This window comes from Struthio camelus, chromosome 3 (assembly GCF_040807025.1).
Source record: "Struthio camelus isolate bStrCam1 chromosome 3, bStrCam1.hap1, whole genome shotgun sequence".
Taxonomy (NCBI): domain Eukaryota; kingdom Metazoa; phylum Chordata; class Aves; order Struthioniformes; family Struthionidae; genus Struthio; species Struthio camelus.
In genome coordinates, this window is record NC_090944.1 from 46683973 (window position 1) to 46828151 (window position 144179).

A 144179-nucleotide genomic window follows, 5' to 3' on the forward strand; every position below is an offset into this window, starting at 1 on the left:
TTTGATGTCCATTAGTTCTTTAATTGTTTCTCCTTCAAGCATTGATTTGTTGAGATTTGATAGCTCTCTAGGGTTGTTACAAATTACTCTAAAACAATTTGGCCTTAAAAATTTGTTGGTGTTCTTAACAAGTCACAAGTCTGAGTGCTTAGCTGCATGATTCATGAATATCTCCTGTTATTAAGAACTCCTTACAAAAAATACAAAAAGTTCATTATAGTAATAACAGCCTTTAATACAGAAGCTTTCCTCATAATAACTGACTTTATACAAAGGTCTCTGTTTCATATAGATGTTAGCACTGGCAGAAAGTGCTTCCTTTATTGGAGGATGATGATTTCAGGCTAACTGCTAAACACTAGAGTATCTGCATGAAAAATGGAAGAAACGGCTCAGAATGGTACCTAGTCCACCTTATCCTGAGGTGAGATTACCTATGTTTGCCTTCATCCAGCCTGTTCTTAAAGATTTCAGTGATTAAGACGGCCTAGGGAAGCTATGGCAGTGCTTCACCATCTTTATTATTATTATTATTATGATTTTCGCAGTGTTTAAACTGAGCCCTTCATGCTCCAACTTAAGCTTTTTATTTCTTCCTTATTCACCATAGACATCAACAATAGATTATGCTTTTTTCCTCTGTGCAGCAGATTTCTCATACATCAAAAGATTCGTTACCATTCTTCTCTTCTTGCGGCTAGACAACTTTAATATTTCCAGTCTTTCCTCACTGGTCAAATTTCCAATGACAGAAATGCTTCTTGTTAGCAGACATGTCCATCTCAGCCAGAGAAACTCCACAGGAGAGCTAGTGCAGACAACTTTCATAGGTATCATTTTACTGCCGAGAAATAGCAGGAGGAGCTTCAAAAGCCTCCTGCTGTGACCTCTGAACACAACATGCATCTGTGCACAAGCAACTAATACATTTATGTAAAATCATACATTCAGGAACAAAACGAAAGCCACCTTTCGGTATGAGAGCTTACTTGAGAAAGTAGTGACTAAAGTAGACATAACGAGCTGGACATGAGCTCTGTATGCAACTAGATTTAAGCGTTACTGAGATTCTTGTACACGTCAGCAAGTCAATTCAGAAAACTAGGGAAATATTACATACTCCAGCATGTGGTTCTTCCGTGACTGCTAATGCAGTGCTGTTTCGGCCCATGGCAATTCGGTATTCATATTTCAAAGTCAATTTTTTAAAAAGTGGAGAAGTTTTAAATGAAAGCTGTTAGAATAACTACAAGATGGAGAAATGTTCCTACAGTGAAGCATAGAAGGAATCCAGCATATTTAGTTTAGAAGGTTATTCAATTACCTTTGATTCTAAATAAATTTTAAAAAAATGCAGACACAGCAATATTGAGACCCAATGATTGGAGGCTGAAGCTAAGCAAATAAAATTTAAAGTCAATTCATCCCACTACTGTAGGAGACCAGGCTGTTTGGAGTATTTCACTGGACCTATAGAACTATCAGTTGACTTTTGGAAGATAGACTATATACATTAAGTGTCAAGGAGCTGCACTTTTATCAAAACTGGATTAGGTTAATATGGATAAAGTTCAGACTTGCTGATTTTGGAAATCCTCCATTCACTGGGCTGTTGCTGGTCTATAATTTTTGATGCACCATTTTGCTTTTTTTAAGAGCAACAAAGGAAAGGAACAATATTAAGTTTTATTTTGGAAAAAACACACTTTCAATTTGAAAAGATCAGCTGCCTTCTTTTTCGTAACAAGGAATGTGGGACATGAGTTAATCCATCTCATTCATATGCAAACATACCTAAGAGGTAGAAAGTAATTAACAAAAAAGGATTGAGAGGAAACAAAAGCATTATAGGATTTGACTCTAGCCTCCACCTAAAGCATCGAGTGCAAACACGAGCATTGCCAACAATGAATAAAAGGTTGGTTAGAACTCTTTTTATTCTTCTGTTGCAGTCTTCTGTGCTTCTCAATTTCTTCTCAAGACAGAACAACATGACATACCACAGAGAGTAACGTTTCTGACCTGGAGTAGCGCACAGCACATGAGAAAGCCTCTTCCTGTATCATCATACAGACCCACAAGAAGAGAGAACTCAGCAGAAACTTTTGCCTGAACTAGCCACTTCTGCATGCACTATGGCCAGGCACCGTTTCTGAGATAGAAATGCACTATTCCCCCAATTTCTATGCATGCTCCTCCAACATCATTGCAAAAACCTGGATCCCCTTTTTCCAAAATTATGTCAGGTTGTAGAAGAGTCAGGATGCAGGAATCAGGCTTGGTACTGAAGATTTTCTACTAAAAATAATTGAAAGATTGTTTATTTTCCTAGGCTGCTATTAATTCACCTTATCTTACTTAACTGTCACCCTCTGATAGGTGCCACACAGGCAAGCGTGGGACTCTGGATGGTGCAGCCCGTAGAAGAGAGGTTTGCTCTGGAGCGCTCCCCAAGAGTTTAGGAACCCCAGGTGCACCACAGCCAGAACCACCACACTGTGGGGTTGCTGTAGCCTCATGAGCGCTGAGCAAACCTAGTCAGCAAAGGAGAATTGACACCGCAGACTCACACTGCAAGCATCTAGGTACCTTGAAATTTCATACTGACAGCTGCTGAATGTGCGTACTAATAGCTGCTGAATGTGTGCGCTGATATCTGCTGAACAATGTGCACACTGATATCTGCTGACCATACTCTTGAGCATCCTGTTGAGCATCCTGTTGGTATCCATACCGTTACCAACTGAGACCATCTGTTCTATTGCCCAACTGCGGTCTGGCACTGATTGACTGAATAACGAACTAAGCCCGGGAAGGTTAAAAGAAAGTAAGCCACATACCTCTGTGTGGACTCGGACTCACCGTCGGCTGGCCTGTGGACCCGATAACCCACCCATCAGTGGGGACGCCCCTGATGCCAGCTGCCAGGAAGAACCTGAATCCTCTTGGCGCAGCTTGAGCCGGAGGGGTGACCCGTAAGGACAAGGAAAGGGCGAGAGCGGTCATCATGCCGTGCATCTGAGAACAGTCATTGTACTGTGCTTCCGTGGCTTAACCATAGAGCTCTGATACGTGTAGTCTGTTTTTAGTCCTTTACTATACTTCTTAGCTTTGTTATACTTGTAGATTGTCTGCTGTTAATCGTTTAGTGTTGTCCGGTGTCCGTCCTATATGTAGAACTGCTTAGATGTAATAAATTCTTATATCTGACAAATGATGATCTCTCGAGTTTAGTGCAACTAACCCCGGAATCGGAAAGAATCCCAGACCCCCCTCTACTGGTGCGTCACACCCTCTTAATTTGGTTTCACATATATTTAATTAATCTGCTTGATAAAGAGAGAAAAAGCTTGAGAAATTAAAATAATAGCACTAACTGCTGGAAACTTACTTGTGAGATAACACAATGAAGTGTTTCAGGAAAGGGAGATTCCAATTGGGTGTACTCCTGAAATGGTTTTGACTACCCAATTTACAGGCTGAAAATTAGCAAAATATCGTGGAAACAGAAAACTTATTTCCAGAGATCTGTCCAAATGTAGTTTTAAACACTTCTGCAGAAACCTAGAACAGATAGAAAATTTTAATCCAATTTCTAAATTGTATTTAAAAACTGAATATGGGCCAAAAAAGAGAAGTGCTTGCATGCAGATGTAATGAAAAGATTAGAAAACTCCACTGTGACTGGCTTCATGATGAATCACAGCTAAAAACAGGTCTAGAAACAACGTTACCAAAGTTTCAGAAACAAGCATGAAATTAGAAGTTATGAATATTACAAAGCATCATACAAATAAAATAAACCAATGAGAACCTGGTAATAGATCAAATTCTTGTTTTCAAGCAGATGAACTTTAAAGAGCTAACTTTTAGTAAGTAAGTTTTCCTTAAATAATGACAGACAGTACGAAATTATAATATGGAAGGTTAGCGGGGTGAGGGGGGAAAATACAAGTGGCACAAGAAGCAGCATTTAAAAAATATTGCTACCTAATACCAGAATATTTACATAAAACAGCAGATAGTGGTGGGGGGGAGAATCCTAGGAATTCTCCAAAAAACAGTTTAAATCCACAAAAATGACACTATGAAACATGTTTTTGAACAATATAATCAAGAAGTTGAAGCAACCATACAATACTATTTTGCCAAGCTATGAAAAAATGGCTTACTGATATAATTATCCAATTCTCAAACACAAACAGATGTCATTAATACAGAAATGAAAAATTTGATAGCTAAAATGAAAACACAGAAGGTTCATGCAAACTCTTCCAAACACTAGATACTCAAGCAAACTTAATGAACAAGCTTATATCCAAACACAAATCAAATCAAACAGAGACAATACACTGAGAAAAAGGAAGCAAGCAAATGATACAGTAATAAACCCAAAAGCAAATGTACAAGTTCACCCAAAAGCAAATGTACAAGATAAAATAAAAGGAGAAAACCAATGATGTTCTGTAGAAAACTTAATGGAGAATCATTATGTTAAAGGTTTCAGAAGAAAAATATTACCAGGCAGTAAAGAGATTTCTCACATATGACATTAATGAAATGCAAAAATAAAAATAAAGATTTGTCAGCCTCAGATACAAGACAAGATAGCAGCAAATTAACAAGAAATCAGAAGCCATTGAGAAAAAATGGAATATTCGTGCCATGCTAAAAGCGATGTGAAATAGTCTGGCTAAAATTGGCTAAACATTTGTCTGGCTAAACATTAACTATCAAAACATCATCAGACAACTTTGACCTATGCTCTTGGTAATGTCATTATTATTGCAGGGCAGAATTTTAGTCGGTCTTACATAATGCATTAAAATATATGCATTTTTTTTTCCTCTCTCAACCTGATCCCAAATGTATTAAATTAATAGAAAAATGCCAGGAACGCTGCAAAGGCTCAAGCCTGACACACTGTATCTACAACCATAGTGCAGCTGAACTTTATCACAGCTGCATCACCACAGAAGTACATAAAGAAGCAGCCATACTTTTCCTTCATCTTACACTTGAGTTTCACAAAACTTAAGCATTAACATCCCTCTTAGTGAACTGGCCAACAAGACTAAAAGGAATTTAACTCCAGTAACTGAAATTAATCATCATTACACCGTTGGGAGCAGAATCTAAAAGATATGTTATTAAAAAGGTTAGAAATATTTAGACAAGAGTAAGAGTCTAGAAGCCAGTTCTTGAGTCCCATGGGTGTCAGCTTACTGGTTGAGAGTCTAAAGCAGCATTAACATCCAGCCCTGAGCTTAGTGATGCCACTTTTTATGAGTTAATTAAGGAAATATTATATACCTATTCATAACAGCTTCCTCATTCTAGAATGGGCATTGATTAATTAGCTGTCAAAAAATAAAAGATAATCAGGTTTTATTCTATGATAAGCCTTTCAACAGCAATGCGTCCTCACTCTCCTTCACCACCCACTACATCCCTCCTAGCTGCTGTGAGTTATTAGTAATGTTTGCCAAAGGAAAACATATAACAGTTCCTCCTGTCTCTTCCCAAGTGCCAGAACTGACAACAAGGAATTAGGTAAGTGACATCGTCAATGGTTTATACTTGTTCCAGTTTTCCTCACTGAACACGAGTAAACTAATAACAATGCAAGGGACAACTGAGTTCTACTCCTACTTAAGCCAACCAAATTTTTTCTTTGACTGAAGTGGGAAGAGACTCTTGATACACCAGTACATAATCCCTAACCTGAGGGTCTCTCCTTCTTCCTCCCTCCCTCTTCATCTGTCTCTCTCTCATTTCCCAACTGTAAAAAAACTGGACAAGTTATAGAGTATGTACCTCATGGAAAACTGGGCAAGTTATGGTCCGTACATCATGGTTTGATGAACAACAGTGATCTATCAAACCATGGTAAGCGGTCCATAGTTGTTTATGGGACCATGTTACACAGCAGAATTTGTGCATAGCCACGTGGCTACAGCAGAAGTTGGGAGTAGATCATGATTCACTGGTGCAAAAGACTGGTGAAGTAATAGCCTAAATGAGCTAGATTTTACAGCCTAAATGAGCTAGATTTTACAGAGAACTATAGAGGAACTGGGTGCCATTTGGTTCTTCAGTGGCATCCGGTTAGACTAACAACTAAACATCTTACAAAGAACTAGATGCAAGTATAAATGTGATACTGCCAGCATTAATCTCCAGTGCACTAAGTTGCTCCTTTCAAAGGCACCTACCTCCCCCAACTGACTACATGGGAAAATTAAGTTCCTATATTTCACTTGCCTAAAAATAGCAAATGCAAAAGTTCTCTTTTTAGAACTCAAGATGGGGGAAGGGGAGTGGTATAGTGGCTGGAGAGTCAGTAAAACACCACTCAAGTCAGGAGGCCTCCAGCGGGTGCATACAGCCAGGGGAGACAGCATGGAACATGGCTATGGAGGCTCCTCTTGCACCTCTCCTGGGAAGCTTGCACGCTTGACCGGCTCTCTGAAATGCCTGTATACCAATGCACGCAGCATGGGGAATAAACAGGAAGAATTAGAGATCTCTGTGCGGTCGCAGGGCCATGATCTCATTGCAGTTACAGAGACAAGGTGGGATTACTCACATGACTGGAATGCTGTCATGGATGGCTATGTGCTTTTTAGGAAAGACAGGCCAGGAAGGCGAGGTGGTGGAGTCGCCCTTCACGTGAGGGAGCAACTAGAACGTGTGGAGCTCTGCCTCGGGGTGGATGAAGAGCAAGTGGAGAGCCTATGGGTAAGGATTAAAGGGCAGGCTAACATGGGTGACACTGTGGTGGGAGTCTACTACAGGCCACCTGACCAGGAGGAAGTCATCGATGAGGCCTTCTACCGACAGCTGGAAGTAGCCTCACGGTCACAGGCCCTGGTTCTCATGGGAGACTTCAACCACCCTGACATCTGCTGGGAAGACAGCACAGCTAGGCACAAACAGTCGAACAGGTTCCTGCAGAGCATTGAGGATAATTTTTTGACTGCCAGTGAGGAGAGGTGCACTGCTAGACGTTGTACTAATGAACAAAGAAGGTCTAGTTGGAGATGTGAAGGTTGGGGGCAGCCTTGGCTGGACTTCAGGAGAGCTAACTTCAACCTCTCCATGGACCTACTTGGAGGAATCCCATGGGGTAGGGCCCTAGAAGGAAGAGGGGTCCAAGAAAGCTGGTCAATATTCAAGCGTCACTTCCTCCAGGCTCAAGAGCGGTGCATCCCTCTGAGGAAGAAGTCCAGCAAAGCGGGCAGGAGACCTGCCGGGATGAGCAAGGAACTCCTGGCAAAACTCCAACAGAAGAAGGAAGTACACGGAATGTGCCAAAGGGGACAGGCCACTTGGGAGGAATACAGGGACGTTGTCAGAGTGTGCAGGGATGCGACAAGGAAGGCTACGGCCCAGTTGGAATTAAATCTGGCAAGGGATGTCAAGGACAACAAGAAGGCCTTCTTCAAATACATCAATAGCAAAAGGAAGACTAGGGAAAACGTGGGCCCGCTGCTGAATGGGGCGGGTGCCCTGGTGACGAAGGATACAGAGAAGGCAGAGTTATTGAATGCCTTCTTTGCTTCAGTCTTTGCTGCTAAGGCCAGCCCTCAGGAATTCCAGACCCTGGGGACAAGAGAGGAAGTCTGGAGAAAGGAAGACTCTCCCTTGGTGGAGGAGGATCAGGTTAGAGATCTTTTGTCCAAACTTGACATCCATAAATCCATGGGCCCCGATGGGATGCACCCCACGAATGCTGAGGGAGCTGGCGGATGTTATCGCTAGGCCACTCTCCATCATCTTGGAAAGGTCCTGGAGATCAGGAGAGGTGCCTGAGGACGGGAAGAAAGCCACTGTCACCCCAGTCTTCCAAAAGGGCAAGAAGGAGCCAGGAAATTACAGACCTGTCAATGTATTCATCGATGACCTGGAGGAAGGCACAGAGCGCACTCCCAGCAAGTTTGCTGATGATACTGAAGTGGGGGGAGTGGCTGACACACCAGAAGACTGTGCTGCCCTTCAGAGGGACCTGGACAGGCTGGAGAGCTGGGCCGAGGGGAACCTCATGAAGTTCAACAAAGGCAAGTGCAAGGTCCTGCACCTAGGCAGGAATAATCCCACGCACCAGTCCAGGCTGGGGGTTGACCTGCTGGAAAGTAGCTCTGCCGAGAAGGACCTGGGAGTGCTGGTGGACAACAAGTTAAGCATGAGGCAGCAGTGTGCCCTTGTGGCCAAGAAGGCCAATGGGATCCTGGGGTGCATGAGGCAGAGTGTGGCCAGCAGGTGGAGGGAGGTGATCCTGCCCCTCCGCTCAGCCCTGGGGAGGCCTCACCTGGAGTACTGGGTCCAGGTCTGGGCTCCCCAGTACAAGAGAGACATGGCACTGCTGGAGAGAGTCCAGCGGAGGGCTACCAAGATGATTAGAGGGCTGGAGCACCTCTCCTAGGAAGAAAGGCTGAGAGAGCTGGGCCTGTTCAGCCTGCAGAAGAGAAGACTGAGAGGGGATCTCATCAACGTGTACAAGTATCTGAAGGGGGAGTGTCGAGAGGACGAGGCCAGCCTCTTCTCCGTGGTGCCCAGCAACAGGACAAGAGGCAACGGGCAGAAACTGAACCACAGGCAGTTCCATCTGAACCTGAGGAAAAACTTCTTCACTGTGAGGGTGACAGAGCACTAGAACAGGTTGCCCAGAGAGCTAGTGGAGTGTCCTTCCCTGGAGATATTCAAAACCCGTCTAGATGTGATCCTGGGAAATCTGCTCTAGAGGGCCCTGCTTGAGCAGGGAGGTTGGAAGGGACCTCTGGAGATCATCTAGGCCAACCTCAACCATTCTGTGATTCTGTAACTCCTCATCTTCAGTACATCCATCTTACTATCAAGAAGTCCTTCCCAAAGTAGATTTACTTTAATAGCCCATCAATTAGCTTCCTTTCCTATTTAGCATTCCACACATTTTGTGCTAACGAAGCTTTAAAAGCTTTCTGGGGTATTTTTGTAATACTGTGCCTGTGTAAAGGCTTCTGAGAACCTGATCAAGACCTCAGTGGAAGCACAGAATCACAATAATAGCAATACATATTTTATAAGGTTGTGTAATTCATGGCATGGTAATCTGCTTTAAGCTATTGTTTAAGTAGAATTCTAACAGTATGTCACCTATGTTAGTATTCCCTAGCCAGAGCTACAGCTGGGAACTACAAATAAATACAGGTTTGAAGGGAGGCAGTGAATCAAAGGAAGGGAAAAGACCTCCTTTCCCACTGCCGAAGCAGCTGAAAGAAGCAAGCAAATCCACCAGCAGTGAGCGACCTCTGATAGCTTTCCCCCAGCTAATACGTTATTTGAAACAGAAACACTGAGATGGGTAGGTCACGAGGCCTCAGACAAATACAATCACTAAACACACACCTGATCTGTTATTGATCTGTCATTAGTGGCCCATCCAAACCATGGGAAAGGGAAAGGCAAGATGGTACAACCCGGCAGTGGAGAGAGAAGGAGACGCTCTCATCAGTGAATGAAAAGGAACTGGATAGACTAATGGTATTACTTATACTCTACTCATCTGTTCTACCTGTGTATTTCCCAAATTTATGACATATCCGTTCAAAGATTCCAACATCCAAATGCAGTTTCTGAGCAGTCAGACTGGAAAGCTTCCCTGCTAAAAGCTCAGAGACAGCCCAAAGACATGGCCATGCAGTTTTCCTGCTGTGGGCTAACCAGCTTGCCAAGAGGGACCCCAAGACCACAGATGTGGCCATTGTGACTGCAGCACCAGGTTTAGAGAGAGTAGTCCAACTCTGACTCCAGTAAACAAGAGAAGACACAAGCAGGAAGTCTCTATTCCTGCTTAGATGCAAGCAGTAATGCAGCCTAAGATGACAAATCAAAAGCATCTTTACAAAGGCCACAGCAGTGTTCAACACACTTGGAATCTGAAGACAAGTGAGTGATGCCCTAGAAAATTTTCCCCAGTAACACTCCAGTAGGATGGATGAAGGACGAATAGCTGGTTTCACGTACCACAAATAAGGAAAGCATTTTGATATTGCCTGTGGTGGCCCTAAGGATGCCCATTACACTTTAATGGCAGACCTAATTGCAGATCAGTGTTTAGCAGGGAGGATTGCAATTGGAAAATTCATAGTGGGGGGGGCAGTGTGTGTGCATGCATACGCATGTGCACCTCTATACATGTGTCGTGTGCGCACATACTCATGCATGAAAATAATTTAACAAAAGTACAGGAACATGGCATCATACAAAGGAACATGGAAATTTATTGATTATCAAGATAACACTAACAAAAGGAAAATATTTGATTATATTTTGGAAAACAGGAAAACAAAGTCCATTACCTTAGAAGGCCCTTTTAACTTTCACTTAGAATCCCCTTTTCGTGTTGCCATGTGCACATCCTAGCAAACTGAGGCACAGATGGCGAAATCCCCACTGAGGGCTATTGCACCAGCACACAAACATATCAGCATTCTGTAAGGTGTTTAAGGATTAGTGAAAAAAATGCATCTAGGGAAGCTTGTTACGTGGTGTAAAAGACCACAACTTGTAAGAAGTTTGCACTGGGTTTGTAAGTTACCTTTATGACACAATAGAGGTAAAACTTCTGTTACATTATGCCACCACTACACCTCATTTGAGAGAGAATAGAACAGAAACAGAAAAGTATTAGCAAGGTTTATAAATAGTGGTGGCAATGGACTACACTAAAACCAAAGTAAGAGTTACCCCTTTGTACTACCAATACGTTTCTCTGTTGATTTCTTTGCCCCAGTTCAGTGAGACTCAGAGAGCACCTCCTGTTTTTAAGAATGAGAACATCACAGCTTTCAAGAGAAGACTACTGAACTATTCAAATGGGCAAAGCTAATTTGAATCATCTAGCATTACAGTAACTGCGTCAAGGCTATCAGCCCTACAGTGACAAAGAGAAAGGCACATTGGAGACCCAGTACATACTTACAGTGCCATTGATCCCAGTAGACTTTCTCTATATAAGTCTGGGGTTTTTTGTTTGTTTAGTTGGTTGGTTGGTTGGTTGGTCGGTCTTCTCACTTTTTCAACCTCATCTCCTTAAAGTTTAACACCTAAATTGACATGACAGCAGGAGACTTTCTATGCTTTAAGTTATGTGACAAATAAAAACATGACCCAGGAGAAGTTAAATTTATCTTCAGAACTATATGAACTTGGACATTACTTAAATTAAAATGGTTATTTCAGGGTTTGAACAATATCAAAAAATGCATAGCTCAGGTATGCAGGGAAGACTTTCATACTAGAATATTAGGAATCTTTGGGTGTTTACACCAAGTCCACTCTCAATAAAAACATCACACACTCATTTCACTGTTGTCACTTAATGTGAAACCTTTACAATTTTGGCAGCAATTGGTGGATTTTTAACATATCCTGTAACACTGGACAGAACAAGTCTGCATGCAGAGGGTTACATAAATCTTTACATTTCCCTTTCCATTAAAATTTTATCAGTACTATGGCTTTAGTTCTTGCTGCTCCCTATGGAGCTGCACAGGAGCAGGGAGAAAGGGACTAAGTAAATCCTAGTGTTATTGTTTCTAGGAAAGAAGAGACTGGAAGTTGTAAGATGAGAATGAATATAAGACAGAGAAAAAAAGGCAGCTTGCAACTCAGTGAGTTTTCAGAATTGCAGCCAAATCCTCCCATGTGAAGCCATCAGGCCGAAAAGTGCTCTGGGCATGCAGTTTCCAGCACCATCTGCCTGCACCGCTGCCCAAGCCTGGTGGGATGCTCTAAAAATCCACACAGAGCTAATGCCATCACTCACTTGGAAAAGTAACCCAATGCTATTTCTCCCCATCCCCCAGCAGTCAAGCTAAACTCATGCTTTTTTGTTCATTTGTATAGTTTTGCTGTTTCCCTGTCTCCTGGATACCACCCCTCCCAGCTTAATTTTGGGGGTTCATTTTGGTTTTACCACTTCAAACAACAGGAATTACATGTCAGACCTTTTCTAGATTTTCTAGAGGACAATTAACTTTTTCTGTGCAGTCACCAAGACACTGCAAAGGATGCACTCAAATCGCTTCTCTTTGCAGCTCACCTTTAGGCGTCTCAGTCAGCCTATCGCTTCCCCAAGCAGGTGGCACACGCTACTCAGTTCATCTCTTGCCTTAAATTGGTGTACCTTCCTCACAAAAACAGTGTGGCTTAATTGTTAATATTTGCAAAGTGGAGAGAGAGAATTCAAATGCAAAGTATCACCAATTTATGTATACATAAAAAGTCTGTTCTTTTAGCGCCTGCACTATCAAATAAAGATTGCTCAGCGCATACAGATGGAGATAAGAGAGATCATGGTAACTTCATTTGCTGAAGTGATGCAATGTAATTCAACTCTACAACTGCAAACAAATCATATGAAGAGTTAAGGTTGTGCACACAGGCGTGCCCACACTCTCCTTCCGCCCTGATGCCATCAGCCGTTTGTGCAGTACTGTTACAATGAAACAATCAGAAAACGCTGTTGTGTTCATAGCCTTACAGCTCAATTGCAACTTGACAGTGCGCACAAGTGTGGACATAAGGATCTTAAAATACACAGACTAGGAAAAGGATTAGGCCTCTGTATATTTTTCCCTTGCCATGCAAAAAAGATTGCATCAAATAAAATGCAGGCTAAAAAAAAAAGTCTGTATTTGTGCTTAACACAAGACATCTTTGTGCTTATTGCAGTCTCTTCGTTACTTAATTTTTTTCATTTATCTAATGTACCAGCTATTGTTCCAGACACTGTGTCACCAGATGGCAAGTCCACAGTTCTCATAACAAAGTGCTGCGATCAATGACATTTAACAGAAGTGGTAGCGTCCCCTTTAGAACCAACCTCTAGCACTAGAAAGAAAATAGCCCTAGAAGGACAGCTGTAATGCAAGACAGCAACAGCTGACAAATCATTACAACTGGAGAGAACCGAGCAGGAGCAAATAGCCTGTACTCCCATCACAGTTCTCCCAATCTCCGAGTGCACTGCGATCCAGACAGACGCACAAAGCAGATGTAGCTGCTGTGCTGGAGGCAAAGGGCACCTGGCGTTTCATCAGGTTTTCTTCCACAGAGCAGCGTAACAAAGAACATACTTATCCTTATTGCTGTCAGGCTTTCCTGGCTAAAAAACAGATATGACATTCCTGCAGACTTACTGGATAGTGAAATGACTAGATAAAGAAGGAAAGACTCAGCTTCTATCTTAGTGTTACTTCAATCTAAGCAGACATGGACTGATAAACAGTTTACCACCACTGGGAATTAATTAAAAAGTATTTGCTGAGAATCCAGTCTCAAGTGTTACATTCCTCATCTCTTCCTAGAATAAACTTTCAAGGAATAGGAAGGATAAAAGGAAAAAAAAAAAAGGGCAAGAAATCACTAAATATTGACAACCATAAAATAAGCTTCTGCTGTTCCATGTAAAAGATGATTTTTTTTTTTTTTTATTAAAAGAAATTCTGGATTGAGAGGTCGCTGACCCTTGGCTTGTCCCCAGTTGTACGTACATCATTATTTCAGAGCAGATGCTGTGGATCTGTTTAAGTCTGTTCTTACATAAACTTACTTTTTTTGGTTGGCTTATTTTTTTTGTTCCCTATGTAATATCCCCTATGAAAATGAAATAAGAAAAAATATAGAAAAACTTTCAACAACTTTATTCTGTTACCTGAAAAGTTTCTGCAAGATTTGGAAGAATGGACCAGTAACATTTTAAAAGCTATGTATTTTAAAGTAATACTATAGACCAATAAAGAGCTCATTTAAATTCAACCAAGGACAACAGTGCAATCATCCGTTCCGAACTATTACTTAAGTTACACCACATGACCTTCCTGGATTGAATTTACCCTCAAATTCCCTAACTGCAGTTGAACAAGAACACTATTTTCCCACTTCAAATTCCTGCTGTATTAGAATCCTGGTTATACAGAGGCATCTCATTTTGACTGGAAATTTTGTTCTGTATCCAAAAAGCTTCCTCATAAAAGAGCCACCCTTAGACGATGCATTTGCATAAAGCTTACAGTTTTGACAAACTGATGGCTCTCCTGTGAAAATATTAACTAAAAAGTTCTCAGCTGTCTTCATCAACATTCAAGATTAAGATATCTAAATTCAGGTACCTACACGTGTGAAGTGTCTAGGGCCTAAGTGGAGTCAGCAGAGATGCGGGCAAAGCAGGCAACAGAGCCTAGAGAGACTTCACCAAGCAGCCATCAGGAGTCTGCTCCAGGACCTTTGGGCTCTGTTGATGGCATTGACCATTCTGGCTACAGCAGGGGCGTAGTCACCCAGCGCCTATGCAGAGACCTAATTTCAGGTGTCAGTCTACTTGAATTCTATATACAATGCATTGAAATAGAAAAGTAGTAGTGTTTTCCTTATTCAAATTACAAGAAATGTACTTTAAGTGACACCTTGACAAATATAGGTATATTCTTCAATGCTGAGCCACATGGAGCAGAACTTCAACTTGTCAAAATTAAATTATTAGTTCCTGCTAATCTTTACCTGAAGCCCCTGCAAAAAGTTCACTCAATTTCTTTTCTCATTTAAGTAATGCAAGAAAAAACAACCTGATAATTTGAAACATGTTCTCAACACAACAAAATCATTATCATGAGGAGTTGTCTGGCTACACAATGACAGATTGGGATAAAGAAATAGCACGTATGCACTAAAAAGCACTGAAAGGAGCCTTTGCTGTAAGAATGAAGATAACTCACCTGAGTAGCTTCATTTTCATCTCCAGGAGTTTTGTTTCTTCACACCCTAACTCCCTTCCTCCAGACAAGGCCTTTGACGCTTACTATGCTGTGACACTAGTGTGACATTAGCCCTTGCAGATATCTGGAAGCAGTTATGTGCACATTTCTTTACATCATTAAAATCAGCAGACACCAATCTACCACTGATCTAAGCAAGTCTCAACTCATTGCACAGGACAAAGTGCTATTAAACACGCATAAAAAGAATTTTTTAAGTTTTAAAAATCTTAAACTACCTCTAAACATTTTTCTGGAGGACATTAGCTAAAATATCACTCATACCACCATGGACATTCTGGAGCGAGGTCAGCAAAGGGCTACAAAGATGATTAAGAGCTTGGAGCATCTGACAGACAAGGAGAGACAAAGAACTGGAAATGAGAAGGCTCAGGGGAATCTTATCAGTGTTATAAATAACTGGTGGGGGGGGGCATATAAAGAAGACATGGCAGACTCTTCTCAGTGGTATACAGTGAACGGACAAAAGGCAACTGGTACAACTGAAATACAAGAAACACCACCACCACCCCCCGTAGTGAGAGAGACTAAGCACTGCAACAGGTTGCCCAGAGAGGTTGTGGAGTCTCCGTTCTTTGAGATATTCAAAAGCCATCTGGACACGGTCCTGGGAAACGTAATCTAGTGACCCTGCTTGAGCTGAAGGGTTGGACTAGACAATCTCCAGAGGTACCTTCCTACCTCAGTGATGCTGTGATTCTATGAGGTCTATACAAAAAATATAGACTGATCTCACATTTGTGCTGCAAAGTAACACTGTTTTAGATCAAAGTAAAGCATGCAATTGAACAAATTTTATATTTAAGAATTCTACCACTTCTATAGCAAGATATTAATAATATCTGTTGATGCAACTATCCTTTTCTAGGTTTTATTTAGATTTTCATGTATGCAATAAGCTGTCTCCAGAGCATATCAAGTGAGTCAGATTTTTGTTTCTATTCCCATTATAATTTGAAATTTTTGAAGATGCTTCAAAAGTTCTAAACTCCGCTAGCATTCAAGTTTTAAAGCAACTAAAAATGCAGCCTCTAACTTTACACTGCTTTACGAAATATTTTAGACCTAAATTTAAGCTGTTGCAACATAATAGTTTGAAATGTTTTGTTTCTGAAAGGTGGTACACTTATAATTCCTCTTTTTTTAAATGTGTATATTAAATATAACCACTGACAATGCACAAACTGCTGCAATATACCCAGAGCTGAAAAGCAGTCAAGCTCCTCCACAGTGTGGAAGCATGAGTTCTCATACAATAACAGGTGAATGACATTTTAAACAGCATACTAAAAGCAATTTTGAAATTTTTTTTTTAAATGCACACTAGCAACATTAAATTAATTTTATATTTGAGAACAGACTAGGATAATATCATGAAAAAGCCCACTGCTTTTAAAGTTATTTCTCACTGTACGCAAGCTTAACTTCCATTCAAAAGGATACTTTCAGAAGGCTCTAAGGCCCTACACTGGAACACGTAAAGCACTTAATGCAAATATTTTCATCACTATATTGAATGAAACACCAGTAGAATTTAAAATAGAATTAAAACCTACATAAGTAACCCTCCTTTGTATGTGTAGCTTCACAATGCCTACAGTTCATGTTTTATACATAGAAGAAATACTTTTAGATTACTCTAGTTACCTAAAGTGTTGATTATACATAAACAGCACATAAAAGTATACTAACTTTGTGTAAATCAAGATTTTATGGTTTATTGCATTTGTTTACAATCGGGGGGTGGGAGGTTGGTGTAGCTCAACCTGAAACCATTAGACATAGTTACACAGCTTTTTCCAAAATTCAGATCTTTTATCGCACAGTGATCAATTCCATACATTCATCTTCTGTAGCTCTCTCAATTCCAGTTTTTCAGTTTGTAAGTACTGACACTATTGAAAAAGTTCAAGTTCAAACACACCTACATGAACAGACAAACTAGACAGAAAACTGTAGATAGGGTTACTCCTTTTTTGTTTTTTTATACAAATTTGTTGAAAGAAACCAGGCACAAAGAACTTCGGAACACACAATACTTAAAGCCACCTATGATAATCACTGCAGGTCAGGTGTTTGCAAATTCCACAATTAAGCATTCATCCCTATAGCTTTAACAATGTACATACAGATTTTATATTTCCTCAGCACTTCAAGTAAATTGTACCTTAAACACAGTGCTTCTAAAACTGTACCATATTTATCAGAATAAGCCTATAGACAAGCTAACTAAGTGCCATCATATCCTATTCAACTGTGTGTTTTACTTCACAACAGAGCTGGCTGTTCTAAGGCCAGTCTCACAACAGTGAAAAAACATGCACAACTGAACTGAGAGCAGGCAACAGCAGGGCACTTAGGTACAGCATAGAGGTTCACTGTGCAGCATGACAGTCAAAAGTACTGATCACAGCAGAGAACCAGTACTTACACACATGAGTTAAGGAAAACTGCATTACTAGACCGTACTTTTACATGAAGTGTAAGCGCAAACTTTTGGGGATAGTCCCAACTTGCCGGTAAGTTCTGAAGAACATAACACTCAAAACTTTAAAGATGCATAATTCTGTACATTCAATTTCACATTAAATCACAAAATAAGCACTTGCTTTTCAACCACCTGTGAATTTAACAAAAAAAAAGAAAATCCTTATTTTAAACTTAAGATAAGCAAATGCATTTCCAATCTACAACTTCATGTAACATTACTAATAATAGGGCTTGTTAAAGAAAATTTCTCAAAACATACATACAATATATACTGCAGGTAATGGGCACAGTGGACAAATTATTTCCATTCTCTCTACCAAATGCCTATAGATTATGTGCATTTTTTTAATGCTGATGTTAAATTTACAAGATTCCTCCTCTTCCAGTCCAGTTCTGCCTGTATCAAGAAATAAACCACCAGAAGTGCACATATAATATAGACTGTGAACAGTGAAAATTAGTGCTTGTTCCACATAGGTGTTGCTATAGGCCCCTGCGAAGCCCTTTCAACAGTCACAAATTCATCAGGGTTGTCAAAAGCTTCATAGTGGATTAGTAAGTCTTGAATAGCACACTCTTCAATCTGGAAAGAAGAGGTTAAAAAAAAAAAAGCCAAAAAACAAAAAAAAAACCATGTATTTCAGTGCCAGATCCACACTTACCACTTACATCAATACTTACACCGATAACACAATTATGAACAGGCTTTAGTAGCCATGAATGTATGCCTGCTACAGACTGCCTGATCAGGAAGAAGTAGATGAGGCCTTCTTCACACCACTGTAAGCAGCCTCACATTCGCAGGCCCTGATCCTCATGGGGAACTTAAACCATCCCAGAATCCAGCAGAAGCACAATGCAGTAGGGCACAAGCAATTCAAGAGGTTTCTGGAATGCATTGATGATAGCTTACTAACACAGGTAATCAAGGAGCTGACAAGAGGAGATGCTCTGCTGCACCTGATACTCACAAACAAGGAAAAACTGGTTAGGAATGTGAAGGTCGGGGGCAGCCTTGGCTGCCCATGAGATGATGGAGTTCAGGATCCCATGAGAAGAGAAGAAAACAAAAAGCAGAATCACAACTCTGGTCTTCAACAGAACAGCCTATGGCTTGTTTGGGGATAGACTTAGAAGAATCTGAGGGGATATGGCCATGGAGAGAAGAGAGGTCTCCAGGAGAACACAGCAAACAGAGGCAGCAGACAGAGGCAGCAGTTTGTGCAGCAGTGTCTGGGCTCTGCCTGGGCCTTTTGTGGGCCTTGTTGGAAGTTGCGGAGGCTTTCTGGGGACCCCCGAGGAACTAGACAGTGCTCACTGCTAGCAGGGAAAGACAGCTAGGCAAGGACTGCTGCAGGGGGCCTTCACTTAACTTCTCCTGGGAAGTTCTAGCTAGGTGTGGCTGCTGCTAACAAGCTCTCTGGGCTGCCCTGGTCAGAGGGAGTTGGGGGCTTTTGATTCAGGCGGCTCCTGAATCAAAGGGTCAAGGGTCAAGCACCCTTGTGAGTCACTGCTAGGCAGAGGCCTATATAAGAGCCAGGCCTACAGCACAGCAGAGGCAGTGAACAGATGCAGCAGTTTATGCAGCACTTTGCACAGAGGAGCACCAGAAGGCACCTTCATTTTCCACAGTGGTGCGTCCTTCTCCAAACATGGTCATGACATGCCACAGAGCATATTCCCCAGTGGCTGTTCAAGCTGCTGCATGAGCTGTGTCTGAGGCTTCAACCCAGACAGACCCTCTGACAGCAGATGCAGCTCTACAGGTGTCAGGCTGCAAGGAGTGCCTAGGGCCTCTCTGTGAGGCCTGGGCTGATAGACAGCTCTCCTGTGCGAGGTGTACTGTGGTTGATCAGATGTATCACCAGATAAAGGAGCTGCGGGAGGAAGTTAGTAGGCTGCGTAGCATCCGAGAAGAGGAGCAGGAGATTGACAGGGTATTCTCGGAGACTGTGCAGCTCCAGGAGTCCTCAACCCCGCACTGCAGTGCAGTTGCCGGAGGGTTCTGTACCATGTGTAATGGTGCATCATAACACTGTTGAAAAGGCTGGAAGCTGGTGACCTCTCGTAGAAGGAGAAAGGCTCTTGCTCCTAAAGATTTACCTTTGAAGAACAAGTTTAGCACCCTCCAAGCTGAGGAGCTGGGCATGGCTCCAAGGGAGGCAACTGGCCTGGCAGACCCTGTGCCATGCAGGAACACCCAGAAGAAGCAGCGAGTGATTGTTGTGGGTGACTCCCTGCTGCAGGGGACAGAGGCACCTATCTGCCGACCTGACCTCTTGTCCAGAGAGGTTTGCTGTCTGCCAGGGGCTCGAATAAGAGATGTCGTGGAAAGACTGCCAAGGCTTGTCCATGCATCAGACTACTACGCTCTGCTGCTCTTCCATGTGGGCACTAACGACATGAAAGGCAAATTGGAAACCATCAAACGGGACTTCAGAGCTCTGGGAATGGTGGTCAAGGGTCTGGGAGCCCAGGTCGTTTTCTCCTCAATCCTGCCTGTGAGGGGAAAGGGTGGGAGGAGGAGTAGACGAGTTTTCCAAATTAACAACTGGCAGCAGGGCTTTGGTTTCTATGACCATGGGACCCTGTTTGAAGATCGACAGCTGATGGGGAGTGATGGGATCCACCTTACCAAGTGGGGCACGCGCATCTTTGCCAAGAGATTGGCCAGCCTGGTAAGGAGGGCTTTAAACTAGGCAAGAAGGGGAAAAGGGAGTGGTATAGTGACACCATACTTGGTAAAACACCACTCAAGTCAGGAGGCCTCCAGCGGGTGCATACAGCCAGGGGAGACAGCATGGAACATGGCTATGGAGGCTCCTCTTGCACCTCTCCTGGGAAGCTTGCATGCTTGACCGGCTCTCTGAAATGCCTGTATACCAATGCACGCAGCATGGGGAATAAACAGGAAGAATTAGAGATCTCTGTGCGGTCGCAGGGCCATGATCTCATTGCAGTTACAGAGACAAGGTGGGATTACTCACATGACTGGAATGCTGTCATGGATGGCTATGTGCTTTTTAGGAAAGACAGGCCAGGAAGGCGAGGTGGTGGAGTCGCCCTTCACGTGAGGGAGCAACTAGAACGTGTGGAGCTCTGCCTCGGGGTGGATGAAGAGCAAGTGGAGAGCCTATGGGTAAGGATTAAAGGGCAGGCTAACATGGGTGACACTGTGGTGGGAGTCTACTACAGGCCACCTGACCAGGAGGAAGTCATCGATGAGGCCTTCTACCGACAGCTGGAAGTAGCCTCACGATCACAGGCCCTGGTTCTCATGGGAGACTTCAACCACCCTGACATCTGCTGGGAAGACAGCACAGCTAGGCACAAACAGTCGAACAGGTTCCTGCAGAGCATTGAGGATAATTTTTTGACTGCCAGTGAGGAGAGGTGCACTGCTAGACGTTGTACTAATGAACAAAGAAGGTCTAGTTGGAGATGTGAAGGTTGGGGGCAGCCTTGGCTGGACTTCAGGAGAGCTAACTTCAACCTCTCCATGGACCTACTTGGAGGAATCCCATGGGGTAGGGCCCTAGAAGGAAGAGGGGTCCAAGAAAGCTGGTCAATATTCAAGCGTCACTTCCTCCAGGCTCAAGAGCGGTGCATCCCTCTGAGGAAGAAGTCCAGCAAAGCGGGCAGGAGACCTGCCGGGATGAGCAAGGAACTCCTGGCAAAACTCCAACAGAAGAAGGAAGTACACAGAATGTGCCAAAGGGGACAGGCCACTTGGGAGGAACATAGGGACGTTGTCAGAGTGTGCAGGGATGCGACAAGGAAGGCTAAGGCCCAGTTGGAATTAAATCTGGCAAGGGATGTCAAGGACAACAAGAAGGCCTTCTTCAAATACATCAATAGCAAAAGGAAGACTAGGGAAAACGTGGGCCCGCTGCTGAATGGGGCGGGTGCCCTGGTGACGAAGGATACAGAGAAGGCAGAGTTATTGAATGCCTTCTTTGCTTCAGTCTTCACTGCTAAGGCCAGCCCTCAGGAATTCCAGACCCTGGGGACAAGAGAGGAAGTCTGGAGAAAGGAAGACTCTCCCTTGGTGGAGGAGGATCAGGTTAGAGATCTTTTGTCCAAACTTGACATCCATAAATCCATGGGCCCCGATGGGATGCACCCCACGAATGCTGAGGGAGCTGGCGGATGTTATCGCTAGGCCACTCTCCATCATCTTGGAAAGGTCCTGGAGATCAGGAGAGGTGCCTGAGGACGGGAAGAAAGCCACTGTCACCCCAGTCTTCCAAAAGGGCAAGAAGGAGGAGCCAGGAAATTACAGACCTGTCAATGTATTCATCGATGACCTGGAGGAAGGCACAGAGCGCACTCCCAGCAAGTTTGCTGATGATACTGAAGTGGGGGGAGTGGCTGACACACCAGAAGACTGTGCTGCCCTTCAGAGGGACCTGGACAGGCTGGAGAGCTGGGCCGAGGGGAACCTCATGAAGTTCAACAAAGGCAAGTGCAAGGTCCTGCACCTAGGCAGGAATAATCCCACGCACCAGTCCAGGCTGGGGGTTGACCTGCTGGAAAGTAGCTCTGCCGAGAAGGACCTGGGAGTGCTGGTGGACAACAAGTTAAGCATGAGGCAGCAGTGTGCCCTTGTGGCCAAGAAGGCCAATGGGATCCTGGGGTGCATGAGGCAGAGTGTTGCCAGCAGGTGGAGGGAGGTGGTCCTGCCCCTCCACTCAGCCCTGGGGAGGCCTCACCTGGAGTACTGGGTCCAGTTCTGGACTCCCCAGTACAAGAGAGACATGGCACTCCTGGAGAGAGTCCAGCGGAGGGCTACCAAGATGATTAGAGGGCTGGAGCACCTCTCCTAGGAAGAAAGGCTGAGAGAGCTGGGCCTGTTCAGCCTGCAGAAGAGAAGACTGAGAGGGGATCTCATCAACGTGTACAAGTATCTGAAGGGGGAGTGTCGAGAGGACGAGGCCAGCCTCTTCTCCGTGGTGCCCAGCAACAGGACAAGAGGCAACGGGCAGAAACTGAACCACAGGCAGTTCCATCTGAACCTGAGGAAAAACTTCTTCACTGTGAGGGTGACAGAGCACTAGAACAGGTTGCCCAGAGAGCTAGTGGAGTTTCCTTCCCTGGAGATATTCAAAACCCGTCTGGATGTGATCCTGGGAAATCTGCTCCAGAGGGCCCTGCTTGAGCAGGGAGGTTGGCCTAGATGATCTCCAGAGGTCCCTTCCCTTCCAACCTCAACCATTCTGTGATTCTCTGATTAATCATGGACTCAGTAATCAATCTGATTTCAATATAGACCCTTACTTTACCAAAGAGCAACGTGAAGTTATTGTTAAATTATATTTAATACCATTATGTAAATGATACATAAGTGATCCTAAAAACTGATCTCTGAAACAGCCAGCGGATATTCCTCGCACTGCTTTCCAGCAGTAGTAGCTTAGCCCTTTACCTGGATCAAAGCTAAAGGTTTTTCTCTGCTCCTAATAAGAGCTGCTTCTTGCTGGAGTTCTTCCTCTACAATAGCTGAAAACATGACAGGTGCTATTCCAGGAGAGCTGGTTGGGGATGTTGCTAACCAAGGACTGCAAAAAAGTAAATGGCAACATGAGGTAATGTCAAGAACAAGTTAGGCGCGAGACACAAAACAAGATCCAAAATCTAAGCCAGTGTCAAACTTACTTATGACTCTCCAGCTGTGGAGAATCCAGAACATAGTCTTCCAGGCCTGGGCTACTTCTGGTTGTGCATCTGGAAAAAAGGTAGGAAGGAAAGAACACGAACGTCACTGACAAAGTGTTCTGCTGGATAGTACCATGAATTACAATTTCACAGTACCCATTTACAAACGGGGGGGCGGAGTGTCTCCCAGAAGATAGGCATAGAATTTGATGCTGAATTTCTCTCCCTCCACAATATTGTGATTAGAGAGGAGAGACACTGGTGATGATTTTTGATGCTAGAATTTTCATTGATTTTCAGCTCGGGCATTGACTTCAACTTTTCCTAACATCTGAGCATTTGAACAACAGGGTTTTGTTTTCTTTTTAAGAGGTTTTTTTTTTTTTTTTTTTTTTTTTTTTTACACATGCAATAGTCACCTGAGTTATGCATTGACAGCATAATTATAAATCTGCTTTCAATTAATATGAAAAGAATGTGGCTTCAAGATAACACACTGCCTTGTATTCCAATTAAACGTTTCAGGTAAAAGAGCCATTCATTTGGTGCTGCAATAAGGGTACTAATAAATTATTTTCTCAAGTGTAAGTCAGCTCTTCACACTCATAAATTATAAACTTTTGGTACACATCCTGCAAGGACCTCCCACATTCATAAGAACAGCAAAAAATTCAAATTAATGCAACTGAAAAAAAAAAATCCTCATAAATACCAGTAAAGAGTTCTCAACAGCAAGACATTTTATTGTGTTGCAAAATGTTGACCTGTCTACAACAGGAAGACGCAATTAGTATATTTAAGGCATAAGTATATTTGCCAGGAAAAAATCCTTCACCACTAGGAAGACAGAGACCTATTCTTGTAATGTAATCTCTTACTTCGGCAACAAGCAATTTCTGGAGCCCTAAAGGAGTGTTAGGGCACATAATGAAATGTTAACAGAATTTTTTGAATTATTCTATGGCACAGTAAAAAACAAAACAAAACAAAACCCTCTAATGGTGTTAGTATTTCAATAAATACATCTCCATTTCTTTTGGTAATCCTCTAAGTGGCCACAAAGTGTTGGATAGGAGGAAAAAAAATCTACAGAAAGCTATCTAATAAGAGAATTCCAATAACTGCCAAGTTCTCTGCCTAGAAATTGTTCCTTCCCAAACACAACTCCAAGGACAAGAACCATCATTACTACTGCTAAGCGACAAGGGTAGGATTTCAAAAAATATGAAAAGGAGCATCCAACATCAAAAACAACATCCAAATGAACCATTCCCAATTTTTTGTAATAAAACATGATTTTGCCCACCCAACAGCCAACTACTCAAGGAACAGAAATAAAACAAATGTTAACTGCTTCAGGAAAAAAAAAATATGTATCTGCACCAGCAGATAATACTGGACATTAAAAGAGGCTCCCTAGGCTATCACTCCCTTGGTTCAAACCCAGTAGATCCACCTTCTGCAAGGTTATGTTGTTTCTATGTTTCCACTGAAAAAGCACAGCTCATGTGACTAAGTACAGTCCTTTGCCTGCATTTGCAGTAATGCTGACCATATCAAACACCAGCAGGACAGCCAGTGGCACAGTGCATGGAGTGGAAGCAAAAAAAGGTGTGGTACGCTCCAAACTGGAAATTTCTGGATAGCCACCGTTCTGTAGTTTTCAAAGAACGGACACATGAAGCAACAGCTCCATGCAGGGTTGGCCAAGTCTGCACTACCATACTCCAGACTGAGTGCCTATACAGCTCTAGTTCTGTTCTTCTGGCCTCATTAACATGCAATGCTTTTTCCATAGGTGTTTAAGGAAAGAATAGTTAAAAGGAAAAAAACCAAAAAAGTAGAAAATCAGTACCTTGAATTTATTTCTATTTTGCCTTTGGTAAAATATTCCATAAAACATCCAGTCAAGTGCCATGCAATTTTTATTTTAAAGAATAAGTTAACACATATAAAGTGAATATGAAATCAGCTAGGAAAGGGATGGCAATTTTTGTTTAAAAAAATGTTTAATTAAAAGAAAAATCATCTTAAAGTTAACGATGGTGGGCATAAGAAGCAGCAATAATCAAAACAAGCAGACACAAAATTAATAGGTGCTATTAATTTAGCAAACAATAATAAACAGTGTGACTGTAGAAGAAAGCAACAGGAAAGGAAATTCAGAAGTACAAAATATAAGGTTGTGTGAAGTAAAGCTATTAACAACCATAAGTTGACAGTTTCTCAGCTGGAAGAGAAAGGGGAGAAATCCAGGGTACACTGATCATGGCAACAAGTCAGAAGTATGTTGCTTGGAAAAAAATTCCACAAAACAAAGAACAAATTTGACTCAAAAATACATCAGGCAAGTTGCTTCTGTTTTAAACCAATACTTCTGCCAACGCATACCACACTGGACAAAACTTACTTGGAAGACCTTTCAATTTTGGTCTCCTAGGTTCAAGGAAGAATAATCTAAAGTGGCACAGATACAGCGAAAAGTAACTGGAATTGACTCTTCCGCTGCTCATCTTCTGAAAAAAGACAAAAATTTTGCCATAATCTTGCAAAGGAAGGAACAAGGGCAGATATCACTACACTCCACAGATACATCTTGATTGTGGTTGCAGAGCCACTAAAGAAATGGCATGCTTGTGTCAAAGGACAGTGCTGCCACAAGAATGTAATTTACCAAAATAAAACCGGAAGTTTCTAACTATCGTTGTGTATGGGGCTTTATGGCCTCATATGACATGATGAAAGTTTTAGGACTTGCTTCAAATGTGCTCAGGTAAAAAGATGGTGTCAGGACTCATTTCTGATCCTCAAGGACAGCCTTCTCAACGCACAAGAACAATCCACTTCAACGTGCCTGGAGTTGAGCACTCATGCGGAAGGACAGCACGGATGAACAGGTAACACCAGACTGAGCTCAAACACAAAAACAAAGCGCATAGGCAGTGGAAACAGGGATGGCTATGGAGAAGGAATATAAAAATACTGTCTAAGTGCACAGGGATAGAGTTATGAGAGCTAAAGCTCAGCTAGAGTCAAAACAAGAGAAGGATGTTCAGGGCAAGAACAAGAGCTTCTTTTATTAGCAACATCCCGAAAAAGTTAAGGAAAAAATGGACCCACTGCTCAGTGGGAGGTTCCCGATGACTAGAAAAAAATAAATGTTGTAACCATTTTCAAGAAGGCTGTGGGGAACTACAGTCTCACCTCACTCCCCAGGAAGGCTATGAAGCAAATTCTTCTGGAAGTCATTTCTGAGCGTATGAAGGACAAGATAACTGGGAACAGCCAGTACGGATTTATCACCCAGGTCAAATTGTGTCTGACCAACCCAATTGCTTTCTATGATTATATGTCTGGCTCTGCAGACATCTGGAGAGCAGTAGATGTCATTTTGCTTGACTTTAGCAAGGCCTTTGACATGGTCAAAGGGGGTGAGCAGGACCTTGACAGACTGGGGAAACAGGCAGAGAAGAACTCATGAAATTGAACAAAGACGTGCAGAGTGCTGTATCTGGAACAGAATAATCCCATCCACCAGGACAGACTGAGACCTGACTGGCTAGAAAGCAGCTCTGCAGAGAGGTACCAGGAGGTCCTGGTAGACAACTAGTCAAAGATGAGTCAGCAGTGTGCCCTCGCAGCAAAGGCGGTCAACTGCGCTGTACTAGCAAGAGTGTAGCTAGACAGTCAAGGGAAGTGATTCTTCCCCTCTATCCTGTATATAGACTCACAAGTGCAGAGTATTGTGCCGAGTCTGGGGCTCCTCAGTACACAAAGACCCTGTCATAGTGGAATGAGTCCAGAGGACGGCCAGCAAGATTAGGTGCTGGAGTGCATGACATGAAGAACAGCTGAAAGAACTGCTTGCTCAAACCTAAGAAAAGAAGGCAGAAGGGAGATCTTACTGCTGACTTCAACTAACAGGAGCATACAGAAAAGACGCAGCAAGAATCTTCTTAGATATGCAGTGACAGAATAAGAAGTAATGGATTTAAGTTAAAATAAAATGGGAAATTCCAGTTCAATATAAGGAAAAAAAATTGTCACCATGAGGATGAACAAACCATGGAACAGGTTCACAGAGAGGCTGGGGGATCTCCATCCTTGTAAACATTCAAAACTCAGCTGGGGAAGGCCCTGCACAACTGGTTCTAGTTGCACCTGCTTTGATCACCAAAAAGTCTCTTCCCACCTAAATTATTCCATGATTTCAACAGCAGGGGACTGTCAGGATGAAGCCTAGATAAATCAGTTTCCAGCTTCTATTGCAAGCACCAAAAAAAAAAAAAAGAGGAAAGAAGGAGAAAAGAGATCAAGGAACTTTTTATTGGGGCAGGGGAGATGGACAGGTGTTAAGAGTATGTTTGTAAAACTTACTAAATGCCCTTATTCTGGTGTTATCTCCCAAATTTGTCTCTTCTTCCACCTGCTCTAATAATGCTTACCTACATGCACATTTGACAGTAAGCCCCACCTGCCTGCCCCATTTGACAGCTACTGTGTCCTTCCCACTCACAATCCAAAGAACTCACAGAACAACCATATAAACTAATTCAAATAAATCTTTTCATACTTATCCCTGTTTCAGAACAGATAAAAGCTCTTTCCAAAGTAAGACTTCTTCACAAATAAAACAATTAACAGTTCCAGTGTCACAGCATACTCTAGTAATCAATTATAACATAAATTTAAGTGCCTGTGTCATCTCCCTCAATTTAAGCGTGGCTTTTAAATGTAGCAAGCAATTCAGATAATTTGAAGCTGTTTGTGCATATTTACATCTGTGTTTCTGGCTAGTAAGACATTCAGTCCAGATATTAAATCAACTGCAGATATTTCAGTATACTAGATTCATTGCTTAGCTAGCACCAAAATAATTAAGAGCAATGGAACAGAGGGAAAAGGGAAGCTAGGATATACAGAAAAATGGAAAAAGCCTCAAAAATACAGAACTCGAAAGCCTTGAAAATTAAAGACTGATACAGAGACACAAGTGGTTCTGCATGGAAACAAACTGGCTCAGTACTGAACCAGCCTGATTAACTCAGTTGGCTGAACTTGCCCCGACCCCTGCAGAGCCGCTGAGGTGTCTCAGCACTCAGCTCCCCAGTGTTCCTTGAGGATTTGCTCATTTGAAGCCAGTTCAGGTCTGGTGCCTCCCTGAACTAATGAATCCTCAGAAAGAAAACACAAAGCCTAGTCTCCTGCAGAACCTCTTGGAGTTTGCTGTACCGTTTGAGTCATGTACTACTTATTAGCTCAATACTAGCCATGCCAAAACTAGGCCATTCTCATGTGAAGCCACAAAGACATTTTTCCACTAAGACTCCTCCGTGCTCCCTGGAGTAACATAGTGAAGACAACCTAGGCTGCCACAACAAAGTTAAGCCATGCCAGGCCTACATTATTAGCTTGGACTATGAATTACACATGCACAGCTGCACAGCATTACTCCCAAGGCTGAGCAGTCCCTGGAAACAATGTAGTCACATCCACACAGCCCAGCTTTTGAGCTAATTTGCCTATGGACTGAACCCAGTTCACATCTTTGCATTCATGACATGGTTAATCTACAGAAAGTTTCAGGGGCGCAGACAACTAGAAGGTGACAATGTATGGAAGAGTGTTTATACAACCACACAAAAAAATCCCATCCAGAGACCACTGAAATAAAGAAGATAGCTTTATGAAAAGCATCGGTTTAATTACTGCACAATTTATACAAAGAAAGAAGAGAAAGTAGGAACAGCAGCTATGCAAATATCTTCAGTGTCCCATCAGTAAGTTCGACATCAAAAGATGAGGATCCTTTATGCTCTACATACATTCAATTTCCTTGTCATAAAAAGGAAGAGAAAAGGCTATAGATAATTAATCTTCACCAAAATAGACCTTGAATGCCACAGGCAGTATCAGCGCCTACTATGACAGGAACTGTACAGTCAAAGAATAAAATTACCTCAAAACTAGAAACTAAGCTCCTAACTTTCAAATGGATGAACTAGTCACCTAGGCTCCTAACAGCTAATAGATAGAAATAAGCACCTTCAGAGACAATTCATAACAACCTGAAAAAGCTTGGGAAATGCCCTCTTTTCTCACTGACTATAGTCAATCTAGTCATCTAGGCTGTCACCATCTTAACGTATCATTTTCAAACAGCTACCTTATTAGGCCTGGATTCAGCTCAAAGAATCAACTTCTAGAGATTTCCAGCTAGCCAGACTGCGTGTACTAGACAGAGCAAAGCAAAAGGAAATAAAACAACTTCACCGAGCAGGCCTAACCAAGCTAGGAATAGCATCCAATACAAGTTCCTTTATCACCGGGCCATAACTGTCTCTCATATGAAAAGCTTTATTATTCTGCTAGCAATGAAATTAATGATACCCAGTTTTTTGTGCTTCATGGCCCTGCCTTTCCACTCACCACAACAAGCCGAGCTTTCTCTCCCTCTCTCTGTTCCTGATGAATGTCCCTCCCTCACACACGCTCTCCAAGTCCCTCTTCTCCCTCTCCCCTGCTTCCACCCCCTACAAAAAGCACCCATCTTCTCTCCCCTCACTTTGTTCTTTATCTACTAACAGGACATAACACAGTTTGGTTCTAGGGAAACACTGGCCAGTTTCTACATAAGATGAGCAACGAAGAGGAAGGTCCAGCAGAACTATCTTTTCTTTATATTTTTGGAGGGGGAGGGAATAGGGGTTCTCATGAAAAACTACAAGGCAATTGCTGTCATGGCTGTCTGTGCACCAGCAGGCTCTGCAAACTCTGCCCACCCTCCCCAGGAACTGGCAGCCTGTGTTCAAGCACAGCTCTGCCACACTGCAGCTATGTAACCTTGGGTCAGGCTGCTGTGAAGAGTTAAGCTGTGAGAAAGAGCTGCGGGAAGGCTTGTGGGGGCTCCTCCCCACTTTGTTCAGAAGCTGCATTTAAGCTCAGGCCCAGCCTTGCTAATCCTGACCCTGTCTTTTGATTTCTGCATTTAACCTGGGCTGGCCCTGCCTCATCATCATGGACTTGTCTGGCGATCCTTGACTGTGATTCACCTTGGTTGCCGTCACCGAGCCTGCCCTGCTCGCCTTGCTCGGCACTGTAAGACCATGCACTTGTCAGTGAGGCCGCTGCCCTGCCTGTCCTGCTGTCCCCCTCTGCTCTTAGCACCCCTGCCATCGCAGGGCAGTTGGCCTGCGCTGCTTCCAGACAGCAGGCAGGGAAGTCTGCAAGGTCTTAAGGCCCTCTGTCTCTTAAATATGTTTGAAATGGATAGTGCTCAACATTCCTGATGACAGAGAAAGAGGTGCAGGGAGGTGGACAACTCAGTCACACAAAATTTGACATATAAGGCTGAGGGTTCTCTCCTGAAAAATTAAATAATTATTTTATCCCAAAACGGAGATTTTATTGGAGGTAGAAAGAAGGTGCCAGGCTAAAACAATTTAACTGAAGAGCAATATATGTCTAGTTATTAGACAATGATCATTTATATGCACCTCAGAACATGCTACTTTTTGTCCTTAGAATTACCAGCATTTCCCTAGTAATTACAATATGCCAATTTTTAAGTAATGCATCAATGTTTCCGTAAGCCCTCTTAATTGTTTAGGTACAATTTTTAATGGCTCAATCAGCTCATAAGAAAACTCAGATCAGAAAATGCCAGAACTGTGTTTGAATAAACTGATTTTACGCTTCCAGTGGTCACACAGGAATACTCCTAAGCAAACTCAGATTCACATATGCCATATCTAAATGCTACAGAATATGTAATTTCTGCACAGGTTAGACTTTAGGTATAATGATCTTTAGATATACATATATGTGTATATACGTACGTGCACACACACACACACACACACACACACACACAGATGCAAACACTTCAAACTACAAACAAAATACCTTTGGGAGCATTACACTTCAGTCTTCATTTTTAATAGTATCCTATTCATGGCAGTATTTATTTATAAATCCTGTTAACAGAGGCACTAAAATAATACTTGCAGGATTTAAAAAAAAAAAAAAAAAAAACATTCTTTCACCTTTTATTCAGCAGAATTTTTTAAGTTATTGTCGTTCTTGTAGAACTGTCAATCACTAAAGAAAAAAATGTTATACACAATTAGGAATAGTTCTCTTACTTTACGGGGTTTTGGATTGGTGAATCCTCAGCTCCTTTATATCCAGCTCTTTTGATGCCAGTAGTCGGTGAATTACTTGCACATTTTTCTTCTTCTGTTACAAGATCGCGGAATGACTTTGGCAAGGAAGAATGTAATGAAGATGCCCTTATAAAAAACAAACACAAAATAGAAGGCCACTCATTTTATACTTGCATTTTTTTAAAAATTCCATTCCATTCCACAGTTCAGACAGTGGCAAGAATCTTTTTAGTCAGAAAATACAGCATTACTTAGCTTTTGTATCTCACCCGCTAGTCTCCATCTGCTAAAAGAATTCACTGTGTCAAACGGGTAAATATCAGATAATTTCAGCTCCCTGAGGTTATGTATGCATATTTGACTATGTTAGAATTAACAGATACAGCTGTTAAATAGAGCCTAAATTCCAAAAGCTGAAGAAATGATGGCAGCCTAAGACGCAGAGGATGAAAGACTCTTGAAGACAGACTTCATTTTGTACTTTTTAATAGCAAGCAGGGCAACTCCTAGACACCCCAAGTTTCAACACTGTCCCTACTTTATTCATAGGTTGTACTGCCGCAAATATTCTCTGTAAAATTAGTATCTACGAGAATAAAAAATCAGTACTATGGACATGTCATTATGAGGAAAAAAAGGCTTCCTTCCTCCTCCCCTCTAGCCCATCCTTTTATAAAAGCATTTTATTTTCAAAGACACCCTATCTCAGACAAGCTGCACCTTTCCTGAAAGCATTAATCCTTGAAAAGTGTCTAGATAAATTGTGCAATGCTCTTAATACTTTTGCAGAAAATGTTACGGCATGCCATATGAAAGTCAAGTATACCTGAGCCTCTTTTCTGAAGATACTGAGTTCCTCGAACCTGCTGGAAGTTCTATAAATCCCTTACTCCACAGTGACATCTGTAAAACTGTCTAATGGCTGTTTCTTTTGTTTTACTTGCCTAAGATAATGTATATTGCTACTGAACTGGAGCCTGCACATTATCTTTCAAAAACAAAACAGCTCCAAGTATGAAAATATAGAAATTCAGAACAACAGCTGTCCTCAATACATTTTGATCCAAAAGCTTTTTTGCTTACAGAAATCAAGACAATTACCATCAGTTTCTCCACTCCCCCAATCAAGATATTGGACTTAGTTCTTCATATATTTGCATGTATTTAACTTTACTAACCACAGCAGTTCCACTCATTTGAAAGAGCTATTCACAAAACAAACACACAAAATATGTATAAGAAGAATAGATCTGCTCATTATCTACACAATCAAGTAAGAGATCAAGTGTAAACACTACTGATGTAAATCAAGCTGCCTATACAATGCTTATCGCCTATGCAACTACCATAAGGAAGGGAGCATCCAAAACAAGACTTTCAAACTACATTTATCTGCTATACAAACTAGGAAGCAAACATCACGAAATTTCAATTTTTGCTGGGCAGGAGGGCTCTAAAATGCTGCAACAAAAGCATCCAAATATTGTACATGATGCCTGAACCTCATGCCACACTACCTAGCCTTAAGTTGCTCATATAATGCATAAGCGGTTCAAAAGGAATAGAAAATAGAATGGGAATCCTCCAGATGCAGAGGCTTGGGAGTCATTCTGCACATCCCCTACTCCCACTACCATCTGACATACAAGAGTTTGGGCAAGTTTTTGACCAGAACCCAAACTTTTACTTCCCCCTGCTGCCATACAGTTCTCTCGGAACCTGCTGTCAGAGAAGCCTCTTCTGCTAAGTAGTCTACCCATCGTCATGAAACTCGTGTACTGCAATCACATCCTGCTGCAACATAGCACAAAAGAAGAAAATTAAAAAAAACCCACTCTGTCGAAAAACCTTTGTCATTCTCAATTTGTGAGCCTATCCAACACAGTAGTGATAGCTTAAAATGTTTCTCATTGATATGATTTTTCCACTCAAAGTTTAAGCTCATCTTGCCTCGCTTCATGTAGCATCATTTCTACCTAAATGCTGATTAGCCGAAGACCTAGGCATTCAGATACACAAGTATCATATATATTGTTAATTCTCAAGAAAAAAAACTTTAAACTGCTTTATTTTTCTGTTCTTAAAAGGCTCTAGGCTCTTTTGAATAACAAGAAGGCTCAAAACAGGTTTGGAAAACTAATACGGTTAGTATCTGTCTACTTTCTTGCATGAGATACCCTTCAAAGCACTCCCAGGGTGAACTTTTTTTTCCGTCTTCCACCATTCTTAAAAGGATGTAGTGTAGCTTCGGTCTCCCCGTCCCAAACTATGAAATTCGAGGTTTCTTTTGGCAGAAAAGATAGGGCATGTAGTGTGATACATTTTGTCTTTTAGTCAACCAAAAAAGAGTCTGAAGGTCCCACACCCTTCTGGCAAGTGTTCTTGCTGCATATCCAAGATGACTATCTTATTTCACTGGAACACAAGTTATATGGTTTTCAGTATACTGCAGGCATGGAAAGCTCAATCGGGTGCCAGAAAGCGCTCTAATAGTCCATTTTGAATTTACACAATAGAACTTTGCAAATAAGATATTAATGCAGATGAGTACTTAACACTTACCATTTTACTTTATATACAAAAAATAGTTTTAACAACTAGCAGAGGCAATCAAACAATCTATGGCTTGCCTAAAACAGCTTAAGGTTCATTTAACAAATGCTCTTTTCCAACAGTTGGGTATAATTTGAAATATTCATATGCTTCTCACTGATTCTTCGCTTGAACTCTTGGGTTATCACCATTTTCCAAATTATCAGCCAGAAGAATGCTGCAGAGGAACATTTAGAATCATGTGTGACCACATGAACATTAAACTGGATTCTATCCTCGAAAAGAATACACTGGCCTTTCACTTAAGATTGTTTACATGGCGCAGTACAGCTCTGCTACTTTCAAAAACCGTTTAATCAGAAGCTTAAGAATAAAATATATTTTCTAGAGTTATCCAAGCATATTTAAAATAGGTCCACACTTGCTTTTAAAGTGTAAGCAACAGTTTGTAGGCAATTAGTTTAAAACTGAACTACACCCAACTAGCAGAGGAAGTAGGTGAATAGTATGACAAGTCAACCTATTCAGATATCAAACTAAGAAAGTTATGCTGTCTGTGTATTTTTGAATGCCCTTTAGCAGAACTTCTTTTATATTTCCTGTATCCAGAAGTACATTACCTAACTCAAAGGATCTAAGTTCATGTGCTTAAGTCAATTTAGGACAGATACTTGTCCTAAAAAGCCATTTTTCCTAAATTGAGAAATAGGCCTTCAGGAACCAAAACCAAGCCTGCCTATGTCTGAATAAGTAGATCAGCTACATAATGTCCTCCAAAGCCTAATTCAGGCTTTGTTGTATTTAAAAGTTGTATATGCAGGGGATAAGAGAAAGACCAGCTTGGAGAAAGACACCCATAGGCACCTCCTCCTGTGGAGGAGTCCTCTCATAGTCTTCCCTTGACACCTGAGGTCTGACAGAGACCAATATATAAACTGTAGCTTTAAGATGGTTAGTATAACAAAAAAGAAAACTAACCGATTACATTTAAGACAACTGGTTGAAACTACCCATGTAATGCCTAGATCAGCAGTCACCAACCTCGGCACCAGTCATGGCAGGCTGGGTTTGGGAAAGGTCTTCTGAACACTCTAGAGAAGTGCTATCAGTGACCATGGATGAGAGTGGAGAGGCAGAGAAACGACACACGTGGGCCCTGGTCCAGCTCAGTAAAAACATACCTGAGCAGTTACAGCTGCCCTCCTGCAGGAGCACAGACACTCTTCTAAAGGTACCAGTTGGGTGGTGAGTAGGATAATACTTCTCTGCTGTCGCCACAGAATCTCCAATGTGCAGAAAAGTGGTGGTTTTATAACAACATGTTAATTAGTGTGTGAATGAGCCCATGTGACTGTGCTGGTAAGACCATATATTGTCATTGCAGGTGCTGGTTACATGCTGTTTATGCGTAACTGTAACATTAGTAATAAGATTAAAAATAGTAGCTGGAATATTGTTTTATACAATAAGAGAGAGTATAACTTAATACTCCTTATGTTCGTGACCATCTGATTCAACTGCCTGTCTCTGCACGCATTTTTAAACCTACAGTTGCCCTGCAACGCCTCCAGTAACTAAGCCAAATAATCAATTTGCTTCTTGACCTGCAATATCAAGTGAATCCCATGTAAAGCAAACGTGTGCTCTTTGGAGCCTTCCAGGTGATCAATGTTAACGAAATTCATCCACCCATTAAAATTCAGTAAGACAAATCCTACAATGTGAGAAACAAGGTTTCTCCTACTGTATATTCACCAGTTACAGTTCAGCAGTCAGAATGAGTTACTTTGTAGTTAAGGTTTCAGACTCTACCTGTCTCTTCTTCAAGAAAAAAAAAAAGAAAGAAAGAAAGAAAAAAGTCCACTTTTAAGGATAACTTGGGGGGGGGCAGGGAAGGCAAGACGAGGCAGGAGAGAGTAAATAAGGCCTCAAGTTTTGGTGTTAAGTGTACATGGATGAAAGAGAATTGAGAAAAGAGATATTAAGGACTGCTTGCATAGACAAAAAAAAAGAATTCAGCCTTTTCTTAGACTAACTTGAAATGTGTTGGATGTACTTTTTAAATTAGGTTATGTTAGTCAGTTAATTTCTGTAAATAATTGCTGTAGTAGCATAGGTCTATAGCTTGCAATTTGGACACTGGAAACATATAACTAATTCTTTTAGTTATAATCAACCCATGATATACAAAAGTCCAGAGAGCAGCTTTCTTGGCCCTGCTCTCATTGATCCTTGGAGGAGTCCTCGCCGTCACTTTCAGAATCATTACTCGAAAGCTACTTCACGCCACACTACCTTGAACTCACCACACATTCACCCACTGAAGTATTTATCGTTCCAGAGCAGATTTGCATGATCTTTGAGAGGCCCTGAATGTACAGTATAATGTCACTAGAAAAGACACTTGTTCTGGTGTCATAACTTGAAGTAAAATATTGTGTTTCGAAAATGAGTACTTTAGAATCAATTATCTGGTTTATAATGCATAGTTTTGGAATGATTACAACGCTCACACTATCCTGTAAACTTCTAATAAATATTTTGAACATCAGCTCTATTTTACCACTGTTTATGTTCTAGGATATAACTGTTATTACTAAGGTCTTAAACCTGAATAAGATAATAGCATACCAACAGCTCTGTGTGGAATCTCTAATAAATCTAAGAGCGCTCCAACTCAAGATGCTGATCCTATTGGTATCCACAACAAGGAAAGACGAGATGACAACAGAAGTGTAAAACGAAGCAGGTGGTTCTAGATGTTACTCTAAACCTTTGATGCTAAATGCCTCTCACGAAGCAACCACTGCAAGGAAGCAGTCTACCTTTTCTTAGCTAGCTGTTTACTCCCTTGACCCCATACACTCATTAAATTCCTACCAGGAATTCCTACTGTTATTATTTCAGAAAGTAGCAACCAATAAATACAGAGAAATAAAGGAAAGAGAGACAAAAGAAACAAGAGGGAGATAGCTCAAATCTTGGAATATATATTAAATATACCTATCCTTTGAAAACAGAGACTCCTATTTTATTTAGAAGTCTATCCAATACATAAGGATACACAATACATAATAGCATTTAAAGCAACTAAGCTATCTAGAAAAGATTTCATTTAAAAATGGGGCTACTGTAGCAGATAAGTAGCAAGCTTTGTTTCCCTGAGGCACAAACAGGTAAGCTCTAGAGAGAGCAAAACAACCCCAAGATTTTCCTAGAGTACCAACACACAAACAAGCTGTGATAGAAAGCTCGACCTTCTTGAATGAGGAAAGGTGAAGAACTGCTCTGTGTTTACCTCCAGTTAAGCTCAAGCATGTAGATATTTATTTTGTGGTAATTAAACACACTAATTCACATAGCTTTACTTGTGGCAACTTGTCTTATTCCTCTATGCTTTCATCCAATACCAAGTGTATTTGTGAAACAAAGCATAAATCAATATAGCATCTCATTACATTCATTGTTGTAAAACTAGTTCTTTGAGCATATGATAAATTCATTATTCTATCAGATGCAGTGATACTAACTTTGACATTTAAATTGAGCATAATCAGCAGTAAAAGCCATTTTAAACACATCACATACACACTCACCATCAGAATTCTTAGCATGAGCATTCATCACTCCCTCCAGCTAGCATTCCCTTTGTGTTCAAGCTTTGTTATCTATATTTGCTTTACTCCAAAGTCATTTTGGCCCTTCTCCCCCAGCTGTTCTCACAACAGAGGAAAACAGCATTCATAACATTTTATAATAAGTTCTGAAACTTTGTCAGGAACAGGTTATGTTCTACCATCTTCCTTTTTCTATACTTCACTTTGATACTCTCCACAAATACCACATCACACACAGTCAAGGGCCACACAAGGATGATCTTCTGACTCACTATAGCAAAATACTTAAAAAGTGTTAAACTACAACCACTACATTTCCTTTCTTCTTTGAAGATTTAGTTTACTATCAAATAGAGATATAAATAGATCAACATTAGTCTTTTGTAGTGAAGATTATAACCTAGGTTATTTTTATTTAAGAAACAGCTTTTGAGAAACTACTCAATGTGAAAACCCTTCAAAACAACAAAAGTGATATTTCAATCATAACATACCATGCATTCCCTAGTTTTGCAACTTTTGTAGGTGTAGGTGGTGTGGTCATTATTGGAGCAGTCTCCACGCTGCTAGTTACTGATCCGTTATCTTTGGCTGCCAGGGCAATCATTTTCCTTTGCTTCTGAGAAAGCCTGATTCCATGAGAAGCCATTCTGCTGTGAATTGGCATGGCAAACACAGAAGATGTAAGATGACCAGTGCCCTTTAAAACTACTCTCCTCTAATTTTGAAAATTAAACTGAGAAATATTTATTCCCTAGATCAAGCTATTTTTTGTTCAGAGTACCAAAAGTGTAATATGGGTGGGTTTTGTTTTTGTTTTTTTTTTTTTTTGGGGGGGGGGGGAAGGGAATAAAAGGAGGACTAATGAATATCAAGAGTTATGGAAAGAACAGCACCATATAGCTATTCATCACAGATTCCTATGAACGAAAGCATGCAGAGTAGGAATCAAATCTCCAATAGAGATAAGAGTACCACCAGGTAACGATTATTTTCTGATTTTGTGACTTCTTTAGAGACTGCCAGAAAGCTAGCTCCCTTAAATCAAAACTACTTGTGCATAGGAAAAATATGCAATACAATATAGCCTTTTTTTAAATCTGTAGTAATTTTGATTTCTAATTTATTTGGATTCTTCAGTCTCAGCAGTTTGGTTCACAGCTTCTGAACCTATTCAAACAGTAACCCTTTACTTACCATTAAAAAAAAAAAACTAAAAAAAAAATCCCACAATTTCCTTCAATTTACTATAAAGCACTTATTATTGACAATAAGCATACATAATGTGTCTGTTGTGAAACACAGTATTTGAGCTCAAAGGGTTAGCTTATTGGAGGGCTCCAGGATTATTTTCCTAGCTCTCCTTTTTAACAGTGTTACACTATAAAGGTCACATGAGCCACCTCTCCAGTTCTCTTCCATGCTCTCCATTTAAGAAACACTAGGTTTAATCCACTGCCTCCTGAAAAGGTATGCTTCTCTCACTGTATTTGAGGTGCCTCTCAGAGCAAGACGCACCCTTCCTTCTAACTGAGGAAGGATTAGCAAACGTGTCAACATCTGGATGGCGGTGGTGGTCAGAGGATGTGAGCAAGAGAAACCCTTCAGAATCAAGTTACAGTACTGGTCCACAAGTAGTTTCCCAAGTGCTTTGTACAAGGGTTAAATCTTTTTGGCTGGCGACAGTAAAACAGGGATAAATTTTGAATGCTCACAGAAAAATATCATAACGGAGTAAACAAAGCTGTTCAAAAACAAAAAGGACAACTTTTCTCCTGCTTGTTTTAAACACTGAATTGTCTGAACCACCAAGCAAATTCATAATAGCCTCGTCTATCACATTCTTCTTTTATAGATGTTGGTTTTTACCAACCCTGAATTTGTCTTTGGCATAGTTCCACATTTCTGCATATTTTCTTCAATTTCCATGATGGTTCTTAAATCCATAGCAGGAGGGCTGGCGGGGCTAAATGAAAAATAAAGAGATACCTTACAAGGCATTCATTTTTACGTACATTCCACAGTTCCAAACTTCACTGAAATCCTCTAAATCATACATAAGATTGGTAACCGGATGTATAATTTATGTCTATTTCCTCAATTATGGCAAACCTCAAATAGAATGTTTCTGACAAAACTTTTGTAAATATATACATATTTAAGAACACACTACAAAAATACTTTCGAGACTCATTACGTTATGAAATGAAAACATGTGAACTGTGATTACTTTTAAAAAGTTAGATACCCAAATTGAGGATACTTTCGTAGTCAACTGCTCGTGTTAAGTACTAGAGGCATTGGTCACAGCTGTTTCACAGAGGCTGAATTAGATCTTTCTTTGAAGAACAGGATTAATATTGTTGCACATGGCAAGAACATCACTCTTTGCAATATTAAAGCTCTGCATAAACACTAGTAATATTCTCACAGTTTGAGAAATAGTTCCTTATTTGTAAATAACCTAGTTTTAAACTTTAACAGAAATATAAATGAATTAAATCCAGACATTTCAAAACTTTTGAAGATGTTTGTAAATTAAGCTGTGTTACAACTAGACTCAAACGCAAAGAGACTTTGAAACCAGCCATAAGTAGCACTGTCAGTCTGTTCATTTGCCTGTCTCGCTCTCCCTCCATAAAACCAGTTGTCACAGGCTAACTAGTAAATTAACCAGTGGGAGGTCACACCAAACAGTTATCACTGCTCCTCAACAGTACCTCAGCCAAATACACTGAGGTATTAATCCTTAAAATACTCTACGCAACACTGCTGCCAGCTTTTCCTTGACATCACGTTAGCAGTACTAGAGAAAATAAGAGTATGGGTGGAACCTGTAAAAGCACAGAAACACTGCACCAAAGTTCTAGTTTTATTAGTTCCCGTCCCATGTAATCCTCTAAAAACGTCTGAAAGAACTGTAAGATAGCAGATGAAGATGGAGCTTCTTCCAACCACTATAAAGACTAGAATTGGTTGGGGTGACGCATTACCTTCTTCACACACTCTTATGTTTGCACAACTACGCAAAGCGACAACGCACAGCCTGAATGGACCCTGCTTGCCAAATTAAATAGTTCAAAGTTAGTTAAGACTTAATTTTTACAGCTGTATAACGTGTCCTGACAAAGCCCATTAGCCATGAACCAACAGATGCTAGGAAACCTCTGGAAGATCACTGCTATACAATTCCCTAATCCTTAAATTCTCCTCTCTGGACCCTTTATGGGCAACTGTCAGAGACAGAACAGTAGGCAAGACAGACTTTCAGTCTAAATATATTATGTTTTTCTTATGTATGCAGATACTCCTAAAAATAAGAATCAATAATCCATTATTTTATCAGTTAAAGTTGAGGTGTTGATTTTTCACAGACCATTTAAGTCAAAAGATAGCTTTAAAACATCAAAATACAATGGCACTTCTAATGGCTCCAGCAACACTAGGCTGTAAAACACAGTATTTTGGTTTGATTCTACAGAAAGCTGCCCAATATTTCACATAGAGTTAACCAAACAGACTTCTAAAAAACAAAACAAACAAAACACTCAAAACTTCTAGACTTTTTTTTTTTTTTTTACCATATCTATCAATTTCTTTTCCAAACAAAAGTTTAAGGAAATCTAGTTTTCTTAGACTGCTGCTAGTCTGCTGAAATTATTTCGTTTGTATGTCAAGTTTGTAGTACCTGATGTACAATCAGGTTGAAGAGCAACTAACTTTTTACACCGAATAGACTATTACTAGCATTCACTACCAAATAAAGAACACTGATTGCAATTTAGATAAGTACCACAGTTTTTACTCCACCTGAAAGTAGTAGCAACCCAATTAGGAGAGCTTGCAGAGTTGTTTTTGGTACTGGGAATGGACTGTGGAACAGACTGTGTCAATGCTGATGATCCCTCGCATGACTTCACCTCTTTGTTAGGTTTAGAGGCTTTCACACCCTGACTACATGGTTTGTCCTTCATCTAAAAAAAAAAAAAAAAAAAGAAAAAAAAGAAAAAGACAGAAAGACAGAAACACGTTGCATAAATATTCTTACACTTTTTCATTTAGAAAAAAGGATAACGTCACAAGCAAATTGAATGACATGTATCCTTTAAAATATTTCACGTTTACATCAGAAATAGGAAATATCTTACTTAATCCCCTCATGCTAAGTCTGCATTATTTACACTTTTTTTTTTTGCTTCATGCTTCACCCTGAATTACCTCAGTGAAAATATGTTTCTTGATAACTGGAAACTGACTCCAAGATGTGCACTTCCAAAGCTGTAACAGTCATGCATACAGAATTCTCCATACTTTCAAGCCTATTGCTCTTTACCAGTTACGCTTCAGTTATCCTAGACAGTACTTCTGTCCAGCTACACAGGCCCAAGAACATCAGGGTTTTTCTGCATTTTTGGGTTTTTTTTTTTTTTGAAGTTCAGATCTGCTTTACATTTTAAATAAAGAAATGGGTAAAAACTTGACAAAGTTGATCTTTTTGGTTGAAATTTTATAAACAGTACAGCATATACAAATTATTATTATACCACATGAATAAACCACCCTCAGATGACTTAAAATAAATAAAAATAAATATTTCCTATTATCAGACAAGCAGTAAGTGCTTTAAATAAATTCTCTATTCCCTTTTAAGGGCAACTGCCTCTTGAAAAAACAATATAAAATGTAAACCTTACTGTCGATGGATTAGTTAAACACACACAACATCAACTAGCGAAGATGGAAGAACGTGAATTGATAGGAACAAAGAAAGCTGACCTCAGTCCTCTCTGGATGAAACGCTTTTGTGAAGTCAGGGGACTGCAAGTCTCTTGGGCTACTCAATCCTACATAACTGCCTTCAGAGTCAGAGGTTAAGAGTTCTGGAAGCGATTCCACAGAGTTAGTTTTATCCAGTTTTACTGAGCCTAAGAAATAAGAATAGAGAGTAGGACAGTTATACCATGAAAGCAGGACTAAACAATGCTAAGAAAAAAAAAATCCATGTTCTGAATATAGAATAACCAAAAATTTAATTAGCCTAGTATACTAGATTGTAACAATTGTAAGCACCCCATAAGATTTTAAATATTTTTGCAGAGTAAGATTACTCCTAGCTTCTTCTCCCTGCCTCACAAAATACAGTTTTAGGAAAAAAACAGAAACTGTTCTGCTGAAAATAAATGCTTCTACTGTATGTTGAATAAAAAGTGACTAATTTAATTATTTCTGGTATTCTACAAAAAAAAAAAAGCATGCTAATAGAAATGTTCCACCTATTAAAAAGTCACAAGGGGAAAGCATCCATTAACTTTGTTTGATACAAAACATGTTTTTATAGATATAACTTTGGACACAAGATGACAAACTTCCTCTCAAATAGAACTTAACTTGACAGAGTTTGCTATCCAAATTCAATTGCGGTTGTTCACCAGAAAAAAAAAAAATCTTTGCAAGATTTGCTTAATAAAGTAGAGAAATCACATTGTTTTATATATTAAACTTGATGTTCTGTCGTTATACCTGAATGGAACCTCTGCCACACTGACCTGTAGATGCCGGACTCCGAATTATATCTGATAGATTATACCCTCCAGAGCTGTCAGATCGTTTTCGTGGCTTCTTTTTTGCCTTGGTTTTTGCTCTTTTGAAAAGGGCTTCCCTATTAAAAAATGGTAGATTAAAACATTCAGGAAATAAAGTCTCAGAACTGTTAGCATCAGCCTCAAGCTTTTCAGGCACCAATCTGCAGTTAGACTTTAAACAGTAATAGCTGCTCCCAGTAGCTGTTTCCTCCTGCTCTGGTACTACCCCAGCCTACCCATTGGCACAGCTCTGTAGTAAATGGCTTGAAAAATAACCTAGAAGGAAAAGAAAAATTATTTTCTAGCTAGATCTCGTCCACTGCACAAACACTTCTGCTGAGAAAGTGGACGATACAGCAACTGCACAGGCTGGCACTGCCACCTAGGTCAGATTAAATCAGTTACACGTCAGAGCAACTGATAGAAAGCAAAACAGCTGTTGTTCTTCAACACAAACATTGACACTAATACTGCAACAGAGCGGGTATACGATCACGTTACCAAAACGTCACTTTCATTTGATTTCACTATTCCTAATATGAATAGGACAAAAGGGGTCTTTAATTTTGGCAAAACCACTAGAGCTTCAGAAGAGTTATATAACTTACAAGTACTACAGCATCCCTATTTCAAAAAGCACTCTAAGTTTGTGGAGCACCTATATACAAACTTATTCATTCCTGCACCAATACCGTACCTTAAACCGTTTTTTTAAAATCTTTATACTCTCCTATCCACGGAGTAGGTTAGGCCGCTAAAAGATCCTCGTGTAGCGTTTAAGACTGAACGGCTTGAAGTCCAATGCAAAATAGCCTCTCAGTTCCTTTGATATACTAGCCCTTCTCTGAACTGGTTCAGTCAGCATAAACTTTTCTCGACACAAGTGGTCAGAACAGTACACAATATTCTAGAGGAGGTTTCATCTGTACAGTGACATTATATTTGGCCATCTCTGCTAGGAACACGCTGCCAAGTCATCCTATCACATTCATTTTTCATAGTTGTGATGATGTCACTGTCAAGTTCTCCAGTGAAAAAGTTATACCAAAAAAAAAAAAAAGGCATTTTTATCATTTGTTTGTTACAGAACTGTTAGAAAAAAGAGGTATATCAACTTAGCCTACCAAGACTTTGCAGATTCTGTTTCTGTCACCTCTGTGTCTATATTTTGACAGGCAGAACAACAGAAGTCTATGAATCAACCAAGGTCAAATTACTCAATCTACAGTTGGTTTGATCGCATTTACTAATGTTTCTTACGTACAGGTAGTTTGCTTCATTACTCTCCAGCCAGCCAGCATCCACATTAAACTGACAAATTGACAACTCCTGCTTTAAAACTTGCTATTTCACATGACAATTCTGTTAGATTCTGAAATGTAAGATTAAATCTGTTTGGAAAATGGTAATACAGTATATTAAACTCTCCGCTTTCTTTTCTCTTGTTTTTTTCCCCAATTAAGTTAAGTTTCATGAACTCTGCAGTTGATCTTTACCTATGCAGGTGCTCTCACATGCACAAGGCCCAAAAACTACTGTGAATATCTGTTTTGTTACCTTTGCTCACATCTTTCTTATAAATTTAAAGGGTCCCATTGCAGTTCCACAACATTCTGCAATATTTAAAGGGACAGAGAACAGTCTGAAACCTCCATTCCTTCTATATCTTAACATTTCAGTTTTGAACCCAAGGCAGTCAGGCATCACCCAAAGTAGAAAAACACCATATATGGATCACCTGGTTAAAGGAAAAAAAACAAGTACTCTAACAAGGGGCTAAAAGATAAAACTTACTGAGAATTCTGTTCTGTACTCATTTCTTCCTTTAAAAAGACAAAGTTTTCTCCATCTTCAGGGTCCAAAGAACTTATGTCAGGTCCATCTGGATATGGAGTAATTACTCTCCTGACCATAGCTGGAATCTGTAGTTTTAAAAGCTGTTACTTTATTTCTCTTAAATTGTATGTTACTAAATATAGGATCTCTTGTAGAATAACCAAAAATGACAGTCACTTATAACAATTTCTACAAATCAAGTAATAATAATTTTTAAAAGTTTCTAAATCTAAGCTATAACTTTAGAGTAGAACAAAAATAAAACTTCTATTTAAATGACAGATTCAGAAAGCATACAAGTTTTAATTGCCCATGACTCCTGACAAAACAATGCTTCACAGTTACGTGAACAAGTAATATTTTACTACTGTGCAGTTAAAGAACACTGGATTATAATGTACCTTTGCTTTCCCCTTATGCATGAAATTTCAATTTTCACACCACTTTTCTTATTACTTTTAAGATTTATTTGACCACACTGCATTTTCACTGGAGAAAGTCTCATTTGCTTTCTTCTTCTTTCTGCTAGGTAACAGATGTCCTTTTCAATAGGTTTGGTTTATGGTTTTTGCCCAACAATTGTTAATTACAAAACATTAGTACAATTAATGCGTTTAATGTAATTAAAGGATACAATGCTATCGTGGCAGCGGCTAGGGAATAAGTTAGTACGAATTCCGTGAAAATAAGAGCAGCAGTTAACCTTAATTGAGTCAAATGTCCCACATTCAGTCTATCATCAGCAGACACAGCATGTATATATGCATTACTCTTCTTCTGTTCTCACTTTAAACCTAGTCAGCTTACACTCTTAATGCACAACTTACCATTTTCCTGTAATAAACAGAAAGGTCCTTTACAACTTCATCGCTTAAGACATCCAGAGTCCTTAAAAGAAAAAAAAATTTAGTTTGCCATGCTTCAAAAAAACCACCATCAAAAAGCACCATGCACACATTAATGAAAGAATTCCAACAAACACTCCAAATGATCCTTATCCACAGCCATTCTTACTCATTCATGGTGGTGACAGATTCAAAGGGAAGACAATGAATTAAAGATATCAACTAGTTAGTGCCATTGTCCTAAGGCAGGATTAAACCCATAACCTTTCCAGCTAGCCTACCTTTACTCAAAGGCACAATGAATACAGTTATATATTATCAAATTATCATGAACTGGTTATTACTTTACTTAGTTTTGCACACTTCCTAAGTTTCTGAAATTTCTTGTTACTCAGTCACAATGTTCTTTTGGCGTTTATGACCAAAAAAAAAAAAAACTATAACAACCAAACTTTACTCAACAAGGTTCTGCCTGACCTGTGTGAAAGGCTCTCTTTGTGCAAAGCTGCCACGACTAAGTTTCATCTCTCTCAAGCTTATCAGATTAAAAGTAGAACAAAACACGATGAACAAATATGCACAAATTCCAGTATCTGTGATAAAAGTAGAGTAGTGCTGTGACACAGTATAGAAGTGCTGGCATTCTGAACTGTTTAGTAAACTAAAAGATTTCTAAGAACTTCTATATGCGAAAGGAAGCATGATAGAAAGGCTAGGATAAACAGAGTGGAACACTGAGAGCTGAATTAATTTTTTTTTTTTTGAAGTCTTTGCTAGAAGAGATGATCTAGGCTTGTCCCAAGAAGATGATATATATACTCTGGCAGTAGTAAGTAAGTAAGTATATATATAACTTGAGGCTCTATCTGAAAGTATTGAGAAAAGGAAGGGCACAGGACACCTTCGATTTCCTAGAAGCCTAGCTGAACCTTTGAGGCAAACAAGCACAAGTCATTTGTTCTGCCTTTGCTACAGGCAGTTAAGAGCAAAGAGACTATCAGAAGGCAGGCCCATCCTCTTTAGAAAATGCACCAGCTATAACAAGCCTACTTAAAATAAATTCAATTAGCACAGTAACTATTGTGTTAAAAACAAAAAAACAAAATCAAAAGAACAGAAAATCCACAAAAATGCAGTAATTTTATGCATCTTCAAAAATAAATTTAGTAACTGAACAAACTTAGGCCTAATCTCAAACATCAATGAATTCAAGACAAGTTTTTCCCTTTAACCTAGGCTCTTTCTGCCATATCGTAAAATAGTCTTCTAGTACTATAGCACTGGTAAAATAAGTCCAGATATGTAATTAGTTAATCACTCCCTGTTTCACATAAAAGGGCTTCCTTTTAAGCTGGCAGCATTCAAGTCACATTTCAACACTTACCTGCCCTTCTTAGTTCTCCAACCATTTTGACATTTTGAAGTATCTGACTTTAACAGCTTGTACACAAAACCCATCTGCATTCTTCCTTACCTTGCTTCAAGTAAAGCGGCCATATTGAGTCCTATGAACTGCAAGCAGGACAGTTTTAACTGTTCAGCATTATACGTTGCTGAGAACTCCAGCAGCTCCGCAGCATTCTTCAATGTAACTGCAAAGACAAAACACAACGCACTAAACTGGGTAACATGCTGTGATCTCATTTAGCAGTTTTTAAAACTTACAACACAGCATGAGGAAGTTCTTAAAAAAATATATCAGGAAAAGATACACATTTCTATCCCTAGAGAAAACGCTAATGCTCAAATGGCCATAACCTACAGCAATCTCTACATAAAACTTGGCAGTAGCTTGAATGCAATGGCTGCTTCACAGAAACAGAAAGGTCCTTCCTACAAATATATCAGTTTCAATATACTGCAACTCAGTGGCCGAAAACAAAGAGGAAGAAGCAAGTTTATAGCATAAAACACTTCTTAGAACTCCAAATCTTCCTGTAGCTGGGGCACAGGGTAAGAGGGGGAAGAGAGAGAGAAAAACGGAAGTCGCTAAGAAATGCCAGGTAAAAACTGTATGCTGATTTTGTGTATGAAGCTGAGCCACAAATACAGTGTTTTCTAGAACAGGCAGCTCTTCCCAGCCATATAAAAACAGCATAGTGTCAAATAAAATACAAAAGAACTAGGAGGATTAAATACAAGCACAGAAATAGGAACTCGGAATTCATTTCATGTTTTAAATAAAAGGAGTTTGAATTTAATGAAAAAGGACAGAAATTAGCAAAAATAAAGATTCAGTTTGTCTTCACATCCCACCCCTTAAAGTGCATGAGATGGAAGAAAAGAAAACACTGGGAAAGAAAGATTACGCTAACCTGGAACACCACCCAGACTAAATGGGCAAACAATTACAGCTGTGCAGTGAACAGCAGAAGGAAAGGAAGGAGGAAAGGAATATAAGCAAGTATTTCTCTAGGGAAATACAGGGGAAAAAAAGCAAGAGTATTAACATAAGTGTATTTCAATCCCTAAACCTTTATATTAGAAATGAGAGAACTCACGTTTTTCTGCAATGGCCACTTCACAGATTTCTTTGAGTCTGGATATAAGAAGCTGGTCAGCCACCACAAGAACATTACATATAAATTCCACACTTTGAGAATCTGGAAAACAAAGTTAGATAAACACTGTGGGCAAGTCATAATGGGGCAAACTGGAGGAAGACGTTTAGGCACCTACAACACATGCAGCTTTTAGTGAGATTTAGCAGAGGACAAACGTATTGGCTCTGCAAATTTTGATAGGATTTCCTAAGAACAAGCAACAGTCTACAAGATGGCAAAAGGTAGTCTTCTGAGGCAAGAGGAGGGAGGAAAAGGAATACTGTATGTCAAACTAAAGAAAAGATATGACAAGGCTTGGGGTAAACAGCCATTACCTCAATATTTAAAGCAAAAGTCACACAAATGTGGATCTTCTACCTAAAGCATCAAAGCAAGCACACCAAGTTTCTATTACAAAAAATACGAAACTTGCAGTACCTATGGTTGTTGAAAATATATTACTGGTACCTTTTACTGCAATAGCTTCATCTGTATACAGGTAATCTACAATTATCTGCAGTATGTCAGAATGGATTGGCATTTCCAGAGCTGAACAGGAAGCCTAAAAGGCAAAAGGATTTTAAAAAAAGGATAAGAGAAGCTGACTGCTTTAAATAAAATGCAAAACTGAGACAGTGATTATATTTAGTCAGCTACTCAGACTGAGGGTCACATTTTCAGAGTTAAACAATATTTAAGCATGTGCACAAAATTTGTTCAAGGTTTTTGATTAAGAATCACTTGCAGCAGAACAGTTAAAATTTTGCAAAACTGAATAACTGAATAAATATCCATGAAACAGTTCAGAGTGTTTCTTAAGTTTGAGGGTCTTCTCTGACAATCTTCCTTAGTTGTATTACTTAACCCATAGCTGTTTTAAAGCAGAACTACATAAAACGCCTATATAGGTACTGAACTCCATTCCTTTCAGGGTAAAAGATCTAATGAAATCAACAAGTTTCCAGGCAGGAACAAATTGAAAGATTAATTTAGCCACTACTGTTAATCCCTCAGAAAAAAAAAAAGGTCCTTTGCAATCCCTCTACTTGAAGAGCTATCTTAACTACTAAGGCAAAGCTTTCATGTGAGTCAACATTAGCCATTAAACTGTGTATTTGATATTATTCAAATTTATGCAAATTCACTACTTAACAGTTTCCATTTTTTTCAGGTGGTATTGAAGCAAAGCTTGATACTAAAAATATTTCTTTTGCTTTAGATGTGACTGGTACCAACCTATCTCCTATCTCAAGCTTAAAAATGCTTACAGGCATTAAGATTTTTCTTTTTTTTGATACAAGGTCTAGAGCACATGAGTCACAAAACATATTTACTTACAAATTCAGTATGATTTAGTTTTAGTTGTGAAATAATAGGTTTAACTTACAAACTTCACACAGCTAGTACAGAACTCACTGATACAAATGGACATTTGACCTTTTTTTTCCCCCCCTCCTCTTCTTCCATCGGTCATCTCAAAACGTTTTCAGAACTGTTTCCTCAGGGACAACTGAGGAAAAGGCAGCAAAGAAACTTAGAAGACAGATTAAGTTTTATTATTTGGCATAAAGAGCTGCCAATATTTTGCCTAGTTCTTAGATTTACATACGTTGCTTCAGCCTTCAGTCACTTTCCCATTTGCATTTTTCCTCTCTTTCATTCAGCATTAGCAATGCTGTTCAGATACTTAAAACAGAGGCATTCCGTGGCATTATGATGTGCAATCAGGAGACTGACACACAGCTAGCAAACAGGAACTAGGCCAAATAAAAGATCTGCACCTTCTGAAGCAGCAGCTGGAGAGTAAGTGGAATAGCCTAGACTATCTCCGATATCCTCTATTTCTTTGGCAACGACACTCAAACAGAGATTCTACATGCTAATTCTTTATTGTGCTGCCTCGTTCACTCAGTACATATGACAGGCTATTCCAGACTGCATGGACATGGTTTACAATGTAAGATGTGTTACAGAAGGGACATAAAAAATTCATCCAAGGGTATCAGCCTCCTATACGAAAGCTACCAGCCTGTTCTTAAACTCATGAACTAGCTCAATGTAAACCTCTAAAATAAAGTAGCTTGATCTCCTTTGACATACATTATTATATTTATCATACAACACAGAATCTCAACAGTTCAGATTTAGAGTAACCAAAGATTATTTATTTTCCTTGAAAGCTGGATCCAAGAATCTACTCTCTTCCTTTCACCCTCATTTAGAATAAACTGTTCTGGGGTTAAGTGAAACACGTTCACTTAATTGATAGATTAAAACTTAACACCACATGTTTATCAGCAAGCTTACCTCAATCCATGAGCTGCTTAGCATGCTGTGAAAATAATCTGCAAAGACAGTAGTTTCAGTTGGAGATGCAATCAAATCTCAGTTACAGAAAGAAAATAATAATATGCATATACACATACCAAGTCTTGCACAAAGTACACATTTATGACACGGGAATTCCTTTCCATCTAAAGATTTCAGGGTCACATCGCAGAGGTATGAACTAGAAGACATTTAATGAGATCAGAAATATGTCTATTCAGAAGAACTATAAATTAAAAAAATTCTACAATAAATGCTTACTTACATTATCAAGTTGGGACTTACCTTTTCAAATAAAATACATTCAATTTTAATCATGTCAACTAAAGTGAATCTAATAGAACAAGCGTGACAGTTTCACGAGACGGATTTTTTTTGTCCAAAGTAAAGCTACTCAAAAGGCACGGTCATTCCATTTTAAGTATTTCCTTCAAAACGCTGTCAGTTACTGTTTCAAAATACTCTGACCAAAAATAGCCATAATCAATTTATTTGGTAAACCTCAAGTGGTCTGCGTTACGTTTGTTGTTCCTATTAAGTTAATAGCTACCATAAGATTTGGCTTTGCATTTTAAGAGTCAAGTAATCCAAATTCTGTGAAAAAGTGAGTTTTATATAACATAGCTTTTATTACATATGCAGACTATTTAAGATTTAGTACCATCTTATAAATAATCTCATCAGAGCAATGGAGTTACAGAACAAGCAACTTGATAGAAGTGTAGTGAACGTCTCCTGTTGAAAGACATTCTAGAGACCTTCCTCATTAGAAAACATATTATACGCTTGCTTATTTCTATTCCACATAGTTTTACTGTCACGGCAAGTATATTTGCAAAACTCAGACTACTTTTGGCTGGACTACCCACAAAACTTCTCCTGGCATTCGTATTTTACAACACAGTTAATACACAAAACATTGTTAATATACAACAGAAAGAAACAAAAATATACCCTGTATAACCTATCCCAAACTATTAATTCATACATCAGTCTATAAACAGCTACAGAGAACTTCCAAACATCAGTTACTGAGAGAGAGAGACATGTGCATACCAGAAGTTAAAATATGGCTAAGCAAGCTCAGCCTACATTTAACAGATAAAGAGATGACAGAAGAGAAAGATGACAGGGAGAAAACAACTCAGTTCTAAAAGTTTACCATTTCTTCTGATTCAGCTTTAGTTTGTTCCCATTTTTCCTGCTGATAACATTTATCTTTCCATTTTCTAACCTGATTCCATCCAATCTGCAAATCATCAACAACAGTAATAAATAATACAATTAATATACAGTTCCAACCATTAAAAAAAAACAAAACAAAACACAGATTCGACAAGTAACAGCCCTTCAGTAGGCTCATATTGTAAATACGAAAAAGAACCAAAACTACATATCACAGAAAACTAGAAAGGAGCAGCCATTTCTTGAAAGTCCTCACGGCAAATGTAAAATACATCTGACATTCCTATCTTATTTATCTTAAAGGAAAGCTATACTACTATAGTTAAGCCCATCGTCACAGGCTCAAAAATCCAGAATTACATTTATTGCTCCTGGTCAGATAGCTAAGTAAAAAGGAATGGTATAGAAGAGATGCGTGTTTCAGCATAACACCCTAACTCACGAAAGAAGCTTGTGAACTGGTAAAGATCCAGGAGTGTTGCTGACAGATTAGAGATAGCATATTTTCAAAGGGAAAGTGCTTTACCATGAAAATTTTACTCGGGCATCCAGTTTTAGTAGCAGTTTTACATCTTTGTTTATCTAGTGTATGCCAAAAACAAAGCGAAGAAAACTGCCCTGAAAGAGTTCGCTCCCTCCTCTGAAAGGAGGCAAATGCAGAAAAAAAAAAAAAAAGAATAATACAGTTCAGAGATGTTTGATTTCATTTCCATTAGTTTCCTCATGTAACATTAAAAGCACATCAGTTAAATAGGAATTTAACTTTACTTTGTATTGTTTTATGCTAAATATGTTCTTAATCTACAAACATTCTTAAGAATCCATCAGTCAAACACTCAGATCAGCTGTCTCTACTAAAACAGATACTGATGTTTTACAACAGTCAATCTGGAAAGTCAGATCATTTGCATTAGATGTCAACCCTCACAGAGCTCACACCCCAAAAACGTACAGGCTAGATGTTTTAAATAACGTTTAAGAGATACTAGAACAGAATAAAGAGTAAACAGCACATTTCCATGACAGAGAAGCCAGTTGGAAAATATTGCAGAATGTTGGAGAAGTACAGAATCATGCTAAGGAATTCTACTTCTGACATTATTCGAAATTTATTTAATGCCAACTGAAGTTAGAGCAGCTTAAATAAACCATACCATTGAGAACTTGCCAGAATATAAACGCATTTCCCTTAACGTACCTTCCACTTAAATTGCTGAGTCCAAATTTCTTTGCAGCACTTTGCAACATTTTTACGAGGTTAGCTTCTTCACCAGCAACTTTGCCTTTTCTAGATTTGCTCTTCTGTTTTTCATTTATAACTTGCACTTGATTGTTTCTGTAAATCTCAAATGCAGACTTTCCATTAACATCTTCATCAAAACTCATTTTGTTCAAGTTAGAAATTAACGTATCTTGATATTCTTCTGATTTTTCTTTATGTAGAATTTTTGGTTTGTAACCATGAGTCAAAAGATCACAAGTATCAGTGTATATGAACTGCAGAAGGTACGCAAACAGATCTGGATGAACCTTCTCTATTACATAAAGGTCACATCCAACAGCATCTTCATCTTTACGATAGACATCTGGAGCATCTAGCTGATCGTCACTGGAAACAAACAGCTTCTTGAAGAAGTCAGAGCGCATAGCCAAGATGTATTTGTGCAAAGGGTATGTTCTTGTGCCAATCTGGAAAGTCACATCATGGATGCTGTCCATTTCATCTGTTTCATCTAACAGTTTGCCAAAATCCTCTCCAACACTTGACAATGACACACTTGGAATTTCATAGAGACTAGAACAAAATTGAAACCATCAAAAAGTCCACTATTTACAAGCTACATAAAATTTTACATTTTTCAGTATGTCTAGCGAGGAAGGGGAGGTTGTTCTGCTGTGGGTTTTTCTTATTTTGCTGGACTAATCACAATTTCATGCCCTCATCTTTACACATTTACTAATGTTATTTAGCCAATTAAAACCACATATGTAACATCTGTCTTGCTTCACAATATTAAATATAGCCTTTTTGTCTTTATAATGAAGCCAGTAAACACGTATTTTCAGAACTACCTTATCTTCATGTTATCCTTTGAACAAGGAAAAACATAAATGTTTACTGTATTTCACATTGCAACTCAATGCAATAAGAAAAAAGTCAGGTATCAGACACACTGGAAACTAATATAAGTGTACATCATTCAGTACTCTACTAATTCATTTTTCTTTAATTTTTTTTTCCTCAAAACAAGCATCCACCTTTCACTTTCATTTAAGAACTGATTAATGTCAATCACAGATGGGACGAATTGCTACAGCAGTTAACAGAACTCAATATGATAGGAAATATATTGCAAATGCCTGCTCTAAACACTATCTAAAGTATCAACACTATCAATTCTAATACAACAGCTTATTCATTTGCATAATTTTTACATAGCTGGTTATTAATAAGTGCTATTCTCAGCCTAACAGTATGGATAATCACAATTATGTGACGTCTACATGAGCCAAAAAGTTGTTTTCTGAAAAGCAGAATGATCTAATTATAGTCACAAAAAAAAAGGGGGGGGGGGGAGAAAGGAGAAATACGGTGTTACCCACATTTCTGACCAGTATTTTGGAGGGAAAAAACATGACAATTACAGTGGCTGATATTTGAAATATACCTCGTTTTGGGATCTGACTGTAAAACAGCAAAATTGCACCCATTAGGATCTGTGGCAATACTAACAGCTCGGTGGACAAAAGCAAGCTTCTGAAGTCGAATTCTTTCATACACACTGTTGGTATCATACTGACAAGACACTTCATATGAAGAATTCTGAAGGCTGGATACAAGTTCTACTAAAAAAGATTAAAAAAACATAGAAAGTTCAAGCTAATTAAAATGCAGCTGATAAAATGAAAAGGTAAAATTTATTCTTTCTGTAAGTCCATCAATGGAGTCACTGAATAAGGCTGCATTAATCTGAAGACTTTGGCTCACTTAACTGAAATGCAGGAAGATATGTTTTAAGAATAAGACCTTAGATGACACATAGGATAGCTGTAATCAGAAAGATTCTTGTAGAAGTGTTTTGCTGCCTCTTCATATGGAGGGAAATCACTCCATCTAATATTTAATGCAACCTCTTATGGAATAAAGTAAGCTGTTTACTAATGTACAACTGTGCAAGACTGTTCTCTTTTCCAGTCCTATCAATTAGATCAGGCATAATATAATCACTGATTCAGGATTGAATAAGCTGTTAGATTTCATATTATATCTGTTTGAATCATCCCCAGATCAACAAGATATCATTGAAAAAAAAAAAAAAAAAAACCATGGTATTATCTGAATACCAAAATATTATCTTTGGAGAACTGGATCATAGAATATGTGCTCACCCATTCATCACACACGTTTAAAACCATCAAAAACAGAAGTTCTCATTCATTACAAATTAATGATAGACTAGTCAACAGATCTGGATTCTGAAGTTTCCCTGAAGACACTAAAACTACAAAAATAACATCAATAATCAAAAAGAACAGAGTGCTTGCAAACACATACCAGCAACAGGACAAAGACAGGCGAAAGAAGATGCATTTGATGCTTCTGTAGTGAGAGAAGTACTATATGACACAGAGAATAAAGAAAAGTAGTGACAGAGCAAAAATTATTATGTAATTGTTTTGAGGAAGAAAGGAAAGATTTTGCTGTGAAAGAACACAAAAATAGACTTATTAAACTAAACATGCAAGCTAGATAGCGAGTGAAGTAGAAATGCAATATAAAGCCTTCAAGTTCAAATACATTCCAGGTTGGGAGTAAAATCTATAGATGGAAATGACTTTAAATACCCACATGAACAGAGCTAATGGTTTCAATCAAAATCTAGAACGGACAGGTGTCTTTTTCACAAAAGATGTTCCATCAGGACCTGCCCACAGCAATATGAGTCAAGTTAATATGGGTGAAACTGTTCTGGAGCCTGTATCATCCCCAGATAACGGTCTGGGGAACAAGCTAAGGTGACCCCAACTAAAGCAAGCTTCTCTTTGCTTAGTATTAGTTTGCTGGGACTGGTCATCTAATATATGACAACATCTTTACACTGGATACTTGTGCTACTACTGCTTTTCAAGAGTGTATCTTCCTTCCTGGAAAACTCCACCTGAACATAACTGAAGGCTGTAAGTAAAGTAAGCAAAACTTACTATTACAAAAAGAAAATAGCAGTGGTCAACACTACCAACTGTCAGCCATGGAGAAAAGAATACACCACATAATATTATTAGATCAAGCAGCAAAAAAAACAAAAGAGACTGTTAAGATTCAATTACAATTTCATATTAATTTGAAGTACTTAAAAACTATCAGAAAGTCATAACTAACCTTTCTTTTCAGAGTTTTTTTTCCCTTCTTCTAGCCATCTCCCTGTAAAGGCTTCACCATCCTTTGTGACAAACATTATTTCGTTCTCATTTAAAGCAACATCGGACATGAAGACTTGCCGGCCGTACACCCAATGACACTGCTTCATAGGATTGTTAGATGACTTCCAACACAACACCTATAATACCAACACTGTTTTTTCAGAGATGGGGGAAATCCTTACATAAAAGCAGTTACACGTCATGCACTACAAAAATTAAAAACAAGGAACACGCTATCTCAAAGTTGCGTTTAAAAGGAGAAAATGCACACTCTGCAAAGTTTATCCCAAAGTGTTATGAGCATCTATTACAAAGAACTCACAAGTGATGCAGGGAAATCCTGGTATCACATCAAGATCCATTTGCCCATGAACGCATCTTAAAAGTTTCTCTGTATATGAAATCATTTTCACTACAATCATCTACAGGACAGATTTTACTGACAGATTTTACTGACGTTTCAAAAAGAACAGCAAGAGGTGGGAGAAGGGAGTCAAGCAACAGGTTCTTAATTTACAGATTTGTCCAACTGGTCTTCTTATAAATCAGATAACATCCAAAGCTAGCACACCAGGAATGTAAAACATTTCTTGTTAATTGTTTGACAAAATCTCAGGTTTCTCTGTACCTTCACAGGGCTCTGTTTTTTAAATGGAGATCATGACCAAAAATAAACCTAGAAACATTCAGTCTGAGAAAGAGAAGTGTAAAGAACTGCATGCACAGCAGGACCCCAGCCAAGCACAATGTGGATATTAGAAAGAAGAAGTGGCCATGCACCCACAGCCCCATACAAAAGTAAAGCCTGGACACTGCATCAGTAGTGCTAAAGTTGGGCTTTCTTCTCCTCTTACTGAAGCAGCTGTACAGGTCTGACAACACCTACCTAAGGAGGGGGAAAAGGAATCTGAATAACCTGTTTCCTTTCCCCTCTCTTGAGCCTTAAAGAGAAGGCAGTCAAACCAGATAAGGAAGTCTTGATTCAGAAAATAAGAGCGTTAAGATCCCATCCCCCTCCTTTCTCAGTAAGGCAGGAAGACTAAGCAGTGTCTTACTGCTAAATCAATGTTCCAAAGAGGTCGAAGACACACAGCCAATACCACAGATACTGGAGGCTAAATCTCACATGAACAAATACTGAACTGAACATTTCTGATCTCGCTCCAAGACAACCATTAACCTAATATTGAACTGGCAACAGTACATGTTAAGTGACAGTACAGTTGTTTGTGAAGTGATGTGGCATTATCCAATCACCGTTAATGCAAACATAATTTTTTTGTGACAGACTGTTTTGTTTTTGAAAACATCATCCCAAAATATAAATCAACCAAATGAATGCAAGGAAAGAATGGACATACCCACACTGCCCTCTACCTTGATACAGAAGCACAAATTAAGCAGGCAGCGTTTCAGTAATAAAACCTTTTTGTAAGCACCACTAGATGGCACTGAAGGTTCAGCTCTTGCAGCAGACCTAGAACAGGCTGGTGTTTGGAAGAGATCTACAAATTGTTACTTTAAGAACAAGGGAAGGAACAATAAAATCCTCCAGAGTGTTCCAGTTCCAATAAAACACACTGTCCGCATTAACTATTCACCACGTTTAGCCGCAACTTTTCAGCAATACAACATGCATATCTCCAAAACAGCAGCTTTTGAGCAAATGAGCCAAGTGTTTTAGAAGACCAGGGACAATTTGTGGTGGGTCTGAAAGGTGATGGGGCGGGGGGTGAGAGAGGGGAGAAGACAGACAGAGAAAAAACAGATCATGTAAGCTATACAGACATGTATGTATGTAAGACTAAAGGAGTCTGTACCTCCACTAAAAAGACATTAGGGGCTCACTGATATATGTATAAAAAAAAAACAAAAACAATCAAACCCCCCCCCCCCACACACACACACCTACCCACCCACCACACAACTACTGCACATTACTTTAGTGGTCTTCCACCAAAAGAAAAGTTGGTGGGGGGGGGAACCGATTCTAGCAGCTCCACACAAATGAACTGGCATTTGCTATGCGAGATTTTATCCTGTCAACTTCTATTTAAAGTAAAACGGTAAAATAGAGTTACTTGGTTAATTGCTATTCATGTATTTTCTCCTTCTCCCCAAGGTAAGTTTCTTTTAGATTTCTTAATCAGAATAAAGGCTTGCCAGGAGAGCCCAAGCGGTTCCAAATTCATCCCTATCAGTATGCAGCTTGCTATGTAATTATGAATTTAGGGACACAACTTACTCTTCCAGCTTCATCCAGCGCTAAAATGCAAATCTTCTGACCGCCGTTCTCCTTAAGATTCTGGGTATCTACCTTGTATTCCAAATATCCCCCGTTAACAAGAACTTTTTTAAGGTTCAGCTGTCTGAAAGAACACAAAAAGTAATTAGTACTTCTTCACCATATATTAATGTTGTTTCTATGACAGAGTTACCCTTTCTTTCAGAGAGGTAGCAAAAAAATCTAGCTGAGGTAGTGACACTGAAAAATTACTTGTTTTTTCCCCTCAACTGGTATAAACGTGACTACTAATTAAGTAGTATTAATCAACTGCATTTGTTTTTTTTTTTTGAATTTAATGAATCACAGCACATCCACAATTTCCTCACGAAATTCAACAGTGAAAACACTTAAACATAAATTGATCTTCAGCATTACAAGTTATGCTCGTGTAAGTTTCAGTATACGTTTTAACAGCCTGCATTAAAGTACCATCTTACATCACTAACCCATCCTCTTATCTTAGCATGCCAGTGCTTTCTGGATTTGAAGGGTTTTTTAGCTGATCAAAACTACGCAAGTTACTTATTTTCAATTTCTTAGTATAACAATGCAGAAAATGATGGTATTAACATTCTCCAAGTGCCAGTTCAGTCAATCACGTAGAAAACAAAGTCTAAAACACTCATTAAGCTAGCACGTGTTAACAAATACTGTAAAAATTTGAGCAAAAGCTAAAAAAAAACAACTGGAAGTTGGGGAAATATTTAATTACCTCTTCCAATCTCTTAGTGCAAACTAGTAAGAGAGAATGGGATCAAATAATTCCATAAACTTATGAGACACGGGGTCCAATTTCTTCAACAAGATTTACATTCAGTTTTTAGCATATGGATCAGATGACCACCCAACCTAATTACTGTATATAGTATACTATACAGACACATGCATTACAAAATACACGTCAACTTACCGATTCAGAATCATAACAGTATAACTAAATAAAAAAATAAAACTTCAGTGTCTCTACCAAGCGACATTAATATGCACTCGGGCTAATCAAAACACTATTTCCAGTATTTTTAAGCCTATGGCATGGAATATTTCCCCTTACTATTGTTTTTTGCAAACATCTGGTGAATCTGAGGGACACCTTAGCCTTAACACCCCTTCCTCCCCCCAAAAGGGAGAGAGGGGGAAAGGGGGGAAAAGGCAGAGAGGACTGCAGCCCATATGGAAAATTACCACAAATAAAGAAGAAACTTGAGGGGTTCACTTTATCATCTCCACTTTTAACACAAAATCTTTATAATAGTTTGCAAGAATAAGGCTCCAGCGAAACGTTTACCTATCATACTTCACCACAGATTAGAAAAGTAACACGTACTTTGAAGCCATCTTTTTGCACTGATAGTCTGCAAGTAAATAAATATCTCCTCTTCCAGTAACGCATACCGTAGCACCATCGCTTGCAGAGACCAAGGACACCGAAGTGTCTTTATGATGTAGAGCGGAAACTTGGCGAGGTGCAGTTACACACTTTTCCCCGTTAGGGTCCAGCAGATAACCTAGAAAATACAACCCACCCCAAAAATGTTATTTGACATCCCACATCGTTTCATTTGAAGTACATTTTGCTACACTACATTGAAGAACACTTACAGTCTAAGAGATTTTGTAGGGAGTTAGACGATCTATCTTCAAAATAATTACACAGATAGTCTAGTTTACCTCAAACTGAAATAACAGAAACTTTAAGGATTTGATAAACACATACACACAAAAATGTAAGTCACATTCTACTGGGCAAACTATTTCATGTGATTAGACTCTGCAGTCATATTATCCTTCTGTTTAGAGCGATTCCAAAGAAAGAGTACTTTGCAAGACACTTATTTGATCACATTACAGTTTAAGACACTAGACTTCATATCCCACAAGCACAAACTACAAATTATTCCCGACACTGGAAGATACCAGCTAGTCCTACAAGTTACTGTAAGTGCAGGTAAGCATGAAGGCAGGGAGTTACAGAAACAACAGATAGGGCTGAAGTTGTAATGTAAGGCCCCTGAAAACAAAATTAATCAGGTTATTAATGCTCTGCTGCATCAAGAATCCTAATACAAATAATCTATAAAAGTGTACACAACATAACCATGCTGTGTGCGTGCTCAGTTTGCACCACAGAGCGGATCAGCGTACAGAAACCCAAAAAGGAGCAGCCGAGCTAGCTCTGGAGCTGGAACAAGTCCCCTCACGATAGCAGAGTGCCACACCCAAACCTCTCAGAAAGGCAATGTTTATTAGCATAGGTCTAATCACAGTGCCAGGCTGGCTCAATTATACCACTTGTGATCCAAGTACGGTACTACACTGAACCATGTGGGGGCCAGAATAATCTCAACAAAAGCAACCACCAAGAAAGTTATATGGTGGGTGCGTAGATTAAGAAAATCCCCCAAAGGATATGCATTAGTAAGATCTCTCTCTTAACAAGTTTTATCACATACCTTTGCAATCTTAAACAGGAACAAACTAAAAAGTGTTAGAACCTGATGTCAGAACTAACGTAAATCAATGTAAAACGCTAACAGAGACCAACTAACCAGATAGCTTAACAATCGTCTGCACTGATACAGAACTGCAGATCCAAACCAACACTGCAATATCCATTTTATCAAAAGCAATTAAGATATCGCATTCATATAGTTTAAAAGTTCACTAGCTAGCAATATATTTTATTAGGTTCTTTCCTGACTTCCAGAGTATTACTGAATTAAGTGGCAATTCTGGTAATGGCACCGTTGGGGGAAAAAAAAACAACAAAAACACTGCGAATGTGGGCAAGCATTTCACTTCAAAAAAGTTAGCATGGAAAAGTTATCAGCAGTATGTTTACAGCGCATGGGTAAAGAAGGGCATACGCAGGAGAGCTGAATGCTAGTTTATGATTTAGTAAGGGCAGCAGGAGGTAGACGGTTGGGAACACAAGCATGTCCTGGGGAAATTTACAACGCAACCAGTAATCTGGTTTCCTGAAAATCTTCCGTAAGGGGGCCACGCAAGATACATGGAAAGCAAGAGAGTTATAAAAAATTCAAACAACAGCTACGTCTGACTAGCTCCCATCGTCTCAAAACATGAAAGTGACTGGCAGTAATGAAAAACACCCTTAGAAAAAAGCGTTGAAGAATGATGTCATCAGATTGGGAAAAAAGAAAAAAAGAAAAAGTTTAAACCAGGCTTCCATTCAAAGAAGCAGATGACAGCTTTATTACGAGTAACAGCTTTTAATGGCCGAGTTTTATTTTTAGAACAGTTCTACCTTACCTAGTTGGCCGCCATTCAGACCCATGGTATACACTGCTTCCTTAGTCCATAGCACTGTATGGAATCTGCCTGCAGCCACGCCAATCACCATTCTACCTTTCAGGTTTTTTGCCTGAACCTAAGCACAAATCCAAAGTACATCTTAATATTAAGCAGCAATGGGTGAATTTCACATGTACAAACTTCTGACAACATTTAACTCCTAAAGTCATTAAGAACGCAGTATTGATGTCAACGCACACACAGTCTAAAGAGTCAGGATTATTTCAGAAGTTTGTCAAGTGGGACACTATTGCACTACTAACATAAAAGTAAAAATTTTGCCTATCTTCTTAGAACTAGAATCAAACCTTTAGGCTGTCTTCATATGCAAGATGCTGAACAAGACTGCACAGCACATGCATAAGAGACAGCCAAAGAGGATTCAGGTCCTGCAAAAGTTTCAGTTACAAAGTTTCAGCTTGTAAATCTTACTATCCTAAAGACGCTGCAGAAGACTAACATTACTAATTCCACTTTTCAAATTTAACTTGATTTTCCAGAGCACTCCTGATGATCAAGATCAAAGCAAATACTGTGGATACACAGCTAGCGTTATACTACTGAAGGACATCCTACTGCATCCCAAAACACTTCTCCGTAGTTCTCTTTGGTGAATTATTATTTCCTACTTTTATAACACTTTAATGGCTTAATGCGTAGAGTTGTTCTATTCCAGATGAACCTTCCTTTCAATAAAAGGTAGTCATTCTTATTTACTTAAAAAAAACAAACAAAAAAACCAAACTTTAGAATAAGTTATACTTTGACCACAGAAATTTAGTCAAGTTGCTCATGCTCATACGCTGAAGCATCACTGGCTCTCTTTGGTTGCTTCTCTTCCCTGTTGCTATTCTTCCCAAAGCATTATGACTCCAGGACCAACAGTGCTTCCAGCAAAGGACACAACCACTCAACTCTTTGATCCCTCAGCCAGTGATCCAAAACAGGTTACAAACATGAATCTCAAGTAATACATACCTATTACTCTTATTTCATTTCAGCAACAGAACAGCTTGGGAGAGGAAGCTTTCTGGTAATTGCACCTTGTCATATTTAGCATTAAAAAGTTTAGTACAGTCCAGTTTACAAAATAAAATCTAAATCAGGACACAGACAGGCAAATATTTAAGATTGTCATGTACAGTAACACAGAATCAAGATTTTATCCGAATTCATGTTCCACTCTACTGTCCTGAAAAAGTTTAACGTTATTAGCACTATCTTGACACTGCACTTTATTAAAAGAAACAACTATGCTTTGAATAATGTTATTTTTACCTGTCTAGGAACACTGCAATTAGAAGGAGGAGGAAGGATACCCAATTGATGGAAAGTATTTAGACCAAACGTGTAAACACATCCATCTTCTGTTAAAACAACAGTATGATCTTTAGCTGCTGCTATCTGGGAGCACTGATGACCAGCTAAACCTTCCACAAGTCTTGGAACCTAAACAAGAAGAAAAAAAAAGTTTGGTAATAACCACTGGCCATATATGTAACTAAAGTTACACCAATGGAAACCCATAACCAAATACTGAAATACAGATGAAAATGCATTTGAATATGTAATTTACTCATTAACAGAATGGTCACATACAAACAGCATGGTCACATACAGTGTAGTGAGAAAATACTTTCAGTGAGCTTTTTGAAACATTCTCTGCTAGGAAAGATGGCCTTTAAACCCCCTGCTCTGAAATAAAGTTGGAAACTATTTCTGCAGAGTAGCTGGACAAATACTGACTATTACCTCTTTGCTTTTTCTTTCTGAATTACCATGAGTGATAATGGCTTCCTCCTAACTATACGATAAACTTAGAAGTCATACAGAAAAAAAGAGAGCAATTCAGTATCTTTAGCCTGTCATGACTTCTAAATGAAATTTTCCTTGTTCTGCTGGATAACATCCCAATTTCAAAACAGTGGTTTCTACTCCCTTTCAAAAAAATTTTTCTAAAATTGTCCTTTTTAAAAATGTGTTAAAATTGAACCTTAGTCTTTACTACGGCATCCAACCTCATAAAAAGTTCTGTCAGATATTTGGTGTTAGCCATTTTAAAAAATGAAAGCATCATACCATCTTTAGCACTTACTTTTGCAAAATAAGTGCATACTACCAGGGTACATAGGATAAGACATTGAAGTCTAAGAACTATATTGTCATATCTCAGTCCTTTCAAATTTTGTTCTTTGCATATAACAACAACATACTACGCAAAAGAAAGTTATGGGTGATTTTTCACTTCAGAGCTGTGAAAAGTCTAACCCTACCATCACTGTCACGTTACTTAAGCTGCACAATATTGCTGTTTTCTTTGTGTCAGCCCTGACGCTCATGCGACTGCATTATAAACCTGTCCAGGGAGTCAGCTGAGCAGAAAACCAATTACTTCCATTTATCTGGCATCAGCTAGCCTTCAGACCAACTCGGCCATAACACAGAAGTTTGACTTCGTGACTAGTTAACTTTAATTTCAGTATATTTAAATGTAGATTTTTCCTCTCTCTTCCACCTCAATAGTAGCACTGAAGGGGTTTTTGTTTGTTTGTTTTAAATTGTCAGCAAACTGATTTTAAAACTTTGAAAGTACACTAACAGAAAACTCGAATTCAGCTTTTAAACTTCCTGTTCGAAATAACAGAGATATCATGCCGCGTTACAACACAATAGATTGCTTTAGGATACCAAGCATGTTTGTTCATCACCGTGACCCAAGCGTCCTCCTCGTCCATGTCCACATGTATAAATTTGTCCTTTCTGGGAAAGGAACACGGAGTGGAATTTGCAGAGTACCACCTGAAGGAAAAGAGGAGGGGGTGGGGAAGTACAGGACAAATTAGTCTTCTTGGATAATCTGCAATCATAGGCCAAAAATACTTTATGAAGAAGTTCAGCTTTAAGAAAGATGACATATATTACAATACAGACAGAACTTGTGAACGTGAAACAGTATAAAATGCTGCAATACAGAATTTCCATCCTAAGATTCAAAAAACCTGAACAGTGCTTTTGAAAGAATATAACTAATCAAAGGACTATTAGGTGCAACTTTCCTGAAGGTGATAACCATAAAAACTCACTAATACTAACAAATGAAAATAGACAAATATCAGTTACACAAAAGTAAAACACAGCAAAAAGACGTTTGCCAACTCACAGCAGCCGATGCTGTTAGTCCTCTCAACTATACTGAAAAGCCTGCTCTAAAGTTAATTCAGTTAGCCACCAAGAGACTTTTCCATCATAACATATTACTAAAACCTCCCCAAACAACTCCTTAAGAGAAAGGAGAATTCACCTGAAAGTGAGCTACACCTACTGCATGTATTTCCCTGATCTTTGCTTATAGAGCAAAGCAATGGCTGCTCTCTATACAGATCTAATGACTAGACTTGGCCAGGATGTAGAGTCCCCAGAACAGACTAACCCGTGATCTAGAAAATATGCCAGTTTAGACAAGAATTCCCCGGATTTTATGTGTATGGCCACAGAACATAACAGAAGTTAGGCATACTCCTAGTTATTTCACTTCTTTGCCTGTGTGGTAAACCTTTTCACAAACTAAGATTTAAACAAAATGACAAATAATTTCAAGGGTAATAATTTCTTAGCTGTTTGTGAAAATATGAGTAAGATACCAGTATCAAAGCACAAGCAATACCAAATATACCTGCAAGGAACACAAAGATTTGGCTTTAAATTTGTTATGCACTGCCTTAACCAACTTGAAAAGATTTGCAGTTCGTATTTATCCAAACGTGTTCAAATATGGCCATGACAGGCTAACAGGAGCCCAAAAGATTCAGCGTTCAGGGTAGTAACACTCAGAAGAGCTGTGGGAAACAAGACTGCAGCACAAATCATTTGCCCTGACGGCTTGTTCGAATTGTATTTTAAAACTTTCAATTATTCTTAAACTGAAGTCATAACAAACTATCAGGGACAAGCTATTGCTACAGCAGGAATGCTGTAACAGCACAGTCTGATTTTAAACACAAAAACAATTCATTGTCCCACTTCAGTTCACTGCGAGTGAAGCAGGTTAGAAAATCAAAACAGTTACAGAGGTATTATGCTTCTGTAACTATTTATTCAATGATATGCAAGTCTGATTTAACCTTGGAAATATTTAACAGCTATCAACCGCCTATATAATAGAACCATGTTTTCATGGGAAGGGGGAAAAGGGGACATAATATAGCAGGCACAGTCTGATGCTCCTTAGCCCTCTAGGCAGCCTTACCAGATAAATGGAGACCGCTTCTGAGATAGAACTAGGAGAAATCAGATCAAATTATATTTTCCGCAGCAATTTTCCAAAGTTAGTGACATCTTTGACAACACTTCCCTCCCAAGTTCATTGAAAAAGAGGCCCATATAATTCTTTCAGAATACCTGTTTGATATACACGCCATTGCGAGGAAAGAGGTCCACCAACTCAGGATGATGTTTACTCTGTTGACCACCATGACCCAAAGTAAAATTAATATTGTTTCCCCAAGTGTAGACTTCTGTGGGATCTGCAATGGAAAAAAAAAAAAAACTCTCTGCAGCTTGTAAATTTCACAGTCCCATGTATACCGAATTTGAAAATTAACTCCTGTTCCTCTTTAAAATTTGAAGACAAAAACTGTTTTACCTAAAAATAAACTTTCAAAGATACATTGTTATGATAATGAAGATGCCAACACTAAAGAATTTGAGATCAATGTATAGAAAACAGTCATTATATACTTATAAATATTTTCCAATTACAGAAAATAAAATCATTCCGGCTTGTTAGGTTTTCAGAAAACCATTCCTACTACCTCAACAGTTACACATGCTGTTTCAATTTAATAAAAAAGTTTTCCTGAAGGAAGGTTACACTCACGTAAGAAAACCATAAGCACTTTCAAATCAGAGAGGTGTAGCCAAAAACAAACATTTCACATTTTTGAAGTATCCTCTCAGCTACAGTGATACCTCAATAGTATTTTCTGATGAGTAAGAAACTGAAACTAATTTATTTGACCAGTGTTGCACCACTACTACAAGAATTAAAGAACTTTAAATTAATTTTGCAAGGTAAAATTAGAAATACACAGAAGTCAGGATGTGTGTAACCAAAAATAATTTAAATTAACTGGAAGCATAAGCTGAGAAGAACAGCTTTCACTGTACAGCCAGATTAAACATGGGCATGGAGAAAAGGGGAAAGAAGTGAATAAAAAGCCTGAACAGCAAAAAAAAAAAAAAAAAAAAGAATAATGGAAAAGACTGACTACCCTCCCCCCGGCCCCTGCCAAAAAACCCTGTGCGCTCATAGTTACTCTTACATACTCATTTTCAAATTGCAGATGCTGTATTTAGAGTGACTGTAATTAATTTATTGCAAATTACTTCACCTAAAAAGTATTTCTAAGATTTAAGAACATACTCTCCCTTTTTCCCCTTTTCACAAAAGCCATAGAAGTAGTATAAACTGCTATACTGAAGACATTGAAGTCCCTCCAATAACTTGAAATAAAATAAAGAGACCACCACTTTGCATCTTTTATTTCTGTCAAATCCATTGTTATTCCTTCATTCTCTCTACACATACACATTCTGTGCCTATTGTCAGGATGCTGTTCCTGTGGTCTTACGACATTAATGACCCAACAACTTCTGCTACCTCACAATTTGCACAGTCATAATTAGAAATACAAAAGGTACAGACATTTATATGCTGTTGAAATAGATCTCCTTGCAAAATAAAATTTAAGTTAATTGTTTTCCTACCAGTTTTCTTGAACACCACATAAGCTGGTCGGTCTTTCATCACGAGATCCAAGGCTGATAAGCCTTCTTTATCCTGAACATATGGACTAACACCATGCTGAAAAAAGAGAGAAAGGGAAAGAGAGGACCATAAAAGTTACAATTAACTCCACAGCTTGAAGTAAGCCAGATAAACATTTAAGAAGATATTAAAATTCAACCAACAATTTGTTTATTAATAAAAGAAAATATTCCAACTCTTTCAAGTCAGTTGGAAGTGAATCTGAAAAGAACAGTGCCATTCTGTTCAGCTATATATCACGCTGATCTATTAACTGTGATCCTACTGTAAGAATACTGATTGCGTAACGAGATGTAATCAGGAAAATACACAGGAAACATTTGAAGACAAAGCACTGCCATCTAGAAAGGGCAAGCACTTTACCAGCTTGGAAGAATGCATTTTCTGGTATTAGCAAGCTTACAAAATCAGTTTTGACAAGCTAAATAAGTGAGAAGACCAAAAAGACCTACTACGTCTTTGAAAACAAGCAGGGAACAGTGGATCACAGTTACTGAGAAAAGGCAAGGGGACACCAACTGTCACACAAGACACAAACACTTGTGCTTCTGAAGCTTCAAGTATGACGGGGTCTTCATTACAGAACTCATACAAGGAGGTACTTTTCCTCAATGTACGCAATGTTCTCAGTACAAAAAAAAAAAAGTGTTGCTACGAGCACAGGTTTCAAAAAAGTCAAACGTTATCAGTCAGATCCTTGAAGGAAAGGACTGCAGATGTCCCTAAGCAGCACCCAACGGATAATAAGGCTGTACTTACGTCCCACAGCTCAGGGATACTATAAAATAAAATCTTACAGAATTTCACATTCAAGAAAGAGGTAAAGGCATGAAATATCAAAATTAAGAGAGCACACTCCACTCAGAAATGACAAAAGGACAGTCGGTCACAGCAGCAGCAGTGGATTTTAACCTGTAACTCCATTTGGAAATACACTAGCCAAAAGAATAACACCAACTATTCTTCAAATTTTAAGGGAAACCTACTAGCAAAGGTGCTGGTATTAATTCACTACATGAGAAAAGACCACAATACTGTAACAACTTCATTAATGACCCAGATGATGGGCAGCGTGCACCATCAGCAAGGTTGCTGATGATACTAAACTGGGAGTAGTGACTGATATTCCACATGGTTGCGCTGCCATTCAGAGGGATCTCAACAGGCTGGAGAGATGGGCAGAGAGGAACCTCACGGGGTTCAACAAGGGGAAGTGCAAAATCCTGCCCTGAGGAGGAACAACCCCAAGCACCAGTACAGGCTGGGAGCCGACCATCTGGAGAGCAGCTTGGCAGAGAAGGCCCTGCGGGTCCTGATGTACAACGAGCTGCATAGAAACCAGCAATATGCCCTCACAGACAAAAAGGTCAACTGCATCCTGGGATGCATGAGACAGTGCGCTGCCAGCAGGTGGAGGGAGGCGATCCTCTCCCTCTACTCAGCACTGGTGAGGCCACGCCTGGAGTGCTGGGACCAGTTGTGGGCTCCCCAGTACTAGAGACAGACACATGGACATACTGGAGAGAGTCTGGCAAAAAGCCACAAACATGATGAAGGGACTGGAGCATACAAAGAGAGGCTGCGCAAGCTGAGCTGTTTAGCCTCAAGAAAAGAAAAGCTCACGGGAAGACGTTATCAATGGGTATAAACACCTGGGACCTAAGACTCTTCTCAGCACTATTCAGTAACAGGATGCAACAGCCACAAATCAAAATACAAGAAATTCCATTAAAAAGTAAACAAGAAACCAATTTTACAGTAATGGTGGTCAAACACTAGAACAGGTTGCCCAGAGAGGTTGTGGAGTCTCCCTCCTTGGAGATATTCAAAACCCAACTGGACACAGCGCTGGACAATGTGCAGTAGTTGACCCTGCTCTGAGCTGGGGAGCTAGACTAGATGATCTCCAGAGGTCCCCTCCTACCTCAACTACTTTATGATTTTTCCTAAGTTCCCTTTCTGTCATTGCTATATCTTAAGGAATACATCTTTTTCACAATGCAGTACCACAAAGAGACTCAAGTTAAGGAACTAGAAGCTAGAAGCTGGAGCACTCTACAAGATCTGGTTCATTCTGCTTCTTAGAGGAATATCAACAGAGCTAGTTTTCAGAAAGACTCATTAATATATGCAACTAGTAGAAAAGAAAATACACTTGGGAATATCAGTTCAAGCCTCCTACAAGCAGATATCAAAGATACAGATATATAGCCACAAAGGACGGAATACCTTTTAAAATATCAAACAAAAATTTCAAGTTCTAGTAGAGAATCATATACAATCCTCAGGAAACTAACATCTACATTTTGGCAATTTTAAGGAAAAGCTCCTCATTACGAGACAGCGCAGAATGTGAAACATGCATTTAACAGTTCAACCTTCAAGAAATAAGAACTATTGGATCCACAACTATTTTGCTTAAGCTACTTGTTAAGAGTAGAGTTTAATGTGGTTAACGGCAGTAACTGACACCTGGAATACACAGGGGTAGAAGACACCACTCTGGAGCAAGGTTATTAGACATTTATTACCTTGAAATCCCTGAACTACCAGGGGAACACCAGGAACTTTGTGAGGAAGCAATCGGGCTGTCCCAGGCACCGAAGAGCATTGGCCCGTTGCGAGGTTTGGTGGCGGGGGGGATTCAGCACGCTCCTATCTCCTCGCCAATCTTCCACTGTTTACCCACTACAAACGCTTATATAACTCTAGTCACAGCAATTTTTAAATTAAAAGGGCTGAATTCAAAAGCCTGAGCTATCCTCCTGTTTGCTTTTAAGTAACCCTGAACCACAAATATTTCATTTTCTCATGTGGTTAAAAGGACTTTGAACATCTCAATCTCATGTAGCTCTTTCTGTTGCAGTACTGGGGGTGGCATGAGCAGAGGGAAGAGCAATCAAAAATACACACAACTTGCTAAGAGGCAAGGAAGAAATAGCATTGGCAAGAAAAGAATGAGGGGGACTGAGTGAAAGCTCAGGTTAAAATAACAATGTATTTGGGGTGAACTTCTTAAAATGATATATATCTCGAAGTGCTCATCACTCAAACATATGATTCAACACTAACTGCATTTAAGTTTTTATCATGTTTTCTACGAATACAAATGGGTGCAGTTATTGAAGAGCCTATTTTTACAGTATCTTTAGTCTGATGTCAAATTCATACTGAACTTTGAGATTCTGACCCTGATACTGTCCACAAAAAATAGCCTTTTGGGGAATTCCACAATTAATCCAGGATTAATTACATAGTGCTGTTTTCTCTGTGGGCAAAGACAGACATCTTTTATGGATACAGGGACAAGCTTCCAAATCAATGCATTGTGACCTAAACATAGTATTACAACAACCCTCAAGAGGCTTTGAACCAAGTTAAAGAAAAAAAAAAAACTTTGAACTAATCAATAAAACTCTAAAAATTGTAGATATCAGGGAAAAACTAAAATGTTGCGTATCACTCATTAGGAAGATCAGAGCCTGATCACTCACCTTCAGTAATGACAGAACACAATCAATGTATCCATAAAATATACTTCTGTGCAAAGCTGTCCATCCAGACTCTTTGTCTTTCGCCAAGAGATCGACTCCTTTGGTCTCAGCCAGCCAATCTAACACACCTTTCTTGCCACAAGATGAAGCAAGATGGAGAACATTTCTACCAAAGGCATCCTTTATAGTTGCAGCATTGTAGCAGTAAGAAGAGAGAAAGGCCTTGATCTGGCCTTCACTTCCTCTCGTAACTACAGAAATAACATCCAAAGCATGCTGTAGAGAACGACACTTCAAAGTGCAGTCCGGCATGAGAGAACTCATCTTCACTTCTGAAGTTGCTCTTCGCCTTAAGGGGAACAACCATTAAGCGTATCAAGGGCACTCTAAGTCAGTACACGATAGTGTGCCTTCAGAAATTTGTAATTCCAAGAATTTAAATCCAGTTTTATTGAGCTGCCATTAGAAATCTTTGTACTGTTATGTTTGGCACTTGATCAAAATAAATATTTATAAATACATGCTTTTAGAAGTCTTATTTCACCATTGTATATAACAAATATTGTTGTCCATAGAAAATCCCAAAAGCAAACTACCTTAAGTGTGGAGAGGGAGATTCCCCCTCCACACTATCTTGTTCTTCTAAAACTCCATAATTGCAAGGGAGGCCTGAAAGAGAACAAAACAGAGCAGATTAGTCAACAAAAATTCTTTTCCCCAACAACTGTGCCAACTTAAACGTGTATCAATCTAAGCTTGCAAATACAGGAGCAATGCAGCAAGTGTTAACTGACCTTGCCTCAGCCCATCTGATTTCACACTCAGGCAAGCAGCCAGTTTAAACAGCCATGACTGTTCTGCACCCTACCTCCAAAGGTACCTCTCTCCCTTGCTTTGACATAAACCTTTGAGGCTATGTGGTGAAGCGGATCAAAAAAAGGTCACCTGGAGGTAGAAAAATGTGAGGTTTCCCAGCCTTATTAGTTCCCTTGTAGTTTACTGCCTAATGATACAGTTACTTTGTGATAAGAGAGCAAGGACTGAACTACTGCTGAAAAAAAACCCCACAAACAAACAAAACAGGTGTGGAATACACAACTTTGTTAGTCCCACCCAGGAGGAGGAAGGGAACATCAGCTTCCCCTAGTCACCGCAGAAAAGGATTACACCCCACCTTCTCTTGCCTGGCCTGATCCCCTCTCCCTACTAAATCATTCCTGCGGAATCAATAGGAAGGTTCCTCTCTACAGCTCCCAGAGATGCTGACAAAAGTGAGAAGAAGGAAGGTAAGAAAGCAAGGAAAACCAACTTGGATAAGAGATGTGAATTCAGATGTTTATCACTCATGCATGCAGGGCTAAAGTCTAAAGCTTCTGGAACAGGCAAGAAGAAATGAAGTGCTAAGTTGGAAGGGCTAAGGGCGGAGGAAAGAGCAAAAGGAAAAGATAAGTTCTTGTTCATTCAAATATATTCATTGTCTGGGGCATATGGCCCTATCTTTGCACATCTATGCATACTTACCTTTAGTATATACATCTTTTTTGGCATATACGTTCTCAAAAGTAAAGAGGGCATGACAGAAGCATTCATCTAGCCTATTAAACACATGCAGTTAAGTTTAAAACAGTTGCAGTACACAAAGTATGAACAGCACTATAAAAGTGAACATTGTACAGTGTATCAGTGATTTGCATAGTTTACACTTCCTATTTTAAAGTATGAACTGCTATTCAGTCCTCAAAAAACTTCACACTTCAATCTTTTCAAGCACAAGTTTCAAACTGAGTCAAGTAATATTCAGTCATTCTGTTAAACTCATTGATGTTTTTGCTTGCTATTCCAGTTTGCAGTTCAAAACTGTTCTACCAATGAGCAGAGTGGAAAAACACTGTCATGACAAATGGATAAATAAAACTAAGAATGCTAACAAACCCTCAGCAGTCATTGTAAATCCAACTATAAATACACTCCAGTCCTTGCCCTCCCTCAAAAAGCCTACTGAACTTAGTTTCCATTGTTTTCCAGGCACTGAATACGCATCCATATTTTGTTAATAACCATCTACAAAGATATGTCAGGGAAAGATTACTTTGTTTGGAAGAGAAAATAGAAATCCCAGTTCTTCTCCCTTCTATTTCGAGAATTAACATCAAGATCACCAAGTTTAGGAAATCAGTTTAAAGCAAACACTAGCAATGCTATCTAAACTTTCAAGAAAAACTCAATTCTAAACCAAGAGTATTCACTTAAACATTCCATAACAAAGCCTCAAATGATTATCTTTTTTCCAGTCAATTCAGAAGAGATTAAATACTCGGAATTGTAATCCACAGATCAAAGTTATTCAGTATAAACTTTCAAAACAAATTTAAACAGCAGGCAAACAAAAAACAATAAGAGTAATTTTTATTCACTACAATTTAGTCACTCCTCTCTAGCCAGCAGTAACATTCAAATGTATTTCAGAGACCAAAACTGACCACAACAATTCATCTTACACTTGTCACAGTGAGCTTCCATTCACCTTACAGGGCATTTTCCAACCAGCATGCAGACTTCTGCAAGACCACGTAAAGTTTAACCTACACTTGTATGCATTCTTCTTGAATGCATTACACTTGTATGCATCCACCTTTTCTTTCTAGTCTAAGGCATCAGAAAAGTGAACCACTGTTAAATACTGGAAAGGAAGCCAAGAGGCATGAGCTATTTACTATCACAACCCAGGGAAAGATAAAATGTTACAACCAAGTTGGAGGCAATTCCTACATAGCAATAACCTGTGTGTGTGTGTGTGGAATTTTGCCTCCTGGGAGTAGGTAGAGCCCTCTTACTCAGCCCTTCCCCTCAGAGAACACAGAGCAGATTTGGCACTTTTTTGCTAAAAAGCAGCCTAAAAATCAAAGATGTCACAACTCTTGAGTGTGAGAATAGCTAAGATTCTAAACATCTTTAAAAATAAGCTAAGAAATATCTAAAGAACTACAGATTACCATGGTAGACTTCCTTTCCTGCAAACAGAAGAGGCCAGATAGATGAAACCTTGAGATTTTCTGCTGAAACAAGGGGAAAACTGAACAAAGTTGGCTAAAGTAGTTTACCGCTGTGAAGTTCTAGGAATATCTGTGTATCAAAAGTTGTTTACACAGGACTCTGGTGCGTTAGTGATCTTTCAGCCCAAGCATTCTGTTTACTTGCTTTTTCTCATTCAAGATGCTCTCAAGCTGGACTCAAAGCATTCCAGAACAGATAAAGTTATATCAATTATATTCTGGTAACATAAAAAAACATTGTAACGTAACAACTAAGCCATAACAAATAGATGCTGATCTAGCAGCATCCTTAGAACCCCCTACTACTTATCTGTTCCTTAGTCACTGTCTTTCAGAAGTCAAGCCCAGTGAAGGCAGATCATATTCAACATCAATTTCTGTGACACCCAGAACACTCATGTTTAGCACAGAGGTATCACAAGTTACTAGATGAAGAATGTTCACTCCTGTTCTTCCCACCAACATACTCCCAATTATCTTTTTTCCTAAAAGTATTTCCACAGAGGTTGAATGCTTTTGGCTGCAAAGCGCAAGGTTGTTGTCAGAAGAGAAGCATCAACCAAACCTTGCTGGATGGTCAGGTATCAGAAATATATTGGAACTGCCACTGTGGAAGGCACGCATTTGATACCAGAATTCATATTTGTGGCCTTTTAGGTACTACTTGATGAAAGCCCATACGCAGTATTAAATATCGCAAAATCAGCCTTATACAGATGCAGACACCAGTACCGAGGCAGCAGCCAGTAACTACTGTTCTAGTTTTTTTGGTCTTAACAACACAAAAGATAAGGATCTCCAAAAGGGGAGGGAATGAGAAGAGAGGTAGAAGAGACTCATATATTCAGAACTCAGTGTCATTTAGAGACAGATGGCTGGTTTTGCAGCTTCCACGTGCACTGCATTAACTCAATTGTCAAATTGGTGACAATGCTTTGAAATTCAGCTTCAGATAGCTTCATTAAGAAAATATTTTTCAATACTTTATTTGACCATGAAACCGGCTTAACCTGTCCTCACGCCATTCACTATTTTTTCCTGTTTGTTTTTTTATTTATTTTTATTTTTTACTGGTATTGCTTTTTCCTAAATACCAGTTACATCTGCAATGCACTTAGCAGAAAACTAGCTAGTATTTGGTTCTCCTGCAACATGACTAAATATCAGTCTCTATTTTAAAAGCAATATGGCTTTTAGAAAGGTGCAAAATCCATCTACTCTTCCTTGCAATATTAAGTTGCTAGGCACTTAAACGAAGACAGTTATGAGTGGCAACATCTTACAATGCAGGAAGGTAAGCCCATCCTTATAGGGGCACTGGGGTTTCTTAAAGATTTCTTGTTTTGTTTAACAAGCATGGTGATGTTTAATAATCATCTTCAAGTAGGTCCATTCACGCTTGTTTCATAACATCACAGAACACCTGTAACCATAATAGCATGGAAATCCTCAAAATATTTGTATATAAAACCAATTCCATACTGCAGGCTGATTAGTAAACTAATTAAAAGACAAATCTAAAGCTTACAGAATCAAAGCCAAGGTTATTTGTTACTCATTTTCCAGGGTTTTCTGCTGATTGTAGTCTTACCTAAAGGCAACATTTGCTAATACATACTAAAGTAGTAGTTTAGAATTTGACAAGAGTGACTAACAAATTGAAACCGGGTAGTAATACAATAAACGTAGCACTAACTTGAAGCAATACATCCTCACGGATACATTCCAAGAAACCACTGAACATAGATGAATTGCCAGAAAAATAAGAGTAAACACACCCTTCAGCTACAAGCAGCACATTTTCCAAGGCTTTAAAGAACAGTTAGGTCACTAATTTCTACTCAGAAGATTATATATCCACACAGAGTCTAAACTATTCAAAAATTCTTTGCACGTTTGTTGGAAGTCTGGGCAGAAATCTAGGTTGTTCAGTCCCCTGAACAATGTATTTGAATGTGCAATATATTTCATAGGCAAAAAATTGATTAAATATACAACAAGAAAAGGGGAAACACTAAGCTACCAGCAGCTTAACATCAAGTTTTAAGAAAAGTAGTCGCATAGAAGAAAATTGCAGAAAGAGTAACTAGGACTCAAAAGATTTGGAAAACAGTCTCTGAATACACACTCAAACTGGATATATTTTTTCCATTATCTGTGTTTTCTAGAGGCCACAGTGTCTTCAAATAAGACGGCTGTTACAAAAAGGAGAAAAAGGGTTGAAATAAATCAATCTATTAGCCCTGACAGTGGGCTAAGTCATCATCCGTTCTGCATAGGAGATTAAGATATATGCCAGGAAGCACTTACAATTTATAAGATAAGTTGAATGTTAATGAGGCCACCCACAGGTATTGCAGAATTGTCAGAATGTTTCTGAGAATGGGTCAGACAAACAATCTGGCAAGTTTTAAATAAACATGACCTGGCTAAATGTAAAGATACGGACAAAATTCAAATTCATGTTAAAAAAATTACTGGGTTCCTGCTCTATCCCCTAGGCCTTGGGAGATTCAAGCCATTTCGACTACTGGGCTACAGGCCTCTGTGTCATCACTTGCTATCCCTGGACAGATGACTTTTAGAGGTTGTCTCCAGACTTTCTATGACTTCCGCCGTCAAAGCAACAGCAGTACAATCCTTATCAAGATGACACGTTCAGTGATTCAACTCTTGACATTGTATCTTTATTTAAGAGAATCCAGCAACTCTAGTCCATTTGCTCCTAACAGCGCTAACAAACAATAGACAGATGCATCTGCCCTTAATTCATAACAAAGGCCAAAGCACTATTGGTAACTAGATCAGCCACAACACCTCACAGCAGATATGTATGTATGTATGTATGTCAGAAATAAAAAAGTATCTAGGCTAACAGTAAATAAATAGCAAACCGAAATAGTGTGCTTGGCACATCTAGAAACAGGTAACATTAATGACGGTTAATAACTTAATACTATCCAAAAAAATTAAAACATACAGAAAGGGGTACAGACAAAAGTACATTAAGTGCAGCTGTAGGCACTTCCACAATACACTGGGACCTTTAGGTCTTCAGTTTTATCTGTGTGGCAATAAAACACAAATCAACAGCAAGTGAACTGAAATTTTTTCTGGAATTCCACTGCACTTAAAAACTATACCAGATAAATACATCAAGCCTTAATAACAGGTGAGGAACTCAGAATATTCAGTAAAGCATTAGTAAAGAGCAACCACATCAACTGTTGCTAAAAAACAAACAAACAAACAACAACAAAACACAAGTAGCAGTCAGTTTCCATGAGGACAGAGACTGAACACCTCGGGGAAAAAGGAACAGACTTTAACGATTTTAAAGATTAGGCAGCTGGTCCCTAGGAAGACAGCATGGAAACATCCTTTAAAACCAACTGTAAGATTGCAGCTCTTTCCTGCCTACGGTGCTGTCCGAAGCCAGCTAACAACTGCGAGCTGCTAACAAAAGGCCGCAGACAAATATTGCCAAGAACTTTGGAAACACGAGAGACCTCCCGGGAATCTCCAGCTGAGGAAACGAGGCAGAGGCTGCCGGCGGCAGGCTGAAGCGTTTCCAAGCGCCAGCCAGAGGCAGGACCGGGGGGGGGGGAGGGGAAGTGCCCGTTTGGACTCTCGTTACACACTTCCACGTAGCCGGGCAGCGGCGAGCGACAGAAGAGACTCAGCAAAGCCAACAGCCGAGCCAGTCTTCTTCCGCCCCGCAGCAGGTGCCCTCCCAGCCTGCGTGGCTGCCTGCCCCGGCCACTCTGGCCTCGTCCCTTCAGCGCCTCTTGTCCCCCACCGCTGTCCCGTCCCTCGGGCCAGCCCCTCCGCCGGACGACCCCCCCCCCCCCCGCCTCCGCGGACACATCAGCAGGACGCGGCCCGCCCTCACCAGTCGCTAGATGAATGGGCTGGGGCGGACGGGGCGGGAGGCGCGCTGGGCAGCGCGGTGGCTCATCCTCAGTGACACCGGGGCAGGGCCAGGCTGCTGCTACTGCGGCTCGCGCGAACCCTCAAACGGCGACGGCGGCGACAACGACCGGCACCAACGACGCAGCGCCGGGCGCACAGACAACAACCGCCTCACCCCTGAAGAAGCAAGCAGCGGATTGGCGGCAGCGCCGCCTCACCTCGCGCGCCCATTGGCTGCGGCTGCCGCCTTGCCTGCGCCCCACCCCCCCCTCCGCCGACGCCGCGGAGCCCGGATTGACTGACAGGCCGGGTCAGGGGGCGGGCCCGGCACCGCCCTCCCTCCGCCGGCGGGAGGGGGCGGGGGGAGGGAAATGAGCAGTGACGTCACGGCCGCGAGGGTTGGAAGGAAACGGCTAACGGACGGGAGCGGGGCCGTTGGTGGGACGTGGTCTGTGTGCCGTGAGGAAAGGGGTGCCAATAACAGGCAGAAAGAGGGGGAAAATGGGAGGTAGAGGTCCACTGGGAAATAGCACGTGAACGGGAGGAAGCTGAGGTGCTCCTGTGTTTTTTTTCCTGTCAGGCTTCATTGAAAAAAGAAGTGTGAGATGCCTACGTGTATTTATAATATGTGTATGCCAGATACTTACCTAAGTTATTTTTAATGTGTGACTGGAAGTGCTGGCTGGGGTACTGCAAAACCATGCTCAGGAGTAGTTAAATGAAACGGGTGCCTGCCTAAGAAAAAAAGCAAAAGCTCTCTTTGAAGTGGTGTTAACCTCATGAAAGTCATGAGGCTCTCTGCTATGGTGAGGAAGGTGAGGAGGGGCACGGTGCCTGGCTTTGAGGAAGGAGGAAGGGTTTCTAGGCAAGCCAACGGCTCTCACGGCCTCCAGGGAGCAAACGGATAAATAATCATTTTGCATATCTGTAGAGAGTAATGAAGTGACAGAAAGCATCAGGAAGGCTTTCTTAAGAACAGGTTGTTTTAGACCAATGTAATTTCCTTCTTTGATACAGCCAGTGGCCTAATTTATATGATACAGCTTGATTTTAGTGAGGCCTGTGACACTAACCCAGAGGGCACTCTCATAAGCAAGGTTGCTTTGTGCACAAGGCCTTGAAAGATTGCGCTTGCAAAGTCATTATGGTTCACTCAGTGGGCTTCTCAAGTAAACTCCATAAGGGCTCAGTTCAATTCATTTTTTTAATTAATGGCTTGAATGATGTAACAGGAGGTACTGGTAATCTGGACCATAATTAGGATTTAGCATCTTAGAGCGGGAGGCTACGAAACAAGACAAACAGTATAGAATGCAAAATGCAGAGTAAAAAATTGCACATTGTTTCTTCCAGAAGCTTCCCAGAGAGGGAATACAGACCATATTAATGTCAACGGGCAAATTTTCTATGCCCTTTTGGTAAAGGCTGTAATTCTTCCCTTGAGTAGTGCAAGCAAAGAGTGGGGCAAAGGGTTAAAAACAATCTAGTTAATTTTTAACCATAAAACATTTGAAGCTGAACAAAGTTACTGTTATCTTCTGCAGCAGACCAATCTGGGGGAAAAACCAAAAGTAGAAGTTGTATGTAAGTGAATTACAGGCATTTTTACCCATGTCATATAATCCTGTTAATAGGAACTATGCAGTCTTCTTTCTCCATTTTTCTGTACAAAGGTTCAGCTTGCTAGCAGTCATTCACCCCTGTAACTGCATGCTATGTGAAATTTATTTATGCTTTGTTTTCCTAGTGATCAGCTTCTTTCTACTTCAATCATAAGCATATCTCAGAGGTAGTCTTTCTACAGGTATGTTGCCAGCTGGTGTGCAGACACTAATGACCATGCAGGGTAATGAGGAGATGCAAATACAGCTGAAATCAGTCATAAAAAAGGCTTATTGTGTAAAAATGAATTCAAGCAACTAGCTGAGACCGCCTTCCTTTGGAGAGGTGAACAGTACAGTGGCAAGATCAAGAGGCTTAAAGTACAGCAAGACCCAAGACAACAGTAAAAGATTATATATGAGAAAAACAATTTCTAACAAGCTGGACTGCACTTTAGGTGCTTACTCTTTCACACAGCTCAAAATGCTTTTGCAAAGAATAGAAAACTATGGCAAGGGAAAACTATGGCAATTATTTTCCACTGAAAAGTTGGAAAATAATATTGATTCATGAATAGGACCTGATGGAGTCTCTCTGGGTCAACCAAAAACTTGACAGAGTAACCAACAAGCACAAGCAATGTGCTTATATGTAAGACTCTTGATGTCCTTTGCAGTGTTTTAAATATCTTGGTGGAAAAATAGGATATTAACTACTTTATCTATTGTTTATTCTTGAGATGTTCTTTAAATGTCTGCATCTCATTGGTCAAAAATATAAGTCCCTGCTATCTTCCTCTGTGTCTGCAAAACAGCTAACTGATGAATATCATTAATAGAATCAGGATGATAGTTTGATTTGCCAAGATATTTTGAGGTGCTAAGGTAACTTGTTATAACACAAAAATAGCTCAAACAGGTTAAGTTGAGCCTCTGTTTAAATTGCAGGGTTTTTTTTTTTTAACTAATGGAAAATTACAATGTTGTGGAAAAATACACCATCTTAAGCCTTTTAGAAGAAACTAAAAGTAATAGAGATGAGCAATTAATAAGAAGTCACTGAAAAGTCTTTCTCATTGAATACTGCAGACAGTCAGATTTGTGAACACTTGAAGCATGTAGTAAGTGCCTGACGATTAGGAGCCGTCCGTCTTTTTTTTTTCAGTCAGCAGTGGAAATGTCTGAATTATCACAAATAAGCACCTAATTATCTTATAGGAAAAAAATGTATCTCTCTCCATCATTTTTACCTTTTATAGCAGTTCCAGACTTAAAGTCAAAAATCTCAGAATTTTAGGAGGAATTTCAATTCTAAGAAGCTTTGTTATCCTCCAGAATGTATGTTTTGTATTAGCATGCATCTCTTTCATTTGACTGTTGAGGAGTTGTAGATTGGCTGTGCTCCAAATGTGGTACTCATTTAAGGTCAGAGGGGATGAAGCTAGACTATCGGGAGGACATTACCAGTTGGACAGCTTTCTGACAACTTATGAATCATATCCATCCATCCAGTATAGTTTGTAGAAATATTGAGGTAAAGTTGAATGGCTTGTCTGCTGCACCAGACTTCAGCTAGTGCAGGAATTAAAAGAGGAGGTGTAGGTCACAGTAAGGAAAAAATAGGCTCTGCGCTTTATGCTATCACTGTAACAATCACTTAATAGATTTCTGAAATTGACTCTGAATGTTGAAAAAAGAGGACAATTACTTTATCAGCCAGTAATCAAAAAGTTCAGTCTATGTATCAAACAAGACAGTAATTATGTTTTTTTCTTTTCAGCCAAAGTGTCTAGTGACAGATTTCCCCCTTCAAATTTCTATTTGTGCGCCTTAGCTGGCCTAATTATTATCAGTATCCTCTGGAGCCTTGACTAATAATTCTTAATGGCAGCAGTAATATTCTCTGCTGAAGAAAAAATTAATCAATTTTAGGCTTACCTTCTGCTGATACTGAGTAAGTTCCTCATGAATCCAGCTGGTTTTTCTGTTTTATGGACTTGAAGAGAGCAAAAGAATATAAAATACTGTGAAATTCGTAACACAGAACTGATAGAGGAAGATTCACGTAACAGTTCTCACAGAGACAGCTTATGCTTTTCCATGCAAAAAAACTAAACTACTGTTTATTTCTCAGACAGCCACACACTCAGATGAAGCATTCTTGTACCAGTGAAGCTTCTCCAAATTTATAATGAGTAAGTGTATGTCTTGCTTAACAAAGTCTCTCCTCTTACTCAAAGAGACGGGGTTACTAAATTCCATGTACTCATACTATCTGAGAGAAAGTGGAGAAGAAATCTGAAGATAAAATAGCATAGAAAGGAGGGTGGTGAAGTATGGGGACTCCCTGAAGTCCACTCGGTTCCCCTCTGAAGGTGAAGTAGGAAATGAAAATGCAGAGAGCTCCCAGGAGCTTACCCAGGACCTTTTACTCAACAGGCCATTGTTCTAGCAAAACAGGTTTTTCTTCCCATAAGAATGGGAACTTCCCTATAGCTGTGATGTTTCAGATGCTCTGAGATCTCTTCTTGAACTCAAAAGATTTTCACCTTGTCTAATTAGACCTTGAGAGCGTTTCTGATATCCAAGGCGTATTGTACTAGACCAGATACTCAGAAGTCTGTCATGAGTGATATAAGCTGTATGTGGTAGGAAAGCACTGTCCCACCTTTGTGCAGAATTGCTGTATTTGCAAGACCAAAGAAGACAGTTTGGCAAAGGCCTGTGGAAAAGGGCACAATGTACATAAAAAGAAATGGTATTTGCATACCCTATGTAGTAAAGACAGTTATTTTTGGGAACTGTTCAAGAGACAGCTACTTTCAGTGACTGGAATATAATTTTTAATACAGTCAGAAGCTGTAATGCATGTGAAATGGACATTATCTGTCATGACTTTACGTGTTTTGCAGAACAGTATGATTTTAAACAGGGTTACACTGTGGGGAATTTATAGGTATAAGCGCAGCAAGAAAACTCAGTTTGCGATCTGTCTTGCCTGCACATCTTCCTCCTACCCTGACCTTCTTGAGTGGAAGGTGCAAAACTGTAGACTGCCTCAGAGCATTAGCTATCTCTGGAAGGGAGAGATGAGCAGAAGGACAGCAGAACCAGAGATGTCCTCTTGCGCTTACCAGGGGCTGTACATCTCTTAACTGTCACAGATAACATGCTTGGTCCTGTGGCAATCTCGCAGATAGAGAAGGGGCAGGATCATGATGGGGGCTAGGAGGCATGGAGGATCTGTTAATAACTTCTGAGTTTGTGGGAACAGAGGGAGAGATACTGCCTTTCTTGTCACGTACTGATGATGAAAAGAAAAAAAAGTTGTTTTTAAAAAATTTTTGTAAAGAGTAGGTCAGCATCCTGTTTACAGAGCAGCTGACACAACGCGCAGATGTTATGTTTGGTCTGTGTTAGTGCTATCCCTGAACAAGGTGTCTGACACCCTTGTTTGGCGCTCTGAGAGACTGGCAGCAGCAACATCCGAGAGCACCTGAAGGGCACAGGCCAGCTGCACTCTGTCTGTGTGGAAGAGCGTGCCCATGTACTGCCATGTGCTGTGTGAAGTGTAGCACGTCACGATGCGCTTCACAGCATGGGGGACACGGGCATGCAGCCTGTTCCTTGGAGTCTGCTGCTGCGCTCTTGGCTGGCTGAATTCATACCTTCTGCAGGAGTTCATGGCCCAGCTGAAGTGATGTCTGGGGACCTGGTCTGTCCTGCTGTGGCTGTGTGACCCAGGGGAGCTGGGAGCAGCTGGAGTCACTGCTCCCACCCACATCTGCTGTGACTCACCACCTGGTGAAACGTAAGGGTCTCTACAGAACTCAGATTGTTGTATTGGGTACGTGAAAGTTCCCAAAATGGGACAGAGCAGCACTAAATGGTAGGTTTACAAAGACAGCATGGCCTTCCCTTTACATTACCTCTGGACAGGTCTCCTCTGGCCTTATTTTACTTCTTTCTCAGTTTTCTGAGTGACTTAAGAGTACTGGGGAGATTAAAAACCTTAAGAGAATAAAATCTCCACAGCTAGTAGACACACCTTTCCACTTACCTTGCAGTGCCATCTGCAGTCTAAAAGCTCTTCTGACACTCAGATGATGCCACAGTTTTACTTGGTTAGCAGCTCACAGGCTTAGCAGAGTCATTCTGTAAAGAAAACTTTATAGTACCATTGTTTTCTTCATATTCTGAGCTTTTTCTCTAGTTGATGTCGTTAATGGTTGCGTATGCAATGGTCACAGTATCAGAAGATGTTGAGTGCAGGCCAAGAGCTCAAGGCTATTCTGTTGAGGTAGCCTCAGCTGTGCTAGCAACTTATCGAATATCTTCGAGAAAGCCATTGTGTCAGAAAGAAAGACTAGTCACACTTCCTCCCTTTGGGCATGCAAGGTGATCTAAGCTGAGACGTGTCTCCACGTAGAATCAGTGAGAATAGGCTCCTCTACTGGGACTGCTCAGAACAGGAGTTTAACTTAATTGCTTTAAATTACCACTTGCATGAGCCTGTCTCTCACCATTGACTGCACTGCAAAATGGAAGGAAATATGACTGTGGTTGTTTAATGAAAGCCTGTATAAGAAATGCTAAATATTTCAGTATTTATTTTTGCTTTAGTGTGTGATGAAATTACAAATATAAAAGTAGAGTAGAGTTTCTTTCTACATTCTTTAAAACAAAGCTATCCCAAATTGTGGAAAAAAACTTTCTAGAAAGTTCATTTTTCCTCCCAGGAAATTCCAATCTATCCAGCTATCATCTATGCTCACTTTAAAAAGGTCATACATATGTAAGTTGTATTCTAGACAGAATAATGTATTAGGAAATGTTTAGTTTTTTTAAATAAAATATTTCAGAATTTCAGATTAATAGCTTTCTACTTTAGTTGTAGTGACTTCAATACATGTATCCGAGTTTCTATTCAGGATGCTAATAGCAAAACCCAAGTAGCAACATATCTATGAACTGCCATTCTACTATGTGTAAATACACACTATATTTTCTTATGATCCATGGTCATAGCCTTTCAAGTTATTTGTGATGAGCATGTTTGCATTATAAAAGGTTGCATTTTCATATGCTTTTAAAATTGTGTTGAAATTAAATTAGGTGAAATGGTTCATTAGCAGTCATGATGGAAATGATCGTTTGCATGATTTTTTTTCTGGTTTCACAGAGAGCATGCATAATTTTTGATGGATTTCATAGACTCAAATAATTTATAAGTTTTTATAAAGTAATCCCAAGTTTAATGTAATTATTTCTGATTATTTCAAATTTTTTGCTTCCAGGTATCAATACTGAAGTAGACTTTTGTCTCCTCTACTAGCAGTGGTTCGGGCAGTGTTGAGCTCCCAGTCATATAAAGGAGTAGAGGCTTCTGCTTTCTCCCCATCACAGTTGCATCCATTCCTTTGCCTGTTACTACATATTTTGAGATACTCTAATGAAATTCAAATAAATTTAGAGGTAAGTCTCCAAATGATAATCTTCCATGTAGACTTTTTAACCAAAATTTTGCATTAGATGGCTTAGATATATTCAAAATCATAGATATCTATACAAATCTTTTCTTTATTTTTTTGCATTTTGATCCAAGATCCCTCTAACTTACATGTAATAAGTAAGAGCAAAAAGTATACTTATATTTGATTTGAAATAATTTTCTTTTTAATGTGCTCTATGTAATCTGTGCTGTAGTAATAGTCACTGCTGCTGAACTTATAATGAAGATGAAGTATTTTTTGGCATAGTGTTGAATTCTGATGAGGGATTTGTTCCTACTTATATTTTGGCAAAGATAACAAAAACTCCTGATCAGCTCTTGGACGCTGTGGTTTATGTTAGTTAGTTTACAAGACTGAAATACCTTGGATACCCATGGGAAAACAGATCAAGATCAAGGCATCAGCCAAGTAGCCTACCCAATGTAGTTTTGCTTTGAACAAGTTTTGTTTTTAAGCAAAATAAAAATGTCTTCAAATATGCGAGCTCTGCCAAACCTGCTCTCTCTCTTAGTCATGTCAGAAATTTTGTGGACTTTATGGATCCGTTGTCTTTGCCTCCTGAAGAATTTGCAGGTCTGTCAGCCATGAAAATGCAATGCTTTTCCTATAACGTTTATACCTCTTCTAGCAATACTGAAAGCAGTCAATAGCTTCTTTAAACAGACTCTTCTTAAACTGTAACTCAGCAAGTGTCTGAAACAAGATATTGCTTAATGAGTTCAGAAACAGGTTATATTACTGGTGATTTTAAAGGTATTATTGTTGCAGCCATAGTATTCTAACAACAGACAAAAGACAAGTTCGTCTTATAAAACGTAGTATCTGTCTACCGACATTGTCTTACTGAAAAGGCTTTTGCAGGGAAAAGATTCTTGCTACATGAATTCCAGTCAAGAAGACATTTACTCTCTCTTTTTTGTAGTCAATGTCCTGTGGATGACCATCAGCAGATTAAGAACAGTTGCCCTCCTTAATTCCTCCAGTATTTGGCAGAAAGATCTCTTAATGAATGTTCCCTAAAATTACATATTCCAATGTGGCATAGCAACAGACCCAGAATTTTATTCCGTTATACTAAAAACTTACCAAATAATTACTAAATGAGTTTTGAAAGGCTTACAATTTATTATTTTTAAATATTTTTCCTAAAGAAAGGTTCCTCCTAGAGAAGATTAGTCCATTAAGAAGTGTGCACTTTTCTGTTTCACAGTTTTAAGTTTTTAGTTTGGTGATCTTGTAATTTAAAATGATTTTTCTTCAGATTTTCATAGTTTTGACTATCATTGTAGGATGCTTTGCCCTCAGAAATGAGTCTCAGATTGCAAATAAAAAATGGAAGTTTTAATGGAACTGTGGGCCAAAAAATTATCCACGTCTGTAAGACATCATGGTTTGAACAATAAATAGTAGAAAAAATGCTCGGTTCTCTTCTACTTTCTTTCCCAAATGGATAATACCTTCAAGGACTTGTTTTTGGGCCTATCTGAGATTAAGACCTCTTAGAAAGGGAGCCCAAAGAATATATTTGTGGTGTATCTCAATATACCCATAATTGTATCTGCTTTTCATTAAAGTGTTTCTCCCAAGCATCAAGCTAACTCCTATACTTACATTCATTTCAAAATTCTCAGTGCTGCTGGGCAACTGTATACGTTGTGTAAAAATACATTCCTCTGTCGTCTTCTGACCCAGGAGATACATCGCTAACAGATTACGAATCGAAGATGAAGATCCACACCTTGACTGGTAGGCTGGGTTTTTGCAATTTGGTGAACATACCAAAGCACAGTAGCTCAAATATCAGCAGTGCTAAGCTGTTTGGGAAATATATATATGTGTGTGCGTGTATATGTATATATGTATGTATGTATACATATATACATACCGTGATTTTTGTCCTATATGTCTTCTTTTTTAATTTAGTGATGGTTGAATACTTCCTATTAGCTCCGCTAACTCAGAGGAAAACACATGCTTCTCCATTTACTTTACCAGATCCCTACGAAACACAAATTCATAACCTTTATTCTCATTTTTATGACTTTCCATAGCAGACTACGTTAAAGAATACTTTTTTCTTGGAAGATACCATCTCCCTTTATGTTTTCATTACATAGATGTGCAAATGGCAAACTTTTCTTAGCAGCTGGCTCAAAAGCGTAGACCCCTCCCTGGCGCAATAAGAATGGCCTCATCATCTTCTGTGCAAACTGCTAGAAGCACTTTCCGGTCAGTTCTGAATGAAAACAGTCTGCACACCATGTACAGGGAGACCTCCCAAAAAAGGACGAATTCGTGGATCAATCATTAATCAGTGTGTAAAGGAGGTGCTGACTAGCTGTTCGGATGAGCGGCAGCTGCTCGCTAAACATGTAGCGGGCCTCGTATGTGTTTTGCCACTAGATGACGCTGTCGAGACACGCTTGTTTTCCTTTCATCCCGCTTCTTCAAGGGTACTCAGGAAAATCAAATTAAAAACGGTAAGACATATTTTGTTGGTATCATTTTGGAAAACCTTATTCTTAAAAGAGAAGCGCAAATGCAATTGAAGAACCTGAAAAATTTCTAGTGCTTGTGGCAGAGTACAGTGTCCTCAAGTAGAACCAAGGAAAATTATTCTCAGACTACTGAATATAAATGAGTTCATTTTGCATTCACCTTTTTTAATTAGCTATGGTACTGTTTAGAGATAGAGTGAATATGTGTTTCCTAAGCCTTTTCAAATATTGTAGATTCAAAATTAAGAAGAGAAGGTTACCTATGAGATTTCTATTTAATTTGGGCTGGAAAAACGTGAGTTCTTTCCTAGTTTTGCCAAGATCCACTCATCTGGGAATATATGCTTCCCTTGCTAAGGTGGGAATGCTCTTTCCCTCTCACAGGAAAGAGATCTAATATCCAACACCGAGGAGAAAAAGAAAGAAACTCATCAGCTGGACCCTTCTTCCACTTTCTTTTCCCAGCAGAGAACAAAATAATTCTCCCTTTACCCCGAAGGTAATGGGTGGAGGAGGAAGACTCCACACAGCTATTTAATGGGGACTAGATCAAATTTGCAGTCCTACTTCTAGCCCTTAGGAGCTGAAAATGTCTCTCAGTCATGTATGAGCTTCTTCTGAATCACAAAGTGTCATCGTGCCCCCACATTTGCTTGGTCTAGTGGTTATATGAACAGCTATCCTTATGTGGAATATTACTCAGGCCTCGAAAAGGTATATTAGGTGCAGTGGGATCATTTCCAGATTCAGTAAGGCTAGCAGAACCAGGAGGCTGACCGGAAGTGCTGACCAATAAGCAGTAATACTGTTTGCTATAATTCTGATTCCATTTTGAGTAAACATAATACTATTTTAATTTGGAATCACTTGGAAAGAAAAAAAAAGGACTTGTGCTCAGATTCTGTAAGTTACAATTCAGTGAATGTTCAATACTTCAAAAAATGAAATATAAGCTGTAGTATGTCAGATTCAAAAAGGTGTTAAAAATGCAAAGACATTCATTCTTCATTTTTAAGAATCTCCTTTACTATGCATACATCCTCCCTAACTGTTGTTATTTGAGAGTTTGGTCAGCAGTAAATTGCTTCCAGAACAACTTGTGGTTGCTTCTTGAAATACAGTCTCATGAGCTTGTTCCTTTTTTAAACCTCCGCTGAATACATCTATGAGGACAGATTACATATAGGATTGGATTAAGTTTTTACCAAGCCAGTAAGTATTTGCTCAGGTCATTAAAGATTTGTCAACCTACACGCCTAGACCTACACTACATCTTGAAATCATGTGGATTTCAAAGATACTGTGCTTTCTAATGCAACTCAGACCACGTCTCATTTTCAGCAGAGCCCCACAAACTGTCACCTTAAGCACATTGCCGCATGGAGATGGGAATGAATGTCCAGGGCAGAGGGTAGGATGGAGAGGCAGGAATTTCTTAGACAATCTTTATCAGCAAAAAAAAGAAATATTGTGGGCTACACCATAGTCTATTACACAACTGATAGCATCCATTTGACACCTTTCTTATCAGCAGTAGCACTGAAATACAAACGTAACCTTGCCCAAACCACAAATGGCTATTTTATCACAGTTAAATAATATTTTCCAGAGAAGTGCTAAAGTACTTCAGAACCACTGTGACAGCCAGAAAGCCCCAGGTCAAGTCATCATACTCAATTACAGCTACTCTGAATAAGGACAGTGTAAATATAATAGGGACCGTTAGGAGTACCAACTCTTTGTCAAGGAAAATAGTACAGAAAGTATTAGATAAATTCACAGATGAAAATGGTATTTAAAAAAAAAAAAAAAAAAGACCGCAGGCAGCTCTCAGCCGTAAGTGCTCACCCACTGACATGGTTAAGGAAACACGTGCAGAAGAGATTCCAGAAGATGCTTTGCAGGGCACAGTTGCAGCTTGTGAAACTATCATTTGGGTGGGGCGAAGGGCGCAAAAAATGCCAGGATTGCTTGCAGCGACAGCATGGACTCTGTAAGGTCCTCATTCTGTTTTTGCTTGGCCTCCACTTCCTGTGACACTGGGTACATCCTCTACCAAGATAAAAGGCAGTGCGAATTGTGGATGTCCAGCAACAACAAAAATGACGTTCAGGCTGGATACTCAAATGTTTGCCCTTGTGCTTTTGCGAATATGTTTAGCATCTGACAGGCTCGGCTGCTTATAGCTTTCTATTCTCCTCTCAGGTTTCTATTTTGCAAAAGGGAATGCTTTATTCAGATAGGATCTGTCTCACTTCCAGACAGAAAACCCATTGGTTGAGTTATTTATTAAGATAGACATGCATTTTATAAGTCCTCAGTGCATTTCCATTGAAGGAGTTACTTGTTGTCAGGGTGGCAAGATCACTGACAGCCCTCCCTGTCCCTGCCCACCTCCCCGGGGCCTCTTCCCACCCTGCCCAGGCCCAGGCCCCGGCCTCATTTCTGCCCAGCCAGGAGCCATCAGTTCCTGCCCCACCACGCAAGGCAACGCAGCTGCAAGTCCCGCCCCTCCTGCCTCTGGGAACCCCTAGCCTGTGCTGTGCCTTAAAACTTGCTTTATCTCAAGGATAGGGCCAGGGGGAGCAAGAATAACTATTTTGCCTCAGAAAGCAGCCTTTCCCTCCCCCCGCCCTCCCCACCTCAGGGGTCATTTCTTTCTAAACATGCCCATTGCTTTGCCAGGTACTCTTCCTTGCTCTCACAGATCTATTTTTATAGAAAATAATATGAAGGAAGAAATAAAGACCATTTTTGATGCCCAAGTTAATTAAGCAAATTTGGTTCAACTTCAAAAGAAAAAAAAAAAGGAATGGAAAAAAAGTAAGGCGGGAGCCAGTTCCCTGTACTTTGGTAACGTTCTTAATGAGCTGACCTGTAAGAAATTATTTTTGTCTACATTTTAGTTCCTTTAGTGAAGAGTTCTCAGCGTTGTCTCATCTCAGCATTGTCTTATGTCTCGGCTCAGCTATATAGCAGCACAACAAATTCTTTATTATGTTCTCACCAGCCAGGTACATTTTATACTAAGTAGCATTATGCTGTCCTTCCACCAAAGCACATAGAAACAAGGCTCCGGCAAAAGATATGCAGAGGTGGTATTTTGAGATCAGAGGCACACTAAGGAATTTTCAAGGGACTGGTGTTGTACAGCTGTGAAAGCGATGAGACACAATATGAGATTTTTCTAATAAACAGGCCCAGAGAGATGGGGTTTAATGATATCAAGTAGTCAGTGTGATGATTCACTGGTTACTTTGTAGGACATCGCTGTTACAAGCCCTCCTCAGGTCCTTTTCTTTCTGCATCCTGCTTTTGCGTGGCTTAAAGCTCTGTATTCAACCTTTTTCACTGTGAGCAGTTTACAGCCAGCTTTTTCTCAATTCCTCCTAGTGAAGAGTGCTGTACTATCAGTGCAGCCAATATTCTTGCACAACCACATTTTTCCTGTGCTCACACACCTATGGCTAGCTTTATGCAAACAATAGGCTGAAGGGAAGAAAATAAAAGAAAACTTCTTTTTATAAAGGCTTATTTTTCTAAACAGAAAGAAGCTTAATCTGTCTGCTCCACCCTCCTTAGGAGTATCTCCTTTTAGCAGTTAGTAAAATGCTGATCTGGGACTCAGCTGCTTCTTCTGTACAAATTGCATTTGCCACTGAACCTTCAGATGCCTCAGCACCTACAGATATTTTAAACTCACAAGCACTCACAAGAAGTCATGTCCAGATGGTGTAAGACTTAAACACAGCTTCTCTCTTTCCCTGGGACTTGATTATCTCCTGTCGTACTCTTTATATTGCTTGTACTGCTTGTACCTTCTAATTTATACCTCTATAAAACATTGCCATTGTAGTAAGGTGACACTTGGCACACACCTATAACTGGCTGCATAAGATACAAACTAGGAGAAAATCAAGTCTTTGTTTCCAATCTGTCCTGCAGAAGAAAAAACAATCTAGAGAGAAAAGGCGAAAAGGAATTACCAGCCAGCTAGGAGGGCAGAAGAAAAACAAAACTATTATTCTTCTGTCAGTCAAGGAAGCAGAAGAAAGAGTTCTGTAGTGAACCCAGCCACTTCATTTAGGCTTTTATTTCGCAGACCCAAAAATATGGGACATCTAATGAAAGAAAGTCCATAAAAATGTTTTCAGGAGTTTTTCCTGCAAGAACATGAACGAACATCACCCTGCTACCTTCAACAGAGTGCTAAGTCACTCTAGCAAACCATGGTGATTGACTCTAGAGCATGCTTACGTAGCACTTAATGAATATTTATTTGTGGACAGCAAGCATATATATATTTCAGTATAGCTGAAATGCTAGGCATCTGCCTCATGCACCTGAAACAAGCTGTTAGGGAGCTAATTTCCTTCCTCGAGGGAAGAGAGACTAGTCCCAGTGCATCTTTCATGCTGCAAGAGGAATACTGAAAAGATTAATGCTTCTGAGTAAGGAAGCTGGGCCATTAACAGCCGCCCATGCTGCCTGCGTGAGGAGAGAGGAAAGCGAAGAGGGGGGACATGACAGCCTCCCTGTCACACAACAGCTGCTGGAAAAGGTTAAGGTCTATGACTCTGTAACATGCCTACATGGTCTTTTTACCAACATATATGCACTAAACCACGCAGCAGTGCGTATTTATAGTGTTTGTGCATAGTTCAGGCATACATATATACAGCTTATAATATAATCGTATACACAAATGCTAGTCACTCTTTCTACATGCAGCTAAGCAAATCGAGCTGACTCAAAGTACTGTCAGCTGTGCATGTTTGACAGCTATGAGCCCTTCACAAACCATTGTGGCTTGCTATATTTTTTTGTTTTCCATTAGATCTATCCCCTGTCCCCCAAATTATATCAACATTTTAATTCTTTAAAATGAGATAAACGCATAAATCCCCATGCTCTGTATGAAGGATGCAGATGAAAATGAAAGAAGGAGAAAACATTTCCACAAGCTTGTAACTGTCAACTTTTTCAAAATGTCGGTTTTCAGACTATCCTGAGAGAAATGTAGATAGTAACAAAAACTGACTCAAATGGGTACATAAATCTATTGATTTATGTGAAATATTAATACTTAATGCATCTGTTTGTTATGTTGTCTAGAGGCTGCCTTTTTTAATGAGTTAAAGGAAAGCGCTGGACCTCTCCAGAATGCTCTACATGTTGCCAGAGAAGTTTTGTAACAGCTGAAGAGCTACTTTGTCATTAAGTGGAGTATCAGCCATGAAACATAGACATAGACATATTAGACACATTCAGAATACAAAACTCCCAGCAACTAACAATCTTAGTAATAATATGATGGCATGATCTAAGCACCACTATATGGTGAGTAAAAGTGAATTTGCTATTTCACTTCTCACAATTATTCTCTATTTCGGCACCTCTGTTAAAGTAGAAACCCAGAAAGTTTTCACTAGCTTTAATTAGGTTCCCAAAAAAGTCCAAAAGTGGAAGGGAGAGACTAGTAGTGGACAGGGATGGGTTCAAAAAAGCTCAGCCTTAACCTAACCCTGCTTTATGGAAATCAATGTCTTCTAGAGGAATAAAATAGGACAGAGATTTTTGAAAACAGAACCTGTTATACTTTCTTATTCGTTACTTCTTTTCTGTAAGCTACCTTTTACTGTGGGGAAAAGAAATAAGCATTGTTGTATCCCCAGGATCTAGAGCTATATTGCTTTTACACTGAATAAGGTGCAAATAGAAATATTTCCGCTGACACAAATGCTAATACAGGTCTGATGCTCTTTCTGTCTCCGCGAAGCTCACTGGAACTCAGCTAGGAAATGAATGAAATGTAATATATGCAGCTGTTTGTAGCATCAGAACCAAAATTTAGTCAAGCAACTTCTGTACTTTTAAATCTATTCTGACCTAGCAGAGCTACTCCCCTTTATAATTAAGTTTATCATAACAGTAATAGGAGCCATATCTGAAATTAGAAAAATGCTACATTAGAAAAAAAGAACATGATAAAAACTGCCTCATCAGAATAGGAAAATAGTCAAAGGTATTAACATTTCAATAAGAAATGGGTAAACAAATCATTTAAGCTGTAGAAATAAGCCTATTGCTTATTTTCAGATTATTGTGTTTATACAAAGACCATCCTGTAAGCAAAATAATATCCTCTATAATTTGCATTTAACATCGCACATGAAATAATTTCCACCCATTTCAACAAAAGTAAGTTGTTGACTTCTGTTCCATGTAATACATCTCCGGGATTCTCAAGTTGACTATTGAATTTTATCCAGAGAGTTTATTTGATATACCTATAGCAAAAAAGAAAAAAATGCACTCCTCTCCTATAAAAGTGGATCTCGGCATTTTAACACGGTCAAAGCAATCTAGCATGCAACAGAAATGAAAACAGCTGTAGCAGGTCAATAAGGAATACACAGTGCAGGAAAAAGAAAAGAAGCCAATATAAGTGATATATTTTTAATAAAAAATAAATAGAATGTGCAATTTAAAGAATGTACTAGGAGAAGCTGAAACTGTTTTAAAATGGACATGTTTTGAAAAGTTCTAGTTGACTGAAAAGCTACACAGAGTGGTCACTTTATTGATTGCAAAAGCTTTTTGACAGTGCATGCAACAGTCCATCATAATTTATAGATGGTGAAAAACAACACAACCATGTGACACCGCCAAACTAGTTTCAGGTAGGCAAATGTCCCTGCCGGTGGGGAAGTGTTTACCACAAAAAAGAATCAACCTAATGACCAAGGTTAAGGGCTTGCATATCCACGTGCTTTGTGGCTGTTCTTTATGGATCTCCTCTCTTCCACATAAGATTGAGGTATACATTATCCCACTCCTATTTACACAGGGCAGGCATAGATCCATGACCAAGTAGCTTTGTACTAACAGAAGAATATAAACAAGCCTGACTGAGTAAACATATGACTAGTTTGTTTTTCAAAACCAGAAATGCTTTATTACTGCAGGTAAACAAGCCAACCGCTGAGATATAGAAAGTCTGCAGTAAGCTTAACAAACTACACAACACTCTTCTCAAAAATCTCTTAACATTTTGCTTAACAGAAAAACTTTTAGCCTTTAGCAAATATAGTTTAAATAAAGAAAAAATGATTTGTTCAGATTTATCCCAAGCTTCGTGATAATGTTATTCTTCTTTAAATTAATTGAATGGAAAATTAGTTCTCTTCCCCGTCCAGCTAAAGACCTATACTCTATACAATTAGTTTTGTCTAGACATGTTCAGCTCTCTTTTCTGCTGAAAGTTAACATTTGACCTTTTCACACACAAAGTATTCCTTCCTACAGATTATTTTTATTTTCAGATTAAATTATTCCAATACTTTTTTTTTTCCCTCAAAGATGCAGCTGCCATTAAAAAGTAATTACAGGACACATTCTGCCTATTCATGTTTCACTATTAGAAGGCATTGCCCGAGCAATGAATAAACCTTCCTTAGGATTATATTTGGCAAGGTAACAAATGAGATTTAATAAATGTAACTCAATTTACTTTTTTAAAAAATTATAGAATAGTAAATAGTAAATAGAGACTAGTAAAATTTAGGCCACAATGAGAAATGCTATTTTTGTTTTTTTCCTACTCCTAAGGGACATATTTTGATATTATAACCAGAATCTTCATTTCTTAAATAGTTCTAATCTATCCATAAAGAGTCTGCAAAAAATATAAATTTATCCTATAGGTGTACTGACTATGAGTGTTGGGGTTGATAATATCTCTGTGACCAAGGAACAGTCAGTAATCCTAAAAAGTGCTTTGACTCCAAAATTTAGCTACTTAACATGAATAAATTAAATGCATGGAACCACAACAAGGTTAGCATTTGTTAAGGTCATGTTTTTTTTCTGTTTTCTGTGTGAATTCATATTCACACAAAAACAGAATGTGAATTCACATGCTGAGGGATTATTCATTAGCATATTATCAATTAACCTGAAGGAAACAAACAAAAGGCCTTAACTGAGGAAGAAATAATGAGACGAGTTAACCTGTTCATGAGAAAGATGAAAAGAGATTTAAGTTAATAACATGATTGCTCTAGCTTTCATTTTCCATATCTTTACAGGTGTAAATGGCAACCATAAAACCCGGGAATTACTTCATCCTATTTGAATTGGAAAACTATTTAATTCTGAGCCTGCAACACAAGTAATTGTGTAATCAGATGAAAACACTTCTATAGAGCTTTTGCTCCCATTAAAAACATCTGCAGTGTCACATTACCTGTGGTATTCAAGACTTTGCAGCATTGTTTGTCTCATGCACATCTTTGTTAAAGTGCCAGGTCTAGCCTTTCTTGAGAGTTTTTCAACATGTGTTTTCCTTCTCTGCTTACACAGACTCATTGCCTACACTGTCCAATGCTTTTTAAAAATAACCCCACATCATCCAGGGCAAATATACAAGTAATTAATGTTCTATCACCAGGCACCAGGCAGCCAAGGTTTATTTGTTTCTCAAGGAGATTTAGGGAACCCTTATTGAAATGTTGAGAGTTAAGGCAAAGTGCAAACTTCAGTGATCCATCTGATTTTAGAGAACCGTTACAGCCAGACAGTGAGCAGAAAATACTGCTCACCAAGTCAGTGAAACCTCTGTATTGGGAAACTGTAGCCAATAGTCCTGGCAGTCATCCTGGTCTTCTGGAGGACTGTAACTGCTGTCACTGCAGGCAAGTGTGATTCAAAAAGTATCACTGAAAATGCCAGACCCTTTGTTTAGACTAAAAGGTAAAAGTTAATAAATGCACCTCTGTGTGGAGGCAACAGCTAAAACTTAAGCAAAGTCAAACTGTGATCTGAGAGGTTTGTTTTCCTGGGACAGATGGCACATACACAAGCTGACGGGTTGTGGCCATGCGTGCTTCTGTATGTGGAGGAACACGAGAAGAAACAGCATAGCGACCGAAGGAGGAAACTGCAAGGTGCTCAGAGCTTTCATTTGTCTCCTGGCTGGATGTACACATGCTCTTTAGTTTCCAAGAGAACTGCTAAAATGCAGTGGAAACAAGAGATCACACCCAAGGCATACCAAGCTTTTATCACCAATTACTCCTTTTACCAGTAACAACCCACCAAGGTCCACCAAGGGTAACGTTTTAATTCAAGGAACACCAGTACAAAAAGGGCGATTCCAATGTACTTGCAGTCACAGAGATAACCAACAGTGCCATCCATGTGAAAGAAGACGTGTCGGGCAGGGGATGAAGAGAAGGTAGAAGTCACAGAGTTACCTGCTACTTTCCTGGAGCAAGTTCTCACAGTGAAGTGAAACTACTGCTACAACTTCCAAAGCCGGACAGTTCTTCAGTGATTCTTGAACACCCAAGTTTGATTATTGTCCTTCTGCTTCTGAAGCCCTTTGTTAACTTCAGCTAGGAGAAAGGAATTTTTGAACAGTTCTAAAATCATGCAAAATCATATGGATATATGCATGAAGGAAAGTTTTGGAAAAGAAGGCGTCCCATGAGAATGCCGGATGTGCTCAGGAAATATCAATGTGTGATTATATCTTAAGTATTTTCCAAAGCATACATCTTGTATGCATGCTTAAAGATCAGTTAAAGATCAGCTTCTCATTTGTTTTCCAAAAATATTTTCTCCATCAATATTCAATCACGTCTGCTCTCAAAAAGTGAGAGGGGGAAAAAGGGCATCTAAGAATGCCAATTAATGTTAATGGGTGCATTATTGCTGTAAGTGCTAATACCCTCTGCGCAGATTAGATATCGACTGACAGGCATGTTTTTTGCCTGGTTTGCCAGAATATGGGTACAATTCGCAAAAATATTGAAAAGACTTAGGAATCTAAGTAAATTTAAGTTCTGCTCTTGTACAGGGAAACTTCCTAATGTCAGTCACTTCTGAAAACAAAACCTAGATGCCTAGATGAACTAGCCTATATCTTTACTGCAGATTGCAGAGTTAGGGTAGAGTTACCTGAAGTAGCTCAACACAGGTTAACTGAGATACCAGCAGCTCTAGCCACAACTGCAAAGATCTCAGCCTCTGGCAGAGTGCGTCTTACATACTCAGCTTTCCATTGAGGGGCTCCACTGGGTTTGATGTACACTAACCTCGTATTTCCTTATACCTAGACGCAAATAAGCAAACACTATCCTGAAGGAAGAGCAGAACAACACAGGCTTTGAAACAGTTCTTCCCCTCACACTAGGGCTCCTAACAGCATTAAGTGAAAACTTGCCCCAGGCCAGTCTTTTTTCTCTTTTATTTTTCCAGTTATTGAATTTGCCTTTGTTCTTCTGCAGCTCTGGATTGTGACTTGGCAACGTGAGATTGGCACGGTGAAGGCATTTTTCATACAGATATTAGATGCCAGACAAAATACCAACTGACTGGAGAGACGGCTGTCGTACGTTATATAAAAGCTACCTCTACCTTATGTAGAAACAATAGATAATTATCTTTTTAATACTTTTTGAGTTTCAGCTGAAAATACAGTAAAGAACAAATGAATGCATCCCAACCTTTTTTTTCTTCGATCTCACCTGGTCCTGTTCATTGACTTGCAGCAGCTGCTTCAAGATATATGCGTCTGCAGTTCATCTAAGCATGCTGGAAAGGACATATTGACTGGAAGGAGTACATGAAATACTGAAAGTGCAAAAAAGTGAGCAAGCTACTTTTCTGTGACTCTGGAACTGTATAATAGTAATAAAAAAAAGTTTTACCGGTAGCCTCAAAAATGCTGAAGTGTTAGGCAGTTTCTATTCATAGCAGATTCTCTAATAGAATATATAAAAGTACCAAGCTGTGCCCCTGTACTTTGCAAAGACTCAGTTGACTTTTTCACAGTAAAGTTATTATTATTAAATCTGAAACTGCTTGCCATCCAAGAAAGCACTCTGACCCCAGCTTAAATGAACCTATATGACCTCTGGTGTGATCAGTTCCCAGTTATGCTAATAACTATTATCAGTGAATTTATATTAGAAGCAATAAAATATTTCCAGCACTGAAAGCTTTAGTGGCTTGTTTTAGTATGACCTAAAGATGATTTAACCATATTAACAACGGCGTTCTGGCCATTTTCCCTAGCACCACATTAATTTCAAAATGTCATGTTTATTTGCTTGGTACCAGAGTGCTGAAGTTCAGAATATTTTAACCTAGCTGTAAGATAACTTTTGCCAGCCCTAGATCTAATTTCATGTCATAAATTGCATTCTGAGCTACTCTTCAAGCAGGAGAGCCTTAGCCAGAAGAGGACCTTTGTTTGCTACACTGTCTGCACCACCTCCTTTGGAGGCACAGTCAAGCTAGCAGTTGTTACAACATCAACCATTCCCAACTCTGCTGTGTTTAAGTGATCTGCCTTTCTTTTGTTTCAGCATCACCTGACAACAATATTTTAATTCTGTCTTTCAAAAAAGTGTGTAGCTTGTACATTCAAATTTCTTCTACTTGCAGGAACCTGTTCCTATAATAAGTTTTCAGGAACCTTTCTTCCACTTGCAGGAAGCTGGTTCTTCAGTGCTTTCTTTTACCTTCAGGGTATGAATAGCAGAAAAGGAAGACAGGCAATGATATAGCCTTGGCCTGTGCTGTTGGCTGTGAGTATCCAGAGAGACCTGCCTTGTCCCAAATGTGAGTTAGAGCAGTCTCAGTTATTTTTTGCTTTACTCAATTCTTAGGAAAGAAATTGAAGGTATACCTGGTTCACCTTACAACTAGTATGACTCTTAATGTGTTCCACGCCAGTACCGCATTTCCACGGAGGTCATCTGCACTGAGAGAGGGGAAAGAGCCTCAGAAAGCCACCCTTTTCACCCTCTTTAGGGCATTTTAACACTGTCAAAATGACATCAGGAGGCCCTAATAGAACTAAGAAACAATGCAGCAACTCGATCTGTAGGACTCTGGAGGATCTATATTGTGCATGCATGTTGCTAAGAGTTTATTCAACAACATCAAGCATCCGGTATGGTACTGAAATGCATTATGCATCACAAATGCGTCAGAAAACTGTAATTAAAGAGGGTTTGGCGCTAGGGTATCTTTTGAATTTTAAGAGTAGTAAAAACTGAATGTGTTAATATAGTCAGGTGACCACAGAGTTTCATTAACTACAATAGGTCAAAAAAATGTTCAAATACTTTTTATCTTCACGTTAGATGTGTTATAAGAAAAAACCGATCAAAAGTAGATTCAAAAAAGATCAATTTTTTTATTTTTCTTTACATTAGGTAATCAAAAAATTACAAATTTACAAATTTTAGAAATTCATCCCCATCCTCGCACTTTTCTTTTCCTATTTGCTCACAGAATGGAATAATTAATTAGGTCTAGTGTCTTTTTCTCTTCCTTTTTTTTTTTTTTGGGATTCCTACTATCATTCCAGTGAAAGAAATGAAATATTACAGAGTTAGAAACTGAAAAATGAAACATTTTAAAGTTTACTTTTTTAAATATTTGAAATATTAAGGATGCATAATTTTGTTTTGAAATTTCTACTTCAAAGAGAAACTTATTTCATCAAAAGGAGAATCTTTTGATAGGGAAGTCTTTCAAGTGAAAAATTTCAGCCAACTCTGCTCACAGTACTGAAGTTTTTCCAGCTCTGGCTTGGGAAGTCCTATAGCCACAAATCAGTGGAGGACAGGAAAAAATATTGGGGAGTTCATGTTCACATGGAACTCTCCCTTTCTTAGGCATCCTGTGTTGGCCGCTGTAAGTGACAGAATGCTGGCCTAGATAGACTTTTGCTCTGATTCTGTAACAAGACTTTGGTGCTTTTTCTAGTTTATATTCAGGAATAATAAACCACACAGGCAAACCTCAAACAATTTAGGACATCAAGTTCGCAATTAGAGTTCACAATGTAAAATGCATTAATGCTCACAGAGGATACTAAAATAATTCAGTGAGCCTCGTATCATTAACTCTCAATGGCTAGCTGGTGACAACACACATCGTGCTTCTTTATTATATTAAACCTTTGTAACAATCATAGTTTTTAAACATGCAAAGGGGGATGGAGAAAGCGGAGTTATTTTGATCCTAATATTCATTTTATTAGAACAAGAGTGCCAGAATAGACTTTTCCTCTACATACATGTAATTGCTGAGGACCTTGTGATCTTGTCCAGAAGATCACAGCAAAGGAGAAAGGAAAAATATGCCTTACTTTCAAAACAATCAGTTTCTGCATTAACTCCTAGTATTTTTGCCTCTCGATATCTCACCTACAACAATGCTCTTGGTCTTAGGATAGACATCTTCTGAGGGATACAAAGACTAAACCCGAGTAAGAAGATTCTTGGATTGAAGCAATTGTGAGAAATTGCACAAAACCCCTTAAGTGTTGGCAACCATGAACTAAGGGAAAGCAGTTCTCAAAGGCACAAGAAACAATCAAGGTAGGTCAGAGATTTGCCTTTCATACATACAGATTTACATATACCTGCCTGCCATTGTGGTCTTTGAGACTCTTTTTTCCAACATGACAGAAATATAGGTATGCGGAAGTTGCATCTTCACTAGTTTAATCAACTGAATATAGCACAGAGACTTACTACGAATTCTGAAGTACATTCTTTAAATAGTAAAGTGAAATCCCAATAACCCAGTGTACTAAGGAGACAGTTCTATAGTGTAGGCAAGCTTATTTTTTATATCAAGCATGGGGGGGGGGGGTATGCATTTTATCTTATCGTCTCTACACACCCTGAATTACTGCAATCAATTCCCCTCTTCACTCAGTTTTACAGTCGGCTTTCAGACAGCTATGATATTTTCTGTAGTCCTTGGCTTGGCCAAGCCATACCCTTTTAAAATTAATTTAGCCTTTCCTCATAAGTCAGTAGTATATCTAGTCTCTTAATCACTTTTACTGCTCTTCTTTCTTCTTTCTTCATCGTCATATTTCTCATTGTAGGATGCCAGAATGAAATGCAGTATTTCAGGTGCAGCCGCTAAAGAGAAGGGAAAGTATCATCTCCTCGCTTTGCTGTCAGAGTGTCCTGCTCCCACAAAAATACAGTGAACAAAATCATTCTGGCTTCCTTCTTCCTCCCATTCCCGTCCGATTTCTAAATATACACTCCTTTCAAAACACATGGGATGTAGTAACCCAGAAAGATGCAAAGACTTGAGATAAAGCAGGAGAGGGCTGGAAAGGCAAAGCAAAAGAGGAAGAGTTCAGTAGATGAAGAGCATATAAAACTAAATGTGGCTGAACACATTGGCTGAAAACAGATAGCAACTGATCAATGATCAAATAGGAAAAGGAGTAGAGAACTGATTCACCAGGCTTTTTAATCTTGTGCATGCAATCATACCTGTAACTAAGTGGAAGTAAATCCTAACAAGGCAGAGAGGTTGTCTTTTACATCTGCCTTGTCAGAATGTAAACAGCTAGGCAATGTGTAAGATAGCGGAGAATGAAACCCCATATGCTCTGAAATCTGTTGAGTCCTTTGTATGCCATTTTTTAAAATGGCAAAATCATCCAAATCAGCTCTTCCCTACAAAAATTTTGTTTCAACAGATGAGCATGTTTTCATGAAAAAGACTTTACATGGAAATACTCCCAACTTCTAGTCCTCTCTGTCAAGAGATCCTGAAGCCTTGTGTTCTGAAGCCAAGGATTTTTACCTGCCAGAGAAGCGGGGCAAACTGGGAAACCCCCTTGGCATGAAGAGAGGCTGTGAAACCTTGAAGCGGCACAGCATGAGGAGTGTGGAGTGAGTGGGACTATCACTTGAAGTGTGAGGAACACATTGGCCCAGATTCTTTGAAGATCGGTGTTTCTGTTTTTCAGAGCTAGAAGGGAAGGCTGGTTTAGCTTTCCCTTTCTACTCCTGCACTGCAGCTAGGTGACTGCCTTAACTTATGCTATTTCCTGAAAGTCCCCCAGAAATCATTAACTGAGGTGAGCCGGAACATGGCGCTTTGGTCCAACCATGTGCCTTCCTCACATACTATAACTAAGATAAAATTGAAAGTTGGCCCAAGAAATAGGATTTTGAGTTCAGTGTCCACTGAGAGTGATTGTGTGCAGCAAGACAGGTCATTACGGCACTGAGGAGCACGAATCCAACAGCTAATCATCTGGTCTACTGAGTTCCCCAGTGTTACAATCACACTTCTAGATTGTTGCTCATTGAAAGGATATCCCAAGCGGACATGAACAATATACAAACTTATCAGCTGAAGCCTGCTCACATGAACAGCTCTGCAGTTAGAATAAGAGAAAAAAGAAGTAATAAGAAGACAGCGAAAAGCACGAAACTCACAAGGCTCATTTTCCACAAGGAATAATTTTACTGGCTGTAATGATTTACTCTTATCTAAGCAGAATTTATGCAGAACTTAGTCTAGGTCATGGAAATCTTAAATTGTTAAAGTTAAAATAATGAAAAATATTACCATTTTACATCCATATAGCAATCTGTCAAAGGTAGCTTGAAGGTAAAAGACATGCAAAGTACTCTGAGCAAGGAAAGAATAAAAAGCAGGGTTGAAAATTTAGTCTGACCTGTTTAAGCATGTTAAATTCTCAGTTGCATTCTGATGAACTTATAAGTGGTTATTCAACTTGGCTTCTGTTGTAGATGCTCTGCTTGTCAGAGCATGTAGAGGTGGATTACGGATGGAGGAATGCACGCACCTTGGCAGCATCTAGAATACAGCAGCTCCTCTTACCAAGTCTTTTTTCCTAGTTTACACTTGACCCCAGCTCTGCTAGCCAGCTTCACTGACTGGAGGTCACCATAATTTTCTTCTCATTTGAGTAATAGATTTTATTAATAAGCTCATAACAAGTGTAGAGAGGGACTGTGTGGAAACAGAGAGGATGAACAGGTAAAGAGTCCATCTTTACAGTTTTACCAATTGTCTGTGTTGCTTCAGGTGGAGACAAGTTGCCTCCTACTGTTCCCTCAGTCTCCAACCAAGACATGCAGAAGTCCCCAAAATTCATATTACAGATAAATTAAAATATTTTTAAGACAGAATGAGTTATTTTTAGTTAAAATCAGGAAATTTTAATCTACAATGATAGTGTATTAAAGTTGACATTCTTTGGATTAGACTGATTTTTAGTATTTCAGCATAAAAATGGATAGCGTATCATAAAATGCAAACATGGTCTTATCCTGCATAGTGATTAATGGCTAAATGATTTCCACGTGGATCAATCACAGGACTTACCCTGCATTTATTATATAGACAATGAAATCTAGAACAGGTCAGCAGATCATTTGGGCAGGCTGTTGTTATGTCTGGAATGAAGTGCTGCAAGTGAAAAAAAAAATAATAATTTATTTAAAAATCAATAACTATCATATAAATTTAAGTGCATCTAAAAAGAAGAAAAAAAGAAACATAAATGTTTATATGTGTGAGCATGGCAGCACTGAATGGAATATTCACTTAATGGCTTAGGGTAGCAGTTGGTTGCTTATATGCTTTCTTGTACTGCTGTACAAATGCTGATGATGTTTCTTCAAACGGAGCCAAGTTCTAGCTGAAACAGGAGGTGTCGTCCTGCAGGCCCACGGGATCACTCCACGCGAGGGAGCAGATGGAACTTGCAGCTTGTACTCCCATTGTTGTGGGAACATATTTTTGGTAAAGGAGAAGAATTCTGGTCTCTGTGCTATTGCTCACTTAGTGTATATTCTTTACCACATCACAAATACCTTTTTAAGGAGTAGGCCACTTCCTACGAAGCACTGAGTTCCACCAGGCAATATTGAGACAGCTTAGAAACGCTTTGGAGAAGAAACAAATTTCCCAAGCATTTAAAAAAAATAAAAAGGACTACTTTAGCTATCGCACGGAGTCCTTGTCCAAGCTCTTCAAACTCTTTAGCCACCAGCAGGAGTCAGGCCACTGAGAATATCATAAAAAGCATCCAGCACCATCTAGTAAATGGCCAAGGGATTTTGTAAGGATTATATAGGATGGGTTTCATCTCTATTAACTTTAACTGCCTTAAATTCCAGTGTCTAAAAAAGTCTGCCAGGCTTTCCTAAAGACAAGGGAGTGACAGGAGCACCTATAAACTTCATTTTATTCTTTGCTAAGGCGAGAGCCTAAAAGGGGTGTAGTGGCTTCAAAAATGTCAAATGCTAAGTAGAATTATAAAAGGTTCTCCCTATATTCCTCTAAGTAGGTATCCTATGTTCACCTTTGGGGAGCTGAAATGTTGGACTACTGTTTTTCAAAAGCGACCAGTTCCCATCACTGTCACATAAGCCAGCATTCGTCTTCTGGAGAAAGAAGGTCAGAAGTTCCTTTCAGAATTTCAGATGACCAGCACGTCACCCAGCTGTAACCTGGGGCTGCAAAACAGCGTGGTTGGTTCCTTTGAGAGACCAAAGCATTACCTCAAACCCCCTTTCTCAGCCAACACGTAAGAGTCTCAGCCTCTGGAACAATCTCCTTATGGTAAATTCTCCTCCAGTTTGAACCCTTCAACCAAGACCGTGTCTTTTGAAGTATTATATTTTAACACAATTAAAAGTTTTTGGCTGATGCAAAAACTATGAGATGAGATTCTGTGGACTGTGCGATGCAAATTCACAAACTAATCAATTATAATAGCCAAAACCTGACCTGAAAATACATCAGGGTATTTTTCCTTCTTTTTCCAAGTACAGATTACAAGCACTTCCAGGATATCCACTCAATGTTATCCACTTCCAGGAAATGCTCTCTGTATTCACCAGAAAGTACTGTTTACTTTTTGGGATACCCACCATTGAAAACTTGTTTTATTTAAACAGAAAGAGAATAGAGCAGATTAACAAGTGCTTTTCTTCTTGCAAGCATAAGTGGTCTAAGCAGGTGCTATGTAGTACTGCCTAATGGGAAAATATTTGTTATTCATTATTTGCACTACTGCAGCACACATAAGCACCTGTCATGGAGCACTTCACAAACACAGCATAAAAAAGATGCTCCCTGCCCAAAGACCTTGCCATCTATATAAGGCAAGAGGGACAGATGCATTAGACAGTCATGGAGTGTCAGGAGCCAGTAAGACCATTTGGGTCCACTTGATGAGCAGATCAGTGCAAGTGCTCTTAATTCTATTATTCCATTAAAATTGACATTGCATCTAAACATTTTATCAAAACGCAATTATGTGCATACTCATTAAGTGTTCTTTCCTAAGATTTATGTCAGATTTTTTCTTAATTTTTTCAGCTACCTTCTTTAAAAAGGTGATCTCTCCTCAGAAAGTACTTCTTATTGGTGACTGAATCTCTAGACTGTTGTCTAGTAGGCCAGCTTCATTCTTCCTTTAAGTTTTCCAAAGAATTCTAATAGATTAGGAAAACATTACTTCTCTTACATAATGTGGGCTGGCTTTACTATCTACTTGTCTAAGCATTATGCTAGTCTATATTTAATAGGAGAGTCATTTGGATGTGGAACTCACATACCCCTTAACAAGCTAGAAACTCCTAATGTGGAGCGTCAATGTTCTGGTAACTCAACATCAAGGCAGTAACTTCCCAAAATTCTTAAACTCTTTGTGACTCCCAGACCTCATTTGTATCACTATTACTTCTGCCATTCCATATTTCATTTCTCTACAACCTTCTCATAAACGGCACCCTGGCCTATCAATTAGGTAGCCTGAGCCTGACCATCCTGACTCGTACTTGTTGGTGCTCTGCACCGTAAGTAATGGCCCTGTCTGGACAGACAAGGGAGGGCAGTCCTGCAGATCAGAGTTTTTCAGCTGCTGGTTCCCCAGATTCTGGGACCTGTTTTCTCAAGGCTTCATACTGGATTCCTCGGCCCATTTTCCCCAGAGCTCTGAATGCCTGCAGAACTTTTGCTGAATTTACCAAAAAAAAAAGCATACAAACCTTAAAGTATTAAGGTCCACACGTACAGAATTTCTGTGCACTTGGGGAAGACTGAAACGAGACAAAAAATGGAAGAAAGATGAAGAGCTCACCTAAGAAATCTGGTAGATCAGGAAAGCAGAAAGAGGACAGCTCCAACATATTAGGACAAGGAAGTCCATGCAATTTTGTGGTTTCTTAAGCAATCATGAGAAGGGTAAGGAAAGCCCGAAGGAGTCACTGATCCAAAGTGGCCAGTGGTCAGATTCACATTGCTGAAAAAGTGGCTATTTGAAGGTATCCGTCTAGGGTAAGTAGGTGTTATTTAACTATCATGATCACTTACTTCAAAGTTCCCCGTGGCCCCGGTACGGCTGATAAGACAGCTCCTACCTTTCAGCACTTCCACAAATTTCCTCCCCGAGAAGTAACCAAAGCAAATCATTCTACAAAGCTGCATTCGTACCCCCTGAATTTTTCGGCCGTTCCCCAGTGATTCTGGTGCAGTCACAGCAGCAGAAACTAGTATTTTACATACGGACAGATATTTAGGCTTTCAGTAATGAAGTCTGCAGCTCAGGCTTAAGCTGCCAGTCTGCTGCTCCAGCTTTTTTTTTGTTGTTACAGGTCCTCTAAAGATCCTAGCGATTCTCCGGTTGAGCCTCGGAGCTCTTTTAGCCAGAAGCGGCGGCTGCCCCGCACAGCGCGGCTTGTCCTCTCGCCTGCAAATCAGGCTGGAGCGGAGGGGCGCGACTTCACTGGGATAAAATCCGTTCGTGTTTTTTTGTGGTTGTCAATCCCCAAGCGCCGCGCTGGGGTGCCCGCCCGGCCCCCCGGGAGGGACCCGCCGCCGCCGCCGCCGCCGCCCTGGAAGTCGCTCCCCGCTCCTGCCCTGGCGATGGCGGCGTACGGGGCCGGAGATTTTTAGTACATCTCTGAGGGGAAAAGCAACAGGTCGTACAAGCGGCGGCCAGGTTTCGGCGCCAGCCCTCGGCAGCGCGGGGCTGCCGCCCGGCCCCGCCGTGCGCGGTGCGCGGTGCGCGGTGCCCCCCGCCCCGCCCCGCCCCTCCCGGCGGGGGCGGGGCAGGGGCGCGGGCGGCCATTGGCTCCCGGCGGCGGCGGGGCGGGGCCGGGCGCGGCGCGGAGTTGGCGGCGGCGGCGGCGGCAGGAGTCACTCGCGGCTGGGTCGGGCTCGGCGGCGGAGTTTGCGCCGGGCGCGGAGCGGCAGCCGCGGCGGGAGGTAAAGGGGGCAAAAGGCGGGGGTCACCGGCACGCAACCGGGGCGGCTCCCTCCTTCTCTCGCCCGCCCGCCCGCCCGCCCGCCCGCGCAGCGTTGTTGGCGGCGGGCAGGAGTTTGGAGCCACGCGTGGGACGGGAGAGCCCCGCATGGGGGGCGCGGGCGGAGGGGCGAGCTGAAGCCTCCCGTCGGGGCTTTGTGCGGTGCGAGCAGGCCGGCCGGGGAGGCGGCGGCGGCGGCGTGAGCTGAGCACGGGCGGAAACTTGCTCCTCACCGGGACCGGGGCGAGCCGCGTGTGCCCGGTCCCGGCCGGGGGCGGGGGGGACCGGACCCGGCGTCGGGGTCGTGCCGCCGGGCGGCTGCCCTCGCTGCCTCCCTCTCCTCCCCTGTCGCAGGTCCCGCCGCGGGAGCCCCCGCAGGAAGCGGGCGCCGGTGGAGAGGGGCCGCCGGGAGCGGCTCCCCCCGCGCCGCCCCGTCGAGAGCCGCATGCGGCGGGAGGGGAAAGTTTGGCCGCGGGCCGGCGGCGGCGGCGGGGAGCGCGGGGCGGCGATGGCGGCGCGGGGCGCGGGGGCCCCCGCGGAGCGGCGCGGCGCGCTGTGCCTGGGGCTGCTGCTGCACGTCTTGCTGGGCTGCGGCTCGGCGCAGCCGCCTCCCTGCCCGGCCCCGTGCGAGTGCTCCGAGGCGGCCAAGACGGTGAAGTGCGTGAACGGCAACCTGACGGCCGTGCCGCCCGACCTGCCGCCCTACGTGCGCCACCTCTACATCACCGGCAACCGCCTGGGCCGCCTGCCGGCCGGCGCCCTCGCCGCGCCTCCCCTCGGCCACCTCAGCGCCCTCAACCTCAGCGGCAACCACCTGCAGGCCGTGGAGGCCGGCGCCCTGGCCTCCCTGCCGGGCCTCCGCCAGCTGGACCTCAGCGGCAACCCGCTGGCCTCCCTCAGCCCGCAGGCCTTCGGCGAGGCCGGCAGCCCGCTGGAGGAGCTGGCCCTGCGCGGCGCCCTGCGCAACCACAGCGGCTTCCTCGGCCTGGCCGCGCTGCTCCAAGCCGGGGCCCTGCGCAACCTGAGCCGCCTGGAGCTGGCCGACAACGGGCTGCTGCTGCTGCCCGCCGGCGTGTTCTCCTCCCTGCCCGGCCTGCGGCACTTGGACCTCAGCAACAACTCCCTGGTGGGCCTGCGAAACGTGTCCTTCCAGGGCCTGGGCCGGCTGCAGAGCCTCAACCTCAGCGACAACTCGCTCAGCGTCCTGAGGAACGGCACCCTGGCCCAGTTTCGCAGCCTGCCCGCCCTCCGGAGGATCGGCCTCGGCCGCAACACCTGGGTCTGCGACTGCGCCATCGAGGACTTGGTGAACTGGCTCAAGGAGAGCGACCAGGTGGAGGGCAAAGAAGCCCTGAAGTGCTCCTACCCCGAGAAGATGCTGGGCAAAGCCTTGCTGAAGATCAACAGTTCGGACCTGAACTGCTCCGTGCCCGTAGACCTCCCCTCCCAGCTACAGACTTCGTACGTCTTCTTAGGGATAGTCTTGGCTCTCATCGGGGCCATTTTTCTCCTGGTTTTGTATTTGAACCGCAAAGGAATCAAAAAGTGGATGCACAACATCAGAGATGCGTGCCGGGATCACATGGAGGGGTATCACTACAGATACGAGATCAACGCAGACCCCAGGTTAACAAACCTCAGCTCCAATTCAGACGTCTGACAAAAGGCCGTGGAAGCAGGGCAACGCGCAACAGCTATGCATGAAAAGTAGACTTAAGCTTTACCCTCATGCTTGACTCCCTCTCCCCAGAGAAATCACAGACGTGCTTGTAACAGGAGGGGAATATGCCTCCATGTGGTGTAAAGTTCTTTACTGTTTTCTTTTATGTTGAGACACTGTGCAGCTGCACGTGGTGTTGGGCTGTATATAAGAAATGAGCTGCTACTTCTCTTCCTCTTTACCTGTTTTCATTGGAACTTGCTGCCAGCACTTGCTGGAAAAGTTTTCGAGGTCTCAAAAGACGAAAGGATTCATTCTCTCTCTCTCTCCCTCTCTCTCTCTCTCTCTCTCTCCCTCTCTCTCTCTCTCTCTCTCTCCCTCTCTCTCTCTCTCTCTCTCTCCCTCTCTCTCTCTCTCTCTCTCTCCCTCTCTCTCTCTCTCTCTCTCCCTCTCTCTCTCTCTCTCTCTCCCTCTCTCTCTCTCTCTCTCCCTCTCTCTGATGCTCCAAAGCCACCAGAGTTTATAAAGATATACCGAAACAGATACCGTTCAACAAAAGCTGCCTCAACTTTTTTGGGAAAAAACATTATGTTCATCAGTACCAGTTTTGGTCTTGTATATCCTCATAGCAAAGACAACGATTCTATTTTGTGGACTATCTTCAGATAAAAAACAAAAAAAAATTAACAACTCCTCTGTTAGAAGGAAATGAAATAGTGAGCATGCACAAACACATTATAGTTTTACATGTTAGGAAGCTTACAACCTCAGTAAGTCTCTTATTGTTTTCTAAAGTTATTTTTGATTGCAGTTTACGTGAAAAGAGAATGTTTTTAACTCTGGACTGTTAAATTCAATAAACAGTCTTACAAGAACTGTTGCATTGAACTTTGCTGCTTAATGAAATATGTATGAATATCTGGTGTGAATAGCTCTGCAGTCTCTAATTACAGTAGTAATTTGAATTAAAAAAAATTTACAAGTATATAGCTTAGAGACATGAATGTTTATGACAGTTTTGTGAAATACACTGTAAGAATTACATTGATCGACAGTGAGGGCACAGCTTCACTTAGCACAAAACGCCCTAGTCAGCTCTCTCAAAACTTCAAGAGAAATGCTAGTCAGCCTTATTGGAAAAAATTATAAGCTAATTGAATTTACTGGTCTCCTCTACCAAACTTTTAAAAATACAAATTTGATTGTTGAGTTTGTAATATAGAAAATTGTATCTAAATAGAATTATTTATTGAAAAATACATACTTTCGGGGCTTGGATTAAATTAAATGCAGCTCAGTCGTGTAGTTGGAGAGCTTCAGACTTGTAAAGGGAGATAGAATTTGGCTTATTAAATTAAGTACTTACTGTTTCATATAAAGCTCTCAGTGCTTGTATACTTTTGTAGTAATGTACATTGAGTAATGATGTAATTTTACATTTATCTTAAAACTACTAGCAGGTTTGTTTAAGTATTATATATGCACTCATGCTTACTATTTCTTTGGGAATGCATTTTTGTTTAAGTGTATGAAGCATGTAAAGAAAAATTTCAAAGATGCACCATTTAGTATGTAATTCTGATGACGTATCGAAAGGTTAGCAAGGACCTTCCAATGGCCACCAATAATTAATGCATTTTTCTCTAATACTTTTATAGATTCTTAAAGAAAAAATACACGCCAATTTATATTACACTTCTGCGTTTACTGTATCAGTTTATCATTTCCGTGATCACTGTTACTTGAAGATCCTAAGCACTTTATGATTTTGTGAATTATCAGCTAATTCCCTTCACTTCTGAAAGTGACAGTTTTCTCATAGGTCTATTCCTTTGGCAAGAGCTTATAAGTATGAAATAGTCCTTTACGTATCAGAAGAAATAATTTAAATTATTATTATTTTGGACATCAAGATTTTTCAGATGCATTTTTCTCTCCTTATAACTTCAGACATTGTCAAAATAAGCAGCACATGTTGGTTCAAACTAGTTTTATATTGCTTTAAATTGACAGTGCTTATTTTTAATGTATTTTTGTACATCCACTCTCCAAAGTTTAAAAAAGTACGGTCAATATTTTGATAAATCCGTATATTTTACAATTAATGTAAGCTATGTGATAGCTTATTTCTCCTGCTGTAATTTAAATGTGTGAGCAATATCCGGATAACAGCATATGAATTTAAGTTTGTGGATTCTTAAGAAAACAAATTCCTGGCCTGAATGTTAGCTGCACATATTTTAAGAATATGCTTGCTAAGTATAAGCTCCAATATGAATAACTGTAAATGTGCAACTATGCCAACCGTTCATATTCAGTATACATGAAATAGTTTCTGTACCAAGATAGAATTTGCAGTAGCTATATAGTGTGCTGTGTTGTTTTGATCATTTTGTAGAATGATCAACTCATGCTTATTTATAAAGTGCCAAGAAAAGTAGAGCCTCATCCTTGCTAAAGATGCTCCTGTAATTCAGTTCGTAAAATATGTACAAGCTAAGCCATTTCTTGGACAATTTCTTGATTTGGGTTAATAGATCCTTTTAAGTAAATACAGCAAGACCTATCATCCATAATGTATTACGCAACGGACATGCATTTACAGAACTGTGTAAGGACAGGCAACGATGTTAATCATAGTCTATCACCAATGAACTCAGTATATTAGTATTTGTGTAGTGAGCAAGTGTAACTATTGTACTACACCCGTTATTCTAAAGATTATCTTTTTTTTGTATAATAAAAAGTCATTGTAATAGAATTTTATTAGAGACCTGGTGACCGCTACTTTAAAATAATTTCTGCTTACATGTGTATTTATTAGGGTGTGACAATTAGCATGTGTCAGTATTGTGTCAGCTAATGTTCACCTACAGTGTTTGACCAGCAGTGAATGCTTTGGTGTTTTGTGCAATGCATTTGATCTTCAATCCCCTTCTATAAAGAATGCTTGGAATTTGTCTTCCTTTCCTGCTATGAAATAGTTACCGTGATACACAGAAGACATTCAAAAAGTAGCTCTGAAAGTGCTTCAGAATTTGGTTTAAAAAAAAAAAGAAAAGTATACATTTTAAGATATCTTAGTGTAAGATTTCTTCTGAAGCGTACTTTATAACCTTATTCTGCTTTGACACCTAAAATTTCACTTGATTACTATTTCCAGAGCAGCTTAATTAGCAAGGCTGTTTTATCCATTCAATCTTCAATAAAACGCATGCAGTACTAAATGCCTCTAAAATGTGTTTTGTATACATAAAACCCAAACCTTGTCTGCATGACAAGGTTGTCACTGATGTTTTGTGGAAAACATCTGGATTAAAGTAGTGGGCAAATCTTCAGGGAAGGCTAAGCAGCTAAGGAGCAAAAAGGGTGGATCACCCAAGGGTCAAATGCTCTCTCACAATCAGTTTGAGTTGCAATAAGCCTGAAACTTTCTAAGAAGAATAGCATAAGGAATTGAAATAATTTTAGTATATTTTTCTTAAGCGTGTTGGATAAACGATCGTTGCCAGTTAAGAAACACAAAATTGTCCAAATCTTTCTTTGCCTGAGGTAGCTGTATATTAGATTGCCAAACATTTTCTATGCCTAGCTAGCCATAACATTACCAATAACTTTGAAATCCAAAAAGTAATTAGAAGTTTTCACAGCTACTTTAAATCTTTTCATTCAGAGTAATTTGCCTTCTAAGCACTAGAGGCAATCCCCAGTGACAGGGTGGCTAGTGAAGCTCTCTGTTCAGACCAGTATTTGCTTGTTGACTGAGATGTCACTGAAGAGAGGCACGGCAAAATATTCAACGTATGACTGCGCTAAGATGCCAAGCTCTCATTTTTCTACCAGCATGTTCCCCGTGGTATACTCTGCTCTTTGTAGAGCAACATAATTTTTTTGTTCACCTCATTTTCCCGAGAAATCCGTAAAAAGAGCGTCATGAGGCTGCACAGGTAGAGAAACCAGTCTGATTGCACTTATGTTTTGAGATTTGACATCCTCGTTTCCCTTTAAGTCTTAGCAGGAAAAAGAGCCTTTGTCAAAGTGGACAGAATGGAAATTTGATACGAGCTCTCTCTTTTTCTTTAGCAGCTTAATGTTCACCAAGAACCATTTACTCTGAGCATATGATGAAGGAAAATAGCATTTGTTAAGAAAAAAAAATAATTCAGTTTCAAGCTTCCAAATGACATTTGTATACTATGAGGGAAAGTTGAACGGAGAAGCTTATAAAGGAAACTGAGAGTATCCCTTTTGTAGTGTGTCAGCACTGAAAATCACAACACTATTGATAGGGACAAATGCTGATTGGTTCTATCTTTTCTGTTACAATCGTGTTCTATGGATATAGCTCTGATTTCTTCCTGTTGCTATGAACAGAAACATTTTGCTGACAAGTGGAGTTGTGTCCTGGACTATTTGTAATGTAGGTGTTGCCACTGCAGTATTTTTGGTGGGGTACAATAGAAAACTGAATTTGATTCAGCATCTACTGATTCAACAGTGATTAGATCAGGCCCGTTGCGTAGTGCTCAGTTTTTGCAAATATGCTCCTTACCATTTGCAAGGACCTTTGCTTTGAAATCAAACGATGACAGCCCACTGGGGCAAAGTCCGTTCGTTTGAGGAGTGTAGCATCTATTAGATACTTCTCAGATGCTTAAAAATGAGACTTAAACCATATGTGAGCCAACAGTCCTCCGCTGATGCAGAAGTAACTGCATTATGCTAGCTTCTTGAGTCAAGGTAGCAAGCAGAAAAGTTGAGCTTTGTACCAATGCAATAAACCCAACAGCATTCCTTCCCCCGCTTGAAAAACACAAGCATTTACAAGTCAAAATGCAGGTTTCCCCATATAACCATGTCCTTAAAAAGAAAAAGGGCTTTTGCTTCCTCAGCAATGTTTCCATTTACATGTTGTCACACCCTTGAATAACTTTGCTGTGCTGGAAGTCATCTGTCGTGTAGATAAAGCTCAAAAGCAGGCCGTGCAACCCCAAGGTAGCCCTAAATGGAAATAGGGAACTACTAAGCATGTGAAAATGGTATTTTAATCATAGTGTTTGAATTTCAGTTAATATTTTAATACTTGTAATTATTTACATTTTCAAAGCATTCATTAAATAACATTTTCTTTCTGATGGCAGACTAACAAAATAACACAACAGATTTGTGGTTTTTAGTAATTAGCATGTTAGCATGAAAGCTAACATCCAGCATCTGAATAAATTAGCGATGTTGTTTCAATACATAGCGTGATGAAAATGTTAGAAAATAGAAATCTATCTGTCTAGTTGTTCTAGCATGTTTCACCATTCTAGAAATTTTACGTATGCAAGAAACTGCAGTAAATTGCTCAGATTTGGGGTTCAAGTGGTGTGAAGTTTTATTTCATAATTAAGAAAGATTCTTGAGCAAAAACTTAATAAAATGTTTACTAGGTTGTGTATGACTGTTGTATGTTCACACTCTTGATTTAATTATTATAAATCCGTAGATATTGAGGTCTTTGCTAAAAGTGTAGACATTTTCTTTATAACTCAGGTTGATTACTGTGGTGTAAATTTGCATGAGAATAATGAAAAAGCAACTTACGTATAGATTGCATGGTTAATTTCTTTAGAAAGAAGGTTAGCAAGTTAATTTAAGGGATTGTGTTCTAATCATTCTTGTTACGTGAACATAATTTGATAGCTTGTTATTTTTAAAGTTAATATATACAGTATTGATTTTCAAGTTACGTGTTGATTCTGAAATGAACAGTAATGGATTTTCAGGTTTTTAATGATTAGATCATATTGTATATTTTAGAGTCATCAGATACATATTTACCTAGTGAAATACAAAGGCATTGTTATTATTGATGATGTGAGTTCTCTTACTGTAAAGGAACCATTAAAGAAACAATTTTTCTGAGAGTTTTGCTGAAACAGAGAATGCAGGCTGAACTCCTGAGAAAAAAGCATTTTGACGGCAAACTATCTTACACCCTTTTTATATGAACGTTTAGATTGCGTCTGCGTGGCAATTAAAAGGGAAGGATGATGTTTTGTCTCCTCATTGATAGCTATTGCAGAGATCTGACATTTTTACCGGACTGAGGAATTCTTTTGTGCTGTCCTAAGATCATATCTGAAAACTTAGTCAGTCTTATATCTCACTGTCTGCTATTACTGTTTTATCACATTCTCGGGGATACCTAACACAGAAGAATATTTGGCTTTATACACAGTAAATTGATCTATCCTGGATTTTATCTCAGGACTAATCTGTCTTGGTATCTGCCCACAGTCCGGTTTGGATATTCTGCTTGCTCTCATACAAACGCTGTTTGTGGCATAGCTTAGCCTTGCATGAAATCATGGGTGCTCCTGCAGTGAAGAACTCATTTATCAAATATCAAATAGACATTTTAAGAGAATCGAATATTTACTTGATCCTGGCAGTATAATAGCATCAAATAACAGTAATGAAATCGACACAATCAGAATAAGAAAAACTACCATTCATTACAGGAATACTGTTATAAACTGACAATATTTTGGAACATTTGAACAATCTAAGCAAGTTTTGAAGAAGAAAAAAGTAGTGATGATTACTCCGGCAGTTTGTTTTTTTTTTTTCCTTCAAGTTTCTTCATTCATTCTCTCTAACAGTTTATAAACAAATAGTAGCCAAATCCTGCTGTTGCATTATAGATTTGAGTCCATTTAAACCAGTGGCTTTACCATACCGCTTTTATATTTCCCTGTTTTCAGGGTTTGGTGCTTCTGTTAGCCTGGAGGTGGCTAAGACAGAGCTCTTAAACATCAGAAAACAATAATAATTATTATTACATGCAGCAATGTAAAACTGAGAGATTTTCAAGGAGCAGCAAAGTCTAGGACACACCAATATCTTCAGGATTTTCTGTTGGCTAGTTTAGGTGCCTAACTTTTCCCACATACAGGAAAGGGAACCTAAGTGCCTAAATGGAGTGTGCGTGTATGCTTCTAAGAAGCACTTAAGACTTGCACTTCACTTTGCTGCATGCCAAGTGCTTTCACTGAAGCTGACACAAATTGGTGCTTGAATGGCCAAGATTTTCTACAGTGACCGTATTTTGGGGTGCTGCTTTCAAAGTATCTTAAAGGGGCTTCCATCTTCAAAAGTTGTTGAACACCTGTGCATCTGCCTTGGGAAAATTGCATGGCTTTAATGTAAATTAAGATAAATGTGGAGAAACATTTTTCCATGTGAAAAACCTTTACATTATTCCTGATATGTGAAGGCATTTCTTTTCAGATACTTCAAGAAATACATTCTAGTGCTTGTTAATGTTAGCAGGGAAACAAACTAGCTGGCGTAAACCTATTTTCATACCTTCTCTGTACATGCAAAAAAGCTTTACATTTGAATTTACAAGGAACAGATGTCTTTCGGTGAGCTTGAGTGTAAATTCAGCAGGATTTCCAATTTAATCCAGGAAATGATGACACCGAAATTTATGGCAAGCAGAGAAATGACTGGTTCCTCATAATAGTTATGCAGACTATGCCTTTTCCACAAAGCAGTACAAGGTGTTTTATAGCATAGGTTTCCAGGGAGACAGTCACAATCCAGTAGGGGTTACTGTTGTTCTTAATAAAGCTGTCTAGATTTTGTAGGTTTAGCAATTTTTCTGATCAAAATCACAGAGATAGCAAATAGGATTTGGTGAGTGAGACTGTGTAAAATGAATTGATTTGACCTATTTCGAACAAACACACATGATTCTGCGGTGCACTAGCTAACAATAAATGATACTAGTACTTCCACCAGCTGGAATCGCTGCTTTAACTGCCAAGAGAGGACTCAAGTCTGAGTACTAGTCACCTGAGAGAGCTCTACAAAATGTCCTTATCATTTAGCTGTTGATAGTCCCTTTGGATGTAAGTGCGAAGCACCTGCTCCTCTGCAGCAATTCTAAGTATGTTCTTATATGAATTCTATAGTTGCTCACAGAAAACTGTATTGCCTCAGTGGTTTAGAAAGAAAATAGGAGCAAACAATGACTAGTTCGTGTAAATTGAACTAATTGATAGAAAAAAAATCTAATTCCTCACAAATAGTAATAGTTATTGATGACGTTATTGATGAGATTTCCAGAAATTCTGATCACAGAAATACATTGTCTTCCCATATTTTTCTTTGTTATTATACTTTGTACACTGTAAACACTGAAACTTCCAGAGGTGCAAGGAGACAAACTGATAGTACCGTACCACTGCTGAGGACCCTGCCAACCTTATTTTTCATTATTCTGTCATGTTAAGAAACTGCAACATGTAAACAAACTGTTTAAGGTAGAAATGTGATAGAAACAAAAATCTATGGGTAATGGCAGTTCTTTTTGCGCTCACTGAAAAATCCAGTGACAACATTAAAGATTCTGAGGTAGAAAAGGTACAATTTCTTTCAGAAGCTTCGAGTTATTTGAGTCTGTTCAGACATTCATTGTGTTGGAGCCACGGTTAATTCGCATTGTCAACGTTTGATCTAGCTCACCAGAAAATATCCATACCAGAATATGCTATACCTCTTCCTGTCATATTTTTATGCTACATGTTATTCCTTAAATACAGCAGGCAGCTATTGTTCTCTCATTCCCTCCCAAGGGAAATGCGTACAGCATCTGAAGGACAGTGTGTCCACTGTCTTGCCTTAATTTTCTTAGAGAAGTCATAGCCAAATTAAAGCACTTTGTACTTAGAGCAGAATGTTGGTTAGCTCTATGATATTCCCTAATTTCTGGAGGATTAGGATCTTTTGGAAAGTCTACTGCTTGGAGAGAGTTTTGCCTCCTGTGCAAAAAGCCTCTTGTCTGCTTCCTGAGAAATGTTTAGGTAAGACACATTCTTCTCCTCTTACATTAATTTAATAATAAATGTTCATCTTTCCAAAGGAATATAACAGTCTTAAATTTTTCTGTTGCACCAGGAAATAGGACATAAGCTGTGCCTAAATTTGGGAGCATGGTGAAACCCATGGGAAAATTATCGTTGTGAAAACAATGGGAAAATACGGAGTAAAAAATCATACCATTTAGGTATGATTTTAAACTATATTGAAGTAAATCCCTCCCTAAGATTTTACTTTAGACTTACTATTATGGAATCACAGACTATTTGGGATTGAAGGCATCTCTGGAGATCGTCCGGTCCAACCCCCTTGCTCAAGCAGGGTCTGCTGGAACAGGTTGCCCAAGACTACGTCCAGTTGGATTTTGAATATCTCCAAGGACGGAGACTCCACAGCCTCTTTGGGAAACTTACTCCAGTGTTTGACCACCCTCACAGCTAAGAAGTGTTTTCTTATCTTCAAATGGAATTTCCTGTGTTTCAGTTTGTGCCCATTGCCTCTTGTCCTGTCACTGGGCACCACTGAGATGGATCTGTCCTGCCTTCTTTATATACTCCCCCGTCAGGTATTTATAACGGTTGATAAGATCCCCCTTGAGCCTTCTCTTCTCCAGGATAAACAGTCCCATCTCTCTCTCTCGGCCTCTCTTGTATGAGAGATGCTCCAGTCCCTTCATCGTGTTTGTGGTTTTTCACTAGACTCTCTTCAGTTTGTCCATGTCGCTCTTGTACTGGGGAGCCCACAACTGGTCCCAGCACTCCAGGTGTGGCCTCACCAGTGCTGAGCAGAGGGGAAGTGTCACCTCCTTCCACCTGCAGGCAGCGCACTGCCTAATGCATCCTAGGATGCAGTTGGCCTTGTTTGCCACGAGGGCTTATTGCTGACCCATGGTCAACTTGTTGTCCACCAGGACTCCAGGCCCTTCTCTGCCAAGCTGCTCTCAAGATAGTTGAATTCCAGCCTGTACTGGTGCCTGGAGTTATTCCTTCCCAGGGGCAGGACTTGGCACTTCCCCTTGTTGAACTCCATGAGGTTCCTCTCTGCCCATCTCTCCAGCATGTTGAGGTTCCTCTGAATGGCAATGCCACTATCTGGTATACCAGGTACTACTCCCAGCATTGTATCATCTGCACCCTTGCCGAGGGAGTATTTGGCCCCATCATCCAGGTCATTAATGAAGACGTTGAACAGTACGGATCCCAGTGTAGACCCAGTGGGGGACATCACTACTGACTGGCTTGCAACTGGGCTTTGTGGTGCTGATTGTAACCCTCTGATCCTGACAGTTCAGCTGGTTTTCAGTCCACCTCACTGCCCACTTAGCAAGCCCATCCTTCATCAGTTTGTCTGTGAGGATATTATGGGGCACAGTGTTAAAAGCCTTACTAAAGTCAAGATAAGCGACATCCACCACTCTCCCCTCATCCACCAAGCCAGTCTTCTCATCCTGGAAGGCTATCAGGTTGGTCAGGCATGTTTTCCCCTTCACAAATCTGTGCTGACTACTTTTGATCACTTTCCTCCTCTTCATATGTTTGGAAATGGCTTGCAGGATTTAGTTGGTCCTTCACCTTCTCAGGGATCAAGGTGAGGCTGACCAGCCTATCATTTCCTGGATCCTCCTTCTTGCCCTTCTTGAAAGTAGGGATAACGTTTACTTTCTTCCAGTCCTCAGGAACCTCTCTGGACTGCCATGACCTTTCAAAGATGATTGAGAGTGGCCTCGCAACGACGTCTGCCAGCTCCCTGAGCCCTCGTGGGTGCTTCCAACCAGGGCCCGTGGCAGGCACCCCCACCGATCCTAGTAGTAGGAGGAGCAAAACTCCAAGCTGAACCCCAAGTGTTATGATACAGTCGGCTCTCAGGCCAAACGTTTTCAGCAGTAAAATGTGATTTGTACTTCTGTATTGAGTCCATTCTGTGAGCTTGCTTCAGTACTGATTTTTGTGATAGGTCAGACCATGCACAAAGCTCTCGAATTTGGGTGTCATGATAGCCAATGGAGTGGTGGTGCTCTCTCCTCCTACAGAAATGGTTCTCCCAGCCTGCCAAATCCTTATCGCAGGAAGTAGAAGGCAAGAACTGTCTAACCTGAAACTGCCAGTCAGCTGCTTCTCCCCACTGGTGTATTGCTAGTGCAGTCACATTACACAGAGACGATTTATTCCTGGCTGTAACTTCAGCTCATCAAGGAAGACTGTACTGTCTTAGTCTGTATTATTCTGCCTGAGCAGTGTCCCACCCTCTAGGTAAAAAGGACATGAATTTCATCCTCTTGCCTTTCTGGACACAGTATTTGAATCTTGGATAGGTTTAGTATCGTCTTGCATCAGCCAAAACTTAGTGCATGCTGATCTGAGCCTTGCAGCTTGTTTAAGGAAGTGTACGAGGAATGCAAGGTTAAACTGGAGATGTGCACATAACTTAATCATCTTGAAAACCGCCCTTGCTACTTTCAAAAGGAAAGAGAAAAATATCCCCATGCCATTTTGTTCTTCATAACTTCATAATGACACAAACAAATAAAATTTATTCCATACGTTTTTGGTTTATGTATATATACATTTACATTATGTGATGCATTTGAAAGTTTATAAATTATTAAAGTTTATACACACACACACACACACACACACACACACACACACACACACATATATATAGGAAAAGATATTCCCTATGTATGGTTGGGGCTGGACATTACAATTCTTGGTGGAAATTAATATTTAAGTTTTATCTTCAGGCTTTTACAAATAATGTTTATTAAAAGCTATTTGTATTTTGGTCTCTTTTGTAGGTAAGAGAAATAATTAGTCTAATATTTTTGAGCTAGTTATTTATTGCAGTGAAGTTACTGTAATAAACGCTTTTGATAACTGGAATGAGGGTATGGGATAATATGGCAATTTTTAGCATCTGTTAAGTCTTGTGAGTAGCTTTAGAATTCATAACTTGCAAAACAGTTAGATGGAAGCCTATTCTGGGTGAATAGCTTAGCGCAAAATACTCCCTTGCCTCCACTTTGCTTTTATTGCTTCTTCAGCACCAAGATGTTGCCAGTATTTTGACTTTCTTATTCTCCCTTAAAACCTGGCTAGCTCTCTCTCTGAATGTATGCCTTCAGAGAAAAAGAGAAAGGGCTTGGGATATTTTAAAATTTTCTTATCAAAGCAAAGATAGAATAATTGCCAAGAAACAATACAATTTGTCAAGCAGAGTAAGTATACCAGATACAAATATTTATGCTTCGTGAAAGGGTGTAGGTACAGTTAGTGAATTGTTCAGGAATAGCATTCTGCTTTTGTAACTTGAAAAGTCCAATCTCAGTTTTCAAATGCAACCAAGGAGTGAGTGAGAGCACCTCTGCGAGAAGGTGACTTCAAGATCCAGTGTTGATATTTCCCTGGCTTCCCTAAGTTTTGGGTAGTATGCAAGAGAGGACTCTCTATATTATGCCAACACTTCACAACTCTGAAGAGCCAGCAGAGCTAAGGAGACTGTCAGAAGTCATGTAATGGCTCTTTGGCCGCATTTCTTTTCCTTCATCTGGAGCAATGATAGTCTCTGTGGGTTGGCAAAGATCAATATCGAATACTGGAGGGTCTCTCTGCAAAGTCAGTGATCCTTTTACTGCAGGTTATTCTGGCTCTGTGGCTGTTTTGCGTAGACAGAGTGACATAAAATAGACTGATTAAGAGGAAGAATTCGAGTTTCATTGCATCTTTATTCCAAAATTTCAAAAATATGTGATACCTGATGTGACTTGGGGCAATTCCAGCAAGGAGAGTGCGAGCTCCAGAGGTACTTTTGTGAGCCCTGGGGATAAATCATTCTTGCTAGAGAAAGATAATTTAAATTTGCTCAGGGAGGCAGAGCTCTACCGGAGACAGGAAAAATGCCTTTTAGTTTTACAATGTAATTTGTCCTAGGTACTCCTGGGAGCTCTCTTTAGCCCATCAGTTGCCATTCTTTGGTGGCACAAAGTAATACAACGTAGAATTCACTTTGAAAAGGGAAAAAGAAAAAAAAAAGAGCATTATGCTTACTTAAAACCCTGATTTCATTTGCGGCTTTGTTTTTGATAGTGGATACTACTAGGTAGAACTTGTGGATATTGCAAAAATGAGATATTTGTGGAGCTCGGGTCATAACTTTATGACTCAGGAAAAAAATATTCTAAAGTAGGAATAGGTTGATGTTCTAAACACATTAGGAAAAATATTTTCAGAAGCTTGCTGTCATCTTTCCTTGTGAGGAGGAGGTAGAGAGTAGCTTTGTTCTGTATTTCTACATTGCCTGACATAACCGGGTTGCTATCTGTCAGGAGCATCTTGCAAATGCTACTGCAAAGAAATAAATAATGCTAGTGCTATGCTGACTGATGCATAACATTTTCTTTGTTAGCTCCCCGATGACACTCACTGCTTTAACATAACCAATGCTTTGGGAACAATTCCCCGAAACACCTGAGCCTTCTCTTTCAATATTTAGCATTAAGTAAATGGTACCTTCTTGGCACAAACAGCTCAAAGTTATAACAGAACTCAATGAGGAAAGAGATTTTTAAATGGTATATTCTGAGGCAAGCCCAAGACATCTTTTTCAGACAGCTAAACACTGCGTGCTATACTGGGGGAAGCTTATAGGTTAGTGTAGAGATACTTGGTTAAAGACAGAGATACCTGAGTTGGCTTTAAGTACATTGACGTGAGCACAAGAAGTCTAGCTGTGGCAAAACAGATTGTTTTCTCTGCCAGAGAGACCACCTCGTTCCAGAGCAACAACAATAGCAAAAATATATCTTCTTTGTGTGGTAACAATTCTTTGAGAAAATATGAAAAAATTAATTCAAAGTAGAATTCCTCTGACAAAAAATAATTTCCTATTTAATGACCAAGAATGAGGTAGTGAAGAGACTGCAGTGAAAAAATACGAAAGCCTATCAGATACACCAAAAGTACCAAAGACTTTTTTGTAGCAAAAGCGTACTTTCTGCTGGAATCTTTATGTCTCTGGACATCATCAGCCCCTCGGCTGGGGCCTGCCCAAGTCCCTGCGGGCTGCCTGTCCTGGGGACAGTGAGCTGTGCACAGTTCCTCAGCCATCTCAGCGCCTGCGCTCATAGCGAATGCGCAGGGGAGGAGGGTAGCGGTGACAGTGAGCTTTTCTTATATAAATGAACTGATGGGAAGATCTGTGCAGGAGGCCTTGCAGGAACCTCTGGGGCACAGTCTGGCCCAGTAAGTCTTAGAAGCTGCGGATAGTTTTCTTTGAAGTAGTTGTATCAAAGTAATAGGAACACTGCACGGTTTCTCTTTCATTTATTTTCTTTCACGTGCTTTCAGTGTGCTAATTTTATGCAAAGATATCTGTTAGCCATAAAAAATATTTATCTGCTGCAGGAGCTGAGCTCACTAGAGTACACAGAGGCATTTATAAGCCAGCTTTTGAGAGAGCAGGTGTGTGGCTGCTCCATTCCTTCTCTTCATTTCAGCTAACTGCCGTACGTTACCCTCCTCAAAAGAACTGAAATTCCTCAGGTCTAATCCTGTGCATAAAACGGTAATAGGCTTCAGTGGGAATTGTGTACAAAGCACCTGAAGCTGGGTGAGACCTCAGAAGGGTTTATCCAATACCTAAAGCAGGTGATTTCTCTGAGCAAAGTATTCATTTTCCTGGCCAACAAAATAGGCTTGTCCTGAACATCAGCGCACAAGCACAAAGCCTTGGTTATATGAGTAAGTGAACCTTAACAAACGGCAGCAGGAGGCACATGATGCTTTTCCCAAGCCTTTCATAGTTGTGCCTTGTAAATTTTGCATCCACTCCAAAAGAAAACACATAGACATTCTTTCTTTGGACACTGTAGCTCAGTTATCCTCAAATAGCTCAAGTACGCTCTGCTATGGTCATGTGGCATCACTGAAACTTTTTAATTCCTGAGGGGAGTGGAAGACTTGGAGAGAGCAGGTGATTCACCTTTCTGTTCTGTGAGAGCGGATCATAATTTGTGTCCCAGTTCTTCTGACTCATCACTAGAAAGGATGTTTAATACGATGAGCTACTAAACCCAGTTGTTAGTACTTTTCCAGTAAAATGAGATTAGTAGGCTCCTGTAATGGCATAATTTATGTCAAATTACTAGACATTTATATCACCCAAGGGCCCCAGCAAGTTCTAAAGCTCATTTTCTTGCACTGTGGCTAAACATCCTTAAAATTTGCATCACTGAAGGCATGTATGTTTTGCTCATTGAATTATGACATAAATGCAAATACACTTTTTGTATATATGTTTCAAATCTATGTGTCACATATATATAATATATGTGCACACACAAGCACACGTTTAGGAAAGACTAAAACATTTACAGGATATGGTGCCTTAGAAGACAGTTTGTGAATTTTTTATTTGCCTATTGGCTCAGGAAGTACATGAATCATAATTCAAGATGCTGTGACCCTTTGCTTGTGAAGTTTTTCTCTTGGAAAATTCATCACGGTGACTCAAGTCTTGTCCCAGCTCCACTCCCACGAGTACATATTTTTTGGTCTCTGTTGGAGGAATGGGCTGAAAGCTGAAGCAGGAGGGCTATGCTACAAACCACGTAGAGTACAGGCCAAGGAAGGAACGTTCGGAGAATGTCCACCATTTTCTAAGTTCATGAGGATATTAACTTCCTAAATATCAGAAGCCAAAGAATTTTGCCTGGTATATATGCAGATCTGCCAGGTAAAAACTTAAAGTGAAGTAGTAGTCAGAATGGGACAGTGATTATTTACTGATTGGTTCTTTATGGGATTTTTGTGACTGAAAAAGACATAGTTTGTCCCTTCTGGAGTATCTCTTTAGATAAGAAGAACTTCTCTTCTTGTTCTTTGTGTAGAGAGGGGAGCATTTGGGTCAGTCTAATAGCTTCACTGAACTGCCAGATCATGTAGTTGGCATTGTGAGGATTTTGGGAATGGAAAGTCTTCAATGAGGACTTTTCCAGCATTCCTTTAGCCTATATGTGTCTTTTATTGACATGCATTGTAAGAGCAGAATCTCAGTGCATTCCCAGAGCAGAAGACTAGAATAAACAGGACTTTCAGTTCCAAAATACTGTTAAGAAAACCTTTCTTAGCTGATGAAATAATATGCAATGGACAGGAGTCATCAATACACTTATTTTTGGGAATACCACACTATGCAAAAAATAGATTCTGTGCATAGTGCCACAGATGCCATTGAGAAGCCAAGAATCAGCTAGGTAATGAGCATTATTTTCACTGCAGCTATCTAATAACACCTCGGTTTGTTTCTTTTCATGAAAATCAACATACCAGTTCCAAGTGGCTTGTTCCATCCAATGTAGAAATGTTTTTCCCAGGCTTTGTGAAAGTAGCACTTCATGCTGTAATGTACAGTTCATGCGTTACTGTGTTTTTCACCGGATAACATTTGCAAAATACTTTAAAAATGAAAGTCTAAAAGCTGAGTTTTTATTTATATAAATATACCACAGTTATCACTCATTTAGTTATACTTTTTGTACAAGGTTTGGTCACAAAACCTCAAAGCCTGTAAAAAGGGATACTGTGAAATACAATAAATTTTTCTTTCCTTTTTCTTTGCCAGGAGCTGCCCATACGTTAGTGACCTATGCCCGTTTACACAAGTCAGAGCTCAATGCTTAATGCAGTAATGTAACCACAATACATAGTTCCACAACTTCTTTTAAGCAGCTGCATAATTAGCTTCCATGAACTAGTTAATGAATTAACTTTCATTAACCTCTCTCCTCTACAGTTACAGAGATCACCTTCAAATGCAGAGAGGCAGCAGAGTAAGCTGGAGTTTACTAGGAGGAATTCTAAGAGATGTGAACTGACCTCATTAATAGCTGTGGATGTTAACTCTGAAGCTGAACAAAGACTATTAAAACTTGAACAGTAACATAGATTTGTTTTTTTCCTGTCACTTTCAGAACAGTGATGCCAGACACTTGTGGCTTCATCTCATCCCACCATTCTTAGTCTGTGATCGGAGCTAGATCCAGGATATATTTGAAAAGATTCAGTTCTTATGTTTATTGACTGCCACAGGTTGCAACTATCACTGCCAAAATCTGTGCCAACCCTCCACAGTATGGCTATATTTTTGATAATGAAAGCATCAGCACAGTAGCCTAAAGCATCAGTGAGAAGGAACGGGATGTGGACGCTGTGCCGCACATTTAGGTCTAACGTGATGTGGAGCATAGTTAGTTGGGATTGTTCGGAGCCAGGCAAGTGCAGCCCCCAAGTTTTCCAGGGACGACTGTTCAGTAGATGCAGGAGACGAGCCCTCTGCCTCGAGTGCCTCGGCTTCCCCAGAAGGACTGATTCGTAATCACAGAACGTAGTACGTATTCTCAGAACCCGCATTTTGCTCGAGAAAGAATTGTAGGATCGGTCTCAGTATAGCTAAAAGTAGCAAATTAAAAAAGCAAGGGGGGAGAAGAAAAATAAAAAAAAGAAATTTCTTCTTATTTCTGACCAATGCATGATATGCTTGGACATTTTGGTGTAAAACCACTACGATTTGTGTATATGTGAACAGAGTGAAAGACAGGCCTTCAGGGAGAAAGAGAAGTTCACTGGTTTATAAAAATGTTTATTTTTCAAATATAATAGCCATTAGGAAAAGACCCTTAGGGTGGAGATGAGATTTCTCTGTAAAGACTCTTTTGTGCTGATAAGCAGTGACAAGAATAAAAACAAATATTGGTGACAGAAAGATCACTTAATTTGTAATTATAATAGTCTGTAAGGGAGAGTTCTTTCTTACAGCCAAATACATTACTCTCCTTGCCACTCATTACTTCTTGGTTAGTATAAGGGATATTATGATAATGAAGACAGTAAGATAAGGAAGCAGGTAACTAACCTATGGTATGTGCTAAAGACTCTGGCCTCCTGGAGAAACAGCATAATATCATGAGATGTAATATAAAACACGTATAACCTTCCTTTTAAAAGGCTTCCTTCCTTTTAAAAGGCTTCCAGACTCAAAGTTTCAGTTTTTGCATTTTGTTGCATAATGCTTCACTGTAAGAAATTTACCATCAAGAAAAGGAAAAGCAGAGAGAGCAGTAAACATCTCCCTTTAGGGTTTTTTGTTTGTTAGCAACTTTTGCGGTCATTTCGACAAACTAAAATATTTCAAAGCAGTAAAAGACATGCATAGAACCATTAATTTCCATTCAAAACAGGAATAGAAAGTATATTATTAAAAATATTATTAAACCTTCCTTGTAAGCAGCTTGCTTTAAGTTTCAAACTGAGTAGTCCAACCACTAGAGAGATGAAGCCTCATGTTTTGACTGTAGAGCCTAGTTTATATTAAACATACAACTAGAACATCTAATATACTTTCGTTGTCAAGAAACAATCTGTTTTCACTAATTTGCCAATTTCAGTAGTATCTAATATTTAAACAGTTATTGCATTTATAGCTAAATAACATATATAGAGCATGAATTTCCTCATATAGTACTGAAATTTGTGACACGTAACAGGACATCTACTCTATTTAATTTTCCTAGGTAAAGTTAATAAAGCTCAGTGACATTATATAGAAGTTCCATAAAATCTAATACAAAATGGAATTATTTTCATTTAGTTCACCTCTCAGTCTAGCATCTTGTGGTGAGACAATTTCATATCTCACCCCAGTTTGTGCTGAGTTTTACCATCTGGGGACACATATTCAAATGAAATAGTTCTAAAAGAGAAATTATGTTTTAATTATATTTTACTCCACCCATAGAGATGCTGTATTTTATTTATTTGATTAGCTGATGCCCATTCCTCTTGTGTACTCACAAATGCAGATATTGCAGTAGCAAATTGAGTACTATAGGGCAATTTCAGTCATGCAAATCAAATATGTGTATGTATATATACAGAATAAAACATTAACAAAAATTCTTCATCTATCTGTAGCACGCACTCATTCTTTCTAAGAAGAAGAAGTTCATTACTCTGAAACACATTTGTACATCCTATCTCTGCAAAGAGGGAAGGGTCAAAACAAGGAGAAGTTCTAACTGCCAGTTGTCTCAGCTTCGTACCAGAAATCATTTTTAATGAGCACGTTCACTTGTTTCAGGGCAATCCCCACAACGTCACATTGTTCTGAGCAAGAGCACCTGGGAGTCTTCAGTAAGGTTGTGTGTTGAGAACAAACCAAAAATAGGCCTGCAAAAGATCCCATGATAAATTGCCAGCTACTGTGAGTCACCTTTGAAACACGAACTAGTGTTCTTTGTTATTCTATTTCCATTCTTTGCATGAGAAAGTTCAGTAAACTTAGCTGTAAAAATGTATGACCGGTTTGAACATGTACAAGAGATTTTGTATGCTTCCTGATGCAGATGATGATGGAAACTAAAAGTAAATAAGATTCTAGATTTAAAAAACCTGCAGAGTTGCATTTAATGTGACCTGTGATTATCCCTTTATCCATTTCTAATAAGGCAACAGCATTGCAATACGGTGCACTGCTTCAGCATAAAACAATAACATAGAAGATATTTCCTGTATTCATAAATACAAGCTATAATACTAGGTATTGCTGGGAATTTGTTAGAAAAATCTCAACAAAAAGTTCCAAGATCCAATTCCGCTGTCCCTATAATGTAGGCTGAAGACCCCCAGTTGCCAATTTACCCTTTAATTTGGGGTCCTTTTAGATCTGGAAATCCAGCTTTAATTCCCTCCAGAGCTTCCAAGAGCCCATTACACAGCAAGCTGAGACAAGGTAGTAGTGGAAATACCCAGGCCATGTCTACAGGACTCCTACTGCTGCTGTTATGACTTACATTAACTGGGGTTAGTGTAATGGCAGAAGATTTCCTATACGGTATTAGTAACATTCCTTTGGTTTTGCAAGGAATGAATTAGCCCTGAAACACGGACTTTCCTTCCAGGCCCTCCAGCAAGCATTCTTCTGTAGTTCGTTGCAGGAGTGAGGCAAGCCTTTTCCTGGAGCGTAAGGCCAATCTGTTGGGTTTCTCAGAGGGGGGAAAAAAATTATCACTCCTGTGAAGTAATATATATTTGATCATCATTTTTCAGTTAAACCAACCACCAATTCTTCAAAAACAGGATAATCCCTCCTTCCTAGTGACCTCGCTCATGTCCTAGTAGTGATAGAACCGACCAAGGAAAGATTTTAAAGATTTTCTGTGTAGTTTCTGAATAGGATGTTGTACAGGAAAATGTTAAGCCACCCTAATATTAGACACTGCTTCCGCTTCATCTCAGACTAAATAAGTCTTTGGGTAGTTCTAGCAGAAAACCAAACAAGCATGATTTTCCCTGTCCATGCTTCTAACTGACGAAATGGAGTTTGGAGAGGTTATCTTTCTTCTCCAGTCTCCAAACTTTGATGCAGTACTGCAGATTCTTCCAATAAGAAGTAGCACAACAGTATAGATTCTTCAGAACAATTTAGCGCAATCCTGTTCTTCGATCACTGTACTATTTTCTGTTCAGTTATGACTTCCCACTGGTGATTCTGAGTGTATCTGAATATTAATCTGTTTTACAGAAGACGAAGTACTATCTTCCCCCGAAGAACCAAGAACAGTAGCAAAGCTAGACTTGTTTGATACTGGGGAGAGAGAAGTCAAACTCAGATTCATTACGTGAAATTTGTTACTACCTGATAATGGCTCACGGTTTCCTCACTTAGTCTGATGATCACGATTTAGCTACCTTTTTCCTTTGGTTTTATGAACAGCCTATCGATTCAAAGACAAACTGTTTGAAATGAGATACTAAAGCAAAAATAAAGCAGCTTTGGAGAAAAATTGCAATAAAACTAATACAAGTCAGAAAAAGCGAGAGTAAAATGAACTTTGCTAGGGAATTCAATAATATGGATTAAAAACCTTCTAAGCCCAAAGGTATTATTACATCTGAGATTATTTTCTGCAATCTTTAAATCATTCATGTGTTAAATTTTGGGGTGGAGATGTTAAGGGAAGCTGCACCCAAGGGAATTCTAAAAGTTGCTCTGGGAATTTAAGAGAGAACACCCGAACTCTCTGGGAGTCTAATGTTTTATAATACATATAACTGCTGAATTATTTGTCAAAAGAGCATATATTCTCATAAGCAGTAAGCAACAACTAAGGAAGTAACCAGAAGAATATTTTCTATGGAGCTTAGAGAAAAACGCTCAGAATTTCATTGTTTGAATTATCTGATCTAGCTGTTCTGGTCTTCTTGAGTAGCCTTAGGACAATGCACTCAACTTTGAATGCTCTTCTGCCCTTACGGGCTATCTACACACTCTGTCCCCCTTGCTAAGAGGTGGGTGATGTGTAGCAAATGCCACCCTGTCACATTTTTTAGCCAGATAGCTGCATTTTGAACAAGCAGCCTGTTCCACCACGCCAGCAGGAGCTCAGCAGGAGCAGCTGCCATGCACTGAAGTAAGGCACAATGGATCACACCGAGCACAGCAATACTTCCCACTGTGTTCCTCCCAGCCCCTTGCAGACGGCTGGCACGTGAGCCACCAGCATCACGATGAGGTGAGCTACTGCCAGTCAGCTGCTCAGTGGTAACCTGCCAGAGCACCTGCAGTAATGCAGCAAGAGCCAGGAAGGGCTGCTTTGCTGAGAGCTCTTGGCAGGCTGCATGTTACCCACAGGGAAGCAACAACTTCCAGCCAGCCAGAATTACTCACTTCTTTTTTACCCTTCTTCAATCACTCTCCAAATATAACTGATGATAACTGCTGCCTGGAGGTAGGAGTTAGGAACTATCTTCTGAAAGTTCCTGGTGAAGAACTGGGGCCTGGCTAATATGTTAAAAGAAATGTCAGTTCTTGAAAGAAATGCTTTTTTTTTCATAGGCATTGAGAAATGTGTAAGATCACAGAATAGTTTGGTTTGGAAGGGGCCTCTAGAAGTCTTTGGTCCAAACCCCCTGCTCAAGCAGGGTGAGATAGAGCAAGTTGCCCAAGACCATGTCCACGTCAGATTCTGAATATCTCCAAGCAAGGAGACTCCACAACCTTTCTGGGCAACCTGCTCCAGTGTTCAACCACCCTCACAGCAAAGAAGTGAAGTTCAGGTGGAATTTCCTGTGTTTCAATTGGTGCCCATTGCCTGTCATCCTGTCACTGGGCACCACAAGGAAGAGTCTTCCATTGGATATCTATATCTGATGGACAGACACCCTTCCATCAGATATTTACAAATATCAATCAGATCCCCCTGAGCCATCTTTGGCATCTTGGTCATCCACTAGTTGTTTTAGGCTTCTGATCATATCAGCAGAGACAGATACCTTCAGAGGGCAACTCCGCACATCTGAACTATTAGTCTCTGTGGCTGTCTTCACTGCTAAAGGTTTTTGTCCAAGGGAGAAATGCTCGCTCCTCAGGCTGAACAGAAGTACAGAGTGGCTGGTGCCCACACTGCTTTGGGGCTAGCTCTTGCTAGAGCGGATGGACTGTACCGACGTGGCACAGTTATTTCACCAGGTCTCCTCTGGCTGCCCCTCTGGCATTGAGACACAATCACTATGTGGATTTCTTTTCAGTGGAAAGTGCCTAAGATACTGTAATGCCAAGTCCTGTGGCTGCTGAGCTGAGCACAACCAGTTGGCACAAGGCCCTGGTCATCCTTGTAGTAAGTACAGAGAAGTAACCAGATAGAAGGAACAACAATTGCCCTCTATATATATAATATTGTAACAGAAGAAGTGCAGAGGAGGAAACAGGTGCTGTCCTTGCTTCAGATCCTTATTTCAGAATAGCACCACAATGCCCGGCTTTGTTAAATGCAACATTACTGGAAGCATGGTACCTTTTCATCGTGTAAATGTGAAATAGTGCCTCTGCTACTGATTAAAGTATAGCCTTCCCACAAAAACATCAAGCTTATACTTGATACTAAACAGACATATAGAAATATATATTTATTTGATGAGGAATTACAGTTTCTTTGCTTCTGTCCTTTGGCTTTGCATTACAATGATTTCCATAGTAGCACCTGGAAGGTCTATGTTGCAATCCACTGAAAAGGTGCATTTATAGCATGATGCCAATGGTATGTGTTACCCTGCCTGTTCATGAAATAAGGATAGTCCAATGTACAGTGCCTGCCAGGGTAATGTTAGAAGACTGTTGTGAATGAATGAAGCCAAACTTGGTGTGTTTTACACCTATACCACAGAGGTATAGGTGCACAGAGTAGATCTCAGGGTGAAATGTTCTGCCAAATATAGGTTTTCTTTTAGAGGGAACTAATTGGTTTGCTTCAGAACTGAGCTCAGGAAAACAAAAGAAAACAAAAGATCCCCTCCCCCCTTAAAAAAAGGTTTTATATGACCAATGAGGAGGCCAAAGGTCCAGGAGCAGACGGAGGGCTAAGTCATGTAACCGTTCAGTGCAACCTCACACACCTCTTACCTTCAGCCCCCTCTGAAGCCAAAAGGTTGTCCTGCAGAATGACTGCACCGATTCAAGTGGAGGGAGGGTTTCGGGAACAGGCTCTAGCTCTGAATGCCATGTTTTGTTCCACGGCCTAACAAATGATATGTACTAAAAGAATGATTAATTCTCACAGTCAGGCAGGGAAACTTGCAACAGAAGTGTAGCATCCTTGAACTGGGAGAAGCAGCACAGTTTAGCACATCTACTAAAGAAAGGAGAAATCTGTCCACCTGTGTGATCCCCTGTGGTTCCTTGTAGGATGACTCATCCTGAGTAAGTATCCAAAACATAGAAACACGCTTCTCAGTTCTCTAACCATTACTAAGGACCAATGCTTTTGCTCCTAAAATCTTGAAATGCACTGTCCCAGACAGTAGAGAGTAGAAACGTGTCCCAGGACATGCTGGCTCTGAGCCCCTGCATGTGGTATACACCATGAAGAGCTCAAGAGCTTCAGAGAGGCTTGGGGAGGGGTGCACAATCCCTGGGGCAGCGAAAGGATGAGATTCCTGTGGCTGCATGATGCTGCTGCTCCGCTGAGATGATAGAGAGCTCAGTGCCCTCCCTAGGGGTCCTCATCAGTTTTGCCCGGAGACTATTTTATGCAAAATGCATAAGCATATCTTAGAGCACCAAGCACTATGTGTTCACCACTGAGCTACAAAGCTGACTCCACTGTACTATCCCCCTCTGCCGTACCCCAGCCTCACGCTAGTACAGCCACGGCAGGGGTTAGCCCAGTGCCAGGGCTAACCACTAGCAGCAAGAACGGTTTGTGGGGGGTGAATCCTCAATGGAGAGAGGCATTTTTCTCCATCCCTGGGTCGGGCACGTAAGCTCCAAAAAGGGCATATTCTCTTTGTCCATGTTTTCATATTGGGTAGGTGGCTTTCTGCACAATACGTAAGTTGCTTTGGAGCACCACTTTGAAGCACTTAACTGTTTTGCTATAAGTAGCATAAGGTTTCCTCCTGCAGCCAAGCAACAGGGTAGTTATTTTATTCTGCTTCCAGGACAAGAGTTGTTTACTCTTTTTTTGTATTCCTAATGTAGGCAAAGATAAAAACTCTTGACTGCTTCAAACCATTTTCTTCTTTCTTATAGCCAGTAAGAAGGAGATTTTTTTTCCTCTCAGTTTGAGTCCCAGGGTCTGCTATTCCAAATACATAGTAGCAAGAAAAATCACCCTCTTGAAGAAACTGTGTACTTTGTACCAAAAGATAAGAATAAAGAAGACATAAAATAACGTTCTGATTCAGATGAGCACCCTCGCGTAGATTAAGTATCTACAGCTTCAATTAGACTTTTCTCTTTGATAAAAAATTGTAATTGCTAGATCCATCTGTTATTTTATTTATTTTTAAATGTAATATAAGTAAAAGCTATCTTCAATGAAATGTGGTAACAAACATCACTAATTTACTTTCAGTAGCTATAATATTTAAAGATAATCAGGCACTCGGCCATTTACTAGGCCTGACAAAATGAACACAGCATCAGATATCACTGCAAGGCCTGGAGGATTAAGGCCCCAACCCTACAAACTCTGACATGCTTGCCAGTCAAACTAGTCTTCAGGATATAGTTAAACCAGGACATAATCCTTTGCTTGAAGGAAATGTATTTAAGTCTGTTCATGCTTTGGATCATTGGCTCTCTGGCTGCAGGGAAAGTGCAGCTCAGTATTGGAGGAAGACTAATATATTTAATATACATTTATTTTCTTGATGCATAATTTAACAGACAACTGGTAGTCTGTATAATTTGTCTATAAAACTGTAATTATATATTTTGTAAGCTATTATGATAATTAGAAATAATAAAAAAAAAAAGATTGATGTGCTTTTTCAGTGAGGTTATGAATTTCATCAAGCAGGTACCCTTCAGGAATTGTTTTAGAGCCTTCAGTGATGTACAGGAAAGAAAACTTTTGCTTTAAATATTTGAATGACATTTTATTACAGAGAAAAGTATTTTCTTCCCATATTCTGGTTTAAAGAGAGTCATAAAATCAGGTCATGCTGCTATAGCACCATGATGCATTTTATTCATTTAATATCTATGATTTCTGCAATTCTCTGTGCATCTAAGAAAAAAAAAAAAAAGCAAACCTATCACTCTTTTTCCCCCTAATTTAACACCTTTTCATATCAGGCTAACGAATGATATGTTATGATTAGAAGCAGTGCTGCTACAGGAGGAGAAAAATGAAAGATCGAGTATTAAATCTGTTCTGTGTGTCCAAGTCAATGTTGCTACCTTGCCTAGCAAATACCATTTTATTGGCATTATCTGCCCCAGTCTGTGATCTGTCACATAGGACCACACGCTACTTGACAAGTGTAAATTAGTCCCATTTAACATGCTTTGTCTCTGACCAACAAACAGGACAATAGTTGGCTTGTTTAGATGGAGAGAGCAGTGGGGTTGCTGATGGTCCTCCATTCAAGACTCCTGTAAGGAGGTCACCTTTGCCTGGCTGCTTTTTGGGGGGTTGTGAACAGCCCTGCAAGACCACAGTGGCCAATGCAACTGCAAGGACCTGTCTGTGCAGGACACCTGGACAAAAAAATGTAGCCCGCAAAGAGGCATTCGGCAGTTTCTCCACAGCTGTTGGTTCGTGAGCTCCCCTGACACAGCCCAGGGAGCCCTTGCACAGCGGCAGGAAAACACGGCGCTATCTCCCCTTTGCAGCCACAGGCTTCGCAGGCGCTGCCGGCAGGACGCGTAGTTCGTGTAACGCCCGCCAGCAGCACAACAGCCCAGTCAGTCTGTCATGCGCTTTATTGCCATATCAACAGTATAAACTGCGGGAGGAGAGCCACAGAAACTTCTTGTAAATGAAAAACGAAACTCTTCGGAGCAAACTAGGGGAAAAAAAAGGCATATGCTTTGCTACAGCATGGTAGGTGCATTGCACAGGTAGAGCAAGTCTGAACACCTCCAACAAAGCCACAAAGGAGGCTGGATAGTTTTGCTTAGGCTAGGCTTAGCTTAAACTCATCTGTTTCATGATTATAATGTGCATATTTAATCCTAGAAAACTGGCTCTGCCTAGAAGTGGCACCTAGGTAAGGTTTCCTCCTTGCCAAGTTTCACACTCTACCTAGAATAAAGAATCTAATTTCTTTTTTTACTCTGGATCGAGTTTTATATTTATCTCTGAGCTACAGTATCTTATATGTAATGAGCATACTTTGCTTCCTAGAAAACTGCAGTCTCCCTGTGTGGCTGAAAGAAAGTATGGATAGTATCAGAAATGCTAGGAGGAGAGAAAAGAGAGTAAGGGAACATTTATTTTTATTCAGTTAATGTGGAAAATCAGTAATGTCAGCTTATGACAGAAAGTCCAGTACTATGAACTAAGAAAGCCCAGGCAGTTATTAGATGACAATTACTGAAGGTAATTAATGTGCCTGGTACTGTCTCATCATATTCTAAATAAATGAGCCTATTAAACTTGTATAAGGAAACTTTTGCACACTGCAGGCAGATTAAAGTTTTATTGTGTTGCCACAAAGACCAGAAATGCCTTAAAAGTCATTGCAAAAAATTACTGAAAGGGAGTACAACCCCCTCAGTTTCACCTGGAAAGGTATAGTAGCATTTAGCACTATCTGAAGCAAGCAGATTTGGGAGCCGCAGTAGTTAGGCAGTCTTGTTTCCAGAGGCTGTCTCCCAGATGGATTCTCAGCTGTCTAGTAATGCAGCTGAACATTACAGCCTTTCCCTCAGTGGAGGAACTAATTTTTCCCTCAGTGGAGGAATTAATTTGGGTATCTCATAGGGGTAAAAGGGGCCAGGGCAAAGTGATTTGTAGACAGGTAACACCTTTAAGACCTGTACCATTTTGGTCAAATTCAGTTGCAATTAGTTGACATATCAAAAATTACACAGCAAGGCCTGACAAACAGATCACAGAAGCCCGACTGCCTTTGGAAAGCAGGCTATAAAGGCAAAATGGACCTCCTCAGCTTTTGTGCCTCCGTTATACTCTTAGAAAAATGAACTCGCAATAAATAAGCAAAAAAGAAAAAAGACAGTAGGATGGCTGGTAGACAGCATCTAGAAAAAAGGCACAGAAATGATGGTGAAAAAATAACAAAACGTTAGAGCTTACAGTCATTCTTTAAAACCAGTAGTTTAAGCCGAGTAACACCATTTTCAATGCCAAGGGAGACAGAAGTAGAGATCTGAGAACAGTAAAGGAGTTGCTTGAGCGAAGGCAAAGTTTGAAAGCCCAAGACACCACTACTGCGCTTCAACATCAGAAGAAAACCTTCAAGATAAACAGAAGCGATGAGTCAAATTTACCTTTGGTGCATCTCTCAGATAATTCCACTGACCCCAGCAGAACTATAACCCTACACCAGGGATGTTGTCTTGTTGTGATATTAATGTAACATACAAACAATCTCTGCCTTTGGCGTCCTACATTAGGAGCCAGATTTAGCCAGCAGCATGTGAACACGCCTAACTGCACTCAATGTTAGTCATGTCCTGAAGTCCTTTGCTGAGTATGAGCATGCCATGGTTTTTAGTAACGTGGCCATTGTGCTAATAGTAGATTGAGAAATACTGTGTAGAATTAACAGCTGTTTTCAAACATGTTTCCAAATTTGTAACTTGGTTCACATGTCGAGTAGTTATCAGATTGCTGTGCTGAGCAGAATCGGTACAGCATGCTTTAAATATCTGGACTGAGACAGCTACAGAAAATGATCAGCAAATGGCACGAAGCAGATGTACAGTAGCTATAGAAACTACAGCTTACACAAAACAAATAAGCATGGACCATTACCTACAATTTAGTTCACGTTCCTTCAACTGCGTCATAACATCTGTTGTAAGGAACCTTGTAGGGAGAACTGAGAAAATATGTTGAACACCAGTACCGCTGAATGAAGAATAAGGCCATTTCAGACTTAATGGTGCTAAAAGAGTATTTAAATGTACTAATAAAGAAACTAATGAGGGATGCTGTTGGTGCCAGAGCAAAACACCAGAGCAAATTAGCTAGAGCAACCTGCCTATGGAGCAACACGCATTGCATCACATTGGCACAGGCTGTAGCAAGACAGGGCTGTAATTGCTTTAAACATCAATTTAAAAAGCAAACTATTAAGAAGTTTGCACTCTTTTTATTACTTGATGGCAGACAATTGTCACCCTTGAAGATTTTGGTTCTCCCTTCTGAAAAACTGCTGCTCACTTCAAAAGCAGTTTTGAAATAATGGGATTTGAAATGAGGATTGTATTTCAGCCAACAGCAGTGACCACAAGCTTATTGCCTTTCTCTGGTCCTCCAAGGGTCCACCATGAGAATATCTGGCATATTTCAAGCAAGAAAACCTGAGAAAACATTAGAAGGAGATGCAAAAGCAGACATTAAAAGTAACGAGGTATTATGTCTCTATCCTAAGGCAGAGCTGAAGTACAAACAAAATGCTTGCAGTTCACCTCGTCAGGATTTCTTTGCTCTAATTGCAGGTATAATGGGCTGATGCCCTGGAGAGCGCTTTGATATCAGTATAAGGCAAGATGCTGAGTTTAAAAGTGAGGTGAACGTACAAGAAAGTCAAGAGGAAAATAACTTGGGAGCCAATTTTGTAGATGATTGTGAGGCTTTGCCTGCAGATAGGGCCATAGCCCTCCTCCAGCATGAGCAGGCAAACGGGGAGGAAGCAGTCGCTCATCAGCAGCAACGCTGAGCTCCTGGTATGGGACTGCTCTAATTAATCCCTGAATAAGCACGTTGCACTTACATTTGGTAAAGCAATTTTGCTGACTCTGTGCCATTAACCACAGTCAACTCACTGTTAACATATGTGCCCAGTTTTTAAAAGAACCCTTTACAGCGGATCAAAAAGGAAGACTGGAGGGAAGAGCAGACATATACACTCTAAATCCTGGAGTCTTGCTGCATAAACCAGCCAAATAAGAAATGAATATCAGGGGATTAACCAGTATCATATCAAAGTACATCAAATAGATTGCTCCACTGCACACTCTTGCAAACCCTGTGCTAAGTTTCCCCTAGAAGTCACTCATCAATTCCCACGTGTTTATTCAAAGGCCAATGTCAGATTTCAGACTATGCCGTGTTGCTTTGTAATGTTTCCAGGTTTATGATGGATAACACTAATTTTCATTTCATTTTCCAGGACTTCACTGTAGTAATACTCAGCTAAAATGTCTCATGATAGCATCCGGAGGCTTCACTGCACCACCAGGTGATATACAAATATATAGAACAGAAGCAATCTTTGTTCTCAAGATATCGCCATCTTAATAGACAAGAGAAAAGGACTGCAGAAAGGAAGGCCTACTGAGCAGATTTTACTGACGGAAGACTGACATACAGGGCAATCAAGACTCCAAAATGCAGAATCTGTTAAGTACGCTTAAATGAGTACTCCTGCTCTTGCTAGCTCCAGAAAATATGCCCTCAGCAGGTCAACAGCCCATAATACTAAAGTAAAAACGTATATATATGTGTGTGTGTACATATATATGTGTGTGTGCGTGTGTGACACACAGATATATATATATATATATATATATATATATATGTATGTATGTATGTCTATGTATATGTATGCAATTTTTCAGGATTTGAGACTAAGAGATTTTTCTCAATGCTGTGGCAAAGTTTAGGATTTGCCAGATGAGACTGGGATTTCACAGTGAGACTGGGAACAGAGAGGTGGGAGTGACCACTCAGCTTAATGCTCTGCAGCTACGTGAGATGCTGATAAAAGAAATGATCACCTTCACAGAGCAAGGTGCCTTTCTCCTAGAATCATCACCTTTAGTAATAGTTACCAACCTGTCTTTTTGTCCGGTGGGATATTTGGGAATAACCTCCTCAAATTCAACATGTAAAGATTGGATTGGTATGAGGAAAGCCAGAATATGTCAGGTTAGAAGCGCAGCACGTCAGTATTTTTCTGCTTTCCTGAAGATAAATGAATAGTAATCCTCAAATAATTCATTCAACCCATTTAATGATATTTTTTCCATTAATTATTCATTTTTCATTACTTTCACAGCTTATAGAAGGAAAATTTCCCAAAAATGTTTAAATAAAATATTTGTAATAGAATTTCTTTTATTATTCATTGAGCTCTAGCTTGCACTTTGTTTTTCATAAACACTACAGTTCTCCAAAACAGTTTGAGAAGAAGCGAGATGCTGATATAACAGACACAGAAATGGAAATGAGGAAAAAATCCTACGTGAGTCTCACATTTGACTGTTTGTAAGGTAGGACCCTGCAGGGGAACAACATGAGTTTCCCTGTGAACAGATACCCAGTTAGGATTTGTCATAGGAAGCAACTTCTGATCAATCTCTCTTAAAGAAAGCATTGAGCAGCCTCTCTGCTAACCTTCATAAGTTTTGTAACGTTTGTTTTTTTTTTTTTTTCCTGAGGAGCCCTGGTGACAGAATCAAGACATTGCATGAAAATCTTGTCCATAACTTTTTTTAAAAAGTGAGTTTCTAGCCTGCAAGCCAACTGAAAAAAGAACTGACCTCACCAAAATGACATCTTTGCAGAAATCAGCATATCTTAAAGGAACACAGAGCATAGTCGCATTCTTTAAATCAAAAGGATTTTAAACTAACATTGTGATTTCTAGGGATTGGCTCCTTTTTCAGTTCAACAAGCAGTCCCAAATGTTTGCGTATAAACAGAATGCTCCTCAGGGCAAGGACCTGGAGCATGCGCCGTAGGGGTTGCGCCTACTAGAAACAGGCTAAATGAAAATTAACAGAACTTGTAATGCAGACGGGAGGCCAAAAGAGATAGATGGAAAACACTCCAAGGTCTGCCACTGGAGAGGCAAAAATAAACAACCCTGCTCCGTGACAGGGAGTTATATGTGCCTCTCCCACAGAACAGGACACACTGAACTGTTGGCTTTCTATTCCATTTAAAATTATTTGGTATTGTTTTTGTACCAGCTTCTGTTCATTTATGGCAAGTGGCTGGAAACAGTCACTACTGCCTTGAAAAGAACAGGGAGGTGTTTGAATGCAGGCTCTCACCAGAATTTAATGAGGTGTTCCAGTCTCAGCATGCGCTTGTAACATGTCACAGCAATGATCATAAAAAGTATATGTTTTTTTTTTCTCCTTCCCTTGATAGATATAGCAGTTAAAAATGGGATAGATAAGCTCACAGGAGGAAAAGGAAGGAGAAGGAAAGTTAATAGTTCATCCCAAGTTTTCCGTTCTGTAAGTAACAAGGTGTCATTTTCAAGATATCTTGTCTCCGGTTATCTGAGCATATATTCTGTATCATTGACCTGCTGGGAATTTAACAAGCAAAATCCAAGTTAAACTGAAGCTCTAGGCCCAATTTCCATATTTCCCAAGGGTGTACTGTCAGCTCTTACTCTATATAATATTTTTCACATTACAAGTGTTGCATTAGGTCTAACGCATCTTACCTGCCTGAGAACTACTTAATTGGAGTTGACTAGAGATTTCTGCACACACATCTGTAGTGGGTAAGTTAAAGATAGATGATATGGGGAAATGATATTAAAAACAGAAACAGAAAATTTATACTATATTTCACATTGTGAAACCACTGAAAATGAACCACTAAAAATGTGTCAGGAAAAAAAAACTGACTGGGCAATCCTATACACAAATGTCCGGAACGGGAATGACAGAATAGTTGGGGTCGGAAGGCACCTCTGGAGATCATCTAGTCCGGTCACTCTGCTCAGAGCAGGCTTAACTACAGCAGCGTGCCCAGAACCATATCCACTTAGGTTTTGAATATCTCCAAAGATGGAGACTTCACAGCCTTTCTGGGCAACTTGTTCCAGTTCAAAAAACGCTCACAGTAAAAGTTTTTTCCTACATTTAAAAGGAATTTCCTTTCAATTTGTGCCCATTGCATCTTGTCACGTCACCAGGTACCATGGGAAAGAGTCTGGCTCTGTTTTTTTCACTCCCTTGCATCAGGTTTTTATACAAATTGAGAAGATCCCCTCGAGCCTTCTCTTCTCCAGCCTTTCCAGCATTCACAGCCTCTCCCTGCATGTCAGATGCTCCAAGCTCTTAGTCACATTTTTGGCCCTTCATTGGACTCAGTCCAGTGTGTCTATGAGTGTCTTGTACTGGGGAGCCCAGAGCAGGACCCAGCACTCCATGAGCGGCCTCATCAGTGCTGAGCAGATGCTAGTGACTGGCCTCCAGCTGGACTTTGTGTCCATGATCACAACAGACCTTGTTTCAGTGGCAAACACGTGATTAGCACAGGTGCATAGTATCTTTTCAGAGCTTGAAGAATTGCTTTCTTTCTTGTGAAAATATCTGAGATTTCAAACGCATTCCTAGTTTACAGCAAGGCTGAACTAAGAGGCAGATTCTTAAGGCATCAAGCCTGTAACTCCGGCTTAGGTTTTCAGTGAGAGTTGAGAGTGTAAGCACCTTTGTGGACCCGGTGTCAGTGTCTTACACTATTTTTGCAAACAGGTTGAAAGGGAAAATCCACCCAGTCATTGCTGAGCTCCTAGGATTTGGGAGATCCAGGCCCAAGATCCTACTCTACTTCACTTGTAGGAAATTGCCTTACACTTTGGTGCAGGCTCCTGCTGGAGCTGTTTTAGTTCTGGGGGAAGAGCTCCTCCTTCTATACCTGCTTTTTATTTCTTATTTTTAGCCAAAAACTCATCCATCAGAAACAGGTGCTATCAAAATAACTGTTTTTAAAAATCAAATAAGAAGGAACAGATAAACATTAAAACAGCCGAATTTCTTGAGGATGTGTGAGATAGATGAGATCTATATCAGGAACACAAAATCTGCTTTTCTCCTCAGAGGGTGAAGTTTTCTTAGGAAAACATCATCCAGCATGCCAGCTGTGCTAGAGATAGCAGCTATTATCACTGTCAAGCAATATTTTTGTCTTGCTAGCTCCTGACAGTGAGTTTGGCAGAGAAAAAAAAGTGGTTAATGAAAAAGTGGTTAATGGCAGAGAAAAACAAATTTATTTTAAAAAATTGCTTGTCAAAAATCAAACAAAACAGGGAGAAAAAAGCTTCATTTTCACGACAATAGTTCTTTTAAATTACAACTATGTAAAATATGAAAGTGAATATGAAATACTTGAAGTAAATTACTTGTCTTCAAGCAGTTCTCTGTGCCAGTTAGTCCTGTGTAGGAAACTGGAAGGTCACCATATTTACACACAGTGATGAGTTATTTCTTATCCATTCAAATCCAAGTTCTGTTTAAATCAGTTATGTGAGGTTCAAGGCTGCGTTTCCTAATCCTTTCCTCTTAAATCCCATGGTCCCCGAGGTTCTTAACTGACATTGCTTTAGAAGCTGATTTTGTAATGTGCTCCTTATCTATACTTTTAACACTTTTAACGATCATTTTGCAGTAAAATGTGAAAAAGCTAATCTACCAAATAGGATTTTCACAATGTAAAGTTATTTTTCATATAGCCTAGTACAGACTTGCATGTCTTTGACTTCATTGTTTCTGCATTCTTAATACTTCTCATGTTATTAGATAAACCAGTAATTCAGTCCAATGCTGACAATGTGTTACCCTAGAGCTAATTTAAATTAGCCTACAGAGGGAATCACCCAGATTTCTTTTACCTTCACTTCAAGTTTTTTAAAGCAGAAGTTGCCAGCTCTGCGGGTTTAGGGTCTGATTGTACCAATTGCTCCATGCTCAGTTACCTTTGTAGGTTCTGCTGATAACAAGAATGCCTATACAAATACTCAGGAAAAATACAAGAGAAGGAAGAATAGATTTCACATAATGCTATTCTTAGCTCAGACTTTTCAGCCTTTTGAAGAAAAATTTTTCAGGCTATAAATGGCAGAAAAAAGAAGCTTCTGAGATCCATTTATATATTTCTAGGAAATTTTGTAATATCTAATGGTGTATGAAATATGCTATTACTCAAGGAAACACAATATTAAAAAGTACTTGTCTGTGGAAAGAAGTAGAATTACTTTCTGGAGGGACAGGCACTCCATATACCATCCTGAACTCATCTTGAGTTCATTGTGTTCTGGTTCTCACTAAGTGTTGCATATTTCCTATGGAAGATTTATGGTTTAAACACATTTACAGGCCAGAATAGTTAAGCCAGTGTGTTCTGTAACACATACCTTATGTGTTTTCAGTCTGATTTCCCAGGGAAATACAGCTTATGTGATCTTGCTGTCTTTGTCCAACCATCTATCATGTGCTATCTGACAGCAAGGTAAGAAGATATCAGTGACTAATAATTTCCAACAAATTTCATGAAAGTCAGTGGCAGGGCAGATGAGAGAGATCTAAATTACTGTCCTACACTGAGGAAAAGGTTGTAGAGTGAATCCGACTTATTGCCAGTAGGCTGGTCAGGACAAATACCTAATGTAGATGGGTGATGAGATCAGTCAGCACACGTGTAATGGACACATGCACAGCCTCTTGCCTCAGCACAGAGAATGGTACACAATGGAGATCGAGGG

General features: G+C 39.9%; 2 protein-coding genes and 1 long non-coding RNA gene across 15 annotated transcripts; 2 read left to right on the plus strand and 1 right to left on the minus strand.

The window, feature by feature from the left end:
• Positions 1-16511: 16511 nt before the first annotated feature.
• On the minus strand, positions 16512-78178 carry IBTK (inhibitor of Bruton tyrosine kinase). 13 transcript variants are annotated; one of them, XM_068937637.1, is made up of 30 exons: positions 77906-78104; positions 71557-71629; positions 70961-71309; positions 67406-67502; positions 66038-66162; positions 64328-64438; positions 62918-63088; positions 61598-61715; positions 59652-59832; positions 58286-58409; positions 56000-56177; positions 54288-54462; positions 52817-53413; positions 51596-51682; positions 50532-50614; positions 50413-50450; positions 48574-48667; positions 48064-48165; positions 47037-47154; positions 45545-45605; positions 44676-44803; positions 42846-42958; positions 42076-42224; positions 41110-41273; positions 39173-39265; positions 37794-37952; positions 31109-31255; positions 22965-23033; positions 22735-22867; positions 16512-17892 (listed from the first exon to the last, which is right to left on the minus strand). In XM_068937637.1, exons 3-30 carry the CDS (start codon positions 71282-71284, stop codon positions 17767-17769), a joined length of 4065 nt encoding a protein of 1354 aa, XP_068793738.1. In that variant the 5' UTR covers positions 71285-71309; positions 71557-71629; positions 77906-78104; the 3' UTR covers positions 16512-17766. The 13 variants fall into 13 exon arrangements, with proteins under 13 accessions (XP_068793738.1, XP_068793736.1, XP_068793742.1 ...); XM_068937635.1 differs by having other exon boundaries at positions 54288-54465; XM_068937641.1 differs by lacking the exon at positions 70961-71309 and having other exon boundaries at positions 54288-54465; positions 77906-78127.
• A 695-nt stretch (positions 78179-78873) lies between these two features.
• Positions 78874-100926, plus strand: LOC104139893 (uncharacterized). The gene is made up of 6 exons (XR_693173.2): positions 78874-79509; positions 81661-81721; positions 84824-85001; positions 86671-86785; positions 96386-98191; positions 100791-100926. It is a non-coding gene; the product is annotated as an uncharacterized lncRNA (long non-coding RNA).
• Positions 100927-108111: 7185 nt separating this feature from the next.
• TPBG (trophoblast glycoprotein) lies at positions 108112-115365 on the plus strand. The gene has a single exon (XM_068936471.1). It carries the CDS (start codon positions 108112-108114, stop codon positions 109324-109326), a length of 1215 nt encoding a protein of 404 aa, XP_068792572.1. The 3' UTR covers positions 109327-115365.
• The last annotated feature ends 28814 nt before the right edge of the window (positions 115366-144179 follow it).

Excerpts from the sequence above, each read along its gene's own strand:
- TPBG (XM_068936471.1), top strand. The coding sequence starts at position 108,112 with ATGCGGCGGGAGGGGAAAGTTTGGCCGCGGGCCGGCGGCGGCGGCGGG.
- IBTK (XM_068937634.1), bottom strand. The coding sequence starts at position 71,284 with ATGAGTTCTCTCATGCCGGACTGCACTTTGAAGTGTCGTTCTCTACAG. Across the intron at positions 51,683-52,816 it reads CTCAGCAATTTAAGTGGAAG|ATTGGATGGAATCAGGTTAG; the intron begins GTACGTTAAGGG and ends GATGATTTGCAG. Across the intron at positions 39,266-41,109 it reads TGGGTTGCTACTACTTTCAG|CCCCGCCAGCCCTCCTGCTA; the intron begins GTGGAGTAAAAA and ends TTTTTCATTTAG.